Source organism: Cervus elaphus, chromosome 32 (genome assembly GCF_910594005.1).
Source record: "Cervus elaphus chromosome 32, mCerEla1.1, whole genome shotgun sequence".
Lineage (NCBI taxonomy): Eukaryota > Metazoa > Chordata > Mammalia > Artiodactyla > Cervidae > Cervus > Cervus elaphus.
The window spans coordinates 34,150,004-34,273,452 of NC_057846.1; the positions used below are offsets into that span (position 1 = coordinate 34,150,004).

Here is a 123,449-nt window from a genome sequence, read left to right on the forward strand (position 1 = left end):
TCTGCACCTGGACCTGATTTAGATAAGATTCTGTAGCTGATGCTGGAATGGGTGGAGACTTTTATATTCCCTGGGAGGGGGCAGGCTGTGGGAGCCAGCCTCCCAGGTGGCCCCAGTGGTCTCTCTGTCTTGGTATTCACACTTCTGTACTGTTTCCACCCACAATGTACCAGGGTGGATCACAGGCCCAATAGGATGAACAAGAAGTAATGCTGTGTCCCTTCTTACCTTAGATGACAAAGGACAGCTGCTTCTCTCACTGGCTTTGTCTCATCAGTTAACTCTGATGGAATCATACTGTTTGCAGCCTGGTGGAGATGACCATGGGTCAGGCAATGGGAGCTTCTTGCCAACAGCTCTGTAAGTGAGCTTAGGGAGAATCCTCCAGCTTCAGTTTTATCCAGAGACTGCAGGCCTGGCTGACACCTTGACTGCAGCCTAATCAGAGATCCTCAGCCAGAACCACTCAGCTAAGGTGCTCCAGGATTCCAGACCCATGGAAATGGTGGGAGAGAGAATACACAGTTTTAAGCTATACTGTTTTGCGGAAATTTGCTATGTGGCAATAAATAACTAGTACAAGCAACATTCAGGGCATTGTCCCCAGCAATATAAAGACCTTTGTCCTTAGGAATGACTTTTAACTTTTCCAGATTCTTTGGTTCCTCTAGCTGTTGATATCTCTTCATCGGGATCCCTTTCAAAGACTCGGGAAGCTTCCATTATTCTTTGAAATAGATTCAAATGCAAAGAGAACTGCAAAAGAAAAAAAATCCAAACATTTCCATATTTACCTGTTCTAATCACAATTTCAATTGTCCATCCACATCCATTTCCAAAGATACTGGCTGCAGAAAAGAATTATTACCATTTAAAAAAGAGCTGTGTTTTTTGTTTTTTTTTTTTATCTTGCAGTTTTTTTTTTTTAATTATTTTTTTTTTCCAGTGGGTTTTGTCATACATTGATATGAATCAGCCATGGATTTACATGTATTCCCAATCCCGATCCCCCCTCCCACCTCCCTCTCCACCCGATTCCTCTGGGTCTTCCCAGTGCACCAGGCCCGAGCGCTTGTCTCATGCATCCCACCTGGGCTGGTGATCTGTTTCACCATAGATAGTATACATGCTGTTCTTTTGAAATATCCCACCCTCACATTCTCCCACAGAGTTCAAAAGTCTGTTCTGTATTTCTGTGTCTCTTTTTCTGTTTTGCATATAGGGTTATCGTTATCACCTTTCTAAATTCCATATATATGTGTTAGTATGCTGTAATGTTCTTTATCTTTCTGGCTTACTTCACTCTGTATAATGGGCTCCAGCTTCATCCACTACAAAGGAAACTATAAGTAAGGTGAAAAGACAGCCCTCAGATTGGGAGAAAATAATAGCAAATGAAGAAACGGACAAAGGATTAATCTCAAAAATATACAAGCAACTCCTGCAGCTCAATTCCAGAAAAATAAATGACCCAATCAAAAAATGGGCCAAAGAACTAAACAGACATTTCTCCAAAGAAGACATACAGATGGCTAACAAACACATGAAAAGATGCTCAACATCACTCATTATTAGAGAAATGCAAATCAAAACCACAATGAGGTACCATTACACGCCAGTCAGGATGGCTGCTATCCAAAAGTCTACAAGCAATAAATGCTGGAGAGGGTGTGGAGAAAAGGGAACCCTCTTACACTGTTGGTGGGAATGCAAACTAGTACAGCCGCTATGGAAAACAGTGTGGAGATTTCTTAAAAAACTGGAAATAGAACTGCCATATGACCCAGCAATCCCACTTCTGGGCATACACACTGAGGAAACCAGATCTGAAAGAGACACGTGCACCCCAATGTTCATCACAGCACTGTTTATAATAGCCAGGACATGGAAGCAACCTAGATGCCCATCAGCAGATGAATGGATAAGGAAGCTGTGGTACATATACACCATGGAATATTACTCAGCCATTAAAAAGAATTCATTTGAACCAGTCCTAATGTGTGTTTTTTTTTTAAAAAGCTAAAATTCCAGACATTAACAAATAGGTCCTAAAATTTGTGGGATAAATATTCCTCCAACCCTCTAATCCCTGATTTCTAACATAAAAACATTAAGGCCATTTCCTTGCCTGGCAATACATTTGTCTTTAACACAAAGAAAAAACACTGTGAGTTGCATGTACAGCTAAACTGCTAAAAATAGATGGTTAATTGTTTCCTTGGTGATAAAAGCTAATTCTTCTTAATTTAGGGAAACCGCAGATGCCTTAAATCTTCAGATTTTTGGTTAATAATACCATTCTCTTATACTGTAGTCTTCTTGCAATGAGTTAGAAAAATTAGAAACATATGATTAAGGACTTATTTCTTTCTAGATGTGATGATGGTATCGTGGTTAGGTGAGGGAAAAAAGAAAGCCTTTAAAGATACATACTATAATATGATAGGAATTATGGTCAAAATCTGCTTCAAATAGAATGGGACAGTAGATAGGGATATAGATGAATAAATATTAAATTTAAGTAAAAGATACATTGAAGCACCTTATACTCTTATTTCTACTTTTGTTTAATTTTCCATGATAGAATGTTTAAAGATATCATCAGCTTAAGACAAAAAAAGAAACAAACTTGTAACTTGTCAAGTGATTTATAAGAGAAGTGTGACTTAAAATGCTTTAGAGTTTTTAGAAAAGAATAGCCTGAGGGAAAACTAACTTGAATCCTATTTCAACTTAGCCTATGTATTATTGTTTTTAATAATATCCTTCAGTGAAGGAGCAATACTGAAAAATTTAGAAGACATTCATCTTTAGTATACTAACGAAGAGTCTGAGTATCAACTGAAAAAAAAGCACAACAATAGAGTTGTGGGTTATGTTTTTATTTGGGAGCAAAATGAGGACTAAAGCCCAGGAGACAGCATTTCAAATTGTGCTGAGAAATTGCTACCAAGAGGCAGGGGGAAGGTCAGTGTCATATATGATTTCAGGGAAGGGCTCAGTGCAGTCAAGCTCACATTTTGTCAGAAGCTTGCTGCTAGTCATGGGGAGCAGGTGTCACCATTAATGATGTCAGCATTTTTCTAATTATGAGGAGATGCAAGAATTGGGCTCATAAAATCCTCTGAAGATATCTATTTGAAGACCTGCTCTGCCAGTTTTGCCCAGAACACAGAGTGGGTCATACCTGTTTTCACCCTCAGCTCTTTTCAGGGGGTGTTGAAAATCAGCAGCTGCAGCAGCTCATGATTTAATCCTCATGGAGGTAGATGGCACATGCCAATTTGTAGCTGGCACGAGTATTTAAAAAGAGTGTGCAGTCAATATGTGTACTATATAACCTATTTATCTCTAGCACACAAGCCACATATCGTTATTTAGAGAATTCCCCTAATTTTATTACTCCTCCTCTCTGTTCATACTTCACTTTGTAACTTTCTTCCTCTCTGTTATGAGCTAATGGGGGAGATCCGTTGAGTAACTGGGTTTAATGATACCATAGCTGCCTATTATCAAAATACTGTAATTGTCACTTCAGGTTGTTCTACTACTGACAGTGACGCTAACACATATTTTGTTGAGGGCAGAAGAGAAAATAAAAAACATAAAACCATCTTTTTTCTGTAGGAAATTTTAAAAGAAATGTGATATTCCCTTTTAGGGTAGGGGCGAGGGGTGGGGAGCCAGGGTGGGAGAGGGAAGACTAGCCTCAGATAATTGTTCTGTTGGCTGAAATTTTGAGATCCTGAAAAGGGCAAGTTTTGAACCATACAGCAGTTCTGGACTTCCACTTAGGATGTGAAAAAAATTCCCTTAGAAACCTACAAAAATTGTTTCTCCTACCCTAACAAACAGCTTGATGAAAGACACAATGGCAATGTTTTTGAGCCCTCAGAGGCTGCAAGGCAACCACAGAAACTGAACTCTAAAGATAATCCACTGGGAGGAGAGACAGGACAGACTGTTGTCCATTCCACATGGATAGGACAAAAGGCAGCAGCTCTAGAAGTCGATAAGAAAAACTCAGTGAAGATTCTAGCATCTGTAAAGGCCAAGCATGGGCTACCACATCACTTTGGAACAGGACTGGCTACTTCACCTGTGGGTCTTAGTGCAAAGGGAAAGTACGAGAACTTTTGCTCAAAAATAAAGAATTCAAGATGGTGATGGCAGAGCCTGAGAGCAGCTGCAAGGACCTTCAAAGTGTGGGCTGTCTGTGATGCACAGATCATGTGCCTCGAAGCTGGTCCTCAGACACAAAGGCAGGTCTCACTTACCTCAGAGCTCGTCGCCCTCCACCTTTACCAGGCGTCCCTGAAGAGGAGAGAGCGCGGTGCTGACCTCCACAAACGCGGAGGTGATTGGTGGCTGTGTAGGTGATTGGTGTCTGTGGAGACTGAGGAGGTGATTGGTGGCTGTGGAGGACTGAGGAGGTGATTGGTGGCTGTGGAGGACTGAGGAGGTGATTGGTGGCTGTGGAGGACTGAGGAGGTGATTGGTTCCTGTGGAGGACTGAGGAGGTGATTGGTGGCTGTGGAGGACTGAGGAGGTGATTGGTTCCTGTGGAGGATTGAGGCGGTGTTTGGTGGCTGTGGAGGACTGAGGCGGTGATTGGTGCCTGTGGAAGACTGAGGAGATGATTGGTGGCTGTGACGGTGATTGGTGACTGTGGAGGACTGAGGAGGTGACTGGTGGCTGTGGAGGAACAAACTCAAAGTCCCACTGGCTTCCCGGACTCCCTCTCCTCTGCAGAGCCCAAGTCATGACATGCTGGGGATGGTACTTTCTGGAGAAGCAGCAGAAGCAAAATCCATCCGCCTCTCCTAGAACGCAGGCAAAGACTTGTTGCCTGAGGGGGCGGTTAGAAGCCATAAGTCTCTGCTCCTGGTGGTGAGGAAGGAACAGATACCCGGATGATTGCTCTCCTGGGGGGTGTGTGTGTGGAAAACAACCACCCCAGACCACCGCAGTTACAAGGCAGCATTTGGAGGCCACAGGTGGAAGGAACAGGAATGCCAGGAAAACCTCACCCCTGAAGGCAGAGTGCAAAGGGCCTGCCTGAGATTTGAGGCTGAATTGGGACAAAACACATCTCACCTGGTCAGCACCAGAGTCACAAGCAACAGCTGTGGCCAACCGGGGAAGGCGTCAGAGCCTAGAGAAAGACTCTCTGATGCATGTATGCGGGGTCAGTGGCAAGCTAAGGGGGGCACAGGGACCCCAGAAAACCTAACACCCAGCCCCTACCCTGAGCACAAAGGGACAACAGCCTACCCACCATTAATGGAATTTGAGGCCTATGGGCCCTGGGACTATGAGTAATAGAAGTCTATACCTGGTGAAAATATCTTTCAAAAAAATGAATCATGAGGGAATTCACTGGTGGTCCAGCAGTTAGGGCTCGGTGCTTTCACTGCCGAGGGCCCAGGTTCGATCCCTGGTTAGGGAACTAAGATCCCACAAGCCGCAAGGCAGGGCCACACACACACACAAAATAAAAGAATCATGGGCTCTTTTTTAAGACATACAGAAGCTGAAGGAATTGCTCACCAGAAGACTTGCACTACAAGTAAGTCTTTGGGGTAGAAGAATAATTATACCAAAGGGAAATATGAACCTAAACAAAGATATGAGGAGTCCCGGAAATAGTCTACATTTAAACAAGCAAATACATATATAAAAGTCTTAAACATTATTATTTCTATCTCTTTAAATAATAATTTTGTCTAAACAAAAGTAATATCATATATGATTTTTAATATGTGCGAAAGCAACATGTATGACAATAGTACAAAGTTTGGGTGGGGATAAACAGAAATATTATAAGGTTCTAATTCTGTATGTGGCATGGTGTAATACTATTTGAAGACATTGTTTTAAGTTAAAAGCATACCACAAATCCTAAAACTGCCAGTTAGAGTAACAAAATTATAAGCTAATAAGCCACTAAAATGATAAATGGAATAAAAAATATTCCATTAATCCAGAAGAATTAAGAAAAAAATAATGTATGAGACAAATAGAAAACAAATAGCAAGATGACAGATGTAAACCTAACTGTACTGATAATCACAATTAAATGCAAATACTCTCAATATTCCCAGTTAAAGACAGAGTGTTAAATTGGATTAAAAAAATTAGCGCCCAACTGTATGCTGCCTAAAAGAAACAGAACAGGATGGGGCAAGAGCTGATGCAAAAACCTTGGAGGTGGTTCTCTGAGCCTCAGTTTTCTTATCTGTATAATGGGAATATTTAGAGTTATGAGGGTTAACTGAGTTACTGTGTATAAAGTCCATAGAACAGGTCCTGGGACATAATAAATTTTCTGTGTTAACTATAATAACAGTAATTTTTTTTTTTTCTTCAAAGTTGGAGAACTGCTGGAAGGCTGTCAGGAAAGGAGATACTATAAATCAGAGAGTAGCATTTTTTTAAAGGTCATTCTGGCTGCAAATTGGAACAAGGAAAGAACAGACTTGGGGGTTTAATAAGGAGACTTTTGCAAGGGGTCCATTGAGAGTTATGAGACAGTTAAACTAAGGAGGCAAAGGGGACTTGGAAAGATTTGAATTTGTGAATAAGGCGGTGGAAACTACCAGCCTTGATGTTTGAGGTGGTGGTGGGAGGCTGTAGGAAGTGGCAAGGGGCCTCTCCAAACTGTGTTCCTGGCAGCAGGGTGATGTGCTTCACCGGGTCAGGGGAGCCTGGAGGAGGACGAGGTCGGGGAGGTGCTGAACCGAGTCCTGGACGTGCTCAGACTCAGGGTCCTTGGGGTATCCTGGCTGAGGGGCTGCAGAAGCAGTCTGGAGTTCAGAGGACAAATTGTGGCTGGAGACAGTAGATTGAAACTGTTGGCAAATACATGAAAATTGGACCACAATCAACCAGTCTGGAAAAGGTGGGAGGAAGGAGATAGCTAGATGATTTTTAAAGTTTCTCCTGGTTCCCACATGTGTAGGATTCCAAGTGTTGAGGTTGTTGAGGGACAAAAAGATACACAAAAAAACAATGTTAGATGGCAAGATTTATACACCAAATAGTATAGTATGATGCAGAGAGAAACTCAGACTTGAAAGGGATATGTGCCATCTCCATGGACTGGAATACTCTATGTGAAAGCATCTATTCTCCCCCAGTGATAGATAATGCAGTCCTGGTCAAAATCCTAGCAGGTGTTTTTCTTCTGCATGTATGACTGTAAAAGCTGATTCTAAAAAAAATGTTTTTTTATTGTTGTAAAATATACATAACAGAATTTACCATTTTAGCCATTTTAAAGTGTACAATTCAGTGGCATTGAGTACATTCACCATGATGTGCCACCATCTACTTCCAGGATATTTTCATCATTCCAAACACACCAGGCATTAAAAAGTAACTCCCCATTCCCTTCTTCCCCAGTCCCTGGGAATCTCTATTTTACTTTCTGTATCTATGAATTTGACAATTCCAGGTACCTCATATAAGTGGAATGAAAACAATATTTGCTTTTTTGTGCCTGGGTCCTGCCTACAATGCGGGAGACCCGGGTTCGATCCCTGGGTTGGGAAGATCCCCTGGAGAAGGAAATGGCAACCCACTCCAGTATTCTTGCCTGGAAAATCCCATGGACTGAGGTTCCTGGTAGGCTACAGTCCATGGGGTCACAAAGAGTCGGACACGACTGAGAGACTTCACTTTGTTGCACTTAGCATGTCTTTTAGGGTCATCTGTGTTGTAGTATGTATCAGAATCTGTCCTTTTTATGGTTGAATAGTATTCCATTGTATGTATACACCATATTTTATTTTTTTTGTCAGCTGATGGACATTTGGGTTATTTCCACTTTTTGGCTATTGTGAATAATGCTACTAAGAACTTTGGTACCTCGTGTATTCTTTGTAAGATTTAAATGGGTGATTCAATTTCTTTAACAGTAATGGTAGGTTGCATTTTTTCTTTTCCATTATGGCTTATTACAGGATATTGAATATGCAATAGGACCGGTTTATCCATTCTGTATATAATAGTTTGCATCTGCTAGTCTCAAGCTTCCAGTCCACCTTTCCCCCACCCACCCCCATCCCCCTTGGCAGCCACAGGTCTGTTCTTTATGTCTGTGTAGACTCTATTCTTGGGTCAGTTTAATAAGGTCAAAATATCCTAGTCATTTGCTCATTACTTCTGTTTTCAAATTTATCATTGTTGTTCAGTCGCTCAGTCATGTCCGACTCTTTGTGACCCCATGATTTGCAGCATGCTAGGCTTCTCTGAGGTTATTGATATTTCTCCTGGCAATCTTGATTCCAGCTTGTGCTTCTTCCAGCCTAGCGTTTCTCATGATGTACTCTGCATATAAGTTAAATAAGCAGGGTGACAATATACAGCCTTGACATACTCCTTTTCCTATTTGGAACCAGTCTGTTGGTCCATGTCCATGTTCTAACTGTTGCTTCCTGACCTGCCTACAGGTTTCTCAAGAGGTGGGTCAGGTGGTCTGGTATTCCCATCTCTTTCAAAATTTTCCACAGTTTATTGTGATCCACACAGTCAAAGGATTTGGCATAGTCAATAAAGCAGAAATAGATGTTTTTCTGGAACTCTCTTGCTTTTTCAATGACCCAGCGGATGTTGGCAATTGATCTCTGGTTCCTCTGCCTTTTCTAAAACCAGCTTGAACATCTGGAAGTTCACAGTTCACGTATTGCTGAAGCCTGGCTTGGAGAATTTTGAGCATTACTTTACTAGCGTGTGAGATGAGTGCAATTGTGTGGTAGTTTGAGCATTCTTTGGGATTGCCTTTCTTTGGGATTGGAATGAAAACTGACCTTTTCCAGTCCTGTGGCCACTGCTGAGTTTTCCAAATTTGCTGGCATATCGAGTGCAGCACTTTCACAGCATCATCTTTCAGGACTTGAAATAGCTCAGCTGGAATTCCATCACCTCCACTAACTTTGTTTGTAGTGATGCTTTCTAAGGCCCACCTGACTTCACATTCCAGGATGTCTGGCTCTAGGTGAGTGATCACACCATCGTGATTATCTGGGTTGTGAAGATCTTTTTTGTACAGTTCTGTGTATTCTTTCCACCTCTTCTTAATATCTTCTGCTTCTGTTAGGTCCATACCATTTCTGTCCTTTATCGAGCCCATCTTTGCATGAAATGTTCCCTGGGTATTTCTAATTTTCTTGAAGAGATCTCTAGTCTTTCCCATTCTTTTGTTTTCCTCTATTTCTTTGCATTGATGGCTGAGGAAGGCTTTCTTATCTCTCCTTGCTATTCTTTGGAACTCTGCATTCAGATGGGAATATCTTTCCTTTTCTCCTTTGCTTTTCGCTTCTCTTCTATTCACAGCTATTTGTAAGGCCTCCTCAGACCCTTATGGCAGAAAATGAAGAGGAACTAAAAAGCCTCTTGATGAAAGTGAAAGAGGAGAGTGAAAAAGTTGGCTTAAAGCTCAACAATCAGAAAACTAAGATCATGGCATCTGGTCCCATCACTTCATGGGAAATAGATGGGGAAACAGTGGAAACAGTGTCAGACTTTATTTTTTTGTGCTCCAAAATCACTCAGATGGTGATTGCAGCCATGAAATTAAAAGATGCTTACTCCTTTGAAGCAAAGTTATGACCAACCTAAATAGCATATTAAAAAGCAGAGACATTACTCTGCCAACAAATGTCTGTCTAGTCAAGGCTATGGTTTTTCCAGTGGTCATGTATGAATGTGAGAGTTGGACTGTGAAGAAAGCTGAGCGCCGAGGAATTGATGTTTTTGAACTGTGGTGTTGGAGAAGACTTTTGAGAGTCCCTTGGACTGCAAGGAGATCCAACCAGTCCATCCCAAAGGAGATCAGTCCTGGGTGTTCATTGGAAGGAGTGATGATGAAGCTGAAACTCCAATACTTTGGCCACCTCATGCGAAGAGTTGACTCATTGGAAAAGACCCTGATGCTGGGAGGGATTAGGGGCAGGAGGAGAAGGGGACAACAGAGGATGAGATGGCTGGATGGCATCACCAACTCGATGGACATGAGTTTGAGTAAGCCTCGGGAGTTGGTGATGGACAGGGAGGCCTGGCGTGCTGCGATTCATGGGGTCACAAAGAGTCGGACACGACTGAGCAACTGAACTGACTGAACTGCGGCTTCTCTGTCCATCACTATCTTCAGGCTTCCTCAAATTCATGTCATTGAGTCAGTGATGCCATCCAACGAAGTTATTGTCAAGTATTATTCATACTACCGTCTAAATGTTTCAATCATTTCTTTTTGCAAATTCATGCTTTTTTTCTCTGCTCCCTGAATGCCTTCCTTCATTTTATTTATCTTTTGAAGTATTGACTTTCATTCTGTTGATATTTTGAGTCTTTTGATATTTGCTCTTAATTAAAATGTTTTTAAATATTTGCTCTTAATCTTCTTTTATGAGATAGTAAACACAGCTCAATTAATTTTTAGCTGTTCTTCTATTACAAGCATTTAGTTATAAATTTTCCTGTAAAGCCTGGTTTGGTTGCATTGCACAAGTTTTTTTTTTTTTTTTTTTTTTACAAGTTTTATTTCTATGAACAGCTTCATTGAGGTATATTTTACATATGGAATTTTCCCATTTCAAGGGTAAAGATTTTTGGTAAATTTACCAAAAGGAGCAATTATTGACCATACACCAGTTTTAGAACATTTTCTTCATTCTAACAGGTACCTTTGTGGCCATTTACCGTTAATTCCCATTCCCACTCACTAGGCAACCACTGATCTGTCTTCATAAATTTGCCTTTTTTAGGCATCTCCTAGAAATATGTGTAGTGTCTCATGTCTGGCTTTTTCATTAGCCTATTTTGAAGTTCATCCATGTTGTATGTTTCAGTTTACTTCTTTTTTATTAGTGGTGGTTTACCACCCTATAACATTTTTGTCTATCCCCTGAGCAGGTAACGGATACTTAGAATGTTTCCAGTTTGGGGCTATAATTAATGAACATTTGCATGCATGTTTTGGTGGGAACATGTATTTTCTTTTGGGAAGATAGGAACGAATGTAATTTCTGGGGCATAGTTAATTTATGTTCATGAAGTTGTCAAGTTTTCCAAAGTGGCTGCACCTTTTAAAATTAATTGATAGCAATGTATGAGGGCTCCAATTTCTCCACATTCTCACCAGTATTTGTTATTTGTGAATAAATAAGAAAGTCATTATACTTTTTGAGTGTGATGTCTCAATTTGCATTTTTAGTTTGCATTTCCCTAATGACTAATAATGTTGATCTTTTCACGTACTTATTAGCTATTTGTTAGCTATTTGTGTATCTTCTTTAGTGAAATGTCTATTCACATCCTTCGCCCATGTTCTAACTGGGTTGTCTTACTGAGTGGTGAGAGTTTTTATTTAAATCTGGATACAAGTCCCTTATTAAATATGTGATGCAATCTTCTAGTCTCTTTTAATTCTGTCCTTTGAAGCACGAAATTTTTGAATTCTAATGAGGTCCAGTTTATCAACTTAAAATTTTATGTACCATTCTTCTGGTATTATTGACAAAATCTTGACCTAACCCATTCTCAAAGGAGTTCTGTTTTCTTCTTCAAGTTTGTTTGATCCATTGTTACTGAATTTTTGTGTATGGTGGGAGGTAAGCAACTCAGTTCACCCTTTTGCATGTGGATATCACTTTGCCAACACCATTTGTTGATCAGTTCTTCCCTTAATGAATTGCCTCACTACTTTTGATGACTGTAAGGATTTATTTCTGGACTCTCAATTCTGTTCATTGATCTACATGTTCATCCTTACTCCTCCTAAACTACCCTGTCTTGAAAACTGCATTTTAAGTTAAATTATGACAAAGGGAAGAAAATGTACTCTTTGTTCTTGTTTCTCAAAATGGTTTTGGCTGTTGTAAATATTTCACGTGGATTTTCTTGGCGATCCAGTGTTTAAGACTCTGTGCTTCCAATGTAGGGGTGTGGGGTTCAGTCCCTGGTCGGGGCACTATGGGACCCCACATGCTGCAAGGTGTGGCCAAAAAAAGAAAATAGGTATTTTATTTACATGATTTTGTATGTATTTTCATAACCAGTTTTTCTAAATTCTATTTTATGGAATTTTAAATTTCCTTTACTTCATCTTTGACCCTTGAGGTATTTTTAAAGTTTCACTATTAACCTCTAAATTAACTGCACTGTAGTCAGAGAATTTGGTGTTACATATCAGTTCTTTGAAAGTTTCTGAGACTTACTTGCCTTATAGCCTAGTAATTGCAAATTTTTATAAATGTCCCATGTAAATGTGACAAAGACTGTATATTCTCTATTTGGGATACAGAGATGTATATATGTTTATTATATCAATTTTATTCAAATGTTTTTGAATCTTCCACAATTTGTGTTTTATTGTATAAGAGAAGTGAGCTGAAATCTGCCACTGTAATGCAAACTTGTCAGTCTTTCTCTGCATTTCTAAGGCTTTTTGTTTTTAACATATTTGAAGCTATTTTGGTATGTGCATAAAAGTTCAAATTTTGTGTTAACTCCATTTGTATTGATCTTATACTCTGAAAATTGTCTCCAAGTCTGTTTTAATAGTTATATAGCTACTCCAGATTTCCCTTGTTTAGCATCTTTTCTTGGTCTAATCTATCTTTAATTTCAACCTATCCAAATCATTTGCTATTGATATGTGTCTTGTAATCAGTTATATAGCTGGATTTTCTAAAAAAATCAAACTTGACCCTTTGTCTTTCAACTAGAAAATGTAGTTCATTTACATTGACTATAATTTTGAGATGTTATACCTATTTTTTACCATGTCATTTTATTATATAAAGATGAAAAAATTCAGGTTTTTTTTTCCCCCCTTTCTTCTTCCCTCACACCACATAATGACTCTGTATTTTCCTTTCTACTACTTGGGGTTTATACTATACACTTAAATAGTCCTATCAGTTGTACTAAAATTTATCTGGAGATTATTCTAATTTCTAGATTAAAAGGTAAAGATAAAAACCATATTTTGGTTTTTAAGAATCTACCCACCCATATGTCATCCTACAGGTTTAGCATATAATCCAGTTTAAAATGTGAGTTACAGGGGGACTTCCCTGGTGGTCCAGTGGTTAAGACTTTGCCTTCCAATGCAGGGGCTGCAGGTTCACCCGGGAGCTAAAATCCTACATAGCTTGCGGCCAAAAAACCAAAACATAAAACAGAAACAATATTGTAACAAATTCAATAAAGACTTTAAAAATGTGCATAATACAAATTACCTAAGGAGATGATGTTTACAAATAATAATCTTTTATGGCCTAAAAGTTATCAGATATTATCAATTTTTTTTTTTCTGAAAATAAGTCCTATACAAAGGACACCATATTTAAAGTACCTCAACACAACTATTTATTACAGGTCAGAGATCTTCTATGAAATTTCAAGCGAGTAAAATTTCATTTAAAGTGTACCACAGTAACTCAACATGTTTTTGTTTAAAACAGAAAGTTTATTTGCTCAGTACACCAAGTAGAATGCAAGCACTATCATGACAAATATACAGAAATATGCAGATCAACATAAAACAGTAATTTTGTTTTAAAGAAGGGAAATCTCTTTAAATGTTATGACAACGTACTCCCAAGAATCCTTTTTTCAGTTAATTATACATTTCAATAAAATAAATGGTAATGAATTAAGTGGAAGTTAGCTTATGAATTTTTCTTAAAAATAAAAATCCAACCCTATTAATCCATGCCAGTTAAACACTCTTAACTAAAATTTCCCAGTAAGTGCAAGAGATGGAGTTAGTTACCTTTTTTGCTTGAACAGTCCCAAGGAAAATGGTTACTACAATACAGCAGGCAAACTGTTAAGACCGACCGATCTAGAACTTAGTGTTGAACTATTTCAGTCTCAAATTGTGCTGAATGCTCATCATTAGTACGGCACATTTTGGTCCATGATGTGGTTTAATGCCAAGACAGATCCCAATTTGTTACAGAAACACATAGATTACTGTTGCTTTTTTTGTTTTTTTTGTTTTTAAATATATATATATATATTTTAAAAAGCCAGATATACTCCACATACAAAGGCAGGTTTTCCCAAGAGGGATTTACAGGAAGTAATCTGGGGTGCGCCGGGTCACATGAGGCTCTCCACGACGGGGTGCTGGGTCAAACTGAAGGCTATAAATGGCAAAAAAAAAAAAAGAGAGAAAGCAAATGGTTACAGGTTTTGACTTTGCAGGCAAACAAATCAATCAAGAACCAGACACTGAGGCAGAAAGAGCAGTACTCGTCTCCCACCTCTTCTGTGTTATGACCCTGGGAAGGTCACTGCAGATGTTCTGTGAGCTACAGTGAAGATTTAAGCTAACAAGCTGTCTGGCTCATGTCTGACATAAAAGGTCTGTAATATTATCATCAGCTGAAAGGAAGCAATGAGAGCAGACATGCTTGTTTTAGATTTTAAGGGAAAAGCATTCAGTCTTTCACTATTAAGAATGATGAAATTAGCTGTGGGGTTCTTGTAGATGACCTTTATCAGGATGGGAAAGTTCCCTTCTTTGACTAGGTGAGTATAGCTGACCCTTGAACGAGGTGGGGGTTGGGGTCCCGACCCTCTGCAGTTGAAAATCCGAGTATAACTTATAGTCAAGCCCTCTGTATATGTGGTTCCTGCCTGTGGTTCCAAGGATCCTGTAATATGACTGTTAAGAGTACTAAAACAGGAAACCACATGTAAGTGGACTCACGCAGTTCAAATCTGTGTCATTCAGTATTTTTATTGTGAAAGGGTGCTGGATTTTGACAAATGGCTTTTTCTGGCCTTACTGAGATGATCATGTGGTTTCTGTCCTTTATTAATATGGTTTATTATAAGAACTGATTTTCCTATTTTGAACCAACTTCACATTCCTAGGATAAATCCCACTTGGTCAGTGTATAATCCTTTTTATATACTGCTGGACTTGGTTACTATTTTGTTGCACATTTGTGCATCTATATATGCATGAAGACTATGGTCTGTAGTTTTCTTAAAATGTCTTTGATTTTGGTATTAGGGAAATAAATATCTTTAAAGAATGGGTGGGGAAGTAATCCTTCCTCTTCTGTTTTTTTGTAGGTGTTTGTGCAGGTGTGGTGCTAATTCCTTTTTTTAATCATCTGGTCAATTCACAAGTGAAGCCAACTGGGCTTGGGCTTTTCTTAGTAGGAAGTCCTAAAATTATTAATTCAATTTCTTCACTTGCTTCAGGTTTATTGAAGTTTTCCATTTCTAACTGAGTCAGTGTTGGTAGTTTTTCTTTTTGTCTTTCTAGGAATTCATCCATTTTATCCTAGTTACCCAATTTGCCCCCATATAGTTACTCCTTGTATTCCCTTACAATTCTTTTTATTTCAGTAAGGCTTGTGTGGATTTTGCTAATGTTGAGTCTTCACTCTTTTTTTTTTTCTTGGCCAATCTACTTAAGACTTTTCAGTTCTATCAATAAGAAACAGCATTTGGTTTCATTGGTTTTCACTATTTTTCTAATTCATTTTATTTCCACTGCTAACTTTATTTCCTTCCATATGCTTGCACTGACTTTAGCTTGCTCTTCTTTTTCTAGGTCCATAAGATGTAAGTAAAGATAGGTAATGGAGGCTGGATTCGGAGATGAGGGTACCAGCATAAGTGAGTTCTGGTGACAGCCCTCTTCTGGGTTACAGACTGTCAACTTCTAATTCTACCTGATTTCTAATATAGGCATTTACAACTATAAATTTCTCTGAAAACACTGCTTTCACTGTGATATCCCATAAGTTTTGGTATACTGAGTTTTCATTTTCACTCATCTCATTTTTTCACTACCTGAAAGGTTATTTAGGAGTGTCTTAATTTCTACCTATTTATACATTTTCCTAGTTTGTTGTTGTTGTTGTTTTTTTTTAATATTTTTTTATTCAATTAATCAATTAATTTTTTTTTTTTTTTGCTACGCTTGGCCTTCATTGCTGTGCACGGGCTTTCTCTAGTCATGGCTCACAGGCTCTGGAGTGCTGGCTCAGTATTGATAGCGCACCAGTTTTGTTGCTCCATGGTATGTGGGATCTTCCCGGACCAGGGATTGAACCGGAGTCCCCTGCATTGGCAGGCAGATTCTTAACCACTGGACCACCAGGGAAGTCCTGTTGTTGTTGTTATTGCTTTCTAATTTCACCCAACCATGTTTGGAGAACGTACTTTGTATGATCCCATTCTTCTTAAATCTACTGAGGCTTGGCTCACAGCCAAGCACATGGTCAGTACTGGACAACGTTCCAGGCGCGTTGGAGAAGACTGTTCTGCTGTTGCCAGGTGGAGAGTTCTGTAGGTGTGAGGTACAATGCTTCTCAAGTGTTCTGTTTCCTTGCTGGTCTTCTGTGTAGTTCTGTTGTTGCTGAGTGGCATAATGAAGTCTTCAACTGCTGTTGTTGAATTGTCAGTTTCTCAGTTCTTTTTGTTTTTGCTCCATGTATTTCAGGGCTCCACTATGAAGCGCATATTCTTGTGATATCTTTCCCTAATAGTCAGACTCTTGATCACTGGGAAATATACTTCTTCATGTCTAGTAGCACTTTTTGTTTTGAAACCTATTTGGTCTGGTATTATTAGTATATCCAGTTCAGCATTTCTGTGGTTCCTACTTGCATAGCATATCTTTTCTCACCATGCTTCTTTTAACCTATTCATGTTTTTGAATCTAAATTATATTTCCTATAGACATTATAAAGCTAGATATTTAAAAACAAAAACACCAACTTGATAATTTCTGCCCTTTGATAGCATTGTGTTGATGACTCATTCAGTGCTACTGGTATCGGCTGGATTTATACCTGTTATTTTCTTTTTTTAAACTAGGCCTTTGTTTCTTGGTTCCTGCTCTGTGTTCTTTGTAGTAAAATATTTTCTACCATACTATTCAAATTCCTTAGTAACTGTACAATTATTTTTCTTGTTTTATTAGCAGTTTTCTCTAGAACCTAGACTATACAACTTGCAAAATTCTACTTCAGATTTGTAAATTCTAGTGAATTAAGAGGTGTTCACTCCTAGATAGCATATAGCTCCTTTCCATTTCCACTTACTTTTTTTGCTACTGATGTTACACAGAGTATATATGTTACAAACCCTCTAATTATATATAATACTATATAATTACTATTTTACATACTCTTACAACATTAAGCTGAGAGAGGAGAGTGAGTGTATATTTATAGATTCTGTTAAATATCTTTCTCATTTTTTCTTCGTATACTTCCTTTAATTCAAATTTACCATCTGGTGGCCCTTACTTTAGTACAGCTTTGTTCCCACCCACCTCTTCTGTGCTGTTACTGTCAAATCTACATTTCTGTATATTCCATTTCTTACAAGTTCAACTATACTACAAATACATCCATACTGTGTCATGCAACTGATTTTTAAATTCATTAAGAAGGTGCAATTACTATTTTCTGTGTGTAGCAGACTTACTGTCTGGTGTCACTTGCTTTCAGCCTGAAGTGCTAAAAGTATATCTTGTATGGCAGGGCTGCTAGCACTGAATTCTCTCCATTTTTGTTTATCTGAGTATGCCCTTCTTTTTGCATTCTTGAAGTTGTGCTGGATTATGACCTGGATTTTTTTCTTTTTAGCACTTTAAGAATGTTTCATTGCCTTTCTGAGGCGATGTCAGCTGATTACTCTATTGAGGTTCTCTTTTGTAAGTCATTTTTCTCTTATTGTCGCTAGGATTTCTTCTTTTAGACTTTCAGCATTTTGACCATGATGTGTCTGACTACTCCTGTGTCCATACAGCCTGGTAACTGTGTACAGCCTTCTTTTCTCCCAGAGTTGACTGTGATGATCTCAGGAAAGCTCTTCTCTTTTCCTGGTTTTATCTGTTAAAGTTCTTGCTTTCCTCTTTTGCTTATTGCTCCTAATATTGTGGAAGCTATGAGAGCCTTCTTCATTGGTCTCCACCACATTAGCCACTGTCTTCAACACAATACTTAGGCTTGCAATTCTTGACCCTGTTCTAAGTAAGGTCAGTCCCCTCAGGCAGAGGTGAGGAACTTTTTTCTGCATCTTTCTGAACAAAACTTTTATGTCACTGTTAAGAGATGCAGGCAGGTATGAAGGCCCACTTCTTAGTGGGATCCCCTGTTCTAGAGCAGGTGCTGGCAAGAACCAGGGATACAGCATTCCCTACTCCTAACGTGCACAACTGGAATAAAGCCTCCACCCTAGGACCAGGTAGGGAAAGGGAGTGTCAGCCCGACTGCCTGCAGCCACAGGAAGTATTAACAGAACTGGACTGGGGAGGCTGAGATGTGCTGGCATCTGCCTGTGTGGGGGGAGAAGCCCCGTCTTCCTGACCACACCTATGGAGTAGCTTCTGTACCAGGGATCTGGAAACAGGGGAGAGAGCACACTCTGACTCAAATTCCACTGACACTGGTGTTACGCTGAGAGTCAGCAGACCTTCTAGGATTAGTGTTTCTACATTTGCTGTATAGATTTAGGACAAACCTCAAAAATGTGAAATAATAGTATAAAGTAACATTCTCCAGTCCAATGGTGGTTTCTGTTGGGGAAAGGGTTTGCTATGTTTCTTAGCCCACTAATCCAAAACCAGAAATTTTCTACCTCTAATGTTCATAATCTACATTATAGTTGTCCTTCTAAAAGTGATTCCATACAATTAAGATTTAAAGGTACTTACAAGGAATATTTCAAAGTGTCATCTAATTCCATGATAGCAGCCTGGTTCCCACAACGATAACAGTAATTGGGTGCACTGAAAATTGTAACCACGTTCCGATCGTGACACCAATTGTATCCCTGCAACATTAAAAAAAAAAAACAAACCATCAAAATCAGTATTTCACCATAAAATTGTAATGCTGACAGAGCTAAGTTCAGAAAATGAAAACTCGAAGGTTGCAAGTATTCTGTGTGTCACCTGATGTGATGTCCATCTTTTATTTATTTTTCATCTCTTATACTAGACATCTGCACTGAGGCTCACCTGTGGACACAGAGTACTGTTACTTAGGGCTCAGTACCTTTTTCTGCTTAGTCTATGTTTCAGATCAGGGCTAGGGTGTGTATTCCGATTTCTCCCACAGTGATGGAAAAGGTCTCAATTCCTCCTCATAAATTATATTAACTTTTGCTTTATGAATTTTGACTCTATTACTAGGTAAATTAAAATTTAGAATTATTCCCTCCTGTAGAACCAGATCAATTTTCATCAGTGAAGACTTCTTTTTATTTATAAGTATCTAAAGCCTTGTTCATGTGATTAGCTATACTTTGGATAATTATCTAATTGACATACTGATACACCATTTTCCATCCATCTACTTCTGGTCTGTGGTATCATTATGTTTTAGATAAACCCCAAATAACAGATGAATTCTTATGATGTATCCAATCTGAAGGTCTCAGTATTTTAGGGAAGTACAAATCTTCATCCATTCACATTCCTTATGGTGACTGATACAATTAGGTTTATCTTTACCACATGAATTCATGTTCTTTATTTACCATGCTGTTACCCTACCTGCCTCTATTGGATTAGTGAAGTTTCCTCTAACATCCTGAAGCCCCTCCCTACTGGTTTGGAAGGATTATATTCTATTTATATTCCTTTAGTGTTTAAAAAAATAGTAACATCATGGTAGAGAAATCTGGCAAGCACCACCTTAACTAAGTGATCCAAGTTAATGCCACAAGCAGTGGGGTGGATCTCATGACCTGCGATGATGGGCCGAGAAGGACATAAGCATCGTATCATACTGTGATGCGCCCGCCAAAAATGCTTGTCCTGAATCATAAGGAACATCAGCCAAACCACAAACGAAGGCTATTTCTACAACATAAAATGCTTGTAGTCTTTTAAAATGTCAAGATTATCCAAAACAAAGAAAATCTGAGGAATTATGTCCACATCAAAGGGGACTGAATACAGCATGAGCCTGGATTAGACTATACACGCACAAATACAGTTAAATTTTGCTATAAAAAATTTAACTATAAAAGGACATTGGTGAGATAATAAAAATTAATAAAGTATTTAGATAATAGTACTTTCTCAATGAAAATTTCCAGACTGTGATAACTATACTGTGGTTATTTAGGAGAAAGTCCTTATTCTTACAAAATACACATGGAAATCTGGATGTAAAGGAGCATCTCACCTGCAACTGACAGTCAAACAGTTCAAAAAAAGTCAGGGGAAAGGGGAACAGGAAGGGAGAGACAGAATGATGATGCAAACATTAAAGTATACTCAAGGAATCTGAGTGTAGGACACAAAGGAATTTTTTTGTTACTATTTTTGCAATTTTTCTCTAAGTCTTAAAGTGAGTTACAATTTTGCTCTGGTCAACAATATTTTCCTTACTTGCTAAAACCAACCAAGTTTTTTTCTCCTTTCCTTTAGGTAATGAGGAGGGATGTTTCTGACATTCTAAGTCATGAAGCCTTCTAGAGAAACACTTATTAGAAGCAGAGATCATCCTATAGGGGAGGGACATACCTCCATTACAAGTTGGTGAGCTCGAGAAACCAGTGTGAGACCATTAGCATGGTTAAACGTTTCAGAAATATCTTGTCCAAACGTGTAGCCAGCACCACGTGGTGAAATACCCCACCCACCACGATCATCTGGGTCTGACCATAACAGATCACACATTGGGCCCTGGCAAAGAAAATGGGGTACATAACAGACATTATTAACACTCATATGTGACTAACCTAAGGTTACCACAATGTGGTTATATTTCTTTCTTTTTCATTAAAACTAAGTTTAAGTTTACCTCATGTGGAACTTCTTGTAAACGATCCAGGGCTCTTATATGATCCAGTGTATCTATGGATGGAGAGAGGCCACCGTGGAGGCAGAATATCTGTTTAGGAATTTAAAAAGAAAATGAACTTGTTTTATTAAATGCTAAAAGTCAATGGAGAGTAAATAATGCTTACTAATGTCAACCTTAGTAGCTTTTCTTTTCAAAACAATCTTTCATAATGTTCATAGTGGAAAATTTTATAAAATACAATAGAAAAAAACCCAAAAAACATTATTGGAGAGAGCAGTTAATATTTAAATATATTTCTTCTTTTTTCTTTATAATCCTAGGTGTTTTATGTAGTATGTTTCTGCTTTCTCTATAATGCAATTTCTGTGCTTGTGACCACCCACCATTACCTTCTCTGTTGGTTACTGCTGACAGATAAAAATTTTAAATTTCTCTTACAGCAAAGATCCTACTGATGCTCGTTAATGATTCTAATATAATAGCCTGTCAGTTTTCTAAGAGTTTTCTGAGTACATAATCATGTTGCCTTCAAATATATTTTTGCTATTTTCTTCTCAAATGTTTGCGCTTCCCTTGTGGCTTAGCTGGTAAAGAATCTGCCTGTAATATGGGAGACCTGGGTTCAATCCCTGGGTTGGGAAGATCCCCTGGAGAAGGGAAAGGCTACTCACTCTAGTATTCTGGCCTGGAGAATTCCATGGACTGTTATAGTTCATGGGGTCACAAAGAGGCCAACACGACTGAGTGACTTTCACTTTCACTTCTCAATGTTTATACCTTTTAATTCTTTTTACTGCTCAGTGCATCGGCTAGGACTTCCAAAAACAAAATTGAAAAATAAAACATTTGGTGGGAAGGAGGGGAGATAGTACTCCCAGGTCCAGGCTCCAGGGATTCTTAGTCAGAGATAATAATAATAAAGTTTTAGAGGACACGTTCCTCCTAATTTTGAAGAGGTTTCTGATGTTTTGCTGATAAGTATAGTAAATGTTTTTTTTTTTAATACAATTAATGTTATTTCACTTCTTAATTGAGATTCAAAGATACAGCACATCATTCAAATGGTTTTGGTCTGATTTTCTCTGTGCTTGCCATGTCTGACATTATATTGGGGCTATACTAGCTATACAAAGTGAGTTTTAAGCTCTCCATCTTTTCCTAAGCTGTAAAACATGGAAATGTTGTATTTCTTAAAGGTTTGGTAGAATTTGCCTATAAAACTATCTAGATCTGGTTACTCTTCAGTTTTTTCTTTGCCTGGTAGTTATTTACATTGGTCTAAATTCTTCGAAGCAGTTTAATAATTAATATTCTGCTACAATAAATTTCACCTATCTTTTCAAGTTTATTGAAGTAAAGCTATAACTGTGATATGCAAGTACCTCCATACTTAAGAGTAATGCTTTGTTTTTCAATCCCAGTGTTTCATGTGACCTCCTCCTCTTTTTCTAGATCAGTTTTTACTATTATGTTTCCTAAATAGACTTTTCAAAACTTGTTTTTGGCTATATTCATCAACTCTGTATTTGTTGGTATCCATTTCTGCTTTTCTTTTTAATTAACCCTTTAAATTTATTTACTGTTTCATTCTTTGCATTAAATGTTTATTTTACATTTCTTTTCTACAGATAAAATGTGATTTATAAATAAATGCATTTTCCTGCATTGCATCCCTTACTACATCTAAAAGTTTCAGTTTGCACCATACTTCCACTTGGTCATCTGGAAATAATTTTTATCTTATGAGTGTTAGTAGAAGACTGTGAAAGTTTCCAAGGAGGGAGATTTGTCCTATTACTTAGAATCAGACTGTCACTTAACGCATGGTGTATAAATAGATGGATCAATAAATGGAAAGGGAAGCAGGAAGGTGAAAAGGATGAAAAAAAGGATTTGCTGTCGCACATAAAAATGACCCAACGCCCTGTTCTGAAACCTTAAGGGAAAGACACAGAAAAGGCCAGGGAGATGCAGAAAGAATGTCCTATAAATCTAGACCCTAAATTACTAATAAAAAATCTTTTATCCACCCCCACATACATACCTGTCCATCTACTAAAGCTGTAAGTGGCAGATAATCAAAGAGATCTGTAAAATATTTCCAAACATTGGCATTTCCATACTTTCGCAGACATTCGTCATAAAAGCCATATACTTGGGTAATTTGTCGGCTTTCGTGGTTTCCTCTCAGTATTGTGATGCGTTCTGGATAACGCACCTGGAGGGAAAGAAAAAGGAACCCACGGTATACCTGGCAGTTACTAGTGTTAGTTAAGCACATTAAGCTCTGATCCACTTCATTTAATGGCCAACACATTAAATGGAATTCTTTTTCAGAATAAAAAATTGTCTCATTTATCACCAGCTCCCCTCTTGATTACTTCAAAATATTTTTTTATGGTCATCTTTCTTCATTACTATGTACTCATGCTCCCCTTGCTGGAATTCCTTATTAACTGATAACTGTACCTGATTCTTTGTCTCTAACACTTTTTTCATACTCAAATTATCATTAGTCTTCCCAGTCTTTTCAGAACACTATTACTTTTTAATGTTCAGTGGACACAGACCAGAGATCTGGACTCGAGATAAACTCTACAGACTCGTCCTCCTTTTTACTTCCCACAGGAAGAATGTATTTGCCAACAAAACACAAATACAGGCCCTGAAAAATCTCGGCAAAGTTTCAAATGTATTTATAGCTTCCTTTCCATGACAGAACATAGAGATGTATTTTATGGCATAATTTTTAGTTAGGAATGTGTCTGATAAGAAGTATGAAAAAGCATCAGATTCTGTAAACCAAAAAGCTGCAAGTGCATACTTCACATGTATTTACTAAGCAACCACTGTGTGTCCAACACTGAGCACAGAGTTCGAAGCTAGACGCCAGTTCCACAGAAATATAATACATGAATTCTGCTGGTTGGGGACTAATTTCACTTCAGGAAGTATGAGAAATAAATAAAACAAGGCAATAAACCACTACGTGACATAAATAAGGGATGTGAGAATAAGTTTTACAATAATCTAGAGTAGAAAGAGTAAAGCTAAAATGGAAGCAGTAGGACTTGAGCTGAGTTTTGGCAGAGGGGTAAGAAATAAGAGACAGTAATCTTTTGAAGAAATCAGATAAGGAAATATTTGGAGATAGCACATTTAAACTCTGATTTGAGGCAAAAAGTTTATGCTACCAATCTGAGTAGCAAATTCAGGCTAGACAGTAGAGGATTGGTCAAGGAGCGTAAGCTTGATTCTACAGGTAACATGAAATCACTGAAGAGTTGGGAACACTGAAGTAAGATGAAAGTTAAATGAGAGATTTAATCTGGCAGCATACACAAGGTAGATTTGGAGGGGTCAGGTCTTGGAGACAGAAATGTAAGTTACCACATTACTGTACTCTAATAAAGTGACGTGATGAAGATATGCATTAAATGACAGTAAAAATAGAAAAGACACAGGAATAACAGATTTCTCAAGTCAAGAATTTTAAAAATACATTATCAATTAACTATATATGCGGGATAAGTTGACTAAAAATGATTCCAAGACTTCAGCCATGGATTACTACCTATAGCAATAATTTACCAGAAGAGATGTTTAATGCATCATTTTCATATCTTGCTCCCAAAAGATGTAAAATCAACTATTATTTTAAGGGGCTATAAAATGAATGGATCATAAACTAGAACATAATGATATACAATGCCCACTCTTGTCTTTTGCTGATTTAAAGCTTGGAAAAAAAAAATGAATTTCATTAGTCATACCTTTAATGCCACAAGAAGAGTCACCGTCTCCACAGAATAATAACCTCTGTCTACATAGTCACCCATGAACAGATAGTTTGTATCTGGTGACTTCCCACCAATTCTGAAGAGTTCCATAAGATCATGGAATTGACCATGCACATCTCCACAGACAGTAACAGGACAACGGACCTCTTGCACATTTGATTCTTTTGTTAAAATTTCCTTAGCCTGTTAAAGAAATGAAATCAACAGTTAAGATTCTCTCACGAATCTGAAGGCATCATTTCTTGTCTATTTAAGAAAATGTGGAGGAAAAAAACCAACTGAAATGTGTATTATAAAATCGTAAAACTAAAACCACAACAAGATACCACCTTACACTTCATAGGATGGCTCAATTAAAAAGAATTAGAAGTGTTTTTGAGGATGTGGGGAAACTGGGAATGTTCACACAGTGTTGGTGGGAATCTAAAACGGTACACCTGCTGTGGAAAACAGTCCGGCAGTTCCTCCCAATGTTACACACAGAACCGCCATGTGATCGAGCAATTCCATCCCTAGACAGACACTCGAGAAATGAAACCTTCAGCTGACACATGTTCATGGCAGCATTACTCACAATGGACAGAAAGTGGAAATGACCTCAAAGGCCATTAACTAATGAATAAATAATGGTATTATTGTTCAACGGAGTATTATTCAATAATAAAAAAAAAGGAATGAAAGACTGATACACGCCATTAACTTTGAAAACATACTAAGTGAAAGACAGTCACAAATGGTCATATTGGATGACTCCATTGATGTGAAATGTTCAGAACAGACAAATCTACAGAGACAGAACATCAGGGCTGCCTAAGGCTGAGGGGTAATAACTAAGGGGTACGAGATTTCTTTTAGGAGTAATGAAAATATTCTAATAGTGCAGTGATGGATGCACGTATCTGTGAATGTATTAAAAGCCACTGAACTGAGCACTCAAAATCAGCGACCTGTGTGGTATAAAAATTTCATCTCAAAGCTGTTTTTTTTTTTTAAATGAACAATATTATTTATAGGTTACAAACATCAATGTTAAAGAAAAAGCCACAATTATTCAAATTCTTTCACAAACACCTTACACCAACTCATAGGACAATTTTCAACTTCTTTATTTCAACTATTCTATATTTAATAACTCAAGTTACTGTTTGGAGGCCCTGAAGTACAGAATTTATATATAAACAGTGACAAATTAAATATATTGACTAAGTTCAAGTTCACGACACCTCACTTATCTAACAATTTTCCTAATAAGAGCCCAGAATCAGAAAGTAAATGAAAAAATCCTCTGAAGTAATGAGCAGATATGGTAAGAGTTTATGTCCCCCTGAGACACGAGCTCTCTGCTGCCCAGTCAGGCACTGGGCCGGGGCAAGGAGGAGGGCAGAGCTGCTACAGGGTGTAACTCCAATGAACACTGAAGGGAACTTTAGGGATCATCAAGTATCTCCTATGAGGTTTGACAGATGGCTCAGAAATGTCCAAGTTCACGAATGAAACAGCATTTTTATCAAGTTTAGTCCATAAAAATAGCTTCCTAATTTTGTTCAGGAAAAAAAAATCACACTGAGGAACATAAATCATCAGAGTTCAGTTGGACCTGAAGTCTGTTTTTGGGGGGGCTGGGCCGGCTCTTTGTGGTGCACAGGCTGAGTTACCCTGGGGCATGTGGGATCTTAGTTCCTCAACCAGGGATCGAACCCACATCCCCTGCACTGGAAAGTGGATTCTCAACCACTGGACCATCAAGGAAGTCCCTGGACCTGATGTCTTCTATTTGTTATTATTATTGGGAAAAAACCTCAACATTCAGCTGATGGTTCCAAATCTAAAGAGGAAATCTCCTTCACATACAAACACTATCTTCAGTACCTTCTTACTTTAAATATGGAAATAAAAAGCACCAAAATGTAAATATTATCCAATTCAACTGTTCCTTTAAGGACATGTGGTTATCTTAACCCAGCTCAGGTTCTATAAACCGTGAAGACGGGGTAACAGGTATGATTCACACTGTGTGCGTGCCCAGCTCAGGCTCTATAAACCGTGAAGACGGGGTAACAGGTATGACTCACAGCGCGTGCCCAGCTCAGGCTCTATAAACCGTGAAGACGGGGTAACAGGTATGACTCACAGCGCGCGCCCAGCTCAGGCTCTATAAACCGTGAAGACGGGGAACAGGTATGACTCAGCGCGCGCCCAGCTCAGGCTCTGTAAACCGTGAAGACGGGGAACAGGTATGACTCACAGCGCGCGCCCAGCTCAGGCTCTGTAAACCGTGAAGACGGGGAACAGGTATGACTCACAGCGCGCGCCCAGCTCAGGCTCTGTAAACCGTGAAGACGGGAACAGGTATGACTCAGCGCGCGCCCAGCTCAGGCTCTGTAAACCGTGAAGACGGTAACAGGTATGACTCACAGCGCGCGCCCAGCTCAGGCTCTGTAAACCGTGAAGACGGGGAACAGGTATGACTCACAGCGCGCGCCCAGCTCAGGCTCTGTAAACCGTGAAGACGGTAACAGGTATGACTCAGCGCGCGCCCAGCTCAGGCTCTGTAAACCGTGAAGACGGTAACAGGTATGACTCAGCGCGCGCCCAGCTCAGGCTCTGTAAACCGTGAAGACGGGGAACAGGTATGACTCAGCGCGCGCCCAGCTCAGGCTCTGTAAACCGTGAAGACGGGAACAGGTATGACTCACAGCGCGCGCCCAGCTCAGGCTCTGTAAACCGTGAAGACGGGAACAGGTATGACTCAGCGCGCGCCCAGCTCAGGCTCTGTAAACCGTGAAGACGGGAACAGGTATGACTCAGCGCGCGCCCAGCTCAGGCTCTGTAAACCGTGAAGACGGTAACAGGTATGACTCACAGCGCGCGCCCAGCTCAGGCTCTGTAAACCGTGAAGACGGGAACAGGTATGACTCAGCGCGCGCTTTATAGTAAGAGCAGTACTTCCTGAGCTTCTACCTACACAGCAGTGAAGCACTTCATCAGGCCACACAAATTTTTATCTTTATGGTACAGATCCCCGATGTTTCTAAATGATTGATAACTCACACCCTTTATTGTAAAGTGCTCTTATTTTGTGATCACTCTGGCGTCCCTTCAAGCAAAGGATGTGCTGGCCTGGCAGAAGTTAAGTATACAGTTCGCCTGATAGCTGGAATTCTCAATGTACAAACCTCTGTGTGTCAGGGGTCCCCAAAAGCACCCCAAGTTTGCTGGTGACTCACAAAAGACGACCCACAGAACTCAGCACACAGGTGTACTCACAGCTATGACTTACGACAGCAGAAGCAGACACAGCACAATCAGCAAGAGGAAAAGGCGCAGCGGCACGGCCCTGGGCAAATCAAGGGCAGGCCTGGCGAGTCCTCTCCCGGCGGAGCTGCACACAACGCCCGCGACGCCTGTGTGCGACCTGCCAGAAAAGGGAAGCCCTTCCGCCTCGGCGCCCGGACGGGAGCTGGGCCCTCTGTCTGTGATGTACCAAAGTACCCGACGTCCAGAGAAAAGCACGTGTCCAGCATAATTCACAGTTTGCATGAACAGTTTAGGCACAGTGAGCCATTCTCAACAGGGATGGTGAGAGGCCTCTCCGAATCCAAGTTTCCAGACACCAAAGGCAACCTTGACACCCAGCCTTTAAACAGACCGTGGTCTTGGGGCTGCTATGCCAACTCTTTTCTGTACACTATGTAACTCTGCATGGAATTCTCATGAGTATTTCTTTAATGTGACTTAGTACCCAAAGTTGAATTATCTCTACAACTCTGATACGGGCTTTCCTGGTGGATCAGTGGTAAAGAATCTGCCTGCCAGTGCAGGAGACACAGGAGACTCAGCTTCTATCCCTGAGTGGGGAAGATCCGCTGGAGGAGGAAATGACAACCTGCTTCAGCATCCTTGCTTGGGAAATCCCACAGACAGAGGAGCCTAGTAAGCTACAGCCCATGAGGGTGCAAAGAGTTGGACATGACTGAACACACCTGAAGACTGATAGTTCGGTTCAGTTCAGCTGCTCAGTCATGTGTGACTCCATGGACTGCACCACACCAGGCTTTCCTGTTCATCACCAACTCCTGGAGCTTACTTAAACTCATATCCGTTGCGTCGGTGATGCCATCCAACCATCTCATCCTCTGTTGCCCTCTTCTCCTCCCTTCTTTAATCTTTCCCAGCATCAGGGTCTTTTCCAATGAGTCAGCTCTTCGCATCAGGTGGCCAAAGTATTGGAGTTTCAGCTTCAGCATCAGTCCTTCCAATGAACACCCAGGACTGATTTTCCTTTAGGATGGACTGGTTGGATCTCCTTGCAGTCCAAGGGACTCTCAAGAGTCATCTCCAATACCACAGTTCAAAAGTATCAATTCTTCAGAGCTCAACTTTCTTTATAGTCCAACTCTCACATCCATAGATAACTACTGGAAAAGCCACAGCTTTGACTAGTTGGACCTTCGTTGGCACGGTAATGTCTCTGCTTTTTAATATGCTGTCTAGGTTAGTCATAACTTTTCTTCCAAGGAGCAAGTGTCTTTTAATTTCATGGCTGCAGTCACCATCTGCAATGATTTTGGAGCCCCCAAAAATAAAGTCTGACACTGTTTCCACAGTTTCCCCATCTATTTGCCATGAAGTGATGGGACCAGATGCCATGATCTTGGTTTTCTGAATGTTGAATTTTAAGTCAACTTTTTCACTCTCCTCTTTCACTTTCATCAAGAGGCTCTTTAGTTCTTCTTTGCATTCTGCCATAAGGGTGGTATCATTTGCGTATCTGAGGTTATTGATATTTCTCCCTGCAATCTTGATTCCAGCTTGTGCTTCATCCAGTCCAGCATTTCTCATGATGTACTCCACATATAAGTTAAATAAGCAGGGTGACAATATACAGCCTTGACGTACTCCTTTCCTGATTTGGAACCAGTCTGTTGGTCCATGTCCAGTTCTGTTGCTTCTTGACCTGCATACAGATTTCTCAGGAGGCAGGTAAGGTGGTCTGGTATTCCCATCTCTTGAAGAAGTTTCCACAGTTTATTGTGATCCACAGTCAAAGGCTTTAGCACAATCAATAAAGCATAAATAGGTGTTTTTCTGGAACTCTCTTGCTTTTTTGATGATCCAACGGATGTTGGCAATTTCATCTCTGGTTCCTCTGCCTTTTCTAAAACCAGCTTGAACATCTGGAAGTTCACGGTTCATGTACTGTTGAGGCCTGGCTTGGAGCATTTTGAGCATTTCTCTGCTAGTGTGTGAGATGAGTGCAATTGTGTGGTAGTTTGAACATTCTTTGGCACTGCCCTTCTTTGGGATTGGAATGAAAACTGACCTTTTCCAGTCCTGTGGCCACTGTTGAGTTTTCCAAATTTGTTGGCATATTGAGTGCAGCATTTTCACAGCATCATCTTTTAGGATTTGAAATAGCTCAGCTGGAATTCCATCGCCTCCACTAGCTTTGTTCGTAGTGATGCTTCCTAAGGCCCATTTGACTTCCACTCCAGAATGTCTGGCTCTGGGTGAGTGATCACACCATCGTGATTATCTGGGTTGTGAAGATCTTTTTTGTACAGTTCTTCTGTGTATTCTTGTCACCTCTCCTTAATATCTTCTGCTTCTGTTAGGTCCAAACCATTTCTGTCCTTTATTGTGCCCATCTTTGCATGAAAAGTTCCCTAGGTATTTCTGATTTTCTTGAAGAGATCTCTAGTCTTTCCCATTCCATTGTTTTCCTCTATTTCTTTGCATTGATCACTGAGGAAGGCTTTCTTATCTCTGTTTGCTACTCCTTGGAACTCTGCATTCAGATGGGAATATCTTTCCTCTTCTCCTTTGCTTTTCGCTTCTCTTCTATTCACAGCTACTTGTAAGGCCTCCTCAGACAACCATTTTGCGTTTTTGCATTTCTTTTTCTTGGGGATGGTCTTGATCACTTCATCAGGTATGACCTAAATCAAATCCCTTACGATTATACAGTGGAAGTGACAAATAGACTCAAGGGATTAGGTCTGATAGACGCAGTGCCTGAAGAACTATGGACAGAGGTTCATGACACTGTACGGGAGACAGTGATCAAGACCATCCTCAAGACTCTGATAAGACCTAATTAAAACTGTGAAGTGAAGGATTGTGGTGATGGAAAGTGCCCCTTGGCCCAGATGCATCCAGGCAGACAGCTGTTATTACTGTAAGCACTGCTGTATTCCTATCCATTCAAACTTGTTTTCACCCATGTAAAACATCTTTCTTGTTGCTATCAAGTCAAATCTATGAACAGAACTTAGAAAATAAAAGTTTGGAAATGACATTCACATATAATTCTTTATTTTCACTCTACCATGTTTTAAGAATACAGAAAATGTAAATGTCAAGTCTCCCCAACCCCTCAACAGGAGACACTCTATTGACATCTCTATTTCTGTGCTGGTACCAGGAGCCATAGTACCACAAAGCTACTGCATTTGCTTTTGGGATAGCCAGCATACAAATTCCTTTCCCCTCTATTTACACATAAATCATCTGCTATTAAAAAGTGATTACCTCTTACTCCTAGGCAAATTCATCTAAAGAAAGCCATAGAACATAGTGATCTCTGAAAAAGATGAGATTAAATGAACTTCTAAATCCTATGAAAGTGAAAGTCACTCAGTCATGCCTGACTCGTGACCCCCAGGAACTATACAGTCCATGTAATTCTCCAGGCCAAAATACTGAAGTGGGTAGCCTTTCCCTTCTCCCGGGGATCTTCCCAACTCAGGGACTGAACCCAGGTTTTCTGCATTGCAGGCGGATTCTTTACCAGCTGGGCCACAAGGGAAGCCCTCTCAATACCACAGGGCAACGTAACTATAAGTACGGTGGCCTGTCCTCCTGCAGCTACAAGGTTTCTTCCATAAATGAGAACTGACTTTTTTTTTTTAAAAGGGAACAAACTTTTTCTTTCAGTTCAAAGACAGTCAAAGGTCTATATGCCAAGTAAAATGAAGCTTGGAAACACAAGTAAGAAAAAAATCATATACTCTGTTAAAATTAAGAAAGAATGAGGCATGCATATGTACACAGAACAAGACACTGTGGTTAAAAAGGTTTTAGGACAACTGTGACCCCATTTTAATAAAAACAGTACACCACAAACATCCTCCCTAGCCCACAAAACACATGCTTTTTGCACAGAGAGAACAAAAGCCTGGAAAACCACCTCAGGTTTGTCTCTGAGGTAGGGCAGTAATGAGAGGGGAAGGTGGGTTTACCAGTGGAGTGCACTGGTTTCCTTCCCTACATTTTTGAGATGCTTAAATTAAAAAAAAAAAAAATGTATTACTGTTTCAATGGGCTTCCCTGATGACTCAGATGTTAAAGAATCCGCCTGCAATGCAGGAGACCTGGGGTTGATGCCTGGGTTGGGAAGATCCCCTGGAGGACAGCATGCAACCCACTTCAGTATTCTTGCCTGGAGAACCACCATGGACAGAAAAGCCTGGCGGGCTACAGTCCGTGGAGTCGCAAAGAGTCGGACACCACTGAGCGATTAAGCACTTTTCAATCTGAAAAAATAACTTTTTGAACTTCGAAACAAATTCTAGATGGCAATAACCTAATTATAAAAACAACCACAGTGCTATATTCATGTAAGGGAATTTCACTCAGCCACAAAAGAGAAGGAAGTACTGACACATGCTACAACGTGGAATCTTCAGCCAGACACAAAACATTACGTATCACATGATGACACTGATATAAAATGTCTAGAACAGGCAAATTCACAGAGACAGAAGTTTGTCAGTGGCTGCCAGGGGATGGAGAACGAAGAATGAGGAGTGACTGCTAGTGGGCACAAGGTTTATTTTCTGGGGTGATGAAAATGTTCTGGAATTATATGGTAGGGATGACTGCAAAACTATGAATATACTAAAACCTCTGAGTTGTACACTTTATAGGGCAAACGTTTATAGTATGTGAATTGTATCTCAATTTAAACACACAAGCAAAGCCCAAACCTAAACGTGAAACACTGCTGTGGCTCTGAACTAGCCTTCTTGGAAAGAAGACATGGGTCTTTTTTTTCAATTTAACTTTTTGGCAGCAGCACACAGCTTGCAGGATCCTAGCTCCCTGAGCAGGGACTCAGCTGGTATCCCCTGCAGTGAAAGTATGGTGTCCTAACCACTGGACTGCCAGGAAAGGATGACAGTGATTTTAATGCCATTTTTCTTAGAAAAACTAAGTTCAGGAAATACACGGTTTATATAGTCTAAAATGCAGTGGCTGTTTTGGTATTAATTTTAGCTTCAATTTATGGCATTTTGATTTCCTTCAATCAAAGAAGTCTTCATCCACCAAGTCCTTCATAGCATTTGTCCTAAAAAAAAAAAAAAGTGAAGGAAACATCTCTGCAAGATCTTCCAGTAGAATAAAAGATATATGTTGCATATAAAACTACTCCATGTGAAAGTAGTTGTAATGTATCTTCATTTTATCTGTGAACATGATTTTACACACCCTGTGGACAACTGAGAAATGATGAACTGATTTTAAAAAGGCTGCTTTCTAGTCATAAGCAGTAGTTCATGCTGGTCTAGTCTGGTTTAGTTTCTTTACCTGTCTGACACGAAGGATGGCTTAGATAAGCATGGAAAATGATTTGTTCAGTTGGTAATACTGGGTTTTAACCTCATATTTCACCGTAGTCATGCTATTTTTTGTTATAGAAAGAAAGAAACAAGCTACTTTCGATCTCGATCACTTAATTAAAGAATGACTTCTTCGTATCTGGCCGGGTCAGGTCCTGGCTGTGGCACGGGAGCTCAGCAGCGGCAGTGTGTGCGATCCCCGCTCCCTGACCAGGGACCGAAACGGCGCCCCTGACCTGGAAGGCAGGTTCCCCACCAACGGACCAGCAGGCAAGTCCTCTACATCACCGCATTTTCAACTCTATCAATGGGCCACCAGAGCTGGCACCAATACTTGCTCAAGGGAAGATTGATTAAAATCAAAGTAATAGTTACGCTTTTTGGCTGTTAACACCAATTTGTAAGTACAAACTATTAAAGAAAACTATTCGAGAGCTTTTCTCGACTCAGAAAAATCATTTTTACCAGGACCTAATTTTCATTTTAGGCATTCAGGAATTTACGCATGCTCTTTCACATCAGTGATGTAATACCCTACAGAGAATTCTGCTTCTTTCAAGGCTGAGGCCAGGACCCAGGAACATATCCATTAGACCAATATAGAATTTACATATTTATCTACACAAACCTCAAACGGTTTCTAAGTAGCCACTGTATAATCACCAGCATAAAGCTCTGTTCGCACACACATGGGCTAAAATTTCCCTCCCTGCTTAGAGTATCATCACCAAGGTTCTACAGAATAAAATAAAGTTTATCAGGTCAAAGAGACTAAAAATGTCTCCTCCTGAGACTCTACCAAACGTTAAATATAGTTCTAGTCACAGAATGTCCTCCACTGTGCCAGGCTGGCTCTCCAGGCACGCTATCTTTATAAATCCCAGTGCACACTGCACAAACGGCAGAAGCAACCGCTCTATACACCAAGAGGGGCAAAATGTGCAACTGGCCCCAAAGTTCGACTGCTGATTTTTTTAACTAAAAATTTTTAAAATTTAATTGAATTTTTGGCTGTGCTGCATCTTCGCTGCTTCACACGGGCTTCCCCTTGCCGTGGAGCACGGGCCCGAGCGCATGCAGGCCTCAGTGGTTGCAGCACTTGGGTTCAGAAGTTGTGGCGACGGGCTTGGTCGCTCCGTGGCGTGTGGGACCCAGATTAGGGACTGACTCTGCGTCCCCTGCGCGGCAAGGCAGATCCTTAACCACTGGCCCACCAGGGAAGCCCCTGGACTGCTCATTTAAGTTCATGTGAAGAGTTAGTCATCTTCTTGGAAGACATGCCTTAACTGTTTTATGCAGTTTTTCTCTAGACAGAAACTAAGGCCAAACATACCATATCATTCATACCCATATATTTTTTTTAATCAGTAGTTATTCTCCAATTGGCATTTGGATGGATTTTATTTGGCCACTACCTCAAAACAGGGCTATTTCCCACTACCACTCTGGTCTTTAATTGCAGCTGATTTCTTTGTGATTCAGGCAATCTGAGTTAGAACAGAAATTTAATTTTGAGGGAGGAATCACCACCCTATGATGTAACTTTCTATAGAAGAATATTTCTAATAGACTCTCAAAAAATGATATTATTAAAAAACCTAAAATCCAGTCACAAAGAATTAAACAAAAAGATGATTTTTACAGTTTTAAAACGTTAGGCTTAACTTTTTATTTTCTCTTGTACTCTTACTTTATGCCTGCCATTCTTGACCTAGAAGGGGAGAACACATATTAAGTGGACCAAGTAAGGAACTACTACTAAAATCACTACTAATCCCAGCAGTTCGTACTTCAGGTAACAGGGACCACAGGAAATAACGAAACTGTATTTTTCAGAATTCTAGAGCCACTAGATGGAAAACCTCTCTTGAAGTACATTCTCCACAGAGAAGTCATATCGACAAATCTATTTATTTTGCAGCTTCTTCCAAAAGAAAATAGGATGACACTTAAAAGAAGATAGGATAGCCATCTATTTTTTTTTTTTTTAGCTTTTCTTCATTTACTATCTACTGCAAATTTCTTGTTAGGACTTCACCCCAGTGGAGTCTTAATACAACTGCCGCAGGAGGTCAGCGATCACCCCAGCCTCAGCGATAAGGGGTAGGAGGGGCAGGGCTGGGCAGCCATCAGGCTGTGGAGCCAGGGTCTGAACTCAGGCTGGCCCCGAGAGAGTTCATTATAAACAAATGCTGCACTCAGCAGGAAAAAGGAGGGCAGAGGTAGGGAAGTAAGATGGAACTCTTAAGGTTAGATGACAGAAAATCAACACCACAAAGGTCTGCCACAGCTACTAGAAAGGGGCTCCACATTAAGCACTGCTGAGAAGGGTGGGGGGCGGCCACTCTTCTCCAGCCCTCCACATCCCCGTCAAAAGTGGAGGATGAAGATAAATGACAGAGGACTGCCACTTAAAAATTCATGCTTGGTGGAAAAGTACAAATATTCAAAGAAAAAAGTGGGTAAGATATAAGCTTAAATATACCTCAAAGATCCTAGGGATTGGCAGTCCAATTTATTTATTTATTTACTTATCTTTCTTTTTTTTTTTTTCAGTCCAGTTTATTTAGTAGCTGAAGTCAAAATAATCTCCCTGGACAAATTCAGAAAGCTTGCTCAGGTGATTAAGTGTGATTGAGGAGGAGTGCAACATTCTTCTCCAGAAAGACATCTTAAAATTATTAGACAGTCAGAGGGAAAAACTGATTCAACTACCAACTTTGCCCACCACTTAAAGTCTATGTCTACTGTTCACAGTGAGGTTAACTGACTCAGCTAATTTCAGAACTCGGTATTTCACCTGACACTAGAGCCTGAGAGACAGAGTGATTTAAAACATAAATTTCAAGACATGAAATTACAGGTTATCACACAAGAAAATTGAATGTAGACAGAACTTGAAGTGGTCCATAAGCAATTTGTCTCAGAAACACAAAAATACCACTTGTTTGGCAGTTCTATTTACAGAAATACATCCTCCTGTATCAATAAATAGTTATAATAACCTATAATGAAAAACAACCTGAAAAAAAATATGTTTATAGCTGAATAAGTTTGTTGAACACTTAAATGCAACACTGTACTTCAAAAAAAAAAGTTAATACATAAAGACCTCCAATGCCTTTCTGAGGCATCCTGCCTTCCAAACAAAATCAAGAAAGTCTTAGGGATTATGGCTTAAAAATACATAACAATTCAAAAGCATTAAAGAATAAATAATTTTGTTACTCCTTATGAGACCTTTTTACATAAAAAGTCTAGCCTATAAAAGATGAATGAGAAAAACCGTGAAGTCCAAAATAATTCCAATGGTTAAGAAAAAATGGATACAGAATTGAGAAGATTGTCTACGATCACACAATCAAGAGCGACTGAAAACAGTAAACCATCTGCATATTTTATTACTTTTTGGAAATGAAAAAAACCTTCCATGTAACAGAAACAGAAATAACCTTCTGAAAAGTGCTACTCTGCAGGAGAAACACAGACCCCACTTATCATTGCAGGTAAGCACTGTTGCCAAACTTAAGACTTGCCGTCTTGTTTCTGAAAAATCAAACATTTTTGCTTCCAAAGAGCCTCTCAACGTGAAGACCAGCCACCATCTGTCTCAACTAGAGTCAACTTCTATTTTAAAAAATCACAGTCTGCCATTCCACCCACCTCTCTACAAACAAATGCCTGACGCATTACCAAGTATTAGAGATGTTTGAAGGGCCGAGTCACCTGAGAAAAAGCCTCTGTTTATTACCACGCGCGTTGATAATTCACAACACCCAGGCTCATCTCAGTGCATTTTCCATTACGAGGCTGCAGGAGATTAATCTGCCTGCGCGTTGATAATTCACAACACCCAGGCTCATCTCAGTGCATTTTCCATTACGAGGCTGCAGGAGATTAATCTGCCTGGCGGCTGAAGCTTCGGGACTGCCAGTTCGCCCGGGTTAATGCTGGGGTTGTCAGCAATCCTCACTAGAGCGACGGTCACCCCACAATCACACTCGAGTGATGAATTCCAGGTGCCGCGGAGCCCCCGCCCACCCATCCCGGACGCCTTAAGTCTGGATCCGGGGCGGGGGCGGGGGGATCCGGGCCTAACCAAGGGCTGTGTGCCGAGAGGGGTCCTGGAAAGGCCCGGCCCCGCCCAGGGGCTGATGCCGGTGCCTGGACCCGGTGCCGGGATGACGGCAGGCGGGCGGCCCGGGAGGGGTCACCGCACCGCCCCCCCCCCCCCCCAAACCGAGGCTCCCCGGCCGCACCTCGCCCCTGTTCTCGCTCACCTTTTCACACAGCGTCCGGACTTGGTTCTCGTTGAGCTGTTTACACTCGTTCAGCTGCTCGACCCACTGGTCCAGGTCCTTGGTGAACGCCTTGTCGTCCATGGCGGCCCCCGCCCCTTCGCCGCCGCCTCCTCCCGCCCCCCGCGCGCCCCCGCCCCGGGCGCCGCTCCCCTAGCCCCCCGCCGCCACCGCCGCCAGCTCCCGGCGGGGGAGGGAGGAGCCGGGCACCGCGGACCCCGCGCCCCGCCCAAGCCCCTCGAGCGGCTCCGAGCGCGCGGCCTCCGGGAGACCCCCGCCCGCCGGCCCGCGCGCCCCGGGAGTCGGTGAAGGACGCGGGGACGTGCGGGGCTTCCGCGCAGCTGCCGCCGGAGGATGAGCACCCGCCGCCTGCCGCCTGCCGCCCGCCGGCCCTGGCTCCTTCTCTCTCGCTCTTTCTCTCCCCTCCCTCCGGCTTTCCGTCATCGCCCGGGCATTTCCGCCGGGAAAAAAGGCGAGCGGGCGGCGCCGCCGGGCCCGAGACGCGAGGGCGTGCAGCGCCCCCGTGTGGCGCGGCGGAGAAACAGGCCGAGGGGTGCGCCGCTGTCTCGCTTTAACGTTTTGTATCGGACTTTTCCACTCCGGTCCAGACCAGTCTCTCCTCGCTCTTCCTTTACGTCCTTTCCTCTGAGAATTTTTTCTTCTTCTTCTTCTTTTTTTTTTTTTAGCGCTCTGGAGAGGGAATTGGGAAGCTTGTGCTTCTCCTTGACCACATAGTCTCCCCAGAGTCTAGCACTCTCCCATAGCAGGCGTTCATTATCTATTAAACAGATACATACCTAAATTCTTCCGTGTCTTAGCTCTGTCATTAATCAGCTGTAGGGCACCGACATTTCGAATCCTCCCTTTTGGCATCAGAAGAACGAGTCAATTACTCTGTGGCTATCAGTGTCCCTTCCAGCTCCAGCATTCTGCACCACATTTATGCAGTGTTTACTGAGTTCTAATGATTTGTTCACTCAGCAAATGTTCATCGAGCAACTGCCTCCTGTGAGATACCCTGGAGAGCAGGTGGTCACCAAGCATACTTCCTTTATTAGACAAGTGGTGGCAGGCAGCATCCTTTATCAGAAGGCAAGGGCCCCTTCTTGGCATTGCCAATCTCCTCGCTGTGTCCTTGGACAATGCCCAGATTGCCCCGAGGCTTTGAGTCCTGATTTGTTACAAGGGTGCTGTAAGGCCTGCCTTTTCAAGTTGTGAAGATTAAATTCTACAAGAGCTTACCCAATAGTACAGAATGGAACGCATGTTCCTTGCCTTACTATCCCTACTAGGCAACAGCTACCGAAAGCTGCTGTCCCCGGGGCTTGCCTGGAGAAGAGGAAAGTAATCATACAGATTTGTTTTTAGGACGGTGGCAGAGGACAAATGTGTGAAAGACTTAAGGTCTGTTTGGTAAGCTATAAATACTCCTAGCATCAGAGGTCAGTCATATGGTGGGAAATATGGCTGGAAAGCTCCTGTTCTCAAGTGCCTTGTAAATAGCAGCAAAGCAGTTGAAGGACAGAACGTGAAAAGAGGGCAAAACAGTACTGAACAAACGGGATACCTGCATGACTCAGGAGATTTGTGGTCTCCGAGGAGGTTCGTCTATAAAGGTTGAAAGGAGATTGAATTTCAGCTAAACCTGGCAAGCTCAGAATGAAAATGAGATTAAAAATGGTATTTTTGGAGTTCCTAGAGAAGATGGGTTGAGAACAAAAAATATACCTTGAGGAGAAATGGAAAGGACAGGTTGTGTTTAGGGAGGGAGGTCCTTGACATACAAGTAAATGGGTTTGAAATTAATGTGAGAGAATGCTCTTAAAGATGGGAGTAGAGAGCTGAGTTTGTGAGGATGATGCTTCAGAAATGAGTAAAAAAGAAAACTCATAATTTGTTGAAGCCACGTTTGGGGATTTTGTTACTGACGTCTAAACACAAGCCTGACTGATACATTCAGATACTACTGATTTTTAGCATTGACTAAATAGATAGATGAAAAATTATGATTTTTTTCCATATTTTTTGGGCATCTATACTATGTATGTGAATTGAGTGTTCACTGGCTTTTTCAAATCCTTATTGTGGACTTCTAGGCTGTTTGACATACTTGTTTCAATATTTCATGCAGTGTGTTACTTGGATTTTATGTTTGTAAGAGTCTTGCCATTCATAATAAGAGTATTTATTATGCTAGGCGGTATTCTAACTTCTTAGATTGTCACCTCATTTAGTTGTGTCACTACAATCTTATGAAGTAGGTGCTATCATTATAGTTTCAATTAATTAAATGAGGGTACTGAGGTAGAGAAAATAAGTGAGGGGCCTGAGCCCAAACATTTGGAGCTGGGAAATGAAACCGGGTAGCCAGAGCCATGGTGTTATGCTCTGCCACCAGTCCCATCAATAACTTTTAAGGAAATTTAAAATGTCTCCTCTGCCTCAAGATTACATGGGTATCTTATTATGTATTTTATATACATGTATAAATGACATACAGGGTTTACTCTAAATTTTCTACTAAAATTTCCTTACAATAATTTTTTGGGGGCAACTTGAATTGTGGTAAAATATATTTACCATTTTAACCCTTTTTAAGCAGATAATTCAATAGCATTAGGAATACTCACAGTGTTGAGCAACCCTCACGACAATCATTTCAAGGCTTTTTCATCATCCCAAACAGAATCTCTGTACCGATTAAACAATAATCTACTATTTCCCCTAACACATACATACTTTTCTATATTACTTATCATAAATATCAGAAGAGCCCTTACCCTGACAAGCGCTTCTTGGCATTTATTTTGATACTTAAAAAAATAATTTATTTTAATTGGAGGCTAATTACTTTACAATATTGTAGTGGTTTTTGCCATACATTGACATGAATCAGCCATGGGTGTACATGTGTCCCCCATCCTGAACCCCCCTCCCAGCTCCCTCCCCACCCCATCCCTCAGGGTCATCCCAGTGCACCAGCCCTGAGCACTCTGTCTCATGCATCGAGTCTGGACTGGTGATCTGTTTCACATATGATAATACACATGTTTCAATGCTATTCTCTCAAATCATCCCACCCTTGCCTTCTCCCACAGAGTCCAAAAGTCTGTTTTTTACATCTGTATCTCTTTTGCTGTCTTGCATATAGGGTCATCATTCCATCTTTCTAAATTTCATATATATGCATTAATATACTGTATTGGTGTTTTTCTTTCTGACTTACTTCACTCTGTAAAATAGGCTCCACTTTCATCCACCTCATTAGAACTAATTCAAATGCATTCTTTTCAATAGCTGAGTAATATTCCATTGTGTATATGTATCTCAGCTTTCTTATCCATTCATCTACAGATAGGCATCTAGGTTGCTTCCATGTGCTGGCTATTGTAAACAGTGCTGCGATGAGCATTGGGGTACACGTGTATCTTCCAATTCTTGTTTCCTCGGTGTGTATGCCCAGGAGTCGGATTGCTGGGTTGTATGCAATTCTATTTTCAGTTTTTTAAGGAATCTTCACACTGTTCTCCATAGTGGCTGGACTAGTTTGCATTCCCACCAACAGTGTAAGAGGGTTCCCTTTTCTCCATACCCTCTCCAGCATTTATTGCTTGTAGACTTTTGGAGAGCAGCCATTCTGACTGGCGTGAGATGGTACCTTATTGTGGTTTTGATTTGCATTTCTCTGATAATGAGTGATGTTTAACATCTTTTCATGTGTTTATTAGCCATCTGTATGTCTTCTTTGGAGAAATGTCTGTTCAGTTATTTGCCCTATTTTTTGATTGTGTCGCTTATTTTTCTGGAATTGAGCTGCATGAGCTGCTTGTATATTTTTGAGATTAACTCTTTGTCAGTTACTTCATTTGCTATTATTTTCTACCATTCTGAAGTCTGTCTTTTCACCTTGCTTATAGTTTCCTTCATTGTGCAAAAGCTTTTACGTTTAATTAGGTCCCATTTGTTTATTTTTGCTTTTATTTCCATTACTCTGGGAGGTGGTTCATAGAAGATCCTGCAGTGATTTATATCAGAGTGTTTTGCCTATGTTCTCCTCTAGGAGTTTTAGAGTTTCTGGTCTTACATTTAGATCTTTAATCCATTTTGAGTTTATTTTTGTATATGGTGTTAGAAAGTGTTCTAGTTTCATTTTTTCACAAGTGGTTGACCAGTTTTCCCAGCACCACTTGTTAGAGAGATTGTCTTTTCTCCATTGTATATTCTTGCCTCCTTTGTCAAAGATAAGGTTTCCATAGGTGCGTGGATTTATCTTTGGGCTTTCTATTTTGTTCCATTGGTCTATCGTTCTGTCTTTGTGCCAGTAACATACTGTCTTAATGACTGTAGCTTTGTGGCATATTCTGAAGTCAGGCAGGTTGATTCCTCAAGTTCCATTCTTCTTTCTCAAGATTACTTTGGCTATTTGAAGTTGTTTTTGTATTTCTATACAAATTGTGAAATTATTTGTTCTAGTTCTCTGAAAAATACCATTGGTAGCTTGATAGGGATTGCATTGAATCTATAGATTGCTTTGGGTAGTATACTCATTTTCACTATATTGATTCTTCTGATCCATGAACACAGTATATTTCTCCATCTATTTGTGTCATCTTTCTTTCATCAGTGTTTTATAGTTTTCTATACATAGGTCTTTTGTTTCTTTAGGTATATTTATTCCTAAGTATTTTATTCTTTTGGTTGCAATGGTGAATGGAATTGTTTCCTTAATTTCTTTGTGGCTTCTCATTGTTAGTGTATAGGAATGCAAGAGATTTCTGAAATCCCTTGCATTCTGAAATCCCCTGCATTCCTATTCTGATACTTTAAAAAAAATTTTACTGCCTTTGGCCACTTGACAGGTGGGATCTTAGTTCCCCGACTAGGGTCCACAGAGTCAACCACTAGACCACCAGGGAAGTCCTGTTTGGATACCCCTGAATTATCTGGATTATTGGTTGAATTTTTTTTTTTTTTTATTGATTGAATTCTAATTTTATTTTTCCATATAAGATTCCATTTTCTCACAGCTTAACACCTCTGAAATTGAGTCCCACCCTACAACCAATGACATCTTTGATTCAATCAAATCCCTTAGAATGAGGGTTTATGGCCCAAGGGCTGTGGTTCCACTTACATTAGTTTGGTCTCTCCCCACTCTTCATTTCAGTGTGGTTATAGGAGTCATTTAATGGCTAATTTGTTTCTGCTTGCATATAGTTTTACTCCCATTCTTGTTGACTTAATTTTCTTTTTGGTCCGTAGAGCATTACAGGAACTTCTCAAAGTAAAGTTTATACTAAAAGGTGAATTCAGAAAACTTTTTCTTGTACCCCTTTCACTCTCTTCTCCTTTAGTCTTTGTAATAATCAACTTCACTGTTTTCCATTTTTACTGTGTTCTTTTATGCAAAAATATGCATGTATCTCCTCTTATGCAACAGGTAATACATTTTATGTATTCTTTTGTGTCAAAAATATTAAATATTTCACAGAAAACACTCCTTAATGGTTCCTATGGATTGTTCATTTTCTGTTTACAAATTCATGGTCTTCCATTAGTGTGTGTAACAGTTTCCCCAATCAATGTCTTGTTTGGGCATTTCGATGATTTCCAAGATTTTCCAATTACAAGTAATACATTTATATTTTTACATTAGTGGAGAGTTATCATCAGGGCAAATCCCTGGAAGTAGGCTTACTGGGTCAGAGATTAAAGGCATATGTAGTTTCATTAGATATTGAAGACTGTCTTTAGATGTTGTACCTGTTTATACATTCCCACAGGCAGTATGAAGAGGGCCTGTTCCCCCACAGCTTCTCCAACAGAGAACATAGTCCAGCTTTGAATCAGAACCAATATGACAGGTGAGAGATGGTATCTCAGTGTATTTTTAATTCACGTTTCTGCTTTTTTCATTTTTTTCTAAAACTAGATTACTATGACTGTATTATTCATTCACTAATAATTCCCCAGGTCTGGAGCAAGGATATATCACCCCTTAATTTCAAGTGCTCTCCTTCCAGTATCTGAAATCAGGGTTTAGTTAACAGCCAAGGAATACATTTGTTGGAATTCCAGATGGGTATCAAAATATAAATTGACTTGTATGTATTGCTATTAAAAGGTCTCTACATTATATTAAATGGTGAAAAAGAGACTGCCCAAATAGCACGGTCTCATTCCGTGCTATATATGACATACAAATATGCCACAGAGAAAATGACTAGAAGGATATTTCTCTAAACAGGAATAGGTGCTATTTCTTGGGAGAGATGCAGAGGTTTTGTCAGATTTTTATTCTCTACTGTATTGGAATTCTCTACTGTATTGGTGAAATTTTTACAATGAGTACAAAATCATTTTATAACTATGAAATAACTTAAATTTTAAATTTTGAAAAAAAAAATCTCAGTAAGATCCAGAAAAGAACCCATTTGTGACTAAGAATAATGGCTGTGGGTAGGTAAAGAATAGAGTACAACACACAGGTGTTCTCACCTGACCTCTCAAGGAAATGAAGATGCCAAAATCCAGTGAGTAATTAGGAAACATCCTGCTACATTTATAAAAGCTAAAATGGACTGGCAAGGTAGGAAGTAAATGTCAAAACTAAATGGTTACTATTAACTTAAAAATAATAAAATTGTTGTTTAAAAATTAGACTTAAAAAAATAAATAAAAATTAGGCTTGAGGTTCACTTTGAAAATTAAGATCTGAAGGCTAAGAGTTACTGGAAACTGGAAACCAGAAAGACCTCAAGAGTGATCAAACAGCAACATGGATACAAATAACCAAAAAATGATAACCAAAGGGGAGGACAGTAACATGTGATTCTGTGTGCAACTGTGAGCACCATACAGCAAGATACTGTGGCTAAGAATTAAAAACAGGAAATACATTAAGTACAGGCAGAAGTGAAATATTTCACTTAATGTATCGCTTGAGATTCTGACAGCTGTTTCTGGGGAGATACATAAAACAAAACATGGAGAACATTTGAGAGGAGTATCCAGCAATAATCTATGAATCAACAGACATTGAGATTAAATCACCTGAAACTGCTCCATGTTTTTGCACATAAGCCCATTGATCATAACGCTGAAATGCTAGAATGACAAAAGTGCCTCTGAGCCTATTTGTATATATTGTCATTTTTTCTATGGCTTTACTCAGTCTACTGTCACAGGTCAATAAGGTGAAAAATCTCCCATAATAATCCTATTTGTCCATTTCTGGATTTCTAAAATTTTGCAATTTTTTTTTCCAATTTTGAACTACACTTTGATATTGTGTATTCTGTATATTTACATATTATGTATTCATAGTAATATTAACTTTATAAATTATTGCTCTGGAATTTTTCCTTAATGTAACTTTATTAGTATTATCATAAGTTTTCTTTTCTGCAAGGCAACTGGTCAATCTCTGTCCAATATTCAAGTATAAGGTTCATCTCTCCATTTATGTTTTTTACAAGCAGCAATGCTATAATAAAGAATATATCTGACCTTTGTCTCTGGTTACTGGAACCCACTTCAGTATTCTTACCTGGAAAATTCTATGGACAGAGGAACCTGGCAGGCTACAGTCTGTGGGGTCACAAAAGTCAGACCAGACTTAGCAACTACACCGCCACCTGGCACAGAGTGGCCAAAATCCTTCATATTTGGAGTGAGGGGAGTATCTGTTACACTGATGAGGTGACTCAGGATGGGGGCTGGTCACCAGGAAGATCAACCCCATGTCAGGCCAGCCAACTGTGGGCCAGCCTGACCTTAGGGAAGGGCATAGGCCTGGGGACTGAACTCATCTGTGTGACCAAGGATATAATTACACATGTTCATGTAATTAAATTCCAACAAAATATCCGGTCACTCAATCTCTGTGAAGCTTCCAAGTTGGTGAACACATTGATGTGCTGGGAGGGTTTGATCCAAAAGAAACACTCATGATGAAGTATCATTAACAGATTGCTTTTACTTTGTCGTTTGATGGATACCAGTAGAGGTTGTAAGAAAAAATTTTTTCATTATTGTAGGTTCCTGGGTCAAGAACCTAGAAAGCCAGGCAATAAAATTAGTCTTTAGTCTGTCTTAATATTTTGCCCTGAAAAATTCCACCAAAAATTGGTGGAAGACCACAAAAGTAACCTAGCTGACTCAGCAGGTTCTGTGTTCATTTTCAATAGATGACATATCTGAAACATTTTTATGACTGACCTGTAAGAAAGGATAAGAGGGTGGGTGTATCTTTAAGAAACTGTCACAGACGTGAACGATCTTGGGTTAGATTTGAAAACAAGGAGGGAGGGATGGAAAGTAGAGAGTCTGCCTTTCACCAAAGCTTACTGGAGGATAATCTTCAGGATAACATTTGAAGAGACAAAGTGGAAACACAGCCAGTTTTGAGGAAATTGTTTTCATTAATATTCAGATGCAGTTGTAAACACCTTGGTTGGGAATCAGTGGATTAGGAGTTATTAGTTACTTGATTTAGCATAACTCTCAATATGAGAAATAATTCACTTCTCAATGTAACTAAAATGATCTTTGCCAAGGGACTAGATTTGTATGCACATAGAGCAATTGTTTCTTAATCAAGTGTGAAAAATCTCAAGTTACTGTATTGTTCTTTGCACACTGGGTATTCAAAATTTTCAAGGGATTATATGTATCAGGTTAACAAGCTGATGACTGGAATTAGAAAGCAAGTAACATTGAGATAGGTCTTATATTCTTTTCAAACCAACAATACTGAAGACTATTAACTGATGTTCACAAAGATGACTTGAGGGGCAAAACATCTTGAAGGGCCTTCTGCATGAATGCATTTATAAAATAAGGGAATAACATTTGCCTTTATGGGGCTGATATAAAGATTAGTTGATGCATGCACACAAGCAGAATAGCATACTTTAAGCACAAATCAGATGTTCAATAACTGCTGACTGAACACAACCTTCAAATAACCAAACATGCTCAACTGACTATACCAGGTCAAAAAATAGATTCTCACATTTAAGAAAAAGAAATGAATCTGTCATAGATCTAAATTATTCTTACCTAACCAAGGAAAATAGACTTAAATATAGACTTATAAATTCTACGATAAATGCAGTTTCCTGTGACAAGTAGGAATGCAGTGTGTTTTAAGGGTTCCACAGGGTATTTGAAAAGAGACTTCTTATAAATACCAGAGAGATTCTTTAATGGTTAAAAGATTCAGAAATATAATGCTAACAGTAGAGCAGACAACAGATCTTATACTTCAAGGAATGAGTAAAATTTATATCATCACAAAATTTTCCTATCTTAATCTCTATCTGATGAGTTCTTTTAAATCTTCTTCCCACATTGCATTACTAATCAACACTTTACTTCCCAGTGTCTCTTCATTAGCTCTGCTAAGAATCTGCAGTCACTCCTCTTAGAACTGTGTCCATCAGATCTAATTTAAGGAATGCTTGTCTTGTAAAAATAATTTAATTTTCTTCCTCTACAATGCTTTATTTCAAACTGCATTGATAACTGGGAGTTAATCACGCTACTCAAGCAATATCAATATGCTAAGAACTGAAATTAAACTGTGCCTGTAAAAAAACTTAATAGCTTTAAAATACCACATATACTTGAATGCAAGTCAATTTTTCTCCTAAAATTACTCCCATTGAGAAGAATATGGAGGCTTACTTTATTTTGAAGACTTCAACCATTACTTTAAGGAAGGTCTTTGGGAAGGAAATTAACTTGAAATGACTTCAACCAAAAGCAATTTTAGATATGTACCCAGGTTTAATAAGCATGTATGTCAAAGAATTTAGAAGTGAGGATGATACGCTTTGGAAAGCTCTGTCATAGGGCTCCAAACGGATCTGATGATGTCAAATGTGCATAAAAAGTAAAAGTAAAAGTGAAGTTGCTCAGTCGTTTCCGACTCTTTGTGACCCCATGGATTGTAGCCCACCAGGCTCCTCTGTCCATGGGATTTTCCAGGCAAGAATACTGGAGTGGGTTGCCATCTCCTCCTCCAGGAGATCTTCCCGACCCAGAGATTGAATCCGGGTCTCCCACATTGTAGGCAGGCGCTTTAGTGTCTGAGCCACCAAGGAAGTCCCAAATATGCATAAGACGACTCTGAATACATCTGCTTATGAGTTAATGCATTTTAATATCACACACAATTGACATTTAAACATACACATGTCTAAAAGTTTATATATTTAAGTTTACCAAAAAACTTTTTTGAGGAATTCTCTCATCAGAGAAATGAAAGTACAGCCTTACATTTGGCTGGATTCAGAATTCGAGTTTTAGAAGCACTTTTACACTAGGTGTATTAACAGAAGGTACCGTGACAGAATTAAAATATATGAATATGAAGTTAATTTGATTACCTCATCAAAGAGGCCCCCCTGAACATCTCAGCTCATGCATCATCCAGTCATGCTCTACTGCAATACTTTATTTTGTAGGTGTCAATTCTCCCAATGTGAAATAAATTACTTACCTATTTATTGGTACTTGGCTGTCTTGACTGGCGTGAGAATGGCATGAGGGCAGGGACCTGGGCTGGTCCTGTGAACTTTGGGCAGGAAGTTTGTCAGAGTCGGGAAAGGGAAGGAGGAGGTGAAGGCAGAAGCAGCTGGAGTAGAAGAATGCCCAACAGCTTACTTAATCTACTTCGGTCAGCAATCTGTGGGCTCTTTTTCTTGCAACGAGCATATGTACAAACCAAAGATCATCCATATATTTCCATATTAGTCAAGAAACACAAAAGGTTAAAAAAAAAAAAACCATGAAACTAGAAGGACTAGAAGGAATTCAGTTTATTCATATAATTCTTCAAGTTCCAAGACAATAATATTTATAGACAAGCAGTTTTTTGTTAATAATGCTTGCTCAAATTTTAATTTGTTTTTAGAGCCATAACACAAACTTGAGGGGAAAAAATGCTCCATTTTTTCATGTTCTGTTTCAAAGTGCAGGTTTTAAAATGTAACTCAATATTTATAAGGTTTTTTTAATTACCCTTTTTGCAAGAAATTAAAACTCACAAAATAAAAATATCACAAAGCCAGTATTCAACAAAATCTGCGAGTTGTTTAAAGAAAGCATCTTTAATCAGAATACTGAATTTTTGATTAACCTAACAGAAAAAATTTTAATAATAAATCTGCAACATCTTTCTCTAACCAAACATTAAGCAAATAACTTTCCCAAATAATTATCTGGGCAAAACATTTATGTTATTTTTGTACTGCTTTAATTCTAGAGTATTTTTCTAATTCTTGTTTCAGTTGCAGTTCTTTGCTTGACTTTCCCCTTTTAAAATCTATTTGTTAAAGAAGAACCCTAAAATACTCTGAATTCCATCTTATTTGGTTAATGTGACTAATAAGACTTACCCTGGAAGATCTTAGTGTTTTTCTAAATTGAAAAATTAGCTACTCTACAATAAATTTGACTGAATCAAACTCTCTTTGGATACCTATGCTAGACAACATAAAAAGTCAGCTAACATAAAAAGGTTGAGGGAAAAAAAAAGTTGCAAAAATACTTTAGCTTTGCTAGTTATTTAGATTTAGCCAATGCAAATCTCTTTATCACATTTTAGGGCCCACTAGACTTGGGAAGGGGCTTCCCTGTTGGCTCAGATCATAAAGAATCTGCCTACATTGTGGGAGACCTGGGTTTGATCCCTGGGTGGGGAAGAGCCCCTGGAGAATTGAATTGCTACCCACTGCAAGTATTCTTGCCTGGTGAATTCCAGAGAGTAGCCTGGTAGGATGCAACTGGGCGACTAACACTTTGACCTTCAGACTCGGGAAAGTATATCCAGTTGTGAGGGATCTTTCCGATTTGGATCTTACAGAAACAGGGAATGGTTGTTGGTGGGCAGAGCACTTGCTGAACACACTAAGCCCTGTTGTTTAACGATGATTATTACTCAGATACTTTTTACTTTGGTGGAATGTTGAAAAGGAAAAAAAAAATCTTTGATCACACCATTAAAAAACTTGTATTTGTGTTGCATTATTTAACTACTGAAATATAACTCAACTAATGCCACAAGCTAAAGACATTATTCCCATTATTTGCTATAAAATCACTAGAAGAGCCATTTCAATTGTAAAATACAAATAAAAAAGAATCTGGTAGAAAGGGCTCCTCTGGAAAAAGGTGTTAATGTGCTTTAAATTTCAATATCATGATCTAAAACTGCTTCAAACATAGAAATTTTTAAAGTCTCTACTCAAGGACAAACATTGAAAATGTGCAAAACTAGTTCTCTGTTAAAATACATTTTGCCAGTTAAAATTAGAAAATATTGAAATTAAAGGTATTTGTCATATTAGACACAGACTGGTAAATTATATAAAGTTTCAAAAATTATAAAATTATTAGTCTAATGACCGATCTAAGTAAAAAAAAAAAATCCTTAAGTCGGATGGCACAACACTACCATAAATTTGTATCAAAAAATATCGGAGACAAAAATCTTGTTTTCAAGAATTACTACTATTGTTTACCCTTAATCATATTAAATGTTACATTTACTTTCCTTATTCCATTAGAATAATCCCAAAGAGAATCTTTATATAATTGTAACAACTCCAATAGCAACATTTCAAAAAATAAATTTCACAATATTGTTATTGGTTCTGAAGGCTAGGTGCATACTGAAAATAGCCTAGTACGGAGTTCACAAAAATAAATGCATGGAAATTATTTTGGCATTTTAGATGTCACAAGTTGATTTCCTATTGCACTATATGATATTCTGTTGCATTTAAATGTTTTATCAAAGTTGTAACATTTATAATTTCTTACTAATTGACATATATTTTTAAATGCTAAAAATAAAAAATATATAAGTAAAAAAATACTTGGATAAAACTTGTTAAACCCCCTTTATTTCAGTAGACAAATGACAATTCTCAATGTCCTGGCTGAAAGGGTTCTTGATGGCAAGGATCTGGAAGAAAAAAAGCATGAGGATTTGAGATGAGTTAAGGATGGAGACAGATGGTATGTTTAATAGGAGAGTGGAAAGAATCCAGTTAAGTTAGAGGCAAAGAAACCAGAGTTCGGACTGCACATCTGCCCTTCACTAGCCATGGGATCCTGACAAAATTACAATATTTAATCCTCTCCAAAGAGTAGCTTCCTCATCTGTAAAAGGGCAGTGACATCCCTGTATCTCTCTCATGTATCCTGTGAGAATTAAGTGGAATAAAGGACGTAACTCGTCTCACACACAGGGCTCTCTCAGCTCTCTCTTTGGTTCCATTACGGTGCTATGGACAAGCAGCAAGAGCAACATCAGGGAAGTGGGTCACAGGGCTTCTCACATCCTCAGAAGGATGTGGTTTGTCTTCAATGTGATGCGATCTCTATGGATTATTTTCACTCACAAAAACTAAAAGATGTGCTTGCTGCTGCTAAGTCACTTCAGTCGTGTCCAACTCTGTGCGACCCCATAGACAGCAGCCCACCAGGCTCCTCTGTCCCTGGGACTCTCCAGGCAAGAACACTGGAGTGGGTTGCCATTTCCTTCTCCAATGCGTGAAAGTGAAAAGTGAAAGTGAAGTCGCTTAGTCGTGTCCGACTCTTTGTGACCCCATGGACTGCAGCCTACCAGGCTCCTCCATCCATGGGAGTTTCCAGGCAAGAGTACTGGAGTGGGTGCCATTGCCTTCTCCGAAAGATGTGCTTACTGTCTTCTCATTGTTTTAGAGTTACTCTTTGATATGATAATAAGTGCTTCCCTGGTGGCACAGAGGTAAAGAATCTGCCTGCCAATGAAGGAAAAGCAAGAGACGCAGGTTCGATCTCTGGGTCAGGAAGATCCCTTGGAGTAGAGCATGGCAACCCACTCCAGCATTCTTGCCTGGGAAATCCCATCGACAGAGGAGCCTGGTGGGCTACAGTCCATGGGGTCATGGAGAGTTGGACACGACTGAGTGCATACACAGTTACATATTTATAATAAGTAGGCAATTGTTTCTTTTCCTTTTATTTTCACTACAATAATACAAGTGAAGTGAAAGTTGCTCAGTCGTGTCTGACTCTGAGACCCCATGGACTATATATATAGTCCATGGAGTTCTCTAGGCTAGAATACTGGAGTGGGTAGCCTTTCCCTTCTCCACGAGATCTTCTCAACCCAGGGATCAAACCCAGGTCTCCTGCATTGCAGGCAGATTCTTTACCAACTGAGCCACTAGGGAAGCCCAAGACTACTGGAGTGGGTAGCCTATCCTTTCTCCAGCGGATCTTCCTGACCCAGGAATCAAACTGGGGTCTCCTGCATTGCAGGCGGATTCTTTACAACTGAGCTATAATATAACCAAAGGAAACATGTAACCAAATATAATAAGAATATAACCAAATATAACCAAAAGGAAATCAACCCTGAACATTCATCGGAAGGACTGTTGCTGATGCCCAATACTCTGGCCACCTAATGGGAAGAGCCAACTCACTGGAAAAGACCCCAGTGCTGGGAAAGATTGAGGGCAGGAGAAGAAGGGGATGACAGAGGATGAGATGCTTAGACAGCATCACCTATGCAACGGACAGGAATTTGATCAAACTCCAGAGATAGTGGAGGATAGAGGAATCTGGAAGGCTACAGTCCACGGGGTCACAGAGAGTTGGACATGACTTTAGCAAACGAACAACAAGTCAAAGTGATAACAATTAAAAATTTTGAGAATCAAAGCTGGATTTGATTCCAGAGATAGCTTTTTTAGCATCACAAATAATTATTAAGAACACAAGAAAGTTCAAACTATGAAAACCTTTATGGAGCAATTACATTAAAGATTTCCTATTCTGAAATTTCAAATGTCTTCTTTAATTCATAGGTTTGCCATGTCTACTACACTGTGTTTATCATTAAAGCAGCAACAGCAATGTATCAAACTGAGCAGAAAGGAAAAAGCACAGTCATATACCGCCCCCCCGCCACCACCACCACTGCTTTCTCTCCTCCTTTACAGTCTTTTTTCCAGGCTGTGATTTAGCTGAAAACTTTCCAATCCTGTTTAAACTTACTTGGTGGAGTAGAATGGGAAGGAAAGGATACATAAATAATCACACCACCACATAACACTTTTTGTGTGTGAGAAATGCACACAAAAAGGACCATGGAAATACAAGAGGAACTGTCACATGAGAGAACAGTAAGAAGTTCAATGTGGTTTGAATACAGAGGTGGAAGTGATGGGAAACGAGGCTGTGTGTGCAGGGCTGTGAAGGGCCCTGCATTCCAAGCTAACCTACTTGAGTTTTGTCCTATAGGTTACAGGGCACTGGTGGCAACTCCAATATACAGGTGCTGCTGTGATGAGGTTTCCTAATTGGAAACAGAACTACCCTAACTTGCCCTGTTCAGACAAATGAATGATAATCAATTCAATAAAATTTTCTCCTTTAGTTTGTAAGAGATCCCAGGATTAAGAAAGAATTTTTTTAAAAAACACAATTGAGCAATTTATTTATTTAAATTTTTAGCCACACACCATGGCATGTTGGACCTTACTTTCCTGACCAGGGATCAAACTCATGTCCCCTGCATTGGAAGGCAGAGTCTTAACCATTAGACCACCAGAGAAGTCTTTCAACATGTTTACTGAACTCTCTATTTTAATGAACACAAACCCTTGATGGTTTTAATATATTTTCTTCTTTCTTTTCTATTGCAGTTAATGCCAAGTAGAGGCAAAAAGTCAAATCAAAGCTTCAAAACTAGTTTTTGGCTTAATTTGCAAGTGGTATTTTTCACCTTCTGTATCTGAAGACACACACAACAACTTACAAAACTATGATTTTCCTTGAGAAACAACTTTTCAATTTAAAAAAAAATCTTTTATTTCCCCGTTTAAGACATTAAGAGATGATTAACTTTACATACAGTAATTTTACCTCTGATGGTAGAATACCTGCATGTTAATGGATAATTGTAGTTTTTGCAGAATTATTAATAATTGTTTTCAAATTTTGCTTTAACTGTGATAAATATGCCTTTCATTTTAATTAAAACTATATTCTACAAGCAGAATTGTTTCAGAAAAAATTTTTTCAAGTTCCAGTGGCAATCTACCAAGTTGCTCTACCAACACACTTCAATTAACTTCCATTCACTTAGGCCATGATATTATATTAGAATACTATATTATCTGATTGAAGTTCCCTTTTCTACCTTCTTTTTACTCTATTTTTTCCTCCATTTATCAAAAAATGTATGTTCACAATAGGAAATCTAGGAAATAAAGAACACTCTCCACAAACCCTAAACTTTTTCACTCACAGTGAGATAAGTTAAACTATTAGTGTATTTTATTTCAGTATTTCTAACCATTTATTTACATAAATAAATTTATATGATACAGTTTTGAAAACTGTTACCAGAAACTTTTATAAACCCTTCAATGGTTGCATCATATTTCATTAACTATAATTTACTTAACTATTATTCCTTGAATTTGGATTTTATTGAAGGACAGATTAGTGATATTACTTACTTTTTCCTCTCAGTCTTTGATAACTAGGTTTCTACTGACAACATAATTCAACTGCCTGATATTTAAACAATTCTACAAGCCTTCACAGAAAAATGTTATCTCACCACTTGCTGTAAATTCCACTTACAAAAATGTACAAAGATAAAAGTGAAAACTCTAGAAAGCAAGCATTAAGGCTTGTGAAACTCACCATAAGTCCAAGGAACTTCTAGAAGCGCACCAGAATCAGGAGAGCAAGGATATGCAGTGAATGGTTGATGGGGAGTATACTGTGAAAAAACTGGCTGCTGAAAATTGTAAACAGGCATTCGAGGTGGAAAATAGTCACTCACTGGCACAAAGTCATTTGCTTGTGGTTCCCCAGCAAAGTATTCAAAATATTGAGAGCACAAAAGATGAGAATGGGTATTCTGACTATTACTTGTAGCTGCAGTCAACATCCCAGAAGGAGGTGGCTGTACTTCATAGGATGTTATTCCTTGGTATGTCTGGGTAATGGAACGGTCATTGCTGCTGCTGTAACGATAAACACACCAAGAATAGTAAGGATATGAAGTTTCCAGTGAGTACCCGGAAACAAAGTCATACTCTGGGGTACACGTAGACTGTGGAATTTCATTCAAGTATGTGGCAGCATTCTGAGTTAAGACTTTTGAATTCTGCTGTTCAGACAAAGAGTATTCTACTGTTTGATTCACATTAAGGGTGATGTTCTCAGAGGCTTCGACAGGTATAGTGTTGAAATTCAATGTGTCCTTCATGTATTTTTCTTTTGACTCAGTTTTTGCAGGCCGTGCTTTATTTATTTGCACAACAGGAATTTTGTTCTGGATATGCATGGGTTCTGGAGAACCGGTGCATGTAGAATTAATGGATGAATTTAATATTTCATTATCTTGAAGTTCAAAGTCAGTGTCATTCATTTCTAAATTGGCATGGCTATCACTCACAAAACGGAAAATAGGTTCTGATGCATTCAGCAAAAGAGAAGCATCAGTTCCTGGTTTTATGTCTGAGGGATAGGATTTCTCTGTAGTATCTGAGGGATTTTTAAGAAATTTCCGTGGAGGCATCTCCTGGTCTTTTGAAAATGTGCCATCTACACTTTTTTGGTCAAAAATTGCCAAAGGACTATTTTTCTTCTCACTTTTTGTTTCAGCAGCATTAAAATTTATGTTTCTTTTCTTTGTGCTACTTATGTTCCCTTGTTGTCTGGTGAAATCTTCTGAAGTAGCAAATGAAATATTAGTTAAATCTGTTTCGTCTTCTGAATCTTTCAGGTTCATTAAAGGTAGTGATCTTTGAGTTTCAACTTGTTTTGGAGAGACGTGGCTTCTTTTCAGACTGTCAGATGAATCTGGTCCTATTTCATTTTCACTTTCAGAATGAGATCTCATAGTCCTGTTAAGTGTAATACAGATATACAAACAACTTTAAATATACATTCACAAAATTTCAATATAAAGACATATTTGACAATTTTACTTGGGAGAAGAATTAAGATTTACATTTTTCTCTTTGTATTGGCACTATACAAGAAACATTTCCCCAGGTTTTACCCCCTTGATTTGAATTTAGCTACTTTTTGTGTTGAAAGTGATACATTCCACATTTCAAATATTTTTCCAATACATCTGAAAATATAAGGTGCTGCCAATATTGTAATAAATTATTTTATGCTTTGGAAATTTCCTGATTTTAATTTTTTTGCAGTAGTTTCTAATTCATATACCTCCAGCCTACTTACTGATGCAGAGCTGGTGAAACCACCAGCTGTGACTCCCTGCTCAAAGATTATCTTCTGTTTTCACAAATGACTGAGGTATTTTGTCTGTTTAAGGTCTAGAATAGGAGAAGCAGACCTCCAAAATTTCTTGCCAACTGAACATCATTGGCATGCCTATCTAAATGAGACAGACTCAATGAAGTCTGAAGGAAGCATTCATTATGGAGCATCCAGAACAAGAGAGTTCAAATAGGTCCCCAGGGTAATTATAATTTTTGGTGTCTCAACCAATTCTTTGAATTACAAGCGGAAAAGAACACATTGAAAGATAAAGGTGACCATTCTTGCACAGTCAAGACAAATTCATCTTTGGCCTGGAATTTGTATATCCCACTCATGAAACTAAAAGCCCCTTATTTCACTTAGTCCAGCCTCCTTAAAAGGCACTCGAATGACAACCTGCATTGTCATCCAATATAATATTTTAAAGTTTCCACAAAGTGCAATTTTGATTTTATCACATTTCCAATGATGTTTCAGTAATGTCTCAACCTTACAGATTGACAGTTGCCTGTATGACCTGTCCTTAGTAGTGTAGTGAAAGTCAGTCAGTCGTGTCCGACTCTTTGTGACCCCATGGTTATACAGTCCATGGGATTCTCCAGGCCAGAATACTGGAGTGGGTAGCCTTTCCCTTCTCCCTGCATTAGAAGCACAGGGTCTTTAGCCACTGGACCACCAGGGAAGAGCCTCTGAGAGCCTATTCATCTTTATGCCACTCCATGATTATTCACAGAGTCATCTGTGCCAGGCAGAGGATTCTAGAAATGGAGTAAATAAAAGATTGTATTTAGAGAAGCAAAACCAAACAAGACAGATGACATGCTTATCTTTTTTCATTCCTATTACTCATTTTCCTTCATAGGATGGAAAAAAAATGGTAAAAATGCAGCTTGTCATAAATTGAAAATCTTACAGAGTTGAATGAAACAAGAAATGGTCAACAAGTCCAGTGGTGCTACTTCATGTCAAAATGAGAAAAATATAAATAATGCAGTTGGTTTTTACTAAAAATAACTAATTAAAAAAGAATTTAAAGATCTAGCTGTTTGAAGTCATGTTCTTTTTGTACTGTGGTGTTAATACAATCCTTTCATGCAACAGTAGTATACTTATAATATGTGTATGTTTGACTTAAGTTCTCAGTAATATAACTTGGCAATATGTATCTTTTAAACCAGTCTTGAAATTTGACAGGTCTTGTGAAATTCACAAGTTCAAAAAACTCAACTTGATCACTTGCCCCATTATGATGTTCTTTTTACTAAACCAGTCACAAAGGCCCATTAATTTATTAAATAATGTCTGTCAAATATGACTTTTACTTTTTTATTCTGTAAAACATCACCCTCTTCTAAGCCCTAGCTGACTTGTTACTCTTAACTGTACTGAGACACTCCTTACCCTTTAAATCACTGTAAAAATATCTCTCACGGGACATCCCTTTTGATACATAATGAAATTCAAACTAAGGCACTGAAACACCCTCCCTCTCCCTCGCACACTCTTGTCCCTGAGGTTACATGTAGAACCCCAAAGAGGTAATAAGTAAATGTTTAAGTCTTGCTCCATAATACATGCTCAATTGTATTCAGTTTTTCATCAAACAGGGCTGATGACAATTCCTACCTTGCATGCTTGAATGTTGACTTTTCGCTTTTGATTTCTGTGACTTGTTTCATGCTAACCTATGTTTAAAAAATACAAAAACCTACATTGTTGATGGTTTAAAGTACAATATATTTATTATTTACCTGACATCTGCAATTGCTTGTTCTGTCATCATCTAAAATGCACCATCTGAAATTATCTTCATTAATGATCCTCTCCTTCAAAAATTAGTGAATCTGTTGAACTTCCCATATTTGAAAAATGTTTGGAAAATTTTGTAAAAAAGCAATTAGCAACATTCTCTTTCCCCACATGTCACAACAAGTGAGAGGCCTGCTCTGTGTTTTATATCCTTTTCAGTAAGCCAGTCACCCAGTCCCACGGGACATAATGTCTGTCATGTGTGGATTTTTCTTTCTTATTCTGTAAAATAGTACTTTTTTCCTAAGACCCTGGTGGCTTACTACTTATAACTATATTTAGAATCTCTCCCCTTTAAATCATTGAAAAAACATGAAAAAAGCACTTTGTGAAGAATAAAAACAGTTAATGTTTGTACAATCATTAGAACGTTGCCAACTATTTAATAAATGCTGTAAAACATTTGTTAAACAAAATGTACTTATGTATGACAACTGTTAACTCCTTCATAATTAAATATTTTAAAATATTGCTACTGTTTCTCTGTGTGGATGATAATGGTCAAGAACACAGACTTCACTGTCAATTTTTAATGTTTACAACATTAAGTACAGCCTTGTTGTACTTAATTGTACTATTCAATAAATACTTGGTCACTCGCTCAATACTTGCTCACTCATAATATAGACTCTCTTAAGCAATTATTAAAATTCACAACCTTCCAAGAAGTGGAAGGTTATTAATTACAAATAATTAATTTGTAAGTTTAAAGGTAGACATTTATTTAAGGTATCTCTCTTATACACGGCCATTCATATCATTTTACAGATAATATGAATGGTTTAATCTAACAGTTTAATTAGTAAATTCATTTTGCAAGGCAACATTTAAAGCATTCTCCACTTTTACAATTCTGTAGACTACGTACTTGTTTGCTTCAACAAGTTCGCTCTCTTAGACTTACAAAACTCACTTTAAAACATTCATTACCTTTTGTTTTTTACAACTGGGAACAGCAGTACTTTTCTCTTGTTCCTCAGAGTCTCCACATGTGTCTACAGTGATAGGTCGCTTTTTAGAGGAACTTGAAACATTTTTAATTATGTACTCTGAAACTAAAGGCACCTTCCCACAGGTACTCGACTTTTTGATACTCTTCCTACGTTTTACATGAATATTCGCATTTTTCTTTCTCTTTGGTTGCAAAGTCTTCTTTCTGTTGTGCAGCATTTGGCATAGGATAAAGGAAATGGTTAACTGAGCATTTTTAACACATATTATCTTCATATGTTCAATCGTTTTCATGATTTTCATAATATGGACCATTTTCCCTAAATCCTTCCGAGGGGTGGCTGTTATACTTCCAAGCAGTGTGGAAAACTGACTGTAGTTGTATTCTAATTCTGTCACAGTGCTTCCATAATTTATGGATGCTATACATGGCACAAAGTTGATGTATGTGGAAACGGAATACTTTGATTCCTCAAGAAGTTTTTTTATTTCTGAAAGTTCTTCAAGTTCTCTTGACAGCAAACGAAGAGCATAGGAGCAGTTAACAGCTTCATTATATTTGTAGATAATATCCAGATCTTTCTTAAGCTCAGAAATAGCAGTCTTTATCACCTTCCAAAGACAATCTGTTGGATTACCTTTTAGAAATGAGAAAGAAGTCATTTTTTCTTGGCAGTGAACCAGTTCAGGAAGAAGTGACGAATCAAACCAAAGCATACTTCGAAACCGCTGCTTGTCTAGTTTCTTTGCCACTGAGTTTTTAAGAAAGTGAATTGTTTCTGAGAGCATGACAATTTCAATATAGGTTTCAACGGCTGCAGGTTTTAAAATTACTGCCTTATGGCTGTAGGTTTTCATCATGTTCAAACTATTTTCTTCGGTGATAAAAATACTATCTATGCTGTCTTCTTGCAGCAACTGAAAACATTTTTTTAAAATTTCTAAGTCATCGGTACATCTCAAAGTGAGTTCCTGTAATTTTTTCACATCTGCAAATTCAGCTTGATCCAATATTTCACTAACACAACAGATATCTGGATGTGAAAGCAAAGTACCGTTAAGCCTGGAGTTTTCTATGCTAATCATTGCTTTGTTTACTACAGCATTTGACTTTCTGGAAGCAATCACCGAATCCTCCTCAAGTCCAATAGTGGAAATTTGTTCACTGCTTAAATCTTTGGACAATGTATCATATATCTTCTGCAACTTAGAAACAGCACATTGATTCATTCTAAGTAGCATTTCTTTGTTCTTTTCGGAGTATTTTTTGCAGAAAGACTGTCTCTTTTCTTTCCAAACAAGACTTTTTGAAGCATCAAAAAAGATATGTTCCAGACCATAAAGAGCTATTTTAATATTTACTGCCTCATTACTCTTGATAAAATTAACTTTTGAGGAGATAATTTCCATGATAATCCACAGATGGTCTTGTTTTCCTGGACAGGAATCATTTTGGGGACAGTCCCCATACATACTGATCAGGCTTAATGTACTTTTCCTCAAGGTTTCTAGGTCTCCTAAACTATCCCCAAAGTTAACTCCACAGGTAAATGGCACAGAAAGAGAAAAGTCAAAGCAATCTGAACACTGCTTCATTACTGCTTCACACTCATCAATCTGTCGCTTATATTTTAAGTATGCGTAGTATGAATTATTTTCCCTTTTGCTTTCTTCAAACAGTTCAATTAATTGATCATGATAGCTTTGCAGCTCGTAGAAGGCATTATATTTTAATCTGCCTTGAAAAGCTGGATAGAAATTGGATTGTTGCTGAAATCCACGTGGTCGGCCAAGCAGCTCACTGTACAGTGTATCATCATACCAGAGCAAGCTCCGGAATGTTTGTTCACCTCTTAGGAGTCTTTTTTTGTTTTCAATGAATTGAATAGTTTCCATCATCATTTGGAGTTCTACCAAGGAATCAATAGCACACGGTTTTAATCTGTGTCTGCAGTTACTCCACAGGTTTTCTTCTACCAATAGGTCTCTTGAAATCAAGATTTGTTTAAATGAACATTTTTGTTTTCTTTCAAAAGCTTCAACAAACAACGGAAGAATATTTAGACAAACTTCAGTTTCTTCCTGCAGAATCTGTATAGATGACGTTTCATCTGCTCTCCTCAAAATTTGAGTGAGCTTAACTATAGGAGCCAAATTATTACTTGAACAATGTTTTTCTTTGAATTCATTCATATATGACGTAGACTTCTTCGGAGGAGGAGGAGAGACTTTGGAGGGTTCAGACTGGGCACGCAAATGAGGCATATGATTCCTTCCTGTAATGCCTGGTTTGGAGTCACAGGCTATTTCTGAATGTAATGAGGAGTCACACTGAGAGTCATGACTACCTTTTCCCTCCTCCTTCTTTCTTTTGTTAAGCTGATTAGAAGCAATGTTTCTCAAAGAGATTGCCTCAGTAGCCTTTTTAATCTTTACATGAGAATCAATCAAGTTATTTTTCATCGTTTTCTCACTTAAGCAGGAGGAGCCTCCTAATATCTTATTTTTTTGACCTTTGTACTCAGTCTTAACACTTGATCCTTCAGTCATGTTCATGTGAACTGAATCCTTTCCTTTTTCTGCTTGTTTATCTTTCCACATTTCTCTGTCCTGAATGTCTTTCTCTGCAATACCTTCTTGGGAAGAAGAGCCCTTTATGTTGTCTTTTACGAGCAGAAAACTATCATCAGAAAATACTTTCATCGTGTTGTCTTTCCTTTCTTCAGTTTCTGATGTGACAGTCACCTCAGAATTCTCAGCATCTGTTTCATTCCCATCGATATGAACGCATTTACTTGAAGAGCAAGAGTCTGTCTTTTGAAGTTCGTTTCCACCACACCCTTGCAGACAGTGTGGGGCAACGGCAGACACTGCTGAGAACTCTACAGCAGTGATGCTCTGCTCAGCCATGGAAGACTTAGAAGATTCTCCCTCACTGTCTGTTGCTGGAGCAATTGATAACAGTTGAGGAATTCTGTTAGACTTTTTGCTTGTTATCAGAGTTCGACTTAATGGATCCATAAGGAAGTTTCCTCTAATAATGCCTGGTTTGGAGATCTCCTTAGGAGTTGTCCATTTTTCTACAGGAAAATTTACCTCCAGGTTTCTTTTATAACCAGATAAAACAAGGTTGTTTGGTTTGTAGATATCAATGTTAAAAAAATGCCACACCTTTGATTCTAAGACAGAAATAATTATGTCAGTTTTCACTTTTGTGTGGGCTATACAAGTTGCATCATAATTTTGGTCCACACCAAAACTTATGTTGTTTTCCTTTATGCAACTTAAAGATATCAAATTTCTTTCACTCATTATTTCTTGAGCCTCAGAACTGTTTACTTTTGTTGTATACTTAATATTATCAAGTGCTGAATGGTTCTCAAGTTTTTCATATTTACTAATGTTAGATGAAAACTCTGTATCAGTTTGATTTTCTTTTTTAGTTAGTTTCTCATCTGGGCGGTCTGGAGAAAAGAGACATCCGGTTTTTCTAGAAAAGGGCTGAAGTTCTTCTGATGATTCGGGACTTCTCAAACTGCTGTTAGTATAAGCTGACTGACTTGTACTTTCAGACACGGAGCACAGGGCTGACTGTGATTCCGGACACACTTGATCACAATATTCTCTCATGTGAACTGTGGTGTGACTTCTGGAGACACTGGACACATTTTCAGAAAGGCACTCTGTGAGTCTCTCTCTACTTGTTCTATAAAACTTGTGCTTTGATACATGAGTTAATGATTTATCAACTTCAAATCCCAAAGCTCTACTCTCTCCAGGTTTATTGTAGTTTCTTTTTGACAGAAAATGTTTAGTGGAATAATACTTTCTTTCAGACACAGAACTATAACCTTGAAGGTCACAACTTTCCCAGAAACTATTGCATATGACTGAATATGCTCTTGGTAAAGGGCCCCTTCTTTTTTCTCCCACTTTAGTTATCAGCTGCAAAGACGTGTGAACTCTTCTGTGAGCTTTTTTTAAATGAAGAACGGCTCTGTCAAGTTTTCTGGAAAGACGTTTGCTTTTACATAAAGATGCTTCACTATTTAGAATATCCAGGACACTCCTAATGTGTTTTTCTGACTGTGAAAAGGTTTTAATTCGTTCTTGGGATAACGAAAAAAAACATTCCAATGAGTCTTGACTTGTTAGCTTCCTCCTCTTCTCACAAATTTTGTGATGTCTTAAATTTTTATCTGGTATGTTCTGGTCTCTGAAAGGTGTACGGGGCTTTCTTTTGCTAATTCTTGCTTCTGTCTCCCTTTTACTTCTAGTATCATTACCACTGGTTTTTGACTTTGTAAGGGAACAACTGTTTTTGTTATTTACTGTTGTGACATCAGAAGGTTCAGTTAGCAAAGATCTGTTCTGTTTTTCAGACATGTGACTCACATGCATATTATGACTCATGTCAAAAGAAAGTGAAGTTTCAGATTTACTTGTTAGTCCAGAGTCTTGCCTTATATTACCAAATCCACCTTCAGAGGGATGATCTGAATTTTCACCAGAACACTGAGAATGAATTTCAAATTCTAGAACTTCTTCCTCCTCCTCATTTATTTCTGATTTTGTGGCTTCAGTTACATACTTGCAGAAATCATCTTTCGATGCAAGGGACTCAACAGTAGAACTGAATCCTTTCATAAATGTATTAGTAATCGTAACTTGCAGATCAGGAAGTAAAATTGGTTTGATGAGCTCTGCTTTGTATTTTTGTGTAGAGGAAAAAACACAACTGTGTTCGTCAAAGGGATGCTGGTCCCAATTCTCACCTCTTGTGGTGCTTTTCAAAACTTCCATCTCCCCATTACTGCTTCCCAACAGACCTTCCCAATCGATGCGAGACTTCAGAGCCTCATAGGAGTCCTCGAATTCTTCATAAAGTATATTTTCTGGGCTATGAGTATCCTGTGGAATACTCACAGGAAAAGCATCATCACTCTCTTCTGATCCTACTTCAGTCTCATTATCCAATTTGAAACTTTGAAGAACTGAGTTGTCACTTACTGATTGATGAAATGAGTTGTGGCATCGATTTTTATCTGTACCTATTTCACAAGCAGAAACCTTAAGTCTGCTTAACAAACCAAAATCTGGACTCTCAGGAGAACAAGTTTCTTTAAACTGGGATCTTTGGTGATCTTCAGGATTTGTGCTTACCACAGGCATTGTGGCATCAGCTATCTCAACTGCAGCACGTGAGGCTACATGTACTGAAGAACTTGCAACTTGGAGAAACGCTGTGGAAATCAACTGCTCTCCAGTCCTTTCAGTATTTTGAATATCTTTTTCTTTCATGATGGTAATGGGATCTTCATTTTCTAGTGATGTAGACTCAGTGCATACATGTTTTATCCCACTAGTTAAGTTAAAAGCAGGAGAAAATTCTTCAGAACTCAGAATTTCAATTCTATTGTCATCTTTATTCACCCGCCTTTCACCTATGTTGGTAAAAATTTTTGTTTTGTGTGTCTGAAAACTCTGCTTCTCATCTCCATATATATTCCCTATGTTGTTTCCTATAGATGAAGCAATGTTCTCCATTTCAGCCTCCTTCTGGTTTTCTTTATCATTCTCTCTTTGTTCTCTGAAATCAGTATTCAGGTGCACACCATTGTTCAACTGTGCAATACAGAACTGAGTATAATGTTGACCTTTATTGTTAATTAGAGGAGTTTCTTTGCAGTCTCTTTGCATGTCTTTTAGGGACACTGGATCATATTCATTTCTCCTTTGAACACATATATGTTCTCTAATTATGTTGCAATTTGCATTATGAGCTGTTTTAATACCATGACATGAAGTAACAGCTGGTAGTTGTGTGGTCTGGGGAATGTCTCCTGCTTCCTTGAAAGCATCAGCCATAATGTTAATACAGTTTTGATCTGGTTTTTCCAATTTTAGCTCCAGTAGTTTTTGAGAAATGGCAAAATTTGTATGAATATTATCTTTATACTCTAAAGAGTTCTTAGGAGGCTTCAGGGGAAGTTTCTCCACTCTTGGAGTAAGATTGTTTTGTATTTCCAGTGCTAGGTGACTTAGCTCATACTTATCCTCTGTGGTAAATGGCAAAGGTTTTGGTTTTTCTAACCCTTGAGTAATTAATATTTGATCACAATTTTTCTGCAAATAATCAAGACTCTCACCCTCTTTGTTGTCTTGGTTCAAAGAAATGTAATTATCTATTGGACCGATTTTTATTTTATTAGTAAAAGAATGATCACTTCCTTTCCACAAACTTTGCTTTTCTTCATATTTGGCATTGTCTTCTGGGTCGGTGAAGTTTCTCATCTTTCCAATATTTTGAATGTACTCATGTACGCTTTCTTCACTTTGGAGTGGAAAAAGTGTAGACATTTGGTGACCAGTCTCATATACAGTTTTAAAATTAGAAAACTGTGATTCTGGAGAGATGGGACCACTGTACTTGTCTGTACAAGTATTCATTGATTCGTAAGAGTCGTGTGACTCACTGCTTTCGTCCGTTAAAAATGGGATGGTGTCTCTCTGCCGGGATCTCTGAGCTTTTTCTTCCTTGTGTTTTTGGATTTCAACTTCTGGAGCTACACTTGACAAAAACATTGGGAAGGAAAAATCATCCTGGTTCTCACATTGTCCTGTCATGGTAATTTTATTGGGAGCTGTACAATCATAGGTCTTAGAGCCCAGGTTGTGAGCCTGGGTTTGTGGATCATCCAAAGAAATTCTGAAGCAAGAGGCATCCAAATAGTTAGTAACAACAGTCTGATCACCAGGCATGCCTTCAGATGTGGAGGCAGGATTAGTTGGCATAGATGACAAGTTTATTTCTGAATTAACAAAATCTAAACTCTTCTCAAATGGCAAAATCTCACTTAAACCTGTAACAGTATTATGTTTTCCCATGCTTTCTTCTCTCTTCATCAGTCTTGGGTCTTTGATGAGTTTTGAAGTAATAACCGTGCTTGAGTCAGTATTGTTATGAAGGGGGAAAGCAGTAGCAAGACTACTTAAAATAGCTTTAAGATATGTCAAATTTAGGAGGTCACCATTATTAACACTTTCTCTGGTATCACTGGGAATAAATGAAAGGCCTGAATCACATGCAGGTAATTGAGAAGTGTCTCTGCACTCTGCTGAATTGTACTCCATATGTCCACTGTATGTTTCAAGTACAGAAATGTTTCCATTTTGCATATTTCCATAGGAATTAGAAATATCTGAGTTGGAAGGATTTATTTCTGAATTTGACGCATTGCATGAACACTTTTCCTGAACAAATGGATCAATAGGTTTCCTGAAATGCTCAAAGATGACAGTAGCATCTTTTCCTTTTCCAATTCTTTTGGCCACTGTACAGTTATTCAGAGAACATGTTCTTTCTGTGGAAATAATAAGAAAGTAAGGAAAAGGAGGAAGAAAAAGTGTTTCTACAGGCGACTCTATTGATGCAAGCAAACCATGTCATGAGTGGCACTGACGGAAAGTCTATCAAATAATCTAACGATGATTAAAGTACGTTCTCAGCAGAAGCAGCAAGAAGAGAAGAGGATGAGTAACTGACCAATGAAGTATAAGTGATGGAGCATGAAATTCTGTCTTATAGGTCCCTTAATAACATGTCTTTGCCATAAAAATTCGAATTCTGACAAACACCAAGAAATAGAAAAATTAAACAGGAATAAAAACATACTTTTATCACAGACTAGGTATTCTTCTCTTAGTTTCCTACATGCAGATATTCTATAATAGAGTCTACATATTATTAGGTCAAATTATCTCCCTGTATCTACTGTTACCTTGCTTCATTTCCCTCTACCACAGGAGAACAAAAACAGAAAGGAAAGGGGAATTAGGTGAAGAAATGGGGGTGGGTGGAAGAGCAGAAAGTTTGCACAAAATCTTTCCCAGAAGCCAAAGCAAACCACTACCCATGCTCCACTATGAAATAAATATTCTGGCAAATAATATATGTAAATAAAACCCTGGAAAATAGAAGCAGATTTTCTTTCAAATTTATAGAGATTATTCCTAAAACTTCATAAAGAACTTCACAGAACAACAAAGGAACTTACAAAAATGCATAATGAGCAAGTGAAATGTTAACAAAGCATTCATAGCTAAGTGAAAGTGAAAGTGAAAGTCACTCAGACATGTCCCACTCTTTGTGACCCCATGGACTATACAGTCCATGGAATTCTCCAGGCCAGAATACTGGAGTGGGTAGCCTTTCCCTTCTCCATGGGATATTCCCAACCCAGGGATCAAACCCAGGTCTCCTGCACTGCAGGCGGATTCTTTATCAGCTAAGTCACAAGGGAAGTCCAAGGATACTGGGGTGGGTATCCTATCCCTTCTCCAGCGGATCTTCCTGACCCAGAAATCGAACCAGGGTCTCCAGCATTGCAGGTGGATTCTTTACCAACTGAGCTATTGGGTACATAGCTAAGCAGTACCATGAAAATACTATTATTAAAATAGACTAATAATGAGAAATTGCTCATGAATAATATATGAAATCATAATCATATCACTGAGAATGTACCATTTAGTTTTTACAAAATGTCAAAAAAAACAGCTCTGTTGAAGATTCCCAAATTATATAACCATTGTGATTATACTTTCAATTACAGTAAGCTATGGTGGAAATATGCTCAAAAATAGGGATGAGACTAGCAGTATATTATTACATATATTGGAATACATAAAAATACATAGTATCTTCAAAAGATTAATAAAAAAAGACAATGCAACAGATAGTTGGGCAAAGTATATGACTAAGAAAATCATGGGTTAAATAAAAATTGTCAACAAATATAAAAAGTTGTCCAACCCCACTAAATGCACAAAAAGACTCATATTAAAAAACCTTTTAGATGGAAAGATTCTGAAGGATAATTAATTTCCCTTTTCAAGATAAAAACACTCAAAAAAAAAAAAAAGATAAAAGCACTCAACTAACCAGGAATAGAAAGGAACTTCCTCTATATGGTAAAGGACATTAAAAAAAACCCCATAACTAACATGATACTTACTGGCAAAAAGTAAACACTTTCCCCCTAAGTTCAGGAACAAGACAAAGATGGCCACTCTTACCACTACTATTTATCATTCCACTGGAGGTTCTAGCCAAGGCAATTAGACAAAAAGAAAAAAGAAATAAAAGACATCTAGATTGGAAAGGAAGAAGTAAAACTATCTCTATTTGCATATGGATCCTATCTTGTGTATAGAAAATCCCAAGGAAATCACTATTGCGAAAATAACTCCATTTACAAGAGGATCAAAAAGAGTGCAATACATAGGAATACATTTAACAAAAGAAGTATAAAACTTATACTCTGAAAACCTCACCTTATATCCACAAAATGGCTATAATCAAAGTCAGATAATAACAAGTGTTAACAAGAAAGTGGAGAAATTCTAACCCACACACACTGTTAATGTAAATGTCAATGGTGCAGCCACTTTGGAAGATGGTCTGGCAGTTCCTTGAATGGTTGACACAGACTTCCCCTATGATCACATGACTCTCAGCTATATACCTAAGAGCAAGGAAAACACATCTACACCTAACCTTGTACAAGAAAGTTCTTAGCATAAATGTTCGTAATTGCTAAAAGGTGGAAACAACCCACTGGCCATCCACTGATGAATGAACAAACACAATGCAACGTGTGTAACAGAACATTATTCCCCAGAAAGGAGCGGGGTGCTAACACATGCCTCAACATGCCTGAGCCCTGAGAACACTGTTAAGCCAAAGTCACCAGTCACGAAAGGCTCCTGTTTATGGCTTCACTCGTATGAAATGGCCAGAACAGGCTTACCAGAGACAGAAAGCAGACTGGTGACTGTTTAGGGGTAGTGTGCGGCTTGCAGAAAAAGACAAATAAAAGCTTTTAATGGGTAAATAGTCTCTTTTTGAGCTGATAATGATAACACATCCCTCTCACTATGCTGGCAGAAACTTTTTAAATTTAATTTTTATTTTATACTGGAGTATAGCTGATTTACAATACTGTGTTGGTTTTAGGTATAAAGAAAAGCGATTCAGTTATACATATAAATATATCCATTCTTCTTCAGATTCTTTTCCTGTATAGGTTATTGAGTAGAGTTTCCTAGGCTATACAGTAGGTCCTTGCTATATGTTTTATATACAGTATTTTATACATGTTAACCCCAAACTTCTGACTTATCCCTCCCACTTACCCTTCCCTTTGGTAACCATATGTCTGTTTTCAAATCTGTGAGTCTGGCAGAAATATATTTTTTAAAAGTATATCGTGCTGGCAATGATAGAGAGTAATTAAGGTAACCTGATGCAACCACTTTTGAAAACTATGACATTGTTTCTAAATTAAGTGGCACATTCCTGATGTAGATATATACTCTGTATAAAAGTTTGCACATAAGCACTGAGACACTTATATGAATGTTTAAAACAGCAATGTTTGGAATATGAAGAAAACCACAAAATGTCCAAATATACTCAGAAGTACAATGTAGAGTCATAAAATTGAATATTATGTGTGTGTGTGTGTGTGTGTGTATATATATATATATATATATGAGTGAAAATGAAGAAACTATGGTTATATTTATCAACATGGAAGGATCACACAAACATAACGCTGAGAAAAAGAAGTAACAAAAGCAATTACAGCGTTAATTCTAGATATATAAAATCAAACACGGGGAAAGCACACCTATTTTGCTTAGAGAATCATGATGTATTAGAAAATAATATTCAGCAGAAGACCACCACAGATGCTACTGAAGTATAAAAATATATGTATCTTACCAGTTCTCTTAGGAAATCCTGTTGCAAGGGGTCTCAAAGATGTCATAAAGTGTCCATTATCTACTTTTTGACCAATAAATTTTACTGTTACTATTGCATATGGAAGACACTGCCTAGGTTTATCTACTGGCTTTGAAAGAATATTATATTCATACAAGTATACCTAAAAAATAAAGAACATTTTTATTATGATTAATTTTTACAGACTTGAAAAAGCTTCTATTTTAAAAAATCTATTTAACTCCATGTTGCTATTTATTAACCATCTTTGATACATCTCCCTCTCCCTGTCTTCTTCAACTCTAGTTTTCTTGAAGATGAATTTTTTTCTCCACAACATCTTTTATCCTTAATAGGCTTCGAGTATCAGCAGAAACAGACACAATCTCTATTTAAATATAAAAGCATTTCTCCATTAAAACTTCAATGTTTTGCATATGCTAGGAATCACTATATTATATTTTATCTGGGAGGAAAAGTCAACTAGAAAAATAACAATAGCTTAATATACCTTACATGTGGGAGTAAAATATCCTCATTTAATCATATATATATATAATTATACATAATGGTATTTATAATTTAATCTTCTATAAAAGGTTAAAAGGTTAGATAAGTGTCTCTTTTAGATATGACAGAAAATTACTGTTTAATAATTAGTCGACTATATAATGACTAAAACATAAGCCTTTTCTCCTTTTACAATGTACAAAGGATCAGTAGGATTATTTCAAAGTATCTTTGTTTTGCAAGTTAAGCATTAATCTATGAAACATTTAAATAAAAGGAGCTACTTGGAACAAAATTAAGTGCAAATCTAGAAGCTTCTTTATTTTTTATTTATTTTTTTTAACCATTGATTTATATTTTTATTTGGAAATGTTTATACCAATACAGTGAAACTAAATTTTAAACACTGGATGTCATTAGCTTGGATATCCTTAGTTTATTATAAAAGAGGAACATGGAAATTATTTACATGATGAAAGATTTCAGAACTTCAGTGGAATGGGCAGCTTCAAGTGATGCCATTTCAATAGTGACTTATTTCAGTCAACATATTTCCCAAGAATGTCACCATCTCTAAATAAGAAATAATCCTTGTCGTCTAGAACTACATTGGTGCCTCCATATTCTGGGAGAAGAACTTTATCTCCAACTTTCACACTAACTGGCTGAATCTCTCCACCCTTTCCTTTAGAGCCTGATCCAACAGCTACCACCGTTGCTTGCAATACTTTTCCTTGTGATTTTTCTGGAAGCATAATGCCTCCTTTGGTTACAGTTTCGGCTGCACTTCTTTCAACTAATACTCGGTCAAAGAGGGGAAGAAACTTTCTGAATGCCTGTCCTGCCATGACTCCGGCTGCCGCAGTTCGCACTCTGCACTCACGCCGCAGGCAAAAGGAGAGACCTACTCTAGAAGCTTCTTTATTAATGTTTTCAAATCACAAATATTAAAGCAGCTTTTACTATTTACTTACTTAGGTCATATTATATGGAAAAAGGGTGCCAACAGATGTGGCAAAGTTGCCAGAAACCTTTAATTCATAAAAAAACAGTGTCTGTGAAGACACTCTGTGTTACCTTGTCATCTTACTGGCTTGTTTGGTATTCAGGTCATATTATATGACCTAAACAAATATGAATGAAATAAGAGATTTCCACTTAATATTTTGGACAGTTGTTTTAAGACTTGTATCATACAATGTGAGGCAAGTGACTTTCAAGTAGTCAAGTGAATCAAAAAGTTAACATACTGCTGAACTGTAGGCTTGTAGTTCAATGGTATCCTTCAGAGAAGGTGTATTTCTTGACATATGGCAGTCAAAGTTAGGAGAAGGATCCAAAGAAACTTTGCTTTTATCTAGTGAAGGCTGAATTTTCTTCACTTTTCCAAAAAGAACCTGGGGAGAAAAGGTAAAAAGAAAGTCAATAAAGATATACCAGAACATTTTAAACTCTCATATCAGGAAAATAAAACTAGCTTCTATTTTAAGGAAAGAAATTAGAATGGGGAGATAATTCATGTCCCAGATGAATGGGATGACTTATTAGAATTATGTCAATTCCTCCCTAAATCAAACTCTTAACACTACAGTAATTTCAACAAAAATTTCAGAAAATCCATTTACGGAAATGAGTTTTAATTTAAAAACTTCCTTGGAAGATGAAACAAGAATAACCTACAAAATTTTCGAAAAAAATATTTGAGTCAGAAATAATGATGAAACAGGAAAAGTGACACATACTTCCAGATATTAAGTACTTTTTAAAAGACTACTACCACAAAAAAGGCAGAGATGGAAAAAATTCTACAAAGTAAAAAGTCCAGATAAGTCCAAGCAGCTATAAAAATACAGCATAATATTAAAAGCATCATTTGAAACAGATGAAGCAAAACCAGATTATTCACTAAATGGCATGGACCTGAAAAACATTAAATTCGTCTCAATCTATAAACCAAAATAAATACCAAATAAATTAAATATTTAAGTAATGTAAACACTGTAGAAAGAAATACAAATATTTATCTACTCTCAAAGAGAATTCTTTTCTAACCATATTGCCAAAAAACCACGAACTGAAATCATGCTTCTTTGTAAAATACTCCAAAACTTCTGTACATCACAAAAAAATGATCAGGTTGTATCGCAGAAAACAACTTGTAAGGCAATTTGCCTCCAATTAAAAAGTACATTTTAAAAAAATGAGTATAAAATTTTTAAAAACTATGAACCATTAAGTGATAAAAGGTAGGAAAAAGTGCAGTTAATATGAAAACAAGTACAAATTTTACATCCCCAATTCTATTACTTTTATTTTTTCATATGCTAATAATTCATTCAAAGTTAAAAACAATATTAAATGTAATGTGGTACTCTGTACTTGGACACTGGTAGAGGAAAAAACATTAGTAGAAAAACTGGCAGAAACCAATAATTTGTAGCAAATAGTACTGTACCAATGCTGGTTTCTTTCATTTTATTATTTTTTTAAAAAATTGAGATATAATTGACATATATACTATTAGGCTCTTCATTTTAACAGAGGTGCCATAGTTATATGAAATGGTAACATCAGGGAAAACTGTATACAGGAACTTTCTATACTATATAACTTTTCTGTAAATTTAAATTTATTCCAAAATAAGTTTATTTAAAAAAACTTAAAAATAAACTCCTTTATTTTAAAAAAGAAAGCACTAAGTGATAAAACAGTATACAATGAAAATCCTAGCTCTCAAGAGTCACTTTAATGAATTGATAATGCTGATGAATCAATTAGAAAAATAGAAAAAACAAAAATCTAGAAAAAGTTGTTAATAGGCAATTCACTCATCATCAGTGAATACATGTTAAGCTCGGCAATAACTATGAAAAAGAAAAGTTGAACCAACAATGAGAAATTATCACATATTAGACTGGCAAATATTGTTTTAAAAATATAATACACAGAGATAGCAAAGACAAGAGATAATAAACATTCCACATGCTTTGCATAGGAATGGTAGTTAGTCTAACATTTCTCAGGACAACTGGGCATTACATATCAAAAGCTGGGAAAGTGTACGTATACCTGTGACTCCTAACTTGACACACAGGAATTAATCAATTACTTCTTAGCAAATAATCACAGGTGTGTGTAAAATGTACCTACATGAATAATCCAAGTACTACTTAAAAATACAAAACAAAACAAAAGTAATTTATATCCAAACATTGAAAAATTTGTTAACAAATTTATGGTAGTGCTGTAGAGTGGAATACTATATAGTCATTCAAAATGATATTACAAAAAATACTGAATGGTATGGAAAATGATTTTATAATCAATAAAAAAAGTTATATAGTATAAAAGTAGTAATGTATTTTAATGACCATTGTACAATGCATATCCATGTATGGAAGCAGAAGACGAAGTATAGATACACAAAAAAATTAACTATCATTATCAATGGGCTTTTCAGAGCTTTTGAGTATGTTCCAAATTTCCTAAAATCAGTATTTTAATATAAATTACACTTTATGACTTTGATAATACCCAAGATCTAAAAATAACTAAATAATACCAAATGAACCATTGGTTTTATGTGGATGTATACACATCCTATGGAGAAGGAAATGGCAACCCACTCCAGTATTCTTGCCTGGAAAGTCCCATAGACGGAGGAGCCTAGTAGGCTACAGTCCATGGGGTCCCAAAGAGTCGGACACGACTGAGCGACTTCACTTTCACTTTCATACACATCCTAAGTTACATAACTGAGGGTCCTGTCTACCTACTGTGATTTTAGTAGTCTTGGCAAAGCTGCAGTTAACCAAAAAATATATCTTGGCCCATCTGTGTCTGTTGATACAAATTGACTGTAAGACTGATTTTTTCCTCAATTTTGAATAACTTCGGACTTTCAAAAAAGTTACAAAACTATTCAGAGGTCTATATACTTCTAACCTCGTTTTCCTAATGCTAACATCTTATATAAGATAGTAAAATTATCAACACAAAGTAATTAATATTGTCTAACACTGTTAATTAAAATAAATAGTAGGAGTTTAGTAACTTTAGCTAAACCAGAATTATTAATACCAATGTTCTGGAAAAAGATACTGAAAACACTCTGATATTAATTATAGTCTGAACAAGAGAGAGACAGAAAGAGAATAAAGTCAATTAGAACAGAAAAAATATACATTAGGAAACCAAGATGATAAAGCCTGCATTTGCTTACTTGAAGATTTTATGCTGCATACCCACTAGAGTTAAAAATAGGGGAAAATTTCAAATGGTGATGATGATGATAACTATTATTTATTTTATACAATGTGAGTTTAAAACAGTAATTCATATTGAAAGTAAAATAATGTTTAGGTCAATTAAAGCAAACTGAATATAATATTTCCTTTGTGCTACCAACCTTAAACATGATAATACTTTCTACAGTAATGCTTCTACTATGAGCATAATTCAAGGCAACATCAACGTGTCTAAATATATAAATTCCAAGAAGAGGGTTTCCTAGTATTCTCAACGAAGATGCTTTGGTACTTAGTCCATTGTGATATATCTCAGCCACATCCTTCTGAGGAAGTGCTAAAAAGCAGAAATGTTCTTCAAGTTCTCTGCCATGCCTTCCACTCTCACGCATCTCTGACCTAAAGCAAAACAGTGAATAGTTAAATGAGAACACCAACAGAATTTTCAAAGAAGACAAATACTTCAGGCTTGCTAAAGACAGAAAACAAAAATTATAGTCTATAGTCCTGAAATCTCACCTACATCCCACAAGAACCACCGAAACCCCGGGGCATTAGGTGAGGAGTCCTACATGGCTTGCTCAGCACCAGTAACAGCAGCAACCGTGACGCCACGCGACACAAGCGTGGCTCAGTCACTGCGACAGAGCTGACTGCAGAGCATCACCAGCAACGGAGAAGCTACCGAATCTAGAAAGCAGTGTGTATACCGATCAAAGGAAAACCTGTGAACACCACATACTACTAATACTTACCACTTCCTGGGACGTCACTCACAAATATTAATATTTATCTGCAAGAATAATTCACCTTTAACAGTAGACAGCCATGGCAACAAAACACACAGCAACAATTACAAGCAAGACTAACGGATGAGGTCATGACCACTTCTCTTCCCAGAGATGTCAGCCTTAACTTTCAGCTCCACTGTTATTTCCTGCTCCTGTTTTCACCCTGTTGTCAGGCTCTATAAACCACTAAGATCTCTATGTTTGATTGTTAAGGTATATTCTTAACAGTCAGAAGAATTAAAATACTTCTTTCTGTTTTCTTAATTTCTCTACTGGTTTTTCTTAGGATCTAAGTTCAGTTCATTCAATCAGTTGTGTATGACTCTTTGCAATTCCATGGACTGCAGCACTCCAGGCTTCCCTGGTCATCACCAACTCCCGGAGCTTGCTCAAACTCATGTCCAATGAGTCGGTGATGGCATCCAACCATCTCATCCTCTGTCATTCCCTTCTCCTCCCACCTTCAATCTTTCCCAGCCTCAGGGTCTTTCCCAAACAGTTTTTTGCATCTGGTAGCCAAAGCACTGGAGCTTCAGCTTCAGAATCAGTCCTTCCAATGAACATCCAGAACTGATTTCCTTTAGGATTGACTGATTTGCTCTCCTTGCAGTTCAAGGGACTCTCAAGAGTCTTCTCCAACACCAAAGGTCAAAGGCACGAATTCTTCGGCCTTCAGCTTTCTTTATAATCCAACTCTCACATCCATACATGACTACTGGAAAAACCATAGCTTTGACTAGACGGACCTTTGTTGGCAAAGTAATATCTCTGCTTTTTAATATGCTGTCTAGGTTGGTCATAGCTTTTCACCAAGGAGCAAGCATCTTTTAATTTCATGACAGCAGTCACCATCTGCAGTGATTTTGGACCCCCCAAAATAAAATCTATCACTGTTTCCATTGTTTCCCCATCTATTTGCAAAGAAGTGATGGGACCGGATGCCATGATCTTAGTTTTCTGAATGTTGGGTTTTAAGCCAGCTTTTTCACCCTCCTTTGCACTTTCATCAAGAGGTTCTTTAGTTCTTCTTCGCTTTCTGCCATATAGGTGGTGTCACCTGTGTATCTGAGGTTATTGATATTTCTCCCGGCAATCTTAATTCCAGCTTGTGCTTCATCCAGTCCAGCATTTCGCATGATGTACTCTGTATATAAGTTAAATAAGCAGGAGGACAATATAGAGCCTTGACATACTACTTTCCCAATTTGGAACCAGTCTGTTGTTGCATGTCCAGTTCTAACTATTGCTTCTTGACCTGAATACAGATTTCTCAGGACACAGGTAAGGTAGACTGGTATTCCCATCTCTCTGAGCACTTTCCAGTTTGTTGTGATCCACCTGGAATGTTAGGTCCATGAATCAAGGTAAATTGGAAGTGGTCAAACAGGAGATGGCAAGAGTGTACATCAACATTTTAGGAAACAGTGAACTAAAATGGACTGGAATGGGCGAACTTAATTCAGATGGCCATTATATCTAATACTGTGGGCAAGAATCCCTTAGAAGGAATGGAGTAGCCCTCAGTCAACAAGAGTCTGAAATGTAGTACTTGGGTGCAATCTCAAAAACAACAGAATGATCTCTGTTCATTTCCAAGGCAAACCATTCAATATCATAATAATCCAAGTCTAGACCCCAACCAGTAATGCGGAAGAAGCTGAGGTTGAATGATTCTATGAAGACCTACAAGATCTTCTAGAACTAACACCCAAAAAAAGATGTCCTTTTCATCATAGGGGACTGGAACCCAAAAGTAGGAAGTCAAGAGATACCTGGAGTAACAGGCAAATTTGGCCTTGGAGTACAAAATGAAGAAGGGCAAAGGCTAACAGAGCTTTGCCAACAGAACACACTGGTTATAGCAAACACCCTCCTCCAACAACACAAGAGAAGACTCCACACATGGACATCACCAGATGGTCAACACCAAAATCAGACTGATTATATTCTTTACAGCCAAAGATGGAGAAGCTTTATACAGGCAGCAAAAGCAAGACCAAGAGCTGACTGGGCTCAGATCATGAGCTCCTTAAAGCAAAATTCAGACTTAAATTGAAGAAAGTAAGGAAAACCACTAGACCATTCAGGTAGGACCTAAATCAAATCCCTTATGATTATTCAGTAGAAGTGACAAATAGATTCAAAGAATTAGATCTGATAAAGTGTCTGAAGAACTATGGACAGAGATTCATGACATTGTATAAGAGGCAGTGATCAAGACCAAAAAGGCAAAAAGGCTGTCTGAGGAGGCCTTACAAATAGCTGTGAAAAGAAGAGAAGCGAAAAGCAAAGGAGAAAAGGAAAGATATTCCCATTTGAATGCAGAGTTCCAAAGAAGAGCAAGGAGAGATAAGAAAGCCTTCCTCAGCGATCAATGCAAAGAAATAGAGGAAAACAACAGAATGGGAAAGACTAGAGATCTCTTCAAGAAAATTAGAGATACCAAGGGAACATTTCATGCAAACATGGGCAGAATAAAGGACAGAAACAGTATAGACCTAACAGAAGCTGAAAATATTAAGAGGTGCCAAGAATACACAGAAGAACTATACAAAATACATCTTCATGACCCAGATAACCACGATGGTGTGATCACTCAACTAGAGCCAGACATCCTGGAATGTGAAGTCAAGTGGGTCTTAGGATGCATCACTACGAACAAAGCTAGTGGAGGTGATGGAATTCCAGTTGAGCTATTTCAAATCCTAAAAGATGATGCTGTGAAAGTGCTGTACTCAATATGCCAACAAATTTGGAAAACTCAGCAGTGGCCACAGGACTGGAAAAGGTCAGTTTCATTCCAGTCTCAAAGAAAGGCAATTCTAAAGAATGTTCAAACTACTGCACAATTGTACTCATCTCACATGCTAGCAAAGTAATGCTCAAAATTCTCCCAGTAAGGCATCAACAGTACATGAACCAAGAATTTCCAGATGTTCAAGCTCTATTTAGAAAAGGCAGAGGAACCAGAAATCAGATTGCCAACATCTGTTGGATCATCAAAAAAGCAAGAGAGTTCCAGAAAAACATCTACTTCTGCTTTATTGACTACGCCAAAGTCTTTGACCGTGTGGATCACAATAAACTTCAGGAACATCTTAAAGAGATGGGAATACCAGACCACCTTACCTGTCTCCTGAGAAATCTTAGGTTTTAGAAAAACATTAATTTCTGAGCAATTTCTGGAAGAACTCCGACAATAGGACAAAGGATGAGAGGGAAGAAGGAAATCACAGTAAAGTGTTGTAAGGTTCTTATACCACACATGAATCACATTATGTGAAGGTGTGTTGTGATAAAGACGTGTACAGAAATACCTTGTCTTATTGTACTTCACTGCATTGTGCTTCACAGATACATTTTTTTTATGAATTGAAGGTCTGTGGCAACCTTATCAAGTCTATTGGCCCTCTTTCACCAACAGCATTTGTTCACTTTGTTCCCTGTGTCACATTTGGGTAATTCTCACAATATTTCAAACTTCTTCATTACCATTACATTTGTGTATATATGGTTTCATATTATTATATTTGCACATATATTTTTAATTGTATTTGTATATATGGTGATTTGTCATCAGTAGTCTTTGATATTACTACTATGACTCACTGAAGGCTCAATGGATAGCACTTTTTTTTTTTTTTTAGCAATAATGCATTTTAAAATTAAGGTATGTACATTAATACTATTGTACTCTTAATAGACTACATTATAGTTAAACATAACTTTATATGCACTCAGAAGCCAAAGAATTTGTGTGAATGTCTTTATTGCGGTCTGGGACTGAACTTGTGACACCTCAAGGCATGCTATACTGCTAACCCTAGATCAGTGTCACTGTTGACATTTTGGGCCAAATAATTCTTTGTATTGCCTAGTCATATTATTGGCTACATATTATATCCTGTTAAAGGGCTGAGTAGAATGAAAAAATTCAACTTAAATAAGATATGATCCAGGGCTCCCAAACACCTTTAAAACTATTAAAGTAGAAAATATTCCCTGGAGGTTATCCTGGTAGCAGTAGTGTTAAAAACTTCATAGTTTCCAACGTATGTTCAGAATTACACTTGAAAGTAAACGTAGGACTAAGTATGACTTACAAAATAAAAATGACCAATTAAAAATTACACTTCCAAACTATTTCTAGGTCTAAAAAGATTTTTAAAAGATTGCCTTTTCAAAGTTATTCAGGCACTAGGATCTATGTCAGATTGTTATATGACAGAAGCTCTGAGTCTCAACACTACCATTTCCGAGACGATAGGGCCTTTTGTGTTCATAGTCCTTGTAATCAGATAACAGTATTAAGATCTGTGCTCTAAAGAGTGCTCTATTACCAAGAGATATTAGTACAAATTACATACTAACAGGATACTAGTATTTATTAAATATAAAAAAGTGTTATGAATAATTTTTCAGAAATGTCCTCTCATGTTCTTGTGCAGCAATACTGAGGAATAAGGGTCATAATTTGTGAGACCTCGAATCTTATCCATACTTTAAGCTCTGGAATGGAAAGTTCAGAATCAATCCAGCACTGAAATGCTGTATTTGTGGATAAACTCTTGGTTGCAGACTGGTCATTATTTTTTTAATCACAATTTTATTAATCATTAAGCAAACACACTTGACCCTTGAACAACATGGGTTTGAACTGCACAGGTCCACTTATACACAGATCTTCAATAAATATACAATTGGCTGTCTGTATCGGTTGATTCTGCAATCATGCATTCAACCAACCAAAGACTGCAAACTTAATTTACAATCCATGACTGGTTGAAATCTGCAGATGCAGCACTCGTGGATATGGAGGAACAACTATGGGACCTGAGTATCTGCAGACTTTGGTATCTGGGGCGAGTCCTGGAACCAATCCCCTGTGGGTATCAAGGGATATATGTAGGACTAAATATGACTTAAAAAATGAAAATGTGGTCTGAGACTATAAGTGTAGAAGACTTAAAAAAACTCATATTGAATAGAAGTTATATAAGTTAACAAAGCACAGTGAATGAGTGGTAGAAACATAATTAGTCTTGATATCTTTTCTAAGACGATCAGCTTATAATGAGTTCTGTGCTACCACGATGTCTATCCATTAAAACCAACTGCAACAGAATACAAAGTGTAAGTGACTCAGAATGCTTATGTCATAGTTACTTACATCATACAGAGTAGGTTCCAAGATAAACTGTATCTAAAAGGTGATGAATAAATTTTTTGTTTAATAAATGAAACACTGAAAGTAACATCTCTCCCAGTTAAACTGGAAACAAAAGAACACTACTCAGCAACTCTGTATTTAGCTACTGGGGGGACTTAGAGAGCATGAAAGTATTCAATTCAAAGGTATGTTTTTTTAGATAATAGTTAAAGGAAATAAAGTTATTTGCTTTGGAGAGTTTGAAAGGGAACCTAATTGTTTTCAAGTCCAACAGATTGTGGGTGATAAGTGATCACTGTTCAGCTGGCAGAAAGCACAACACGTGAAATGAAGCATAGATGGCTAAGGTAAAACTAGGACTCAACAAAGTTTGAATAGGAAGGAAAATTTATATTTGAGCAGTGATGTCACAAAGATGGAATAGGAGACCCTAGCCTGTGGCCCCAACAACACAAGAGAAGACTCCACACATGGACATCACTAGATGGCCAATACTAAAATCAGACTGATTATATTCTTTACAGCCAAAGATGGAGAAGTTTTATACAGGCAGCAAAGAAAGACCAAGAGTTGACTGTAGCTCAGATCAGGAACTCCTTATTGCAAAATTCAGACTTAAATTGAAGAAAGTAAGGAAAACCACTAGACCATTCGGGTATGACCTCAATCAAACCCCTTATGATTATTCAGTAGAAGTGACAAATAGATTCAAAGAATTAGATCTGATAAAGTGTCTGAAGAACTATGGACAGAGATTCATGACATTGTATAAGAGGCAGTGATCAAAAAAAAAAAAAAGAGGCAGTGATCAAGACGATGCCCAAGAAAAAGAAATGAAAAAAACGCAAAATGGTTGTCTGAGGAGGACTTACAAATAGCTGTGAAAAGAAGAGAAGGGAAAGGCAAAGGAGAAAAGGAAAGATATACCCATTTGAATGCAGAATTCCAAAGAATAGCAAGGAGAAACAAGAAAGCCTTCCTCAGTGATCAGTGCAAAGAAATAGAGGAAAACAACAGAATGGGAAAGACTAGAGATCTCTTCAAGAAAATTAGAGATACCAAGGGAACATTTCATGCAAACATGGGCAGAATAAAGGACAGAAATGGTATGCACATAACAGAAGCAGAAGATATTAAGAAGTGGCAAGAATACACAGAAGAACTATACAAAATAGATCTTCATGACCCAGATAACCACGATGGTGTGATCACTCAACTAGAGCTAGACATCCTGGAGTGGAAGTCAAATGGGCCTTAGGAAGCATCACTACGAACAAAGCTAGTGGAGGTGATGGAATTCCAGCTGAGCTATTTCAAATCCTAAAAGATGATGCTGTGAAAGCGCTGTACTCAATATGCCAACAAATTTGGAAAACTCAGCAGTGGCCACAAGACTGGAAAAGGTCAGTTTCATTCCAGTCTCAAAGAAAGGCAATGCCAAAGAATGTTCAAACTACTGCATAATTGTACTCATCTCACATGCTAGCAAAGTAATGCTCAAAATTCTCCCAGTAAGGCATCAACAGTACATGAACCAAGAACTTCCAGATGTTCAAGCTGGATTTAGAAAAGGCAGAGGAACCAGAGATCAAATTGCCAACATCCGTTGGATCATCGAAAAAGTAAGGGAGTTCCAGAAAATCATCTACTTCTGCTTTACTGATTATGCTAAAGCCTTTGACTGTGTGGATCACAACAAACTGTGGGAAATTCTTAAAGGGATGGGAATACCAGACCACCCTACCTGCCTCCTGAGAAATCTGCATGCAAGTCAAAAAGCAACAGTTAAAACTGGACATGCAACAATGGACTGGTTCCAAATGGGAAAGGAGTACATCAAGGCTGTATACTGTCACCTTGCTTATTTAACTAACATGCAGAGTACATCATGAGAAATGCCAGACTGGATGAAGCACAAGCTGGAATCAAGATTTCTGGGAGAAATATCAATAACCTCAGCTATGCAGATGACACAACCCTTATGGCAGAAAACAAAGAAGAACTAAAGAGCCTCTTAATGAAAGTGAAGAGGAGAGTGAAAAATCTGCCTTAAGACTCAATATTCAGCTAACGAAGATCATGGCATCCAGTCCCATCACTTCATGGCAAATAGATGGGGAAACAGTGGAAATAGTGACAGACTTTATTTTCTTAGGCTCCAAAATCACTGCAGATGGTGACTGCAGCCATGAAATTAAAAGACACTTGCTCTTTGGAAGAAAAGTTGTGACCAACCTAGACAGCATTTTAAAACAGACATTACTTTGCCGACAAAGGTCCATCTAGTCAGTTATAGTTTTTCCAGTAGTCATGTATGGATGTGAGAGTTGGACCATAAAGAAAGCTGAGTGCTGAAGAATTGATGCTTTTGGACTGTGGTGTTGGAGAAGACTCTTGAGAGTCCCTTGGACAGCAAGGAGATTAAACCAGTCAATCCTAAAGGAAACCAGTCCTGAATATTTATTGGTAGGACTGATGCTGAAGATCAAGCTCCAATACTTTGGTCACCTATGCAAAGAGCTGACTCATTGGAAAAGACCCTGATGCTGGGAAAGATTGAAGGTGGGAGGAGCAGGGGATGACAGGGGATGAGATGGTTGGATGGCATCACCAACTCAATGGATGTGAGTTTGAGCAAAGCTCTGGGAGTTGCTGATGGACAGGGAGGCCTGGCATGCTGCGGTCCATGGGCTGCAAAGAGTCGGACACAACTGGGCAACTGAACTGACCTGAAGAAACTGGCAAAGCCAGGGCATATGTTAGGAACGAGAAGAAAGGCAGGGACTACTCAGCAGCCACACAGCAAGAGACTGCCTTTCCCACTGACCTGCTCTACAAATGACCCTGACAACTTTCACCACCAAAGAAACCAAAAGCCAGCACAGATTTGCCTGGACCCCTGAAAATTTCACCAGGTTCTGTCCACAAGTGTCCTCACTTGCTGATGCCTGTCTCCCGAGTCCCTCCCCACCGTCTCCTCTCTTGGATCCCGGACCAGCTGCATCACCACACAGGTACCTGCACCTGGCCTGCATGGCCGGGTGTGTGCATACCAAGCCGCCTGGGCCACCACTGCTGCTTGCTCTGGTCCTCTCCCTCGTTTACGACGATGAGGTGCCACTGAGAACCCCAACAGTCCTTGGAGCCTCTGCAGACACCTGGCAGTGCTTTCCAAAGATCACACAATCGTCAATGTTGTGGATCCCAATGGCTTGATCCAATGAGTTACACCACAATCCCCGAGACATGGAGCCACACACTCCCCTTCACTGGGAACCCTACACCATTAACCTAGTGTCACAGCAATCTTCAGCATGTCCCCACCTGCAGAGGAAGGTCTTTTCTTAGTAAAGTCAGTCCATAAAGTCTTTTCTTCAGCAGGCAGACACCTAAGCAAGGCTACAGGACTGTAAGAGTCAGGGAAATAAGACTCCACCGAAGGAATACAGTAAACCTCCAGGAACTGATGCTCCCAAAATGGACACAGAGGATTAACCCCTTTTTCCAGGGTGTCACTGGCCCAAACTGATTTAGTTTTACTTCATCTTGGAACCAATCATTGATATAGTAAATGAAATTAAGCATGGATGGTTCAGTCTACTCATTTGGGGTGGAATGTAAACTGAGATGCTGAGTATAAATTTAACCTCAGTGTCAAGATAGGTATTGACGATCTTTAAAATGATACCCTTTCACATAAATTTCAAATGTTTAAAGGCGAGTTATCTTAAAACAAAAAAAAGGTCAAACTGATACAGATAGGGCAATACATTTAAGAAGAACTGAATTCAGTTCTCTATTATCCACTGAGACCAGCTAAAGTTCTTAACTCTTCAAAACACCTCTCAAGACTCTTAGGAAGAATGCTCAATCCCACATCTATGCACCTACAACTTTATTATAACATAAGATTTGACATTTAGCTGTATGTCTTCTCCACTGGAATATAAACTCTCTAAGATTGAGGAGAAAACATTCATTTTTCTCTGAGGGTGATAAAGAACTGACTCATTTGAAAAGACCCTGATGCTGGGAAAGATTAAAGGCGGGAGGAGAAAGGGACGACAGAGGATGAGATGGTTGGATGGCATCACCAACTCAATGGACATGAGTTTGAGTAAGCTCTGGGAGTTGGTGATGGACAGGGAAGCCTGGCGTGCTGCAGTCCACAGGGTGGGCAAAGAGTCGGACACAACTGAGCGACTGAACTGAACTGAATAAAATACATTTTCTGACACAGTAGGCACTGAAATGCTCAACGAGTGACTGAATACACATATATTTAGATGATTAATGTGTTTCTGCTTATTTCACACTTAAGAAGTAGTAGATGCAATGTGGATGAGAAATGAAGACTGGTGCATTTTGGGAACTACTTGCTTTTGATGAGACCAGAGATTATACACTCCTCTAAGGGGAACAACAAAAAGAAAAGCTAGAGGCAGTCAATGTTATTAACACTTTCTCTTTTTATCTGTCTATCCTATTTTTCTCTTCTACTAACCATTCTGGTATTTCCTTTTTTTTTTTTTTTAAACCTATGCCTTAAGGCTACTTAAGGGTATCTTCTAGCATCACTCATTCAAAATCATGAAATTTAAATGTAGCTTAATTTAACAATTAATTGCCCACTGTGTTGCCAGACTCAGTTCCACACTATGGACAGAAAAACAAGTAAGATAAAAACTCATAATACAGTAAGGAAACCAGACAAACCAATATAAAATGAGTATCAAATACTATGGGATATAAATGAGTTTGTCTAATTGAGCAAATACATAAATCCTACACCTATTAGTCATTTAGAATGTTCTGTTAGGTCTTGTATTGTTGGGGAGTTGTTTTAACTCTCTTGTAATGTTAACAGGGAGAAATAAATGGTTGAAATGAAGTATTAGGGGGCATTGTGAAAAAGGACACAAATTAAAATGCCTAATCTAACTCAAATCAAGGAACAATGCAGGAATTAATTTTTGATCAAACCATTATTTCAATCTGGAGGGGGGCAGCATATAGTCAGTCCATTCTACTTTTGCTCAAAACTGTGGTTTTTAGGAAAGACTATGCCACCAACTAATCCTGCCATTCCTACCCATTCTCCCAAACTGACACCAAGTGGGGTAGCATGTTTGAGTCAAGAGGAACTGACTCTAAAACAAAAAAAAAGAGACCAAACACATTCTGAAACGAGTTCTCAATGTGAGTCCATCAAGTTACAGTTATGTTCACACTTAACATGCAAAATGGTGAAGGAAGCAAGTTCAGAAAATGAAAATGCTGAACCGTGTTCAGAATAAGATCTGTACCTATAAATACAAAATGTTTACAATGAGAACTCCCCATGTGCTGTTATTTTTTCTTATCAAAATTACCTAATGGAATGTGTCTTTCCTCAAAACAGAAGGGGTACTTTTTTTTCTTTTGGTCATGTTCTGCGGCATGTGGGGCCTAGTTCCCTGACCAGGGATTGAATCAGTGCCCCCTGCACTGGGAGCATGGAGTCTTAACCACTGGACTGCCAGAGAAGTTGCAGAATGGGTACTTTTTAAAAGTTGAGTGTCAGAAATTGTGGTTCTAGTGGAATAGTTGGAAACAGCCAGATACAACTGTGACAGATTAAAACATGAACTCAGTCTCTGAAGGACTGAATCAAGAAAAAAAGGTACATTCTAAATACTTTAATGCTGTTTTATATTATGCAAGAGGCACAAGGCCATCTACAAAATAGCTCTTTAACTAACGTGCTGATGTTATGCTGCCGAAAAACTTACAAAGATTAAAAAATTAGAAGGGTGTGTTTGAAACCTGGCTACAATAATGTGTAAAACTTACTAATCAAATCTCATATGTACCTCTTTACTGTTACAAAAGGCTATGAGATGACAAGAAGATAATGAATAAAACACTTCTGTACTTATTTTCTTGGTAACACTTATAAAATCTCAAATGGCAGAAATAAAAAATTCATATAAACACCTCACAGGAAAAGCAAACAAAATCTCAAATTTCTTTAGGTCACAGTAACTTACCTCTTAGAAGTAAAATTTTTTTCCAGACCCTCATTGTGAATCAGTTTTGTATCCCCAAACTGCCATGAAGACTGTAGGTCACGGCTTACATCAAGCCGGCACTCGTTGAGAGTATCATGTATGAAACTATACTCTCTAGTATTGGTGTAACAAGGTGACAAGTAAACTAAAAATAAAGAAAAGGGTAAGTGGTTATTTGTGTTTAAAATGATGTCATTGTAGGATAGTTAGGGTCTTTGGGAAGGTCATGTACACACTGCTATATTTAAAATGGATAACCAACAAAGACCTATTGGATAGTACATCAAACTCTGCTCAATGTTATGTGCTAGCCTGGACCGAAGAGGGGTTGGGGGGGTGAATGGATACATGTGTATGTATGGCTGAGTCCCTTCATTGTTCACCTGAAACTACAACATTGTTAATAGGCTATACCACAATACAAAATGTTTTTGGTGTTAAAAAAATAAAATATCATTGCACATCTGCACAATGACAACTATAGATATGTATAAGACACAAAATAACCAAATACTTGGAAGTTTCATTAACATCTGGAGGCATTTATATATATTTAAGACTTTATAACAGTAATACAGACTTCCTATACCTGGTATAAATGAAAATAGGAAACTTGTCTTATTCCACTTATCTACTGGGAGTTCTTAAAAGCTGACACAGATATACTAGATAGTATATAGGTGACTCATCTTCAACTTAAGATGTACAGGCTCTACAACATGCATTGTTACACAAACCTTGTAGCTCATGTTAGGTTATGAACATTTGTTGTATTTCCCCCAAATAACGCAACCTATATACTAGTGAACTATTTGGTTATTTTGACTTGCAATAATACCAGAACATCTTTGTAAACTCTTGACTGATATGGTGGCATGAGTAAGAAGTACAGTCTTTCAGAGGACAGTGAGCAATGTTTTAAGCATTGTTATATTAAGTAGATGCATTAAAGAATCAAAACCCTTAAGGAAGAGGACCCAAGGGTAATTGGAGAATACAGTTGATTCTTGTTATCTGTGGAAGTTACAGTATATTAAAGTTGCTGCCAACCATGAATCAGTAAATACTGAACTATTAATATTAATCTTAGTAGAAATACATGGTTAGGTTCCTGTGGGCCTCTGGTGACATTTTTGACAATTGGAATGCCATGTGCAGTAAGCTTGGCTGCCAACATCTCTGTAAAATGAGCCAGTCTCATCCGGGTTGGAAACTTGCCACATAACCTTTTCCTGTATAACACTTAACAGGTGTCTCTGAAATTCTTCCCAGTCTCCTGTTCTGCAGAACCTGCCTGCATCCATTATCACCTGAAACGTGGGAGCCAGCAAGCTCCAGCAAAGAAGGGCTTAACTCTCCTGACCCTTGGTACCATGATCAAATGTCTCTTTGGCTTTTCACCTTCCAACAATGCTGCCCGCAAGCTTTTTACTGGTGATCATCTCATGAATCTACAAAAGTAGATTCCATTCTCTCCACAGGAAAGGTACTCAAATGTTCCTTCAACCCTTTCTGGAGAGGCTTGATGTACAAGTTGGTGAATTTTGCTTTCCTTTTTCTGAATGTGCCATATTTTTAGCCAATAGTCCTGTAACTTTATGTTATAGGGTAGCTTATGTAATGTGCCTTTTCTCTGTAAGGCACATCATAGACCTCTTGAGCTTAGGAACACTAGACAGCATTTCAGCATTACATGGTGGAGACCATTTGAAATGGTGACATCACCAATAAAAGTGGAAACAACACAGCACTAAACGGGTGATGAAATGGACACTTAATTATATGACAGCTGGAATAAGATGCACCGCACTGTCTCATCTGGATACAAGTGCATCAAGTGACTCAAATTTTTCACCATTCTGCATGTGCCTGCAAATGACTGAAAGTGCTGCTGCTGAGTGCTGGTGCTGGGTACAAACACGTTTCAGCAAGTAGGAGAATTTGAAAATATGGCAAGTATGGAACCTGTGAATGATGAGGATCAGTGATATATATGTTAAGGCAATTTCCATACACATGAATCTAACATAAACAATGGTCCTCTGTATTTAACAATCAACAGAATAAGACAGAGGCAAAACTAATGCAAAATACTACAAACCTCTGTTTTTCAAAAACAACTTATTCTTCACCTCCTTTCCATTTAATTTTCACTTTAATATTTGTAAAAATTTGTTACAAAATTTGGTCATTTCATAAGATATATGATTTTGTGCATGTGTGCTTGTGTTTAACTTATGTTGAAGTGAATAAAGATCATATGACATTTTTAAGGAGGCTCTGTATGTATACCCTTAGCTCAAACTCCCCAGTGTAAACACTTCACATAACTATAAAAAAATATGAAAACAAGAAAAATGACATGGGTATAACACACAGACCTCATTACTATTTTACTAGTTTTATGTGCAGTTATGTGTGTGTGTGGGGGTAGTTCTATGCAATTTTATCACATGTGTAGATTCATGTAACAACCACTATAATCAAGATACACAACTGTTCCATAACCACAAAGATCGTTCTTATTCTACTCCTTTATGTATAGTCATACTGATAACCCCATTCCTCTTCTCTGCCTCTAAATCCTAGAACTACCAATTTGTTCTCCATCTCTATACTTTCATAATTTCAAGAATTTTTTGTAAATGGAACTTTATATTTACAATATAAAGTTGTATTATATTTATAGTTAATATTTACAACCTATAGAGACTAGCTTTTGAGTCTAGATATTGCTTTTGAGATTCAATCAAGCTGCTGATACAATAAATCTTTTTTTTTTTAACTTGCTAAGTAACCCACGGTATGGATGCATCATACTTTAACCATTTACTCAGTGGAAATCAGGGTGATTAACAATTTTTGGCTACTACAAATAAAGCTGCTATAAATATTTCCATATAGGTTTTAGTGTGGACGTAAGCATCCATTTCTCGGGATAAACGTCCCAAAGTACAACTGCAGGGTCATATGGTAGTTGCATGTTTAGTTTTTCAAGAAACCATCAAACTTCTTCAAAAAGTGGTTGAATTATCTTACACTTCCATTGGCTGCATGACTGATCTGGCTTCTCCATATTCTTCCTAGTTTTAGGCATTGCTATTCTTATTTCAGCTGTTTCAACAAGCATAAAGGGACCCCCTACTGGGGTTTTCATTAGCATTTTGTTAATGGCTAAGATACTGAATATCATTTTCATGCTTATTTGCCAATCTATACATTCTCTTTAGTGAAATGACTATTCATGTCTTTTTCCTGTTTTCTGGTTGATTCTACTTTATGATTCATCTAGCCCAATATTTCGTATTATATATTCCACATATAAGTTAAACAGGGTGAAAATAAACAGCATTGACCTCCTCCTTTCCCAATTCTGAACTAGTCTGTTGTTCCATGTCCGGTTCTAACTGTTGCTTCTTGACCTGCATACAGGCTTCTCAGGAGGCGGGCAAGGTGGTCTAGTATTCTCAACTTTTAAGAATTTTGCAGTTTGTTGTGATCCACGCAGTCAAAGGCTTTAGTGTAGTCGATGAAGCAGATGTTTTTCTGGAATTCTCTTGCTTTTTCAATGATCCAATGGATGCTGGCAATTTGATCTCTGGTTCCTCTGCCGCTTCTAAATCCAGTTTGTATATCTGGAAGTACTTGGTCACATACTATTGAAGCCTATCTTGAAGGGTTTTGAGCATTACCTTGCTAACATGTGAAGTGAGCTCAACTGTGTGGCAGTTTGAACATTCTTTGGCATTGTCCTTCTTTGGGACTGGAATGAAAACTGACCTTTTCCAGTCCTGTGGCCACTGCTGAGTTTTCCAAATTTGCTGGTGTACCAAGTACAGCACATTGACAGCATCATCTTTTAAGATTTGAAATAGCTCAGCTGTGATTTCATCACCTCCACCAAGTTTGTCCTAAGGCCTACTTGATTCCACACGCCAGGATGTCTGGCTCTAGGTGAGTGGTTATCTGGGTCACTAAAACCTGTTTTGCACAGTTCTTCTATGTATTCTTGCCACCTCTTCTTAATGTCTTCTGCTTCTGTTAGGTCCATACCATTTCTGTCCTTTATTGTGCCCATCTTTGTATGAAATGTTCCCTTGGTATCTAATTTTCTTGAAGAGATCTCTAGTCTTTCCCATTCTACTGTTTTCCTCTATTTCTTTGCATTGTTCACTTAAGAAGGCTTTCTTATCTCTCCTTGCTGTTCTTTGGAACTCTGCATTCAGATGGGTGTATCTTCCCTTTTCTCCTTTGCCTTTTGCTTCTCTTCTTTTCTCAGCTATCTGTAAAGCCTCCTCAAACAACCATTTTGCCTTTTTGCATTTCTTTTTCTTGGGGATGGCTTTGGTCACCACCTCCTGTACAATGCTATGAACCTCCATCCATAGTTCTTCAGGTACTCTATCAGACCTAATCCCTTGAATCTATTTGTCATTTCCACTGTATAATTATAAGGGATCTGATTGAGGTCATACCTGAATGGCCTAGTGGTTTTCTCTACTTTCTTTAAGTCTGAATTTTCCAATAAGGAGCTCATGATCTGAAGTTACAATCAGCTTCAGGTGTGTGTTCTTTTTTTTTTTGCTAACTGTATAGAGCCTCTCCACCTTCAGCTGCAATGAATATAATCAATCTGACTTCAGTATTGATTATCTGGTGATGTCCATATGTAGAGTCATCTGTTGTGTTGCTGGAAAGGGGTGTTTGCTATGACCTGTGCATTTTCTTGGCAAAACTCAATTAGCCTGTGCTCTGCTTCATTTTGTACTCCAAGGTCAAATTTGTCTGTTACTCCAGGTATGGCTTTCTACTGTAACATTTTAATCCCATATTGATGAAAAGAACATCTTTTTGTGTGTGTGTGTTAGTCCTAGAAGGTCTTATAGGTCTTCATAGAACTGTTCGACTTGAGCTTCTTCAGCATTAATGGTTGGGGCACTGTGGTGTTGAATGTGGGTTACTGTGATGTTGAATGGTTTGCCTTTGAAACGAACAGAGATCGATCCTTGTGTCATTTTTGAGACTGCACTCAAGGACTGCATTTTGGACTCTTCTGTTACTATGAGGGCTACTCCATTTCTTCTCAGGGATTCTTGCCCACAATAGTAAATATAATGGTCATCTGAATTAAGTTTGCTCATTCCCATCCATTTTAGTTCACTGATTCCTAAAAGGTTGATATTCACTCTTGACCTCTCCTGTCTGACCACACCCAATTTACCTTGATTCGTGAACCTGACACTCCATGTTCCTATGCAATCCTGTTCTTTACAGCATCGAACTTGACTCTCACCACCACTGCCTCAGTCGCTCAGTCGCGCCTGACTCCTTGAAACCCTGTGGACCGAGCCCGCCAGGCTCCTCTGTCCATGGTGTTTTCCAGGCAAGGATACTGCAGTGGTTTGCCATTTCCTTCTCCGGGGATTTTCCTTCTCCAGGCATTGAACCCGGGACTCCTGTACTGCAGGCAGATTCTTTACTGACTGAGCTACCAGGGAAGCCCATCCACAACTAGGCATCATTGGCTTTGGCTCAGCCTCTTCATTCTTTCTGGAGCCTATTTCTCCGCTCTTTACCAGTAACATGTTGGATACCTCCTGACCTGGGGGGCGCATCTTCCAGTGTCATATCTTTTTGCCTTTTCATACTTTTCATGGGATTCTCAGGGCAAGAATACTGAAGTGGCTTGCCATTCCCATCTCTAGCGGACCACGTTTTGTCAGAACTCTCCACCATAACCCATCCATCTTGGGTGGTGCACAGCATGGCTCATAATTTCATTGAATCACACAAGGCTGTGGTCCATATGATCATTTTGGTTGGTTTTCTGGGATTGTGGTTTTCGTTCTGGAGGTTAGCTATATGTATTTTTTACATAATTTTTTTTAATCAAGCAGAGTTCTGTATTCCTAGTGTGCTGAGTCTTTATCATGAATGTTGATTTCTGTCAAGTTTTTTCTGCATAAATTTATATGATCATTTGATTGTTATTCCTTGTCCTGTGAATACAGACTGACTTTCAGACACCAAACCAGTCTTGCATCCCTTGAATAAAACTCCCTTGGTTATAATATATAATTCATTTTATACATCGCTGAATACTATTTTTTTTAATTTTGTATAGAATTTGTGTGTTAAGGTTCATGATGGGTATTGGTCTATAGTTTTCTTTTTTTGGTATTACACTTGTTTAGCTTTGGTACCAGGAAACACTATACTAATAGTTATTCCTCTTCTATTTTATATAAGAAATTGTAAAGGATTTGTATTAGCTCCTTTCTTTAATGTTGAGTAGAATTCTCCAGTGAAACCATCTTGGCCTGGGGATTTCTTTTCCAACAGATTTTTTTCAACTATGAATTCAATTTCTATAATACAGACATATCTCGGAGACATTGTGTGTTCAGCTCCAGACCACCACAATAAAGTCTATTAAGTATGCAACAGCATTATGTTTAAAAAACAATATCTATAATCTTGATTTTAAATACTTTATTGCTACAAAAATTCTAACAATCATTTGAGCCTTCAGGGAGTCACAATCTTTTTGCAACAGTAACATCAAAGATCACTAATCAGATCATTAACAAATGTAACAGCAAAGTTTGAAATACTGTGAAAATTACAAAAATTTGATACAGAGACACAAAGTGAGTGATTGCTGTTGGAAAATAGGCACCAAGAGACTTGCCAGATACAGTGTTGCCACAAACCTTCACTTTGTAAAAAACACAGTTATCTGTGAAGAGCAATAAAATGAGGAATGCCTGTAGTTATAAGGCTATTAAGTGATCTATTTAGTACTGTGTGAGTTTTGGTAATTTGTACTTTTTAACAAACTGGCCCATTTCATCTAAGTTGTAAAGTTTATGTACTTAGATCTGTTCACAATATGCTCTTGCTATGCTTTCAATTCTGTGGCTCAGCAGTGACACACTATGCCATTTCTGAGAGTTGTAGTTTTCGTCTTTTTTGTCAGTCTCACTATAGGTAACTTCCGAAAGGTACATCAACTTCTTTTTTTTTCTTTGCAACCAGCTCCTTAATTTCATTTTTTTCTTTCTGCTTGTTATGGGCTTATCCTGTTATTCTTTTTCTAGTTCCTTAAGAAGAAAACTTAGACTACTGGTTTGACTCCTATTTTCTAATGGAAGTATTTAGTGTTATAAATTTGAGAGCCATGATTTTGTTCCCCTCAAATTTTGATAAGTTACATGTCCTTTTTTATTCAATCCAATGTATTTTTGTAATCTCATGAATATTTAGAAATGTGTTGTTTACTTTCCATGTGTTCAAAGACTTATCTAACGCATTCTATCATTAATTTCTAGATTATTTGACTTCAGTTCTTTTAAATATGTTGAAATGTGTTTCAAGGCCCAACACATTGGCTATCTTGATGAGCATCAAATTAATTCTTGAAAAGAATGTCTGTTCTACTGTTGTTGTGTAGAGTATAATGTCATAATAATGAGCAAATGTCAATCAGATCTTGTTAGTTGACAAAGTTAAGGTCTTCTGTATCTTCGCTGATTTTTTTGTCTCAGTAGTTCAACTGGTTGTTGAGAGAGGTGTACTGAAATCACCAACTGCCATTCCAGATTTACCCATTTTTCCTTTCAGTTCTATCAGCGCTGCTTCATGGTTTCTGAAGCTTTGTCTTTTAGGGATACATATTTAGGACTGCTGTGTCTTACTAGTGGATTTATGCAATATCCCCTTCTGTTACAGAATTTTCATTCCTCTGAAGTCTACTGATATAAATAGCCACTCTACTTTATTCTGATGTTTACATGGTTTACCTTTCTCTCTACACTTACTTTAAACCAACTTATAGCCCTATATTTAAAGTGCATTTGTCAACAGTATATAGTTGGGTCATGGTTTTTTTCAATCCATTGTGTAAACGTCTTAACTGGTATGAGACAAATTATATTTAATATAACTGATACAATAGGGCTTAAGACTGCCATTTTACTGTTTATTTTCCCCTCAGTTGTTCAATTCTCTACTTCACTTTTTCTGCCCTCCTGTGGGTTACTCGAACATTTTTAAAATTCCATTTTGATTTATCCATAGTGTCTTTATAAACAACTTTTAACTCTGAGATAACTGTGTGTATGTGTGCTCATATCTGACTCTTTGTGAACCCCATGAACTGCGACCGCCAGGCTCCTCTGTCCTTGTTCCAACTGTCAAACAAAATTAGAAAACTCAAGAGGAGGACTGTCGATTATATTTCCCTGTATTTCTACTCTCTGTTCCTCCTTCATTCCTAATGTTTCCAGCTTCTTTCGTCATTTTCTGTTTGGAAACTTTGTTTAGCCATTCTACACTAAGATTTACTAGTGAAACATTTTTAGTTTTACTTTATCTGAAAATGTCTATTTCAGTTTTATTCCTGAGGTTATTTTTCTGGGTACAGTTCTTTTCTTTCTGCACTTAAAAAATGTTGTGCCACTTCCTCTGGGCTCCATGGTTTCTAATGAGAGATCTGCCATTCAATTTTTCCCCAATAAAATCATTTAGTTGCTGTCAAGCTTTTCTCTGCTCTTAATTTTCAGAAGTTTGATTATGATGTGCCTTGTCATGGACTTCTCTGGCTTTATCCTGCTTAGGGTTCATTCAGCCTTTTGATTGTATGTTGTTGTTTAGTTGCTAAGACACGTCCGACTTTTTGCGACCCCATGGACTATAACCTGCCAGGTTCCTCTGTCCGTAGGATTTTCCAGGCAAGGATACTGGGGTGGGTTGCCATTTCCTTATCCAGGGGGTCGTCCCAATCCAGGCATCAAACCTGCGTTTCTTGCATCTCTTCCGTTGACAGGCAAATTCTTTACCACTGCACTATCTGGGATTATATAGGTTTATGCCTTTTGCCAAGTTTGGGGAACTTTCAGACAGTATTTATTCAAATACTCTTTCAGCTCTATGCTCTCTTCTACTTCTGGAGCTCTGAGAACAAAGAAATTAGGTTTTTTATTATTGTTTCACAGGTTCCTGAGGCTCTGTTATTTGATGTCTTCTCTGTTGTTTAGGCTGGGTAATTTGTTACTGTATCATGAAATTCACTACTTCTTTCCAAAATCTTCTCAACTCTTCTCTGGAACCCATCCAATTAGTTTTTATTTCAATTATTGCATTTTTCAGTTCCAAAACTTCTTAATTCTTTATCACATTTTCCATTTCTTTCTTGCAATTTTCCATTTGTTTCAAAAGTGTTTATAATTGGTTGCTGAAATGTCAATAGAATGACTTAATTTTTTAATTGGTGGTAATGATGACTGGTTTAAAAGCCTTGTGAGATAATTTCAACATCTGTTTTATCATGTTGTTGGCATTTGTTGATTCTTCTTTTCTCATTCAAGTTGGGATTTTCCTGATGGGTGGTAAGATGATTTTTTAAATACTTTGGTCATTTGGGATACTGTTAAGAGACTAGATCATATTCAATCCTGTGTGGTAACAAGCCTCTACTAAGTCACAGGGTTAACTGAGCCTGTAGGAGAAGGCACAGGATGGGGAGACTAACTCTGCACCACCAGGAAGTACGGGCGCTCCACGGGGTCTCCGCTGACAGCCTGGTGGTGACGGGGGTGGAGGCGGGGTGCACTGGGGCAGGGTGGGCGGCTGTCTTGTTACCAGGAGAAAGAGGTAGAAGCCGATGCTCCTGACTCAGCCTCCACTGACCCTGTGGCAGGGGGACAGACACCCTGTTACTGGTGTGTGTGACAGGAATCTAGGCTCCCCTCTTGGTCTTCACTGACTCCGCTCCCACCGAGTGTCTCATCCCCATGGCAACTCCTCACCACAGGGCAGGAGCAGAATCCACAGACACTGCAGGGGCAGGGGACAGCAGAGAGGGGACCGTATGAAGTTCCATGAAGGGAAAGGCACCGGCGTGGGTGGAGGTGGAGGAGGAAGTCTAGGCTGAAAAAGGAACAGATGCTGGGCTGTTTCTTCCTCCAGGCATTTTGCTGCAATAGAGTGTTCACTGTCAGATAGGTTTCTGACATTCTAAGTTACCCTACTCCCAGTCCTTGGCAAAACAGAACAGACTTTTCTTACGGCTTTTGTGTCTGTAAAAGTCGGCATTTCTCAGTTGTGGTCATCCAGTTTGAGACATGAAGGAAACAAAAAGAAAATGTGAAGAATTTAATGCTATGACAATCCTTAACTCCCAGGGTCCCACACAGGCTCATCTTCTCTCCACCCTTCAAAGTCTTGTTTGTTTTATGTGTGATGTCCAGTGTTTTTAACTGTGTACTTAGTGGGAGTGGTAGGAGATATGTGTCTATCTTACTTTGTGTGGGAAAAAAAGTACATGTGTTTAAGGAATTAAAGGCCTAACTTAAGCTAATTTTATATGCAGAGTCAAAATAGAAGATGAGCATAAACTAAGATCAGAGAAATGCAGTAATAGTTATGAAATAATCCCATCTTCCATAGAATTATTACCTTTCCCAGCTGTCCTCCTGATCTTGGGAATGGTGAATTTTTTCAAAGGATTGCCATTTATGCCAGTAACAAATAAAGGTTCACTGGTTGAGTTCATTTTCCATAGAGTCTTGTATTTAGCAATCTCTTTCATTTCCATTATGTTGGTGGCCTAAAATCAACCCAAAGTTATTAAACAAAAGGTCAATAAATAATAAAAGGCAATGGCAGTAAAACTGTTTAAAAGTTCTTATATGGAATTGAATAGATATATTTTTAGTCACACAACAGATTTCAATCTCATTTTGCAGGTTACTCAAAACAGAAAATGAGTTAACTTTTGATTTTATGTACTATTTAAAATATTTTGTAGTTTTTTTTTTTTTTTTTTTTAAATTTTTACTCATTTATTTATTTATTTTAATTTGGCTGCACTGGGTCTTAGTTGTGGCATGCAGGATCTAGCTCTCTGTCCAGGGATCGAACCCAGGCCCCCTGCACTGGAAGAGCAGTCTTAGGGAACCTAAGGGACCAGCAGGAAAGTCTCTATTTTATAGTTTCTAACAGACATTTTCCTTGCAGTTTAAACCTTCTGTGTTTCCAAAAAGCTTAATAACTTCTAAACAACAAATTTTTATTAACATTTGGTAAAATTCTTGCAAAGTACCTATTTTTTAAAACATTTTTCCTATGGGCTTCTGCGAATTTAATATATTCTCTAAATTAGAATCTTTGGTTTTTGGAAACACCTTTATGGAAGTTGTAAATCAACTACTGCATTGGTATCCCTACAACTGATGGCCTAAAACAGTCAACCACTATTGTTCCACAGTATCACTACCAATGGATTAAGACATTATACATCATCATACCACTATTCCTTTTCCTCCCTTCAACCTTTTCCCCAAACATACACACATATAGTAATTAACCTTCCAAGGAGAACTCAAACAGGATATCAAAGGGAACCTATGGTGTCCACACACAGAGAAGTATATGCAAAGATATATTTTTCATGCCATTTCATAATATGGCGCTGGGCCTTCTGAAACCATCAACTGCTTTGTTCACAAACATGACATCACATTCCAAATTAGGAGCTGCCAAAATTCTACAGAAGGGTCACAAAGGAAAAGATTCTATAGAAGGTTCAAAAGCAGTTACTCTCCCAATCCCCACTCCTTCATTCTTTGTGAAAGGTGATCTCTCAACCTCACAGACATGGTTCAAAACAGGGAACGGCCCGAGACCTCTAGGAAGAGAAGAAAACCAGCCTTTCTCTCATCCAGTCACATCCAGTCACATGATATAGCAAAGATCATCCCTTTCCCAGTAATCTCAGTAAAGAGTACCTGATGAGTAAATAAATGATGAATAATGTTCTTGGAACTTGAGTCACAAATACATAAAATTCTAAATTATTCAGCAGAGTTCTAAATAGTTGAAAGAAAGAATTCTGATAAAAGGTTCAATCAGATCTATACATGATAAGCTACATACACATTTAATGAGATTAAGTCAAGAATCCCCCAGCTAGGACAATATGATGTCAAGATGAAATATGTTTTAGTCCAGCTTTTCATTTTATAGATCAGGGGCTGGCAAACTATAGCCTATGCATCCAATCCAGCCCACTACCAGTTTTTGTAGAGCTCACAGCTAAACAGTTTAAAAAAAAAATCAAGGATAGTATTTCATGTCACTTGAAAAATTATATGAAATTCAAATTTCAGGATCTGTAGGAAGTTTCACTGGAATATAGCCACACTTATTGTCTATGGCTGCTTTCCTACTAGAACTGCTGCTGCTGCTGCTGCTAAGTCACTTCAGTCGTGTCTGACTCTGTGCGACCCCATAGACGGCAGCCCACCAGGCTCCCCCGTCCCTGGGATTCTCCAGGCAAGAACACTGGAGTGGGTTGCCATTTCCTTCTCCAATGCATGAAAGTGAAAAGTGAAAGTGAAGACGTTCAGTTGTTTCCAACTCTTAGCGACCCCATGGACTGCAGCCTCCCAGGCTCTTCTGTCCATGGGATTTTCCAGACAAGAGTACTGGAGTGGGGTGCCATTGCCTTCTTCGACTAGAACAGCAGGGTTGAGTGAATATGAGACCCTTGGCACACAAAGACTAAAATACTTACCATCTAGCCCTTTACAGAAAAAGTTTGCCAACCCCTGTTGTAAATGAAACTACTAAGCATCAAAGAATCAGGATGATAAAAACTAGACTTTATAACTTCCATTTTAGGGTTTTTTCTCTTACACTCCTGTTGTTTCAATTCTCTTTCCACTGTATCCTGAATTTCATTCCCACCCACTTGGCTTCTCTGTATCTACCCCCACATTTAACCAGGTTCACACCTGATCAAGTAAAAAGCAAAACAGACAAAACCTGCCAGGGTCAGATTTGCCCCTCTCTAGATCACCATGGGGTCGCAAAGAGTCAGACACGACTGAGCGACTGAACTGAACTGAGATCACGTCCTACTTCCTCTGCGATTGACTTCTATTTCTGCCTCCATTACTCTACCTAAACAGCAGTCTTCAGTCACCAGTGGTTTCCACGTCCGTCTCTCATTCACATCGTACGTTTCTGATTCACAGCTTACCTGGCCCCTCTACCTTTGAAACTGGTGACCAGGCTCTTCTTGAAATAAAAGCCTGACTTGAAATAATGCCCTGACTTCTGTGACTTCACAATCCTGATTTTACAGCTACTGCTCAGGGATGGTTTTTTAGTCTCTTAGTAACTCACCTGTCTTTACCTGGCCTTTATTTTCTTTTAAGTTTTACTTGTATAAGATACATTTTAAACTATTCTCTTAAATTTTCTTTTAGTATTTTGCCAAACTAATCTTTGTAAATAATAAAAATAATACTCAGTGGTTTTAATTTGCATTTCTTTCATTATTAGCAAGATTGAGTCATCCTGTTAATTCTCTGAATCACTTGTTCCAACCTTTTTCTCTTGTTTTTCAGCTAAAATGGTCAGCGAATGATTTGTAAGGACTCTATATACACAGAAATTAACTTCTGCCTGTCATCAGTGTTGCAGCATTTTTGTTTGTTAGTTTTGTTGACAGCATTTTCCTCCCATAGAAAAACTTTAATTTTTGTGTAGTCTAGGGATGAGATGGTTGCATGGTATCACCGACTTGATGGACATGAGTTTGCGCAAGCTCTGGGAGTTGGTGATGGACAGGGATGCCTGGCGTGCTGCAGCCCATGGGGTCTCAAAGAGTTGGACACAACTGAGCGACTGAACTGAACTGAACTTCTCAGTATGTTAGTATACTGGGTTTTTATATTATCACCAGAAGTATATGAGTTCCAGTTGCTCAATACCCTCACTGACACTTCATATTGGCAAACTTTAATTCTTGCCAATATGATGCACATATCTCATTGTGGTTAGCTTGCACTACTCTGGTTTTTGATGAGATCAGTCATCTCCTGGGTATATTTATTGGTCATTTGGTGAAAACCTTTGTGAAATGCCTTTTTAAGTTTTTTCTCACTTTTCTGTAAAGCTCTTTATTCTATTCAATGCATTTGTAAGAAAAGAGAGACTAACTCTTGACCAAGTATACTTGTTGCAAATAATTTCTCCCATGTTTTTAAAACTTGTCATTACACTTCTTTAAACAAAAAGATCTAATTTTAATGCAGTCAAAATTATAAATTTTCCTATATATTGGTGCTTTTTCACTTTTGATCAACTTTAAGAAAGAAGTGCTGAAGATGGTGGAGTAAAAAGACCCTGGGCTCAGCTCCTCTCACAAGCACACCAAAATAACAACTATCTGCAGAATAACCACTAATGAAAAAAGCCTGGGACCTACCAGAAAAGACCTTCTACACTAAAGACTTAAAACATGGAACCACATCAAGACCACTAACATCATACTCAACAGTGAAAAGCTGAACGCACTCCCTCTAAGATCAGGAACAAGACAAGAATGCCCACTCTTGCCATTTTTATTCAACACACTTTTGGAAGTCCTAGCCACAGCAATCATGTTTTAAAGAATTTATTCCAAGGTACTTTATGATTTTTAAATCACTACATGATATACTATGGATTTTTCAAATTTACATTTTATTCACTGCAAATGTTTTAAATGGTGTTGACGATAATAACATAAGCTCTTATTAGTGCTTTAGATACAGATTGATCCATTTAATCCTCATTATATCCCTATGAGATATCCTTTTTTATAATTAGAAAAAGAAGTCCATCGAAGTTAAATTATGTTCCCCAGGATACAAAGCTAGAAAGTGTTGAATCTGGAATTCAAAGTCAGGCAGTCTGGCATCAGACTGAATGCACTCAACAGCTAGGCAAATTGACGTTCAGTGAAACTGATGCCTGCATATTAACTATCCAGAATCCTTGTTAGGCACTTGTTAGTTTTAATATTTTTACATATGTTTGCATTTTTCCATAATAAAAACAGAGCTATACGAGTCCTTGTTAAATGTGTGTAAGTTATTCAAGAGAAATGGCTGGCTGTGAAGAATGGAACACTAGAAGATTTAGGAATTCGGAGGAGGGAGATTTATCAGTTTCTACCTTTATTATCTTTTAAATCTTATCTTTGTAAATGTATATCCTCTAAAAACTTGGAAGATTTCCTTCACTCTTAGTGAGGACTCCCTTCATTCCTTCCCTATAGATACAAAAAAAAATATATCTAAGAATAAATTTTAAAATGGCCTGGGCTGATACAAAGACTTGTTAAAAAAAAAAAAAAGACTGAGGGTTATAAAATTTTTGCTTAAAAAGAGAATATCCTCACACTTTATTTTTGAGGAGTACTACTTATTATACTGAATACGCAAAAGTCTTCTCATATTAAGCCTTTAAAGTTGATTCAGTCTTTAAGTGGATTCAATCTTGAAGGTGACAAAAATAATACTAAAGACTATATGGAAGAAAAAACAGAATGATCAAGGAAATTCTGAGAAATGATTGGAGCAGGAAAAATGGCACTACTGAATATTAAAATTTACTTAGTAGTTACAGCAATTATAATTAGCTTGGTACACGACTACTCAATTAAATCAGGTTCTATTAATAAAGGGGATGATGAGTAATAGGCAACTTGAAACTGTGCCACTAACTCAAAAATAAACAAAGGACACTGTGGTGGGGAGAAAGTCCAAAAAATCCTATGACTTTGAAGATACTGATATTTCAAATCAGTAGGGAATCTATGGTATTAATTACGTTAGCAGCTTCTAACCAAACTCTCTGAGAAGCACTGCCCTAGAGAAGCTCTTGCATACGTCTACCTGCAGGCAAGCAGAGGAATCAAAGCAGCCCTGTCACTGAACAACTAAAACGTCTTCTCACCACCCAGCAGCTAAGTACGCTGCAGTGTATACACCAGGGAATAACAACACATGAGTGAAAACGAACGAACCCAGGCACATGAAACAACATGTCAAATCAAGTTACACAGATTAAAGCATGATTCCAATTATCAATGGATAATTTCCATAATTGATTAAGTCAAGAGATACTACTAAACCCATGTTATGTCTAAGTGTGGAGAACAGCCAGGAGAGTAACTGAACATTGAAGCTGCCTGCCCCAAGGAAGGAAAACTAGCGACAGAAGAGACTGGGACAGGGACGACTGCCTTTCAGCGTCCACCTTCAGCCCTGGGACTCTGTACATAATCACATGCATTAATCTGATTACAAGCAAAAGTTAAGAAGTGTTTGTGGCTTATATTGGACAAAAATACAGATGAATGTATATGCAAAACAGAAACAAGGCTCACAGATATAGAAAACCAACTTCTGGTTACCAAAGGGGAGAGGAAAGGAGAAGGGAAAAGTTAGGCGTATGGGATTAACAAACTCCTACATACAAAAGGGAATGGCAAACCACTTCAGGATTCTTGCCTTGACACCCCATGAACAGGACGAAAATGCAAAAAGAAAGGACACTGAAAAATGAACTCCCCGGGTGGGTAGGTGCCCAATATGCTACCGGAGTTCAGTGGAGAAATAACTCCAGAAAGAATAAAGAGACGGAGCCAAAGCAAAAACAACACCCAGCTGTGGATGTGACTGGTGACGCAATTAAGTTCAATGTTGTAAAGAGCAATATTGCATAGGAACCTGGAATGTTAGGTCCAGGAATTAAGGCAAATTGGAAGTGGTTAAACAGGAGATAGCAAGAGTGAACAATGACATTTTAGCAATCAGCGAACTAAAATGGACTGGAATGAGCGAATTTAACTCAGATAACCATTGTATCTACTATTGTGGGCAAGAACCCCTTAGAAGAAATGGAGTAGCCATCATAGTCAACAAACGAGTACGAAATGCAACAAAAGAGTCTGAAATGCAGTACTTGGATGCAATCTCAAAAACGACAGAATGATCTCTTCATTTCCAAGGCAAACCATTCGATATCACAGTAATCCAAGTCTATGCCCCTACGAGTAATGCTGAAAAAGCTGAAGTTGAATGGTTCTGTGAAGACCTACAAGACCTTCTAAAACTAACACACAAAAAAGATGTCCGTTTCACCATAGGGGACTGGAATGCAAAAGTAGGGAGTCAAGAAATACCCAGAGTAACAGGCAAATTTGGCCTTGGAGTACAGAATGAAGAAGGGAAAAGGATGACAGAGCTTTGCCAAGAGAACGCACTAGTCATAGCAAACACCCTCCTCCAGCAACACAAGAGAAGACTACACATGGACATCACCAGATGGTCAATACTGAAATCAGATTGATTATATTATTCTTTACAGCCAAAGATGGAGAAACAAAAACAAGACCGGGAGGTGACTGGCTCAGACCAGGAACTTCTTATGGCCAAATTCAGACTTAAATTGAAGAAAGTAGGGAAAACCACTAGACCATTCAGATAGGACCTAAATCAAATCCCTTACCATTATACAGTGGAAGTGACAAATAGATTAAAGGGATTAGATCTGATCGACAGAGTGCCTGAAGAACTATGGACGGAGGTTCGTGATACTGTATAGGAGGAAGGGATCAATACCATCCCCAAGAAAAAGAAATGCAAAAGGGCAAAATGATTGTCTGAGGGGGCCTTACAAATAGCTGAGAAAAGAAGAGAAGCGAAAGGCAAAGGAGAAAAGGAAAGATATACCCATCTGAATGCAGAGTTCCAAAGAATAGCAAGGAGAGATAAGAAAGCCTTCCTCAGCGATCAATGCAAAGAAATAGAGGAAAACAATAGTATGGGAAAGTCTAGAGATCTCTTCAAGAAAATTAGAGATACCAAGGGAAATTTTCATGCAAAGATGGGCACAATAAAGGACAGAAATGGCATGGACCTAACAGAAGCAGAAGATATTAAGAAGAGATGGCAAGAATACACAGAAGAACTATACAAAAAAGATCTTCATGACCCAGATAATCACAGTGGTGTGATCACCAACCTAGAGCCAGACATCCTGGAGTGCGAAGTCAAGTGGGCCTTACGAAGAAGCACCACTACGAATAAAGCTAGTGGAGGTGATGGAATTCCAGTTAAGCTATTTCAAATCCTAAAAGATGATGCTGTGAAAGTGCTGTACTCAATATGCCAGCAGGAAAACTCAGCAGTGGCCACAGGACTGGAAAAGGTCAGTTTTCATTCCAATCCCAAAGAAAGGCAATGCCAAAGAATGCTCAAACTACCGCACAATTGATCTCATCTCACACACTAGTAATGTAATGCTCAAAATTCTCCAAGCCAGACTTCAACAGTACATGAACTGTGAACTTCCAGATGTTCAAGCTGGATTTAGAAAAGGTAGAGGAACCAGAGATCAAATTGCCAACATCCATTGGATCACTGAAAAAGCAAGAGAGTTCCAGAAAAAATATCTACTTCTGCTTTACTGACTATGCCAAAGCCTTTGATTGTGTGGACCACAACAAACTGTGGGAAATTCTTAGAGATGGGAATACCAGACCACCTGACCTGCCTCTTGAGAAATCTGTATGCACGTCAGGAAGCAACAGTTACAACTGGACACGGAGGAACAGACTGGTTTTAAATAGGGAAAGGAGTACATCAAGGCTGTATATTGTCACCCTGCTTCTTTAACTTATACACAGAGTACATCATAAGAAACGCTGGGCTGGATGAAGCACAAGCTGGAATCAAGATTGCCAGGAGAAATATCAATAACCCCAGATATGCAGATGACACCACTGTTACGGCAGAAAGTGAAGAAGAACTAAAGAGCCTCTTGATGAAAGTGAAAGAGGAGAGTGAAAAAGTTGGCTTAAAACTCAATATTCAGAAAACGAAGATCATGGCATCCAGTCCCACCACTTCATAGAAAATAGATGGGGAAATAGTGGAAACAGTGACAGACTATTTTCTTCAGCTCCAAAATCACTGCAGATGGTGATGGCAGCCTTGAAAATTAAAGACATTTGCTCCTTGGAAGAAAAGCTATGACCAACCTAGACAGCATATTAAAAAGCAGAGATACTACTTAGATGACAAAGGTCCATCTAGTCAAAGCTATGTTTTTTCCAGTAGTCATGTATGGATGAGAGAGTTGGACCATAAAGAAAGCTGAGGGCCGAAAAATTGATGCTTTTGTGAACTGTAGTGTTGGAGAAGACTCTTGAGAGTCCCTTGGACTGCAAGGAGATCCAACCAGTCCATCCTAAAGGAGATCAGTCCTGAATATTCATTGGAAGGACTAATACTGAAGCTGAAACTCCAATACTTTGGCCACCTGATGGGAAGAACTGACTCATTGGAAAAGACCCTCATGCTGGGAAAGATTGAAGTAGGGAGGAGAAGGGGACGACAGAGGATGAGATAGTTGGATGGCATCACCGACTCAATGGACATGAGTTTCTCTAAACTCTAGGAGTTGGTGGTGGACAGGGAGGCCTGGCATGCTGCAGTCCATGCGGTCGCAAAGAGTTGGACACAACTGAGCAACAGAACTGAACTGACATATAAAAATAGATAAGCAAAAAGGATATAATGTATAGCACAGGAAATTATACCCATTAACTTGTAATAACATATTATGGAATATAAGCTCAAAAAATACTCAATCACTATGCTATTAGACCCATGTCCTATTGCTGTACATAATACTATAAATCAATTATACTTCAATTAAACAATAAGATATAAGGTTATGCCATTAAATATGGTGACAACTTTGACAAGAATCAGACTATCTAGGAAGAACAGTATAACATTTTTCAGAAAGAGGCAGAGTATTCACTTTGATGGAAAAACATTAATTTTGGTATCATATGTCAAGGAGTTCTCCCAGATCCAGGTAACATCCTGAGATTATGGGGGAAAGTTTGTTTTTGTTGTGGTGGTGATTGTTATTATTATATAAATGTTCCAGGTCCTTTTGCTATTTGGCTATATGTATGATTTCGTTTTTGTAATACACTTGACATTTTTTATAAGCAATGTTTGTCTTTTGGAATTGTCTAGTTCACTTAATGCTAAATAGAAAGTAGTAATATTTTGTACATGAAAGAAAATTAAGGCTAAAAGAATAGCAACTATAAGCTAGGATGTAAAAGAAAAGTGTTCACCAGTAAGTGCATTTATTTAAGTAAGAAAATCTTGAAGAAACAGGGATTAGACAAAGAAGCATGAACAAGTTTTAAAAAATCTTTTCTCCCTATAATTTACCTGGAAAGGAACTCTTCTTGCCATATTCCTACCTGCCCACTATGAGAACTACACAGTAATAGCTTGTCAATGTAAATGGGTGACTTTAAACTCAGGTCTGGGTTGTCACACAATTCTTCTCTAAAAAGAATGCATGAGGAGACAGTCTGGGACACTTTAAGCAGGACTCGCTTGTTTCTATTAGATGGAAATACCACGGGTCACAGTGTAAAATCAGCAAGGGAAAAAAAAAAAACTGGCAGATAATGTAACAAAAGTTAAACACTAATTATACCTTGAGTTACTGCAAATTTCCTTTTCACGTTCTATTTTTATATTTTATTTTCCAACATATTAAGTTCGGAGGGATAGAGTTAAGAGTGTTCTATCGTCCTACATTACATAGAAGGATAAACATACTGATTAACTTCAGACTTAAGTTACACATGCATGTTTTAATTTCTAGGCTATCAGGATAGAGGAATAACTGGTTTGGTGAGAAGTCTCACTCACTGACTTGTGAACAGAGTGACATCTACTTTTTCGAGAACTGCCGCCACTGTGCTGTGTTAATCCCCCTCCCCCAGTCTCCTGAGTAGTGTGCTCCCCTACAGAGTTCCTAACTTTTAACTCATTCTCCATTAAGGCTCATTTAAATAAGAGAAAGCCAACAAACGTATAATAGAGAAAACAAAGAAAAGACAAAGATTGTTTCTTTGTAAAATCCAAAAAAAAATCTTAAAAATACTTCTGCTAAGACTGAAGACACAAATTTACAATTCTTTTATGAATCCCTGTAAAAAATTTTTTTTCCAGTTAGAAAAAAGTGATTGGAAAACTCATGCAGAAGAATAAGTACCTGAGAATAGCCAATATCCTTAACTGTTATTAAAACTTATTATGTGTGTGTGTGTTAGTTGCTCAGTCGTGCCCGACTCTTTGCGACCCCATGGACTGTGTAGCCCACCAGGCTCCTTTGTCCATGAGATTTTCCAAGCAAGGATACTGGAGTGGGTTGCCATTTCCTTCTCCAGGGGATCTTCCCAACCCAGGGATCGAACCCGGGTCTCCTGCACCGCAGGCAGATTCTTTACCGACTGAGCTTCAAGGGGAGCCCAATAAAACTTATTATAATGTTACTATAAACAAAAAATAAAGTATTGGCTCAGGACATACAAAAATAGCAGAATCAGAAGACAATCCAGAAATAAATCTAAGTATCTATGAAAATTTAGGACTTCTCAGGTGGTGCTAGTGGTAAAGATCCCGCCTGCCAATACAAGGAGACATAAGAGACATTGGTTCAATCCCTGGATTGGGAAGATTCGCTGGAGGAGGAAATGGCAACCCACTCCAGTATTCTTGCCATGGACAAAGAGCCTGGTGGGCAACAGTCCGTAGGGTCGCAAAGAGCCAGACACGACTGAAGTAACTTAGCACACATGAAAATTTAACACATAAAGGTATCTGGTCAAATTGTTAAGAAAGAGATGGTTTATTTATTAAATAGAGCCAACACAAATGGTTATTTTAAAAAAAAAAAAAAAACTAGATCCTTGAGAACATAATATAAAAAATTCAAGTTGATATAGTAGAATTAATTATGACACTCTAGCACTACCAAGCATTTCAGGGGAAAGGAAATCTACAATGTTAGAAAAATTATTAATGAAATGAGTAACTGTGGACAAATCCAGCTTCAATAATGATAAAAAGTATGCCAAAAGATTAAAAATACAATGGTGAAAGGGACAGAGATGATGGTGAAGCTAAGAGGACTAGGGCACAGATGAAATGGGAGGTACGGAAAAAAACTGTGGTTAAAAAGGTTAAGAGAGTGTGTGCAATTCCAGAACAGTGTCAGCTTCTGGTAATGCGTTCCCAAGTGAGAATGAAGCATTACACCAAGTAGGCCAAGAGCAAAAAGATCCAGGCCCATGGAAAGGAAGAGGATGATGACAGAATACCAGAAGGATACATTCCTTCTGACGTCACAATGAAAAAATAGAACACTAAGAGGGAAAATATGAATACTGGAGGATTTTTACAAGATTTCCAATATATCAGGTTGCACTGATCATTAGAGAGCAAAGGATTATGGTCTATATGATGGGAAGGAAAAATCCCAGATGAAAGGAATATATAATGTTAACATACAAATGTTAAATATATAATATACAAGGTTAACACCCAATTCTATACAAACAGATTTTCAATAAATGTCTCTTGAATTGGGGAGAAGGGATTTTAGAGAAAGTTAAACAATACATTGGTTTCATGGGCTGGGAAGCTTGAAACTAAATTTTGTTGAAGGGCAGAGAATGCCTCTAAGTTGCTATCATTAAAAACCACCTGTTCAATAATTCTCTTCTTTAACCTAAAGAAGGTTATGGACCCTTATTTGTCCGTTAATATGGGCAGGAGTGCACATGCTAAGTCACTTCAGTCATGCCCAACTCTTTGCAACGCTATGGACTGGAGCCCCCCAGGCTCCCCTGTCTACAGGTTTCTCCAGGCAAGAAGACGAGTGGATTGCCATGTCCTCTTCCAGGGGAATCTTCCCAACCCAGGGATAGAACCCGCGTCTCTTGAGTCTCCCACATTTGCAGGCAGGTTCTTTACTGCTAGTGCCACCTGGGCACAAGCATCTGGCTGAAAATCAGATCATTTCTTAATTAATTCAAAATTCAACATCCATGAAACCATAATTACATGTCACATGTTTCAGCAGATATTTCTAGAGGTTGTTCAGAAGGTTTAATGTCCTTGGAAGGAGAAGTCCAGCAGTGAGAAGAATGTCGCAGTAATCGAGGACAAGCCTAGCAGGAAAGAAGGGGTGTGAAGGCCAGGAGTGCGCCTGAAAGCAGGGCGCACCTTGTCAGAGTCCAGCCCCAGGGCCTCCTGGCAACAGAAGCAGCAGTGAAAAGACTTGGGGTCCTGGTCTAGGGTCTGCTTGTCACGAAGGTCTCAAGGTGGCGAGGCAGAAACTTGCTCTAAAAACCACTGACTGGGGAGTTTTGGGGGAGATCATATCCTGAAAGCAGAAGGCCACGATGAACTCTCTGAAGTCCTGGGGTGGGACTCTCACCTCCAGGAAGACCTGAGAAGCCATCTGCCACTGACTAGGCTTACCACAAGGCCAACGTGGCCAAGGCTGGCTTGGTAGACGACCTTGAGAAGCTTAAAGCCCTTAAGGTTCTGAACCAGAAAGTAAATATACCGCCCAGGTGGGCGCTCAAGAAAAAGATGATGTGAAAAACTGTGCTGAGTTTTTGTCTCTCTCAAAGACCAGGAACAAAGAACATGAGAAAGAGCTGGAGAAGATGAAAAACATTAATTCCATTTGATGAGACAACCACTGAGGATTTGAATGAAGTCTTCCCAGAAACCAAATTAGACAAGAAGTATCCCTACTGGCATCTAAAGCCTACTGCAAATTTGTAAGCTTGAGTCTACGAGAAAGTTCTGGCCCCTGGCCCTTGAATTATAAAATCTGGGCATTAAAAATAACTATATACTGGCCAAAAAAAAAGGTTTCATGTCAACACCTTGTGAACACATGTATTTAAAGAAAGCTTGATTTCATTGTAGTAATTTAGAAAGTTCTATTCTTAATTCTCTCTTGAGTTCTTCTTCAACCCGAGGCTTAGCAATGGGTGACTTAGAGCTTGGGAGGCGAGCAGGACATCTGAAATGCCTAAATGCAGAATGGTCATCATAAAGTTGCTATGTTTTGTTAACCCGCCCCTCAGTCTTACACACAGGAGTTGTGCTAAGTTGCTTAATCGTATCCAACTCTTTGTGACCCTATGGACTGTAGCCCACCAGGCTCCTCCGTCCATGGGATTCCCCAGGCAAGAATACTGGAGTGGGTTGCCATTCCCTTCTCCAGGGGATCTTCCTAACCCAGGGATCAAATCCAGGTCTCCCACACTGCAGGCAGATTCTTACCATTTCAGCTATCCGGGAAGCCCTTGAGTAGTCATGAAGTATCAAGGCAACAAGGATGAGAGTCTGGTGCATAAAATGAAATGCTAAATAATCTAGGTAATAGAAATTCTGAGCAATTTGATAGTGACGGTTCATCCTATAGTGTGAGCTGGCAGCCACATAAGAATATAAAAAATGTTACGAAATATTTAGTAATACATATATGGATATACACTTTTGGAAGTTAATGGTTAGTAGCATGTTTACCTACTATAATTACAATAAGTTAAAGTATAATTGTTAAGTCAGTACAATAGTAAGAAGCTGAAGCAAACTTGTAAATTAATATGACTGGCATGTCTAAAAAGTACATATGTATGAGTAGGTAAACATTTCCAATTTTCTTTTAATTTGATCATGAAAGTTGTTCAAGGAAGGATGTTAACATAATGATTTTTGCACAGAGTTGTCCCAGGCTTTCTGGAAGGGTGAAAGAGTGGCAAACAAACCCCTGGAACAAGAAAATACTGGTATAGAGACAGTGACATTACAGAGCAACATCAACCACAGGTTTTAACAAGACGGGAGGGATCTGGTAAACCTTTCCACAAATTCATGGGAGACAGTCTATTAAGAGAAAAACTATTAATAGAAGTGTCTTCAACAATTTTTTCTCTACTAGAAGCTATCTAGCATAGAAACTCTGACTTAAATCTGCAGAGGATGTATGCATTTGATTTGAAAGGGTATGGCTAAAACATTTAACCAAAATCTCTATTAAACTTAATTCTTGAGATTCCCTGGAGGTCCAAGGTTAGGACTCAGCTCTCAGTACTGAGGGTCTGAGTTCAACTCCTGGTTGGGGAACTGAGATCCTACATACAAACAAACAAGCAAACAAAAAACAACCAATAACAATAAACTTAAGAATTCTGTATTCATTGAGCTCTTTTGAGATTTTTTCTTTAGAACAATTTAGCGAGAAAAAAATGTCTTACAAAAGAGTTGGGGAAAAAAGGTTCAGTTTCTCCTCATTTTAATCTGTTTCAGGAGATGCTAAGAAATACTAGAAAATTGTGTTTAGCTGTGGGAAAAAATCCAAATGAAAGAAATATCAATTTTCCCATTCTTTGGGAAGTTGTATTAGAGAACAGAAAACAGAAACAAATATCAACTCCAGAAGATAAATAAGCAACACATGTTTAGGTATAAAATTACACTGGAAAATTAATAAGTGTGTTATGAATTTGTCAAATTAACAGATTAAGTGGAGCACAGGGAGCTGGGTGGTAAGCCAAGGTTCAACAACAGATCACAAGAGGAAATGAAATAAAGAAGTTCATTCTTCACAAGTCCTAGAGGAAGTACTTGACAAGCCTCAAGGAACCACAAGGAGGTCAAGGCAGAGAGCAGACAGAGACCAGACCTGAGGCACACGCCTTTCTTAGTGTCTATGTGAAGCGCGAAGAGCTCATTCATTGGAAAAGACCCTGATGCTGGGAAAGACTGAAGGCAGGAGGAGAAGGGGACGACAGAGGATGAGATGGCTGGATGGCATCACCGACTCAATGGACACAAGTTTGGGTAAACTCTGGGAGTCGGTGATGGACAGGGAGGCCTGGCGTGCTGCAGTTCATTGGGTCGCAAAGTCGGACACGACTGAGCAACTGAACTGAGCTGAACTGAGGTGCTTTGGGCTTCCTGGGTTAAGCCTATATTGATAAACTCAAACCAAATGACCAGGGTTTTGGTAAGCCACCTGGGCACAGAAGGGCAAGGCAGTGGGAGGGAGAGGACACAGCTGACTAGCAGTGCTGTCAGAAACCCGCATGTTCCTGTGACTCTGAGGGTCACTATGTAGGGTATGCACTTGCTTGAGGGGGCATCAGTTTAAGGTCACTGCAGGCTGCTGGGCCAAACCAAATGGATGCCAACAAGAAACACCATGGAGTAGCTTAGCTAAACTCTCAACCAAGCTTGAGATGAAAACTAGAGAAATGATCAGTGTGGCAAGATTTGGGTAAAGAATCTATTTCAGTCAATTAAGTTCAATTATCTAAGCAGGTGAGTTTTAAAATAGTTTTTAAAGATGTCTGAAAAAAAGAAAGTCTTGTGCTGAGAAAAAAGATCTTACCACCACCTCTGGGGGGAAAAATACTATTCAGCAAGTTTGTTAGCCAAGTACATGTACTTTCCAATTACAGATCACTGGCTATGCAAACACCAGGAACTAACATTCACATGCATGAAATGACCTATATTTCTAGTCTTGGAGAACCAAAGGCAGCAGTTCTCAAATTACAGTCCCGAGACCAGCAGCGTCAGTATCACCTGGAAATTTACAGGCAATGAAAACCTTCTGGCTGGATCCTAGACCTATTAATCAGAAACTCTTAGAGCTGAGCTGAGCAATCCATGACTTGACAAGTTCTTCAGGTGATTCTGATGTAAGCTAAGTTTGAGATCTACTGGTAGATAATGCTGAGGAAAGCATCCAATCAGCTACGTAAGAACCATTCTTTTCTTTCTTCTTTTTAATATTAGCAATCTCTTAACCAGTATCACTATTAGGTGAAAGAAATGCTCTTAACTAGGGACCTCACTTTCAGACTTAATGCTCCTGCAAAGGAAGAATCCAAAAGAAATTTTATAAGAATGTGGTTTTGCTTTTGGGGAAGGGAAGGGAGGCAGTTATTCATTTAACAAGTATTTAACAAGCAGTTACTTTGTTCCAGGCACTCACCAAGAAGGAAAGACAAGGAAGTAGAGAAAAACTCTGAAAGCCACCAACAATTCTATCCTGGGTTCTATTCAGTGTATTCCTAATAACAGACTGTCTATTCTTGGAGTACACCTAGAGAGTAACACCCACGTGAGTAATAAGGTATATAGATTGAAAGCAATGGACTAGCAAAGCAAAAAATCCTTGGTTTATCCCTGATGATCTAGAATCAGTGGTTCTCAAACTTTTAACATATATCAGAATCACCTAGAGGGCTTATTAAAACACAGATTCCTAGGTCCAATCTCTGGAGTTTCCATCCTCAGTATTCTGAGGCCCCCAATTTTTTTACTTCTAATAAATACCCAAGTGATGCTGATGGTCCAGGAACCACATTTTGAGAACCCCCAATCTAGACGATCAGGCACAAAACAAATGTGGAAGCATTCCACGCAGGAAAAGTCTAGAGATTACCAGTACATTCCTCAAGACTTATTTCAATTGTAATTATTGCTCAGATTTAGTTTGCTGCCCTCAGGGCAAAGATAATAGGCAAGAGAGAGATTACCTTTTAAGCAATTTTATCATGATAAACTGTGATCAGCTATCTATGTTGGATTAATAAATCTCCAATATGAGGGATTTCCTAAACTAGAAGCAAAAACTGGTCCTCAAATATTTCCATAATTGTGATGCAGAAATCCAAATCTTGTTTTAATATTCTGTACTATACGGATGGACTTCTCTAAAAATTTGAGGCAGGCTCTCCCTTCGGGCCCAAGGAAAATCCTGTATCTACCTAATTATATACAGCCAAATGAGAGTAAAGTTAGAAGTAATTTACATGCTTTAAAGACTATCCCAAGAGCCTGGGCTATGGGGAAAGAGTACTTCCAGTTCAGCTGCTTTTCAACAGGAGAATAATTAAAGTTAAGGAGTCCCCAAGGCTTAGGAATCCCCTGGTTCCTTTCCCTTGAGAGTCTAGAAGCTTTGAGAAAAATAGATCAAGTTCCACAAAGAGGTCAAAGTCATTCTGGCTACAAAGGTGAGAAAACAGATCGACTCTTCAATAACACAATCCTCCAGTCCTTAGTCCTTCCTTCAATCTTCTCAAATGCCAAATTCTGATTGGCTTGACCCAAACAGAATCATTCAACTATGGAGTAAATTAGCAAATGATAACTTGAAACCTACTGCATAACAAGGAAGATAACCTGGATTACCTAACTGGATTATCTACCCTTATCCTCCATATCAACCTTGTTTTATGCTATTTATAGACAAATACAACTTGGGAGTAACTGTTACTATTAGTGAGCCCAAGTATTAAATATAAAGAATGTCTTCCTCTAAGATACTGAAACACACTGTATTGTAAACACAGTGAAAAGTCAATGACAACAGCTAGAAAGTTGCCACCTTGCCTGCTTAAAGTCACTTCTTGTCCTCTCCATGCAGAAACAAGCAGAGAGATGATTGCTTAGCCGAAGACCTGGAAAGTAGATGTTTTCCTGAAAAGTGTAAAATATGTAAGTTGTGTTACCAGACTGTGAAAGATGAAGGATAGATCAATATAACCCCAATCTTGAGTTCATTCTCTGCTCAACAGATGGAAATTATTTGTAAGAGGAGTCAGGGAATTGTTGAAAAGCACAGGGATTAAAATTAGTAGGTAATCTATTACGGCTATGAGACTTTTTAAAAGACGTTAGGGAAATATGAAGTAATAATCAGATGACTAATGATAATCACATACATTTTTCAAGAGGCTTAAAAAGAAAACCTTGGAAGAGAAATAACAATAAAAGCAACCTATAATCCTGGTAGAAAGATTATCAGTTACTTTCTCTAACAACAAAATAATCTCTAAAATTGGTCAGATCTAAAACCCACACAATTCTTTTTTTAGTGTTTATTTATTTGGCTGCATCGGATCTCAGTTGTGGCACGTGGGCTTAATTGCCCTGGTGACATGTGGGATCTTAGTTCCCTGACCAGGGATTGAACCTGAATATCCTGCATTGGAAGACAGATTCTTAACCACTGGACCACCTGGGAAGTACCCCCACACAATTCATTTTTCTTTATGTAGGAAAATAACTAGATATGGGGCATCCCTTGGTAAGTATCTAACTTGAACTGAACCAATGCTGAATCGACTTTTCCTCCTGCACTGGCCTGTTTTCTAGTTAAAAACCAAGAGATTCTTCAGACTGCCCTCTAAGATCAATGAACTGTGCACTGAATCATTCTTGCCATTCAAGATGTTCCTCTTGTTTAAGAATATTAAGCTATCTTACTTTATTGGTCCAAAGAATTCAACAGTAGTTTAATTTTCTACACATCTTGGTATGGAAAATATAGCCACCAATCATATTCACCGAATATGGTCCACTGAATGTAAAAGTAGGAAATGTATAGCTGAGGCCAGAAACATAAGTTTAAAAAAAATTTTTTTTCCCCAGTGGTCATGTATGGATGTGAGAGTTGGACTATAAAGAAAGTTGAGTGCCGAAGAATTGATGCTTTTGAACTGTGGTGTTGGAGAAGACTCTTGAGAGTCTCTTGGACTGCAAGGAGATCCAACTAGTCCATCCTAAAGGAAATCAATCCTGGGTGTTCTTTGGAGGGTCTGATGTTGAAACTGAAACTCCAATACTTTGGCCATCTGATGCAAGGAGCTGACTCATTTGAAAAGACCCTGGTGCTTGGAAAGATAGAGGGCAGGAGAAGGGGACGACTGAGGATAAGATGGTTGAATGGCATCACTGACTCAATGGACATGAGTTTGGGTGGGCTCTGGGAGTCGGTGTTGGACAGGGAGGCCTGGCATGCTACAGTTCATGGGGTCGCAAAGAGTTGGACACGACTGAGCGACTGAACTGAACTGAAACTATGTATATTTGTAATGGAGTCATGTCCAGAAAACACTAATACACAATTATAACTTCTAAGTAAGTTTATTTAATTATCCATCGTTCTCATGAAAGAGATAAACCATTCACTTAAAAATTAATCTTTTTCCCATGTTTGAATTTGAGACGGTAACAACCAGCAATTATCCAATATTCTTTCACATTAGCAACAAATAAAATGTGCATTCTTACTAACATCAGAATAGATTTTAATATATAAAGAACAAACAAGTAGTTACCAGTGAGAGGGAAGACAGACATAGACACAGACAGACTAGAAACTTAAAGGGCTTCAAAGAAACCTGTAGACAAACCTTGAATATTATCAAGATCCCAGAAAAAAAGGAACTAGAATACAAGTCATAGCACCTTAGGCAGAGAAATGAACTTGGATCAGTTTTCTTGACTTCTGTGATGTTATTCTTTTGCCAGACTTTTAGTCCCACTTTTGGATAGCCCATAAATACAGCAGTGACCAAAACAGAATAATGTGCTATTAGCTTTTCTTCAGACTCAACAAATTTGTAGCAAATAATTATTTTAAAAAATTAGCATAAATAGTTCATACAGATTGTTTTAAAGAGAAGATTACTTAACTTATGCCCTAGATCAGAGATAAATATATTTTTAGCAGCAGTTTGGTAAAGCCAGATCACCTGGTTCAAAATCCTGTTTTGCCTCTTACTAACTGTGCAACTTTGGACACTTAACCCAATCTCTCTGTGCCTCAGCTGCTTCATATATAAAAACAAGAAAATTAGTATCTATTCAGGGGCTGCTCTGGTGCCTCAGTGGTAAAGAATCCGCTTGCCAGTGTAGGAGAGACAGGTTTCGTCCCTGATCAGCGAAGATCCCACAGGCCATGGAGCGACTAAGCCCGTGTGCTACAATTACTGTGCTCCAGAGCCCAGGAGCCTGAACTACTGAGCCCTCACATCTAGAGTCAGTGCTCCACAAGAGAAGCCACTGCAATGAGAAGCCCATACACCGCAACTAGAGAGTAGCCTCCGCCAGCCCCAACTGGAGGGGAAAAAGCCCATGCAGCAACACAGACCCAGCACAGACAAAAATAAATAAATAAAAATTATTTAAAAAATTCTCAACAAGCTAATTCAGTTAATCAACACTCTCCTGTTGTACTGGTTAACTGAATTAATATATGCAACACAGAAAAATGATTGCTTTATAGTAAAGTGCTCTGTAAGCGTTGGCTATTACAGGTGTATATTTAAATCACATAAAGACGTGTAGTTTTTTAATCCTTACAGTTTAATATTAAACATCTAACATTCCTCCATCCTTTTGCATCTAGTTACACTATTTATTGACCTGTGAAGCCCTATGCTCTTTTTAGCCTTAAGAAAGAATAAGAATATGCAACATGCTTGCTAAATGCCTCAGACGGATAGGCACAAAGTATTTGAAGAAACTAAAATACTTAGTTTAATTGATTGGATAGGGCTTGAAAGATGCCTGTAAACACAAAATTTGGGTCTTCTAGAGACAGAGATGGATTTGTGGAACATTTAAAATGTGTTCACTGAAGTTACTTCCTATTCCCTGGATAACTATGACACCATACAAATACACCCCACAGAATCTAAGGGATGTATAAACTTTAAATAAGACTGTCATTTCAAGGTCAAAAGGGCTTACAGACTTCCCTGACCACCACTACATTGGATAATTCTACTAACAAAGAATCTGGCTTTACAAAAGCTTTGTCCCTTTTGGACTTTTTTAATGATTAATGGCATAAAATAGTGGTAATGTTTTCATCTATATTAGGAAGTATTTGTTCATATCTTCCTTTACGAATGATCATTCATTTTTTTGCTCATAGTTTCTGTTAAGATCAAGCATTAAAATGCTTATGTGAGCTTTAAAGATCTCTCAAAACAAGGCTTTACTTGTAAGTCAGAGTACAGGACACTGCCTTATTAAAACAGAGGTACAGCAAGGTGCAATAAATGTGGATTAATGGGAAAAACAAAGGATTGGCGGTCAAAAACCTAGGCTTGAGGTTCCTGCTCTGCTACTAACTAGCTATTTCAGTTTATAAAACCGAAAATGTGTTCTGAAAATAACCTCTCTCAAGTTCACCGGTAAATTTATTTTGGGAGGAGGGAGTCTCACACTCTTTAGAAAGTCTGTTAAGCTATATTATCTTCTCCACAAAAAAAATGAACACAATTCACTCTTTTTTTTTTGGCAAAGAATTAGGAACTTCTGTACTCACTGAAGTCCATGTATCCCAAGTTTAGAACTTTTAAATGAGACAATTACAATGGTACCTGCTGATTTAATACCAAAAATGCCGCTTACCCATTTTCATTACCCCCACACTTCGAAGTTTGGGTGTTCAACCTGTAAATATATCAGAGCTAATAAGTTTATGCTTAGAAAACCGTCAAGGAAACACCACTTTATCCTCATCAGCAAAAAGAAAGTATTTCCCCCCACTTGAGGAGTATGTGCTCTCCTAGGAGGTTTGAGATTTCTATCCTGACAAGCTACACCCTCAAACCAGTGATTTTCTCTATTGCACTGAAAGTGTGTTAGTCGCTCAGTCAAGTCTGCCTCTTTGCGACCACATGGACTTGCCCACATAGCTGGCCAGGCTCCTCTGTCCGTGGGATTCTCCAGGCAAAAACACTGGAGTGGGTTGCCATTCCCTTCTCCAGGGGATCTTCCCGACCCAAGGATAGAACCCAGGCCTCCTGCATAGCAGGCAGATTCTTTACTGTCTGAGCCACCACACATTATTGTCCTCAAAATTCTCAAGTTGAATTACAGTAAACCTCTTGAAGAAACTTAAAAAAAAAAAAAATTTTATATCTAGGGTCTAATAAGCACTAGCAAAGCTATCCAAAAAGGAAACTTAGGTTCTGATAAGGACTGAACCGTTGATATGTATTCATAGCCGCACTGCTGAAAGCCATAGCAGGAGCTTTGCCAGAGTCTCAGCTGTTGTAATTAAAGACAGACCCTCAGGAGCAGCCACCGTTAGTGGCGAAGTGCTGTCATTACAAAGGCTTTGCATTATGTGGATTACACATTTCAAGCATACAGAGTTGCTACCAGACCTCAGGGACCATCTTTACCGGCAAAACTGCTCATTAAAGCAATCAAGTTTTCTCTATGCATGTGTTTTAAAATTTTCTAAACTTCGCTTAGCTTGTTGGGCAACTTTACCTAACCATGTGAAACAGAGACATCTCTATAGAAGTTCTGACAGTCTCACTCTACTACTTGACCAATTTTAAAAACCAAAGCATTACAAAGTAAAAACCAACCACCCAAGAACATCACTTATAGACACATCAGATCAACAAATAAAATACTGCTGCTCTGGAAATAACTGTTGGACCCCCCAAAAATCACTTTTTAAGTAAATAAGTATAAGCAACAAAATATGAATAGAATAAAACAAAGATTTAGAGGAAAGCCAATTCCAACTGTGCAACACAATCATGGTTCATGATCTAATAGAAAAACGTGCAGGTATTTCAAACCCTCTAAATCATCCTTCAACAAAGTACAGATATTTCTAAATAAATGAGAAAGGAAACAGGAACACAGAAAAGCAAACCAAAGTAGTATGCTTACCAAAAAAATCATAATTGCCAGTTTTCTAAAATTAATCACCCAAGTAATAATTGGGTGATTATTTTCCCAAACTTAAGATTTTGCAACCCAAGTACAGTATGATTATTGTTGTTTAGCCACTAAGTCCTGTCCGACTCTTGTAACCCCACGGACTGTAGCCCGCCAGGCTCCCACATCCACCTTTCTTGGGGTTTCCCAAGAAAAAACACTGGAGTGGGTTGCCATTTTCTTCTCCCAGGTATCTTCCTGACCAAGGGATAGAACCGGCGTCTCTTGCATTGGCAGGTGTATTCTTTACCTCTGGGAAGCCCACATTATGATAGCCTTCAGCATAATAAAACATAATTTTATAACTTAAAAGTGCCCATGTACACTAGTTGTACTCAGAGAAAAAATGATTCTCACATAACTTGTCATTGAGTAGAAGTGCAATAATATTTATCATCGATAAAAGTACTATAATTATATTTTACTGGTTCTATAAAGTAATTTTTACATATTCTTGACATACATCGAGCTATAATTGACATCACTTTCAGGTGTACAACATTCCACATGTATATACTGCAAAGAGGTGAAAACATTAACATATTAAATGATAAAAGTAAAAAATGGCTAAAAATTATACTAACATTGAAATTATCACTAGCCACTAGTTAGAAATTCCGGAAAACGTAAACAAAAGTTATGCTATTTTTTCTCGTTGTTCAACAACTGAACTCTACAGATAATTCCTTTTTTTCCCCCCCAGTCATATGAATTCTTCCATACGTTTTTTAAAAAGAAAATGTACATGGGTATTCAAGATACTTGAGGCATTCTCTTCAAAGTTTTACATCTTTATGTTTCAGTAAGCTTCGGATATTTAAGTATCTGGGCAGTAAAGCAGACTTGTTTCTGTTTTAATTGAAAGCTTTTAACAAAGTGAGCAATGACCGAGTATCGAAAAGGTTTCTAAATTGTGACTTCACTCCTCCAGTCCCCTTGGGCCTCAAATGTTAAAACGGTACCCTCTTTCCAATCAACAATATCTTTTGAATGAAGCCTAAAACCTTTTAAGAATATCTCATAAACCAAATTAACAGTTTTCTAAATGTGAACTCAAAGACATTTAAAGCCTGTACTACTTCCATTCCCTCTACACATACACGACACACTGTCGAAAGGAGAATTCAAAAACTTGTTATAATTTTATGCCACTCTGACTTCATACTTTGAAACAGTCCCATATTCATCTGTCGCTCCCAAAAGCGAATAATGCACTCACAGTTGGGATGCTTCACATTGCACTTGGAATCCACAATTTTGAAAACTTGAGGGAACTGTGGTTAAAGCCTTGCAATTACCAACAACCTCAGCCTGTTTTCTTTAACATCATTAAGCATTACTAAGTCATTTCTTTCCACACAGCCATGACGGCGGCCAAGGACATCAAATAAATACTGAGAAACTAACTGGAATATACTGAGCATTCCAAACAAATGGAGAAAATTCAACCCTAAGTACGGGAAGGAAGGAAACTGCCTTGAAAGATCTAAGTGGGCGCGAGTTTAGGAAATGGCTCAAACTAAACTACCTGGCAGTCGGGAGACGTTTTTTGCACCCACACCACCGTGGGATCTTAGGCGTTTCACGAAGATCAGAGAGCTGAATCAAGGAGTCAAGAACTACCGACGACACAGCAGCCTCGCAAACACTCCACCCAGCCCTTACAACGGCCGCATCGCCCGGGACACGCGGCGGCCGCATCGCCGGGCGCGTTAGGTCCGCCCGCCCGTCGGGGCTGCTCACCCCTCGCTGATGCCCGAGCGCCCTTCGCGCCCCGCTCCCGAGCCGCCCTCGCCTACCCGAACGCCCCCAAGTCCACCCGCTCCGGCAGCGGAGGGCCAGCGCCGGCGGGCATCGTCCGGAGAGCGCGGGCTCTGCTCCGAGGCGACGCGGCGCGCGGACGGCCGCACCGGCCCGGGCGGCTCAGCGCCTCGGGGCGCCGCGAGAGCAGCTGTCACGCCGGCGGCTTTCGGCGTCTGGCGCTCCGCAGCCGCGGGCGGCGCGTGAACCTGAGGGGGCGGCGGGTGCCGGGAGAAGCCACGCCCACCATGACGGCCCCGGCCCCGCCCCCAGGGTGCCTCCCCACCCCCACACACCCCCATCCCCCACCTCTGCCTCTGCGGCCCGCAACGAACGCCAGTGACTTCCTTCCGAAGGCCCGCAGGATTCCAGACTCTCTTCACTGCTTTCGGGCGACAAAGAACCGCGGACCCCTGGGTGCGGGCGACGCCGCGTCCGAGCTATGGGGCTTCCCCCTCCTGCTGCCTCAGCGTCCCTCAAGAGAAGCTAAAAGTTAAGCTAAAAGTTCACTCTAGGCATCGGGGCGTTCACTCCCCTCGCAGGCCCCACCTTTGGGTCCAAATGCTGAACTTCGTGATAATTTAACATTCTCTCTTGAATTCAATCTGGCACCTTGCTGGCTGCTAAATCGCCTCTCCACCAACGCCACATTTGCCCCACAAACCTTGAGCAGCCTTCTTTGCCCGGCCAGTTCTTCAGAATCCAAATTTTCGAGGCGATACAGGCCATACAGAACATCCACCAACCTGCCCCCGAAGAAGCTTCAGGAAGGAAGCGGGCGCTCCTCAGGCACGTGTACCTACGCACGCGGAGGAGTCTGTGCCCCGAAGATACAACATCTGAGCCTGCGCAGACAGCGGAGCCAGCGGCCTTGGGGGGCGGAACCTGAGGATGGGGGTGGGGGGCATTGGGGGTGGGGGGAGGGGGCGATTGGACCCTGAGCGTGAGTTCAGTGTCCCAACGAGAAAAGCGCGTCTACCACATACGCTATTTGCACATGTGAAATTGAAGTGAAAGTCGCTTAGTCTGTTGAACTCTTTGAGACCCCTATGGATTGTAGCTGCCCCCGCTGCCCCCCGCCCCAGGCTCCTCTGTCCACGGGATTGTCCAGCAGGAAGACTGGAGTGGGTTGCCATGCCCGTTTCCAGGGGCTCTTCCCAACCCAGGGATCAAACCCAGGTCTCTTGCATTGCGGGCGGGTTCTTTACAGTCTGAGCCAGCAGGGAAGCACACGGTAGACCTTAAATAAAGATCATTTTGTCAAATGGCTAAATGGTCTATACCTGCTACTGGCATCCTTTCCACTCTGTTGGGGGCCTGGGTTCTCTTCCACAAAGCTGGGTAGAGTGGGCACTGTGAAGAAAAGTTTCCAGGCATCCGCAGAAGGGGCCATTCCGGTACAGTTTTGTTGACTGTAATTCAAAAAGTTTTTGAAAAACAGTGTATGTTAGACAGCTGAAGACCAACTGCCTTAGCTGAAGCTTGTACTTGGCGGTAGTAAACACTTCACAACAAGTTTGAGGGATGAGAATGACAAGATTTTAAAGACTCCTTGGATTAATTATAGCATGACCTATTATAGCCAAATTTAAGGATTATCTAGGTCATAGAATCCAGCTCCTCCAGTCCAGTCACTGAAACTTAACTTTCCATTCGCAGGCCTGCACCATCCTTCTCTAGTCATTTTGGAACAGGGAACCCAAATGATGCTGAGAGAGCTAACTTAGGCAGGTTGATAAGAAGTCCAAGCCTAAGTCCGCTTTAAGGAGGAGGTGAACCTTCTTTCTTTTTCACATTCTTTTGCCTTGGATAAGTAGGCCTTGTAGGCAGCAGTATCTCTTGTTCAAGGACATGTCTTTTTTGAGCTTTGGATGAACATTACTGGAGGACTGGGGAAAACTTCCACAGCCTTGAGCTCTGGGTTAAGCTGTTCCTCTGGCTAATCTCATGCTGTTGTCATCCCAGGATGTATGTCACTGGGAAAGGGTCTGGGCAAAATTCTCACAGCCTTGAGGTATTTTTTATCTATTCTCAGCAGCTAGTTGAGAAGTATATAAGGCCCTGCTTCTGGCTCAGACGGGAAAGTGTCTGTCTACAATGTGGGAGACCTGGGTCCGATCCCTGGGTCGGGAAGATTCCCTGGAGAAGGAAACAGCAACCCACTCCAGTATTCTTGCCTAGAAAATCGC

General features: G+C 38.7%; 3 protein-coding genes and 1 pseudogene across 4 annotated transcripts; 1 reads left to right on the plus strand and 3 right to left on the minus strand.

Moving 5' to 3' along the window:
- Positions 1 to 13,453: 13,453 nt before the first annotated feature.
- On the minus strand, positions 13,454 to 37,637 carry PPP2CB (protein phosphatase 2 catalytic subunit beta). 2 transcript variants are annotated; one of them, XM_043893711.1, is made up of 7 exons: positions 37,506 to 37,637; positions 24,578 to 24,787; positions 22,849 to 23,022; positions 20,802 to 20,891; positions 20,522 to 20,683; positions 18,701 to 18,819; positions 13,454 to 14,156 (listed from the first exon to the last, which is right to left on the minus strand). In XM_043893711.1, the coding sequence occupies exons 1-7, from the start codon at positions 37,605 to 37,607 to the stop codon at positions 14,084 to 14,086; spliced, it is 930 nt and encodes a 309-aa protein (XP_043749646.1). In that variant the 5' UTR covers positions 37,608 to 37,637; the 3' UTR covers positions 13,454 to 14,083. The 2 variants fall into 2 exon arrangements, with proteins under 2 accessions (XP_043749646.1, XP_043749647.1); XM_043893712.1 differs by lacking the exon at positions 22,849 to 23,022.
- Positions 37,638 to 48,340: 10,703 nt separating this feature from the next.
- Positions 48,341 to 121,372, minus strand: TEX15 (testis expressed 15, meiosis and synapsis associated). Its single transcript, XM_043893851.1, has 10 exons — positions 121,260 to 121,372; positions 96,617 to 96,767; positions 86,138 to 86,303; positions 74,309 to 74,546; positions 71,151 to 71,297; positions 69,391 to 69,553; positions 58,581 to 65,965; positions 57,468 to 57,526; positions 54,243 to 55,453; positions 48,341 to 50,499 (listed from the first exon to the last, which is right to left on the minus strand). The coding sequence occupies exons 2-10, from the start codon at positions 96,753 to 96,755 to the stop codon at positions 50,462 to 50,464; spliced, it is 9,546 nt and encodes a 3,181-aa protein (XP_043749786.1). The 5' UTR covers positions 96,756 to 96,767; positions 121,260 to 121,372; the 3' UTR covers positions 48,341 to 50,461.
- On the minus strand, positions 70,312 to 70,814 carry LOC122688044 (10 kDa heat shock protein, mitochondrial-like). Its single transcript, XM_043893852.1, has one exon. The coding sequence runs from the start codon at positions 70,746 to 70,748 to the stop codon at positions 70,440 to 70,442; it is 309 nt and encodes a 102-aa protein (XP_043749787.1). The 5' UTR covers positions 70,749 to 70,814; the 3' UTR covers positions 70,312 to 70,439.
- LOC122687898 lies at positions 108,026 to 109,680 on the plus strand (annotated as a pseudogene).
- Positions 121,373 to 123,449: the final 2,077 nt, after the last annotated feature.

Excerpts from the sequence above, each read along its gene's own strand:
- PPP2CB (XM_043893711.1), bottom strand. The coding sequence starts at position 37,607 with ATGGACGACAAGGCGTTCACCAAGGACCTGGACCAGTGGGTCGAGCAG. Across the intron at positions 18,820-20,521 it reads CTCACCAACTTGTAATGGAG|GGATACAATTGGTGTCACGA; the intron begins GTATGTCCCTCC and ends TTAATGTTGCAG. Across the intron at positions 14,157-18,700 it reads GACACTTTGAAATATTCCTT|CCTTCAGTTTGACCCAGCAC; the intron begins GTAAGTACCTTT and ends TGCCATTTATAG.
- LOC122688044 (XM_043893852.1), bottom strand. The coding sequence starts at position 70,748 with ATGGCAGGACAGGCATTCAGAAAGTTTCTTCCCCTCTTTGACCGAGTA.
- TEX15 (XM_043893851.1), bottom strand. The coding sequence starts at position 96,755 with ATGGAAATGAAAGAGATTGCTAAATACAAGACTCTATGGAAAATGAAC. Across the intron at positions 65,966-69,390 it reads AGGATTTCCTAAGAGAACTG|AAAGAACATGTTCTCTGAAT; the intron begins GTAAGATACATA and ends TTATTTCCACAG. Across the intron at positions 50,500-54,242 it reads AGAAGTTCCTTGGACTTATG|ATCCTTGCCATCAAGAACCC; the intron begins GTGAGTTTCACA and ends TTTTTCTTCCAG.